We start from the raw sequence: 110,356 nt of genomic DNA on the forward strand, positions 1-110,356 counted from the left end.
TCTGATAACAGTGTGCTGTTATAACCCTCACACACAAACAGCAGTCAGATAGCAGTGTGCTGCATTAACCCTCACACACAGACAGCAGTCTGATAGCAATGTGCTGTATTAACCTTCACACACAGACAGCAGTCCGATAGCAGTGTGCTGTATTAACCCTCACACACAGACAGCAGTCTGATAGCAGTGTGCTGTGTTAACCCTCACACAAAGACAGCAGTCTTAGAGCAGTGCGCTGTATTAACCCTCACACACAGTCAGCAGTCTGATAGCAGTGTGCTGTATTAACCCTCATAGACAGACAGCAGTCTGATAGCAGTGTGCTGTATTAGCCCTCACGCACAGTCAGCAGTCTCATAGCAGTATATTCTATTAACTGTCACACACAGACAGCAGTCTGATAGCAGTGTGTTGTATTAACCCTCACACACAGTCAGCAGTGATGGCAGTGTGCTGTATTAACCATCACACACAGTCAGCAGTCTGATAGCAGTGTGCTGTATTAACACTGACACACAGTCAGCAGTCTGATAGCAGTGTGCTGAATTCACCCTCACACACCGTCAGAAGTCTGATAGCAGTGTGCTGTATTAACACTCACACACAGTCAGCAGTCTGATAGCAGTGTGCTGTATTAACCCTCATAGACAGACAGCAGTCTGATAGCAGTGTGCTGTATTAACCCTCACACACAGTCAGCAGTCTGATAGCAGTATATTCTATTAACTGTCACACACAGACAGCAGTCTGATAGCAGTGTGTTGTATTAACCCTCACACATAGTCAGCAGTGATAGCAGTGTGCTGTATTAACCATCACACACAGACAGCAGTCTGATAGCAGTGAGCTGAATTCACCCTCACACACAGTCAGAAGTCTGATAGCAGTGTGCTGTATTAACCCTCACAGACAGTCAGCAGTCTGATAGCAGGGTGCTGTATTAACCCTCACACACAGTCAGCAATCTGATAGCAGTGTGATGAATTAACCCTCACACACAGTCAGCAATCTGATAGCAGTGTGCTGAATTAACCCTCACACATCGTCAGCAGTCTGACCTCAGTGTGCTGTATTAACCCTCACACACAGACAGCAGTCTGATAGCAGTGTGTTGTATTAACCCTCACACACAGTTAGCAGAATGATAGCCGTCTGTCGTATCAACCCTCACACACAGTTAGCAGAATGATAGCAGTGTGCTGTATTAACCCTGACACACAGACAGCAGTCTGATAGCAGTGTGCTTTGTTATCCCTCATAGACGGTCAGCTGTCTGATGGCAGTGTGCTGAATTAGCCCTCACACACATTCAATGGTCTGATAGCAATGTGCTGTATTAACCCTCACACACAGTCAGCAGTCTGATAGCAGGGTGCTGTATTAACCATCACACACAGACAGCAGTCTGATAGCAGTGTGCTGTATTAACCATCACACACAATCAACAATCTAAGAGCAATGGGCGGCATTGATCCTCACACACAGTCAGCAGTCTGAGCGCAGTGTGCTGAATGAACCCTCACACACACTCAGCGGTCCAATAGCAGTGTGCTGTATTAACCCTCACACACAGACAGCAGTCTGATAGCAGTGTGCTGTATTAACCCTCACACACAGTCAGCAGTCTGATAGCAGTGTGCTGTATTAACCATCACACACAGACAGCAGTCTTAGAGCAGTGTGCTGTATTAACGCTCACACACAGTCAGCAGTCTGATAGCAGTGTGCTGTATTAACCCTCACACACAGGCAGCAGTCTGATAGCAGTGAGCTGAATTCACCCTCACACACAGTCAGAAGTCTGATAGCAGGGTGCTGTATTAACCCTCACACACAGACAGCAGTCTGATAGCAGTGAGCTGAATTCACCCTCACACACAGTCAGAAGTCTGATAGCAGTGTGCTGTATTAACCCTCACACACAGACAGCAGTCTTAGAGCAGTGTGCTGTATCAACCCTCACACACAGACAGAAGTCTGATAGCAGTGTGCTGTATTAAACATCACACACAGTCAGCAGTCTGATAGCAGTGTGCTGTATTAACCCTCACACACAGACAGCAGTCTGATAGCAGTGTGCTGTATTAACCCTCACACACAGACAGCAGTCTGATAGTAGTGTGCTGTATTAACCCTGACACACAGACAGAAGTCTGATAGCAGTGTGCTGTATAACCCTCACACACAGACAGAAGTCTGATAGCAGTGTGCTGTATTAACCCTCACACACAGGCAGCAGTCTGAGAGCAGTGTGCTGTATTAACCCTGACACACAGACAGCAGTCTGAGAGCAGTGTGCTGTATTAACCCTCACACACAGACAGCAGTCTGATAGCAGTGTACTGTATTAACCTCACACACAGACAGCAGTCTGATAGTAGTCGGCTGTATTAAACATCACACACAGACAGCAGTCTGATAGCATCATGGTGTTTTAACCGTCACACACAGACAGCAGTCTGAGAGCAGTGTGCTGTATTAGCCCTCACACACAGTCAGCAGTCTGATAGCAGTATATTCTATTAACTGTCACACACAGACAGCAGTCTGATAGCAGTGCGCTGTATTAACCCTCACACATAGTCAGCAGTGATAGCAGTGTGCTGTATTAACCCTCACACATAGTCAGCAGTCTGACCTCAGTGTGCTGTATTAACCCTCACACACAGACAGCAGTCCGATAGCAGTGTGCTGTATTAACCCTGACACACAGACAGCAGTCTGATATCAGTGTGCTTTGTTATCCCTCATAGACAGTCAGCTGTCTGATAGCAGGGTGCTGTATTAACCCTCACACACAGTCAATGGTCTGATAGCAGTGTGCTGTATTAACACTCACACACAGTCAGCAGTCTGATAGCAGTGTGCTGTATTAACACTCACACACACTCAGCAGTCTGATAGCAGTGTGCTGTATTAACCCTCACACATAGTCAGCAGTCTGATAGCAGTGTGCTGTATTAACACTCACACACACTCAGCAGTCTGATAGCAGTGTGCTGTAATAACCCTCACACACAGTCAGCAGTCTGATAGCAGTGTGCTGTATTAACCCTCACACACAGTCAGCAGCCTGATAGAAATGTGCTGTATTAACCCTCACACACACTCAGCAGTCTGATAGCAGCGTGCTGTATTAACCCTCACACACAGTCAGCAGTCTGATAGCAGTGTGCTGTATTAACACTCACACACAGACAGCAGTCTGATAGCAGTGTGCTGAATTAACCCTCATAGACAGACAGCAGTCTGAGAGCAGTGTGCTGTATTAACCCTCATAGACAGACAGCAGTCTGATAGCAGTGTGCTGTATTAACCCTCACACACAGACAGCAGTCTGGTAGCAGTGTGCTGATTTAACCCTCACACACAAACAGCAGTCTGACAGCAGTGTGCTGTATTAACCCACAAACACAGACAGCAGTCTAATAGCAGTGTGTTGTATTAACCCTCACACACAGTTAGCAGAATGATAGCAGCGTGCTGTATTAACCCTGACACACAGACAGCAGTCTGATAGCAGTATATTCTATTAACCCTCACACACAGACAGCAGTCTGACAGCAGTGTGCTGTATTAACCCTCACACACAGACAGTAGTCTGATAGCAGCGTGCTGTATTAACCCTGACACACAGACAGCAGTCTGATAGCAGTGTGCTTTGTTATCCCTCATAGACAGTCAGCTGTCTGATGGCAGTGTGCTGAATTAACCCTCATAGACAGACAGCAGTCTGATAGCAGTGTGCTGAATTAACCCTCATAGACAGACAGCAGTCTGATAGCAGTGTGCTGAATTAACCATCACGAACAGACAGCAGTCTGATAGCAGTGAGCTGAATTCACCTTCACACACAGTCAGAAGTCTGATAGCAGTGTGCTGTATTAACCCTCATAGACAGACAGCAGTCTGATAGCAGTGTGCTGAATTAACCCTCACACACAGTCAGCAGTCTGATAGCAGTGTGCTGTATTAACCATCACGAACAGACAGCAGTCTGATAGCAGTGAGCTGAATTCACCTTCACACACAGTCAGAAGTCTGATAGCAGTGTACTGTATTAACCCTCACACACAGAGAGCAGTCTGAGAGCAGTGTGCTGTATTAACCCTCACACACATAGTCAGCAGTCTGATAGCAGTGTGCTGTTTTAAGCCTCACACACAGACAGAAGTCTGATAGCAGTGTGCTGTATTAACCCTCACACACAGACAGCAGTCTGATAGTAGTGGGCTGTATTTACCCTCACACACAGTCCGCAGTCTGATAGCAGTGTACTGTATTAACCCTCACACACAGACAGCAGTCTGATAGCATCATGCTGTTTTAACCGTCACACACAGACAGCAGTCTTAGAGCAGTGTGCTGTATTTACCCTCACACACAGTCAGCAGTCTGATAGCAGTGTGCTGTATTAACCATCACACACAGACAGCAGTCTGATAGCAGTGAACTGAATTCACCCTCACACACAGTCAGAAGTCTGATAGCAGTGCGCTGTATTAACCCTCACAGACAGTCAGCAGTCTGATAGCAGTGTGCTGTATTAACCTTGACACACAGACAGCAGTCTGATAGCAGTGTGCTGCATTAACCCTCACACACAGTCAGCAGTCTGATAGCAGGGTGCTGTATTAACCCTCACACATAGTCAACAGTCTGATAGCAGTGTGCTGTATTAACCCTCACACACAGACAGAAGTCTGATAGCAGTGTACTGTATTAACCCTCACACACAGTCAGCAGTCTGATAGCAGGGTGCTGTATTAACCCTCACACATAGTCAACAGTCTGATAGCAGTGTACTGTATTAACCCTCACACACAGTCAGAAGTCTGATAGCAGTGTGCTGTATTAACCCTCACAGACAGTCAGCAGTCTGATAGCAGTGTGCTGTATTAACCCTCACACACAGACAGAAGTCTGATAGCAGTGTGCTGTATTAACCCTCACACACAAACAGCAGTCTGATAGTAGTGTGCTGTATTAACCCTCACACACAGACAGCAGTCTGATAGCAGTGTGCTGTATTAACCCTCACACACAGACAGCAGTCTGATAGCAGTGTACTGTATTAACCCTCACACACAGTCAGCAGTCTGATAGCAGTGTGCTGTATTAACCCTCACACACAGACAGCAGTCTGATAGCAGTGTGCTGTATTAACCCTCACACACAGACAGCAGTCTGATAGTAGTGTGCTGTATTAACCCTCACACACAGACAGAAGTCTGATAGCAGTGTGCTGTATTAACCCTCACACACAAACAGCAGTCTGATAGTAGTGTGCTGTATTAACCCTCACACACAGACAGCAGTCTGATAGCAGTGTGCTGTATTAACCCACACGTACAGACAGCAGTCTGATAGCAGTGTGCTGTGTTCACCCTCACACACAGTCAGCAGTCTGACAGCACTGTGCTGCTTTAACCCTCACACACAGACAGCAGACTGGTAGCAGTGTGCTGTATTAACCATCACACACAGTCAGCAGTCTGAGAGCAGTGTGCTGTATTAACCCTCACACAGAGACAGCAGTCTGATAGCAGTTGCTCTATTTACCCTCACACACAGACAGCAGTCTGATAGCAGTTGCTCTATTTACCCTCACACACAGACAGCAGTCTGATAGCAGTGTGCTCTATTTACCCTCACACACAGACAGCAGTCTGATAGCAGTTGCTCTATTTACCCTCACACACAGTCAGCAGTCTGATAGCAGTTGCTCTATTTACCCTCACACACAGACAGCAGTCTGATAGCAGTGTGTTCTATTTACCCTCACACACAGACAGCAGTCTGATAGCAGTGTGCTCTATTTACCCTCACACACAGACAGCAGTCTGATAGCAAAGTGATGTATTATTAACCCTTACACAGTCAGCAGTCTGGTAACAGTCCACTGTAGAAACCAATACACACTGTCAGCGTGCTGATTGCAAGGCCCTTTATTGTCTCTCACACACAGTCAGCAGTCGATGGCAGGACACTGTTAACCGTCACACATGGTCAGCATTCTGATAGAATTAACAGTTAAGCTTAGTGTGGTGCTGGATAGGTCCAGCATGTCAGGCACCACCAGAGGAGCAAGGAAAGTGATGTTTTGGGAAAACCCCTTCAACAAGAATTCTGACTCCCAACAAAGGGATTTAGCCCGAAACATTTATGTGCCTGCTCTTTGGATGCTACCTGACCTGCTGGGATTTTACAGTAGCATTGTAATATCCAGCATTTGCAGTCCTCCCTTTCACCTGATAGCGTTAACACTCTAACAGTCAGCAGTCTGATAGCCCTGTGCTGTGTTAACCCTCACACACAGTCAGCAGTGATAGCAGTGTGCTCTATTAACCCTCACAGGCAGCAGTCTGAGAGCAGTGTGCTATATTAACCCTCACTCACAGACAGCAGTCTGATAGCAGTGTGCTATATTAACCCTCACAGGCAGCAGTCTGAGAGCAGTGTGCTATATTAACCCTCACACAAAGTCAGCAGTCTGATAGCAGTGTGCTGTATTAACCCTCACACACAGACAGCAGTCTGATAGCAGAGCGCTGTATTAACCCATCACACCCAGTCAACAGCGATACAAGTGTGCTACATCAACCATCACACAGACAGCAGTCTGATAGCAGTGTGATGTATTAACCTTCACACACAGACAGCAGTTTGATAGCCCTGTGCTGTGTTAACCCTCACACACAGTCAGCAGTCTGATAGCAGTGTGCTGTTTTAACCCTCACACATAGTCCGCAATCTGAGAGCGGTGTGCTGCATTAACCCTCACACAAAGTCAGCAATCTGATAGCAGTGTGCTGTCTGAACCCTCACACACAGACAGCAGTCTGATAGCAGTGTGCTGTCTGAACCCTCACACACTGTCAGCAGTCTGATAGCAGTGTGCTGTGTTAACCATCACACACAGACAGCAGTCTGATAGCAGTCCACTGTAGAAACCAATACACACTGTCAACATTCTGATTGCAGGCCCTTTACTGTCGCTCACACAGTCAGCAGTCGATGGCAGGTCACTCTGTTAACCGTCACACATGGTCAACAGTGTGATAGAATTAACAGTTAAGCTTAGTGTGGTGCTGGATAGGTCCAGCATGTCAGGCACCACCAGAGGAGCAAGGAAAGTGATGTTTTGGGCAAAACCCCTTCAAGAATTCTGACTCCCAACAAAGGGATTTAGCCCGAAACATTTATGTGCCTGCTCTTTGGATGCTACCTGACCTGCTGGGATTTTACAGTAGCATTGTAATATCCAGCATTTGCAGTCCTCACTTTCACCTGATAGCGTTAACACTCTAACAGACAGCAGTCTGATAGCCCTGTGCTGTGTTAACCCTCACACACAGTCAGCAGTCTGATAGCAGTGTGCTGTATTAACCCTCACACACAGTCAGTAGTCTGATAGCAGTGCGGCGAGATATTGAACAATTCTTCCGCCGCCTTCGCCTCCGTGCCCTCTTTCACAACCAAGACCCCCGCCCACCCTCTGACGACCCCTTCTCCCGCCTCCAACACACCCCATCCACCTGGACGCCCCGTGCTGGCCTCTTACCCGCCCTCGATCTATTTATAGCCAACTGCCGCCGCGACATTAACCGACTCAACCTGTCCACCCCTCTTACCCACTCCAGCCTCTCACCCTCAGAACGTGCAGCCCTCCACTCCCTCCGCTCCAATCCCAACCTCACCATCAAACCCGCAGACAAGGGAGGCGCGGTAGTAGTTTGGCGCACCGACCTTTATACCGCTGAGGCCAAACGCCAGCTCGCGGACGCCTCCTCTTATCGCCCCCTCGACCTCGACCCCACCTCCCACCACCAAACCATCATCTCCCAGACCATCCATAACCTCTTCACCTCAGGGGATCTCCCATCCACCGCCTCCAACCTCATAATCCCACAACCCCGCACCGCCCGTTTCTACCTCCTGCCCAAAATCCACAAACCTGCCTGCCCCGGCCGACCCATTGTCTCAGCCTGCTCCTGCCCCACCGAACTCATCTCCCAATACCTCGACACGGTTCTGTCCCCTTTAGTCCAAGAACTCCACACCTACGTGCGGGACACCACCCACGCCCTCCACCTCCTCCAGGATTTTCGCTTCCCCAGTCCCCAACGCCTTATTTTCACTATGGACATCCAGTCCCTGTACACCTCCATCCCCCATCACGAAGGACTCAAAGCCCTCCGCTTCTTCCTTTCCCGCCGCACCAACCAGTACCCTTCCACTGACACCCTCCTTCGACTGACTGAACTGGTTCTCACCCTGAATAACTTCTCTTTTCAATCCTCCCACTTCCTCCAAACTAAAGGAGTTGCCATGGGCACCCGCATGGGCCCCAGCTATGCCTGTCTCTTCGTAGGATATGTGGATCAGTCCATCTTCCGCAACTACACTGGCACCACCCCCACCTTTTCCTCCGCTACATCGATGACTGTATCGGCGCTGCCTCATGCTCCCACGAGGAGGTTGAACAGTTCATCAACTTTACTAACACCTTCCATCCCGACCTCAAATTCACCTGGACTGTCTCAGACTCCTCCCTCCCCTTCCTAGACCTTGCCATTTCTATCTCGGGCAACCGACTCAACACAGATATCTACTATAAACCGACTGACTCCCACAGCTATCGGGACTACACCTCCTCCCACCCTGCCCCTTGTTAAAAACTCCATCCCATATTCCCAATTCCTTCGTCTCCGCCGCATCTGCTCCCAGGAGGACCAGTTCCAACACCGTACAGCCCAGATGGCCTCCTTCTTCGAGGACCGCAGATTCCCCCCAAACGTGATCGACGATGCCCTCCACCGCATCTCCTCCACTTCCCGCTCCTCCGCCCTTGAGCCCCGCTCCTCCAACCGCTACCAAGACAGAACCCCACTGATTCTCACCTACCACCCCACCAACCTCCATATACAGCGTATCATCCGCCGTCATTTCCGCCACCTCCAAACGGACCCCACCACCAGGGATATATTTCCCTCCCCTACCCTATCAGCGTTCCGCAAAGACCACTCCCTTCGTGACTCCCTCGTCAGGTCCACACCCCCCACCAACCCAACCTCCACTCCCAGCACCTTCCCCTGCAACCGCAGGAAATGTAAAACTTGCGCCCACACCTCCTCCCTCACTTCCCTCCAAGGCCCCAAGGGATCCTTCCATATTCACCACAAGTTCACCTGTATCTCCACACACATCATCTATTGCATCCGCTGCACCCGATGTGGCCTCCTCTACATTGGGGAGACAGGCCGCCTACTTGCGGAACGCTTCAGAGAACACCTCAGGGACGCCCAGACCAACCAACCCAACCACCCCGTGGCTCAACACTTTAACTCCCCCTCCCACTCCACCGAGGACACGCAGGTCCTTGGACTCCTCCACCGGCAGAACATAATAACGCAACGATTGGAGGAAGATCTCCTCATCTTCCGCCTGGGAACCCTCCAACCACAAAGGATGAATTCAGATTTCTCCAGTTTCCTCATTTCCCTCCCCCCACCTTGTCTCAGTCGATTCCCTTGAACACAGCACCGCCCTCCTAACCTGCAATCTTCTTCCTGACCTCTCCGCCCCCACCCCACTCCGGCCTATCACCCTCACCTTGACCTCCTTCCACCTATCACATCTCCATCGCCCCTCCCCCAAGTCCCTCCTCCCTACCTTGGCAGCATCCAAGGAATTTCCTATTCCTTGGATGCTGCCTAACCTGCTGTGCTTTAACCAGCAACACATTTTCAAGTGTGCGGTATTAACCCTCACACACAGACAGCAATCTGACAGCACTGTGCTGCTTTAACCCTCACACACAGACAGCAGACTGATAGCAGTGTGCTGTATTAAACCTCACACACAGACAGCAGTCTGATGGCAGTGTGCTGTATTAAACCTCACAGACAGCAGTCTGATAGCAGTGTGCTGTATTTACCCTCACAGACAACAGTCTGATAGCAGTGTGCTGTATTTACCCTCACACACAGACAGCAGACTGATAGCAGTGTGCTCTATTTACCCTCACACACAGACAGCAGTCTGATAGCAGTGTGCTCTATTTACCCTCACACACAGACAGCAGTCTGATAGCAAAGTGATGTATTATTAACCCTTACACAGTCAGCAGTCTGGTAACAGTCCACTGTAGAAACCAATACACACTGTCAGCGTGCTGATTGCAAGGCCCTTTATTGTCTCTCACACACAGTCAGCAGTCGATGGCAGGTCACTCTGTTAACCGTCACACATGGTCAGCATTCTGATAGAATTAACAGTTAAGCTTAGTGTGGTGCTGGATAGGTCCAGCATGTCAGGCACCACCAGAGGAGCAAGGAAAGTGATGTTTTGGGAAAACCCCTTCAACAAGAATTCTGACTCCCAACAAAGGGATTTCGCCCGAAACATTTATGTGCCTGCTCTTTGGATGCTACCTGACCTGCTGGGATTTTACAGTAGCATTGTAATATCCAGCATTTGCAGTCCTCACTTTCACCTGATAGCGTTAACACTCTAACAGTCAGCAGTCTGATAGCCCTGTGCTGTGTTAACCCTCACACACAGCAGTCTGATAACAGTGCGCTGTGTAAACCCTCACATAGACAGCAGTCTGATAGCAGTGTGCTGTCTGAACCCTCACACACAGACAGCAGTCTGATAGCAGTGTGCTGCGTTAACCCTCACAGGCAGCAGTCTGAGAGCAGTGTGCTGCATTAACTCACACACAGACAGCAGTCTGATCGCAGTGTGCTGTATTAACCCTCACACACATTCTGCAGTCTGATAGCAGTGTGCTGTATTAACCCTCACACAGAGCAGTCTGGTCACAGTCCAGTGTAGGAACCAACACATACTGTCAGCATTCTGATTGCAAGGCCCTGTATTATCTCTCATACACAGTCAGCAGTCGGATGGCAGGACACTCTGTTAACCGTTACACATGGCCACCAGTCTGATAGCAGTGTGCTGTGTTAATCCTCACACACTGATAGCAGTCTGATCGCAGTGTGCTGTATTAACCCTCACACACTGATAGCAGTCTGATAGCAGTGTGCTGAATTAACCCTCACACACACTCAGCGGTCCAATAGCAGTGTGCTGTATTAACCCTCACACACAGACAGCAGTCTAATAGCAGTGTGCTTTATTAACCCTCACACACAGACAGCAGTCTAATAGCAGTGTGCTTTATTAACCCTCACACACAGTCAGCAGTCTGGTAACAGTCCACAGTAGAAACCAACACACACTGTCAGCGTTCTGATTGCAAGGCCCTTTATTGTCTCTCACACACAGTCAGTTAACGGTTAACAGAGTGTCCTGCCATCCGGCTGCTGACTGTGTGTGAGAGATAATACAGAGCCTTGCAATCAGAATGCTGACAGTATGTGTTGGTTCCTACACTGGACTGTGACCAGACTGCTCTGTGTGAGGGTTAATACAGCACACTGATATCAGACTGCTGACTGTATGTGAGGGTTAATACAGCACACTGCTATCAGACTGCTGTCTGTGTGTGATGTTTAATACAGCCCATTGCTATCAGACTGCTGTCTGTGTGTGAGGGTTAATACAGCAGTGCTATCAGACTGCTGTCTGTGAGAGTTAATACAGCACACTGCTCTCAGACTGCTGCCTGTGAGGGTTAATGCAGCACACAGCTATCAGACTGCTGTCTGTGTGTGAGGGTTAATACAGCACACTGCGATCAGACTGCTATCAGTGTGTGAGGGTTAATACAGCACACTGCTATTAGACCGCTGAGTGTGTGTGAGGGTTAATTCAGCACACTGCGATCAGACTGCTGTCTGTGTGTGCTGTATTAACCCTCACACACAGACAGCAGTCTGAGAGCAGTGTGCTGTATTAACCCTCACACACAGACAGCAGTCTGATAGCAAAGTGATGTATTATTAACCCTTACACAGTCAGCAGTCTGGTAACAGTCCACTGTAGAAACCAATACACACTGTCAGCGTGCTGATTGCAAGGCCCTTTATTGTCTCTCACACACAGTCAGCAGTCGATGGCAGGTCACTCTGTTAACCGTCACACATGGTCAGCATTCTGATAGAATTAACAGTTAAGCTTAGTGTGGTGCTGGATAGGTCCAGCATGTCAGGCACCACCAGAGGAGCAAGGAAAGTGATGTTTTGGGAAAACCCCTTCAACAAGAATTCTGACTCCCAACAAAGGGATTTAGACCGAAACATTTATGTGCCCGCTCTTTGGATGCTACCTGACCTGCTGGGATTTTACAGTAGCATTGTAATATCCAGCATTTGCAGTCCTCCCTTTCACCTGATAGCGTTAACACTCTAACAGTCAGCAGTCTGATAGCCCTGTGCTGTGTTAACCCTCACACACAGTCAGCAGTGATAGTTAACCCTCACACACAGGCAGCAGTCTGAGAGCAGTGTGCTCTATTAACCCTCACAGGCAGCAGTCTGAGAGCAGTGTGCTATATTAACCCTCACACACAGACAGCAGTCTGATAGCAGTGTGATGTTTTAACCCTCACACACAGTCCGCAATCTGAGAACAGTGTGCTGCATTAACCCTCACACAAAGTCAGCAATCTGATAGCAGTATGCTGTTTTAACCCTCACACACAGACAGCAGTCTTATAGCAGTGTGCTGTCTGAACCCTCACACACAGACAGCAGTCTGATAGCAGTGTGCTGTCTGAACCCTCACACACAGACAGCAGTCTGATAGCAGTGTGCTGTATTAACCCTCACAGACAGCAGTCTGATAGCAGTGCGCTGTATTAACCATCACACCCAGTCAACAGCGATACAAGTGTGCTACATCAACCATCACACACAGTCAGCAGTCTGATAGCAGTGTGATGTATTAACCCTCACACACAGACAGCAGTCTGATAGCAGTGCGCTGTATTAACCATCACACCCAGTCAACAGCGATACAAGTGTGCTACATCAACCATCACACACAGTCAGCAGTCTGATAGCAGTGTGATGTATTAACCCTCACACACAGACAGCAGTCTGATAGCAGTGCGCTGTATTAACCATCACACCCAGTCAACAGCGATACAAGTGTGCTACATCAACCATCACACACAGACAGCAGTCTGATAGCAGTGTGCTGTTTTAACCCTCACACACAGACAGCAGTCTTATAGCAGTGTGATGTATTAACCCTCACACACAGACAGCAGTCTGATAGCAGTGTGCTGTATTAACTCTCTCACACGGTCAGCAGTCTGATAGCAATCTGCTATGATCACCCCCTCAGTGAGCAGTTCATTTGTTGTCAATTGTGCCCAGCAGATCAGCCTGTTCCAGGGTTCTGTACTGCCAGGGGTATTAATAGCATTTTTCTGCTTGCATGTTCCTGTGATATTATCCTCCTCGGACACCCGAAACACATCTGCTGGACAAATAAATGCACCATTCGTCCATTTCCGAAAAAAAAACTTTATTTACAAGCTGATGAGTAATCCTTGTTTTTCAAATAAATGAGAATATTACAATGTAGTAAAATGAAAATTTACAGCAAATTGGACCACACTGTAAAAGCAGACTCTTAGAATAGTATATTGACTGTATGTATATCACTGCAAGATGCTCTAACATAAACAAAGTCGCGAAATTGACAAAAAGGAGAGGGACCCACACTGGACTGTTACATTAAGGACTGCATTTTCAGTCAACCACTGTAAAGTGGCTTGTCAGATTTCACTGCAGGGTCAAGGTTCAGACACAGGCTGTGGGACGCTGGCATGCTGGCAATGGAAGGTGAACAGCAGGAAGCTCAGGGCAGGACATCGCTCAAGGACAGGCAGAGTGCTCAGGAGGCCGTTCTGGTCGGCTGCAGCCATGCAACTCTCAAGAAGTTCCCTCATCGAGAAGGGGTAGCTTCAAGCGCGACTCAGGCACGTCAACGAATGGAGGTCCATGACTGGGGGCGGGCGAGGGTAACGGAAGGTCCAACCACGAAGCTCCCCCAGCTCTGGATAAGCAACTCAATCTTCATCCTTGAGGCACCAACACAGGATCCAACTCTGAACAGCGCAATCTGGAAACTGACCGACGTCATGAGACTGTGTTTAAGGAGTAACTTGTAGGAGGCTACAGCTTTGCCTGCCGCTGCTGGGAGATGATGAGCATTTTCAGGGTATCAGCAGCAAAGCAATTCCAGCCTTTACTTCCTTTAGCTGTCACCTTCCAATAATCTCAAAAAAAAATTCAATGGACTTTTTCAAAAACCTTTTTTTTTCTCCCCGTGGGTTTCAGGTGCAGTAGGGTTAGGTATGCAGCAAAGCTCAAAGCAATGTAAGATTCTCAGCAACCTTCCTTCATACAAGACTCTGTCAGCAACTTTCTCTCCCTCTGCATATCAACCGGTTCTCAAATCATTGAGAACTCTGGCAGTCGACTAACTGGTATTCTAGGACATTTCACCTTGCAAACTCAAAGGACGGTAACATTGCACCAAGTATGGGAGTGCCAGCATGCCAAAACCAATTCAGCTTTCTCCCATTGCCAGCTCACGGTGTCAGACATCCAAAGTAGAGACCATGGCGTCTGGCACTGTGAGCTATTCAGGGGGAGCAGAAGTTGGTGAGCCAATGGCTGCGTCAGTCCCCAGCAGCTTCAAGCAGTTCATGCCTCAGTGAGGCACATCGACAGCAACCTGATGCCATCATTCAAACTGCAAGGTGCCTGATCTGGGCAGGACCAAAAAAAAAACCACCGAAAAAGGTACAAGGTGAGGAATTAAATTCCAAAACACTCCTTCCGTTCACCCCCCACCTCCACCCCCCCTCCCAAAAAACCCCACCCAGGATAAACAACAAATCACACAACAGTCCAATGTGTGTCACCTACACCGTACACAATAACAGGCAGTAAAGCATTCCGTTCTGTTGGCTAGCAGACCATCAAAATCGACATTTCCACCCCAACTCCCCACCACCCCAAGCCTTCCCTGACTCACTTCTCTCTGAAAATCAGTGTCGCGCACACCGCCCTGGTCAAAGCAGTGGGAAGAAACCTGCCCCAGGAATTTCCCCCGTTCCTGGGGCAGGCAAGGGCAAGGCAGTGCCATCTTCCACCGCTCTGGGTCAGTCCCCTGCCCAGTGCATTTTTGAAATGAAGTGGCAAAGTCAGCACGGGGCAGGGGCGCAGACACCAACCAAATGTGACAGAGAGCACGCAGCGGCACTTGGTCACAAGTGACTGGCCAGCTAACATATGCAAAGGGTGGGGTTGGGGGAGAGGGGGGTGTGTGCAATCAGTGAAGTGACAGCATAGTATGGATGGCTGGCATAGGACACAAACTTTAGATAATAAACAGTGTAATGCTCACTTAGTCAGATAAACTAGATGTGAAAGAAAAAAAATATTTCTTTGGAGGATGCCATGCCATTTCCTGCTGTGTTAGGCAAGATCCCAGGCTATGAGTCCTGAACAATGTAAAGTCCCTCCTCCATACTATTTCCTCTACATGTAAGGACTGCATTTTCAGTCAGTCCACTGCAAAGTGGCTTGCGAGATTTCACTGCAGGGTCAAGGTTCAGACACCTCTACCTCTTGGCACCAGAGGAGGATCAATCAACTACAAGCGCTGGATGCTGCGTTTGAGAGAAGATGCCTTGAGGGATGACTGCGTGGCATCGGCTCGGCTGGAACTGTGACGAACTGCAATCTGTGAAGTTTTTCAGGAACGAGTACAGAGCCCGCCAAGAAACACACCATGGCAACCCTCAGAAGGCACGTGTCACAGACAGTTCCTCTTGCCTGGCAGGTGGCTATTCCGCGAGAAGAGGCAGCGCGTGGTTAGGCCGACAGATAATGGATAGTGTGAACTGCAGGACATTGGATTGTTTTTTAAAATTAAAAAAGTCGCTCTGCCTTCACCACAACGAGCGCGGAAGGGTAATGGGCTTCCAATCGGGGGACTCTATGTACTGAGGGGTGGGAGGGCAAATTTCAACAAGGACTTTTCCCCCCAATTGCCATGAAATAGGATAACCATTAGCCAACAGGAGGGAAGGCGCACAATATCCATAAATCAATTTCAAATCAATTTGAAATTCTCGCCTCTCTCCACAACGGCTCAAACCTTCCCAAGTTTATAGCTCACAAATGGCAAGAACCTGTTGTCAACCAATGAGGGAGCTGAGGCACAGAGAGAGATGGAGGGAGGATGAGCTTTTCACGTTTTTGGTATACATTGTTTAAAATAAATATATAAAGCATCGGCGATCATGGAGGGCATTGTGGAACAGAAGCTGGGCTGTGCCAACAAACACCGAACTGCACTGTAAATCCTCAAGGCACATCATCTGGGCTGAGAGCACAAATCTAGCGTCCGATTGCTGAGCTAACGGGCTGGCTCCTTACGGCTCTTGTGCTCCCCATTCCTCGAATTAGTCGCTCAATGCCTGGGTTAAAACCAAATCCTGCCGGTCGCATGGAGGACTGAGCGAGCAGCAGCTGGGAGGTTCCACATCTGCTTGCGAGAGGTGGCTCATGACTGCATCCGAGCAGGTCAGAGACAACGCGAGTGCCAACAACCCCTGTGCCCACACAGGCAATTCAACGCCTGCCCCCAGTACAAAAAGAGCTCCTTCATTCTTGGTTTTCCCATGAATAACCCACTAGAGATGTGGTACAACACCCAAACAAGAAAAACATTCAATTTTCCTCTTACACCAGAATATGAAAGGTATTCAGTGCTGGGATTTTCAGAAGGGCAATTGGATTTAGAAAGAGTTTAGTAACAAGAGTGCACCATTTGGTGGATAAGGGTCAAAGTTCTGTTGGTAAACCTTCAACCAAATGAAGTGATGAGAGATTCCCGGGACAGACTCAAGGAGAGACTATACCACTGACCTTTCAGTGGCATCTGGGAAGCGTGGAGAGACTCCATGTGCTGCAGCCTGCAACACCACAATCTCTTTATCAGGCTCAAAAAGGCCGTTACAGATGATAGAGGATCAGAAAACACAATAGCTCTGAATAACAGAGATTGTCGTTCAATCCCTCACTCTCACACATTCACGAATCCACTTTCACAGCCCCATAAAAATTTCCACAACTCCACAAGCAAGCATTAGAAATGAGAGCTGCATGATGCAACCCAAACGACCCCCCAGCCCCAACACACACATATGCAAGAGCTACTGTGACATGCCCGAGAGATATTCCCTGGTGTTGCTAGCTAATAGAACATCAGCTACACTCTTGATTAGGCTGAAGATCTATCACCCTGGGCTTGCTCCACGCCTGGGTGAAGCTCAGTGTCACTGGAATCAAAGTTTTCATGCTGAGGCCCTGTATACTGTACATAGGCCCAGTGCTCAACCCAGGTACTAAAGGACCTGGAACAAAGGCCTCCAATCCCTGGACAATGAGTATGAGCAATCTGGCCAATCACTAGGGCTACTGAAGCTGTCGAGCCTGGTTATCACTTCACTCGATGCTCACACCACATCGCGATCAAACACGGAAATCCTAGCCACGTATTGCCCCCTTAGTCACCTTTTTCTAGCCTACCAACTAACCCCTCCCAACCCATCCCCTTTCCCGAGCCAAACAACTCCCCACCATCCCCAAACCCAATAACCCTTCCCCAGCTGAACAACTAACCCCACCCAACCACCTTCCCCAGCCGAACAACTAACCCCACCCAACCACCTTCCCCAGCCGAACTAACCCCACCCAATCCACCCACCCACCTTCCCCAGCCTAACAGCACCCCACCATCCCCAAACCCAACAATCCTTCCTCAGCCGAACAACTAACCCCACCCAACCCCCCCAGCCGAACTAACCCCACCCAACCCACCCACCCACCTTCCCCAGCCTAACAGCTCCCCACCATCCCCAAACCCAACAACCCTTCCCCAGCTGAACAGCTACCCCTCCGCCCACCTGAAAATACTCCTGCCCCTGTATAACTTGCCCCTAACTCCGAGATTATCTGCAAGCTACCAACTCTTTCTCTCCTTTTCAGAGCAGGAAGCGCCCAGGCTCTGCTCTCGGAAGAGCAGGAATTCAACACGAGACAGGCGATCAAGGGGCTCTACAGAGAGTTGTGGTACCTGAGCCGAGTTGTGGTACCTGAGCCAAGTTGAGAAGCTGGATGTACAGACCCACACAAACAGATGGATACTAAACCTCTCAACTATCAACCTGGCCTAATATTAGGCCTGAAAACCTGTTTCACTAACTGGGGAGCAACTTGGACATGAAAGTGCATGAAGGAGAGACAGCATTACGTAAAGGTGCACAGCTAGGTTATCACCTCAGAGTGGCTTCACATCAATGAAACGGGGAGGGGCTGCTTGAAATGCAAGGGAGGTGGTCCAAGTGGTTGGGGCCTAATGGTAGAGATGCAAAACACAGACCTGTTTTTTTTAAAAAAAAGCATGCACCCAGATTTCACCATTTTGACATTCCCTTTTACTGGTGGGGTGACTTCTTCAGCCTGGGGTCACAATGCCAGCCCCTTCCCCCTGGATTGTGGCTGAATGCTAAACGCTGAAGACATGAGCCAGCTCCAGGCTGGAACTAGAATGGGGATGGCTACTAGTCAAGACAAGACTGCATTTAAAAGCTTTCACGATGTGAATAAAGGGAGAATTTTTTTTTAAAAAAGACGTCCAAAATGGGCACGGGAAACGGAGTTGAAAGCTGTGATAATCTGATCAATGGGGGTGATGAGCTCCTGTTCGGATGGGGGGGCGGTCCCTGGATTCTGGGATAAGAGCCCAGTTTGCCAGAGTGGAACAACTGAAGATAAGCAGCCAGGATTTAAAGCTCAGAAAAGTTAAGCAAACACAACATTTGCTTTGTAGGGAACCAAGTGGTCGGTTTGCTGCTTTGAGTCGCTGGATGTCTCAAAGGCGACTGCCGAACGAATTTAGGGGAGTCCAGGCAGTCTAAGGTGGTGGTGGTGGTGGTGAAGTGCCACCCGCCTCCCACACTAATGTGTAAACTCACCGGAGATTCCATAGCACTCCAAGTGATCTGGTTTAACAACGCCTACCCTCTTTTAAAAAAAAATGACAAAAGGAGCCTTGGGAGTGGGGTGAAAGGTCGCTGTAGTGTGATGGCAAGTTGAGAACAGGCAACAGGTTCACCTGATCACCTCCACTCACCTCATACTACTGGAGCCGACAAGCCCAGAGTCTTGTACAACCCCCAACCCTTAGAAAGCCCGATTATCACCCAGGAGGTAAGGAAGACTTCTACCTCCAAATTTGTTGTGAAGCTCAACAAAACTATCCCCATTTCTACCCCCCCCCCCCAAAATCTGTTGGAAAAACACTGGCACAGACAATACATGTAAGTCAAAGCTACAAGGACTCGGGAAAATACTTACACAATCTGACTTAGAAACACTAACTGCAGTGCATTAGTTTTTTAAAAATCATGAGTCTTATTGACAAGAAAAATTCACATTATACTTAACATATATCATTTATACCAACATTTAGCTCTTCTTTTAAAAAAAAAATCATCCAGAGACCTGGTTCTGACGGCTTTAAAAGCCTCAGGTCTGAAGGGGTAGTGTAACTCATGCTTTCTTCATAACTGCTTCACAAACGCGATTTCAGGAATTTTTCCTTCAGCCTGCAAAAAGACAGAGTTAAAACCACAAAAAAAAGTAATGAATCACCGACAACTCTGTTCACTGTACCACAGCTCAGAAAGACATTAAAATCATGCAGCAACTTAGACTTTCATCAATTTTTTTCCTATGCCACCTCTTTGGTTCTGGGAAGGTTAGCCAATCTCTACCCAGTTGATAAACATAGATTGCAGGGTATGAGTCAACCATAAAAATGATGGGACCCCAAAAAGCTGTGTTTTTGCATATAACGGAAATACATATCAACAACTTCCATCCAACCCCCTTTGGCCATGGCAGGTTTTACTCCCATTAGGAGCCAGCCTCAGTTTCCCAATTCTCAAACGGATGTTTTCCTGGCCAGCACTTCCAAACTGCATGCAAGGGACTAAACCAGGCAGTATGGGCTGCGTTGCAAAAAATCCAAGACATGGTCATGTGGAACCAATGACAAAGATGGGAGACCATCCAATATTTGCACTTGGCACAGCATACCCACCGCGCCCCCTCCCACCCCCCATTTTGGAGGGGATTTTCAAGGCCTTCTTCAACATCCACAGTAACTCGTGGATTACACTGCATTATCGTACACAGCTCCACACCATTTACAAACTGCCTCCTCCCTATCAATGGAGTCGCTTGCTGGAGAATGTGGGAAATCAAAAGAGTACTATCCTTTCCACAGGCTGCATTCCAATCTCGGAGAAGTGTTGTGGAGTCTTAACGTATCATTAAGCAGGTCACCTAGAAAGGCCTTTAGGGCCAAAATACCATTTCAACGAAGATGGATGTCCAACAGTATGCATAGAAAATACATTGGAAGGACTTATTTCACTTGAAGGAAAATGTTCATCCTTATTAAGTAGGTAAGCAGAGAGCAATTTATCAGGCACAGGCTCAGGGGAAGCTGCATTAAACCCTGCGTTTTACCTTCAAAATGGCTCAACTGGATTATCCCACTGGACACAAGAATCTTTTCAGGACGTTTTGGCCTCCTAATCCATGTACTAAAATATTTTAATCAACTTACCTTAAGCTGTGTGAAGATTTGGGCAGCTTGATTGAAGTCCCACTCGTTGTCTTGCAGACATCTGCAGGAAGACAAGAGAAAAACAAGATTCTGGAGTCCAGTTAGGGAAAAGACAGGGGAAGCAGGAGTGAAGGCATAGGTACTGGCAAGATGTAGGGGGAAAACGGCCAGTTGTTGCAGGAAAAGGAAGAGGCCATGAAGGGAGATCACAGCTATTTTGTGATTACTCCACTTACCTTGACTCTTCATGCTCTTGGCTGACAAAAACATATCAACCTCACAGTGAACATCAGCAACTGTGCACGTTCTACCTTTGTTGATCCATGCTCCACTCCACTTTTTCCACCACCCTCTGCCTGACTCTGATCTGAAGGTTACATCACACCCCTTCCCTACAACTGAAATTTCCTTTCTAAAGCCCAGAAGCTTCACACAAAATAACTCTCAACCTTTTCCATAACAAAGAATGTGAGCCTAGTTTGTACAATCTCTAATTTAACCCTCCAACATCCAGGAAACATCTTGGTCAATCTGTTGTGCATTCCCTCCAACATAGAGTATATCGTTTCCAAGATGTGGTGCCCAAGTACTCCATATTTGGTCTGATCAGGGCTTTGTATAATGCTATAGACCTCCAAATGTAAGGGCTCATATTTCATGGACCTTTTAGAACTTTGTTTGGGCTGGACTAAGTTCTCAGACCCAATATGGTTGTGTGACAATGATCCTTATTTTCCAAAAAAAGAAAAATCAGATCTATCTTTTTTTTTGATACAAAATGCATGACCTGGGCTAAAATCCACATGTCATAGTTTTGCTCATTCACTTATTCCAATGCATTTCTGTTCTTATTTACAATGTCACCAGCAAACATGTATAAAAGGCCCTTTTCCTTATCATTCAAGTCATTAACAAACATTTTGATAATCGGAGTCCTAGTACAAACCTGTGCTAGCCACGTTCTTCCAAATGGAGAAGGCAACTCTGCTCTCCACCAACTAAGCAATCCTTTAACCAAATCAACATTTGTGCCTTCAACTACATGAACTTTAATTTGAACTTTGTCCCCACAGCAAACCTTTGTGATTGAAAGACCTTTAGTTCTGACCAGGTTCACAATTGCTCTGGACACACTGTTGTGACTTTACTTTAGCAGGCTGCTCCACGACACAGTTCTATCTGTGACAAAACGCGTGGCGTTTTAATCCTGTGTCATCTTGTATGGAGTTGGCGGATTCATTTGAGTAATAGGATCCTCTGCAATTGTGTACAGCACGGAAACAGACCATTCGGCCCAACTGGTCCATGCCAGCATGAATGCTCTATAAAAGCCTTTTCCCTCCATATCAGCACATTTCTCTACTGCTTTCCCTCTGAAATGCCTCAGCCAGTCTCTGTAGCAGCAAATTCACAATGCCCTATACACTGGATAAAGTAATTTCTCATTTGTTCCTGTTGTTTTAATTTTATGGCCCCTCGTTTAGCTTCCTTTGTGAATGGAGACATCTTCTTTACACTTCCCCTATCCTATATGTTCACAGATGTCAATCAAGTCCCTTCATGGTTTTCCCTTTCCATGGCACCCCAGTCTGATTCCTCCCACCCATCTCTATTACCTCACTCCACGTATCAAGCTACAACTGGGTCAAGTGGATCTCTCTCACTGTTTGGCCTCTTGCCACTTTTGTTGTGCCCTGGCTTTTCTGTATTCGCTCCTACTTCCACTTCCCTCCTGAGTCATTAGGGTTAGAGTTTCATAGAATCCCTACAGCGGGAAAATAGGCCATTCGGCCCAACAAGTCCACACCAACCCTCTGAAGAGTAACCCACCCAGACACATTCCCCTACCCTATTACTCTATACATCCCATGACTAATACACCTAAACTCATACATTCCTGAACATTATTCACCTAACCTACACATCTTTGGACTGTGGGAGAAAACCAACGTAGACATGGGGGAGAATGTGCAAACTCCACATAGACAGTCTCCTGAGGCTGGAATCGAACCTGGGTCCCTGACGCTGTGAGGCAGCAGTGTTAACCCACTGAGCAACCCTGCCGCAGTTAGGTCCCTTTGACTGACATCCCCAATCCCTGCAGCGGTTCAATGTTCTGACCTTCAGCATTTTGAACCAAAGCCTAACACACACATTCTGCCCTCAGCCTGAAGCAAGCACACGGCTGTTGGGGATTCAATGGTTCGTACTAACCGCAGCAAATTGGGGTTGAGGTCCAATATAGCTGGGAAGATATTGAAATAGCTCCCGTTCCTTGTTATACAAGGGCTGCACAGATTGATAAGCTTAGACAAACAGCAGCAAACATGATACTCAATACCTATCAGCTGCAGAGATACCACTGAGCCAGCTTCCATTCACACTGGTGCCGATTCTGGACTCATCCTTCAAAGACTTCAAAGTGGAAGATCTTGGTTGATTTAACACCCTGTTAATTATTAGGCACACCAAGTCTCATCAGGCTCAGTTTAAAAATGTAATCTATAATTGATGGATCACACTCCAGATAAACAAAACCTCATTCACTTTGAGGTGGTCTATAATTGCTCTCATTCTTTCTATCGCTTCCTAAGGCTGACACAGTCCTGTGCTGGGTCGAGTGTGGACGCTGGAAAAGCATAGCAGGTCAGGCAGCATCTGAGGAGGAGGAGAATCGGGCCAGGGTCAGAGCCCTTCATCAGTCTTGTGCTGGTCCTGGCAAGGTTGAGCTGCGGAGTTCAAGGGCTGCTCTGTTCTGATTCAGTACCATTAAGACCGAAAAGTTACACTTTTCCAATTCAAAATATTTGTCTGAAGCACACGTGGACATTTCTGCCACATTCGCTGAGACATTTCGGGGCAACCCTGAAGAACTTATGGGCTTTTCCTGATACACACATATAGACTCCAATATAATTCAGGCCACCCAGTGTCAGTTATCCCAGACTTACCCACTCACCCTTTAGTTTTACTTGAATTTCATGGGTCTGAAGATTCAGCACTCTTAATTCATTTGCTGATAAATGCTAGCTTAGGGACAATTAGCACTGGGGGCCTGTGGGAGGGAACTGTAAGTGCACCAGAAGCCCAGAGGCTGCCGAAAATTTCTAATTTGAAATGCAACGCTCCTTCCTTCTGCTTGAAGGCGGCAATTCATGGCAAAGCAAGAACATTACTTGTGATCACTGCGCTAGCCGCCCCTAGCTGCAGACCTAATATAACACAGCTATCATTTACAGTCCTTGAGTCAGCTGGTTCAGTGACGTGTACGAGGGGTTCAAAATGCAATTTGTTCTAAATGGCACAATTTACACCTCTGCAAAGCAGTACTCCGAGAGATTACCCGTCTGCCTCTGAAGCAGGATGTGCAAACAACAGGTTTAGAGAGGATGTTAGGTGGAGATCAAATTTAACTAACTGCCTCTGTAGCAAAAATGAGGCACAGAAGTAAAATATTACCCAAACAAATCAAAAACAGAAAATGCTGGAAATCCTGAAGTCAGGCAGCATCTGCAGAGAGGGCTCCACCTCTGGGTAAAGACTAAAACTGGGGCATACAGTTTAAGAATAAGAAGTCTCTCTCTTTTAAGTTAAAAGTGAAGTTTTTTGCTACCTCTTTTCAGAGTGTAGAATTCTCTTCCAAGAAGGCTGTTAAGACTGGGTCTTGAAATTTAGTCAAAGTGGAATCAAGATAGATTTTTGATGGACAAGGCAATCGAGAGTGGTGAGAGGCAAATCAGTTGTGCTCATAATAAGTGATGGAGCAGGCTGAACAGCCTACCCCTGCTCCTAGGTGCTACACTCCTATGAAAGAAACAGGTGCTGCCATTGCTCATCAATTACCTTTCAGCAAGACTCCCAGGACATCTGTGAATCCAATGGGAGGGCTTCAGATGTAAAGCAATGAGCAAAAACATCTGTCATGGACTCTCCACTCCCGAGTGCTAATTGTGGAGTCAATGACGTAGACTCCACAAAACTATTCCAGACATCTACTACCCTCTGGGAGAGGAAACTCCCCTGTGTCTCAGTTTTAAACAAGTGTCCTCTTATCCCACAACTAGTTTGAGATGTCACTCACTAGTGAAAACACTTTGTCAATGTTGACTCAGCGGTTAGCACTGCTGCCTCACAGTGTCAGGGACCAGAGTTGGATTCCAGCTTTGGGCGACTGTCTGTGTAGAGTTTGCACATTCTGTCCACTGTATCTACATGGGTTTCCTCCCACAATCCAAAGATTCACAGGTTAGGGTGGATTAACCATGCTAAATTGCCCAGTGTCCAGGGATGTGTAGGTTAGGTGGATTAGTCATTAGGGGGTAAATCAGCGCAATAAGGTAGGTGAATGGGTCTGCATGGGATACTCTTCAGAGGGTCGGTGTGGATTTGTTGGGTCAAATGGCCTGTTTCCACACTGGAGGGATTCTATGACTCTTGTCAAGCCCCCTCAGAATCTTGTACATTTCAGTAAGATCACCCCTAACTCATTTAGCCATTTTTGATAGATCATCCCAAGAATCAGCCCACTGAGTTGCCTTCAATGCCAGTGTGTCTTTGGATACGGAGAGACTAAAGAGAGAGGGGTCAAGCAAAGCAAATGGAGAGTTTTGGACTCCGTCGCAGTCAGTAACACTCACTTTTGCGACCACTCTATGTTCATGCCCGACTGCTGGGAGAAGGCCTGCAGCATTTCCTGCTGGGGTGCTGTGAGGGTGGGCACCGGACTGCTTGACGGTGTGGGTGCTGGCGTCACAAAGGCCTTGCGGATCTCCTCAGTGGTGGCATTCCTGATGAACAGCTGGTCATTCACAATGCAGAGCCTGTTCAGAGGAGGGAAACAGCTAAAGTAGCATCAAGGCAAGCAACTACCTGCATCGCTACCCATCTAAAAGCAACGATATTGAAAAATCAGGAAAAAAAACAAGCATTGAAAATGATAACCTGAGCAACTGGAGCAGGTGAGGGGCCAGAGAGTTTGCTTCTAATATCAGTGATGGCTCCAGAAGCATTCACCCACATGTCTGCTCGCCCACAAGCCTACCAACCAGACTGCTGCATACTTTCTAGGTAAAAACAATGACTGCAGATGCTGGAAACCAGATTCTGGATTAGTGGTGCTGGAAGAATACAGCAGTTCAGGCAGCAGCCGAGGAGCAGTAAAATCGATGTTTCAGTATTCCTAATGAAGGGCTTTTGCCTGAAACGTCGATTTTACTGCTCCTCAGATGCTGCCTGAACTGCTGTGTTCTTCCAGCGCCAGTAATCCAGATGCTGCATACTTTCTGCATACTCCAGACAGACATCGGTACTACACCTACCCTTTTAAACCAACCTGACTCCAGGCTTGAGGAACCATGTGCAAGCCCAAACTACACAGTTGTGTATGAAAATGAAAAAATAACTTACCCTGCATTCCCAGCAGGTACAGCAATGAACACTCTCGAGAACGCCCTCACAGACTCCCTGGATTTACTATCCACTGTGACAAAATTAATATTTGTGAAGGATTAGCTTCCAGGAACTTAAACAATAAGTTTACTTTTTAAAGCTTAAAAGTAAATTGATTTAGTTTACGCACCTTCTTTGAAAACTCCATGTACAGTAAAACATAGTAATGTATTCTGAAACAGAAACCAAACGTCTTATATTACAAGTTTATTAAAGCACGGGACAACTGTCCTTCAGTGTGAGCAATCTCACCCTGGTCAGAGCGTTAATGTACTCAAGTCCCATTTTAGAGAGTTGGGCACAAATTCTGGGCTGACACTCTCAGGACTGTACTGAGGAGTGCTGCACTGCCATCTTTCTGACAGAGCTGTAAACTGAAGACCCTTCTGCCCCTTCTGGGTGGATGTAGATGATCTCTCAGCCAATATCTTCCTGGTGTCCTGGGGCCAATATTTCCCTCTCATCTGCCATCACTGAAAACAAGTTATCTGCCCATTACTGCAATCATGGCATTGGGAGCATGCTGTGTCCAAAAACGATCTGGAGATGCCGGTGTTGAACTGGAGTGTACAAAGTTAAAAATCACACAACACCAGGTTATAGTCCAACAGCTGTTTGGAAGCACTGAAAGCTAGTGCTTCCGAATAAACCTGTTGGACTATAACCAGGGTCGGTGTGATTTTTAACTGTGTCCAAATAAGTGTTTCCAATGTTATAACAGGGGTTACACTTCAAAATTAGTCTAAAGACCATGTGAAAGTCACAGCTAAATCCTAGTTTTTAACTTCTTTACATGGCATTGAGGAATCATTATGTGCAGTCAAACGTCACAATACTAATGAAGTCACAGAGTCAGAGTTCTACAGCACAGAGACAGGCCACTGGTCTATGCCAATCAAAATGTCCATCCACGTAAACCCCATTTCCCTGCACTTGGCCCATATCCTTCTAAACCCTTCCTATTCCTGTATTTGTCCAAACATCTTTTAAATGTTAATGAAACCGCCTCAACCACTTCTGTCATGTGTGGTCATTATCAGTGTGATATTGAGGCAAACAAGGCCGGGAGTTACTCAAGCAAGTCAGCAGATCTCAGCCAGGATGCTTGCTTTGTCATGGGGAGTTGCATAACAGGACCCCCAGGCTATAAGGTAAATAACACCAGAGACATCATGGCAATTTTTGTTAACAGAGGCCTGGATTAACGTCTGGACATGAGCAGTCAAATCGCACCATTACAGCTGGTAGAATGTAAAATTGACTCATGAATAAAACATCAGGGATAAAAAGTTAATCTCAACAATTCAAGCCATCAGTCTAGAAACACATCAGGTTCACTAACGGTCTCTAGGGAAGGAGATTTACTGTCCTTGCTTGGCCTGACCTATATGTATTCCCCAGCCCTTGGCAATGTAGTAGACTCTGAAATGATGCAATAATCCACACAACAGTATCATACAATGACTGAAAAGCCAAATGAAAATCAAGTTAATTGAAAGGCCCACATTTGACTAAGGCACAACCAAGCCCTCCTCACTAACACCACTTCTTTTTTTAGGCATGGGGACAATAGACAATAGGGGTACAACAGCCTCGCACAGTCACGCTCACTTAATCACACCTTGCAGACATCATTAGCACCAACCCGAGGAACAAGGACATAAAATGGCCTCTGCACGGAGACAGACTTTAACACCTACCACCAACAGTAGAGATAGCAGTCGTGTTGCAGAAAAAACACCAGTCTATTCAATCTTCCCTCATAGCTGCATTTTCCAGCTCATAAATTATTCTCTGTACCTTCTCCAGCGTAACACATACTGACTGGAATGAAGTGGCCAGAACAGCATACAATACTCAGATGTATGGACTAATTATATATTCAGCATAACTTCTCACCTCTTCCATACGTGGGAATAATGCACTAAGAGCATCCATCAACCTACTGAATGATGGATTAGGCTCGAAGGACTGAATGGCCTCTATTACTTCCAGTTTCTACATGATTTTTTTTTTGTTTTTATAGAATCCCTACAGTGTGGAAGCAGGCCATTTCACCCAACAGGTCCACACCAACCCTCCAAAACAGGGACCCGCTGATACCTATTCTCCTACTACTCTACATTTGCCCTGACTAATGCACCTAACCTACGTATGCCTGAGCACTACGGGGCAACTTGGCATGACCAATCCACCCTAACCTGCACATCCCTGAATACTATGGGGCAATTTAGCACGGCCAATCCACACCAACCTGTACATCCCTGGACACTGAGACAATTTAGCACGGCCAATCCACCCTCACCGGCACTGTGGGACAATTTAGCATGGTCAATCCACCCTCACCGGCACTGTGGGACAATTTAGCATGGTCAATCCACCCTAATCTACACATCGGGACAATTTAGTATGGCCAATTCACCTAACCTGCCAACCTTAACTGAAGTATCTACCGGTCATTCTACCTTCATTGGCCTGCAAACATTGACTCCAAGATCAGAAGTGGGGATGCTTGATGATGATGGATTATCTGAGGATCTGCGAGCACTATGCAAATGTACCTGTTTGACATCAGCCAGGACAACACAGCCACTTTACCAGAATTCCAACCAATACACACAATCATTCTCTCCACACTGACACTCAGTAACGCTACCTACAAGATGCCGTGCAACAACTCATTAAGGCTCCTCCAATAGCACATTTCAAACCCCTTGGAAGGACAGGGGCAGTAGATGTAGGGAGCAACACCATCTCCAAGTTACCTTCCAAGTTACACACCACCCTAACTTGGAATTATACTGTCATTCCTTCGCTAGTGCTCGGGCAAAATCCTGGGGTGGGCAATGAAGGATTGCAGCCACCCCAAGAATGAGTTACAAGAAATTCGTATAAAGCGTTCGCATGTTGGACGGATGTACTCCACTAGGAAAGATTCCCATGCTGGCAGGCCAAGTGAAGGAAGGGTAATACTTGAGTTGTGTTTGTTTACAGTGGAAAATACAGGGAGTGGTGCAATTAGAGAATAACCTCACTGGTTTACTGCACCATAAGCTGTGCCCCATATTGATAATTGCTACATTCATGGGCCTATTTCATTTCTGTTACAAAACATAAGACGATCGGGTCTTCCCATACAGCATATAACAGATCATCACCAAAAGGCAGAACACATGCACCAATAAAAGGTAGGGATAAGTAAAAGGAAGACATGCAAAATAACACGAGATAGTGCGCGAGAGAGCGAGAAAGGTGAAGAGCAGGTGCAGTCTACGTTTCTGCCACGCTGCACAGTTATTCCTTCATCATCCCTGGGCCACAGTTCTGCAATGGCCTGCCTCCTGCCTAACAACATTCACCATATGCCATCCAGCAAATCAAGGAGAAAACTCACCAACCACCTTCTCAAGAGCCAATTCAGAACAGTTAACTCAAGCAGCTTTTACAGGAAAATGCTCACATTGCCAGATTTGACTGAATAAAGAAAAAAAAAGGTTGAGTCTTCACTTTCTTCAAAATTTGTTCACAGGGTACAGGTAATGGTATTTATTGTCCATCCATTTGAGAAGTAGGTGGTGAGTTGCCTTGTTAAAATGCTGCAGTCAGTGCAGCTGAGGGAGAGAGGTCCAAGATTCTAACTCCCCTGTAGTGAAGGAACGGCTAACACAGTGCCACATCAGCTGAATAGGGGCATGGAACTGGTCAAGAGACCAGGAGACTTAGCTTTTGAGGGCTTGACATGTTCCATGCCCACAACTATCATTGCGTGATGGAGTCATACAGAAGGGAAGTATGGATGCCCAAGCTGCGCAGTTCCCCTGCAAAGGAATTAGGAGCAGAAGGACATGATTTGGCCCCTCAAACCTATTCCTCGAACCATTGCTGGAAATCCCAGGCAAGTTCAGATATGGGACACCTGTAAGTCCAACAGTTTGCTGACACTCAAAATCTAGACTGATCCATGAGGAGTGGACACACAAGCAAAGCATTTTTCCACCCCCTCCGCCCAGTCATCATTTTGAAATCGGAACTGAGTGCCTCCAGGATGAAGGGGGAGGGAGAGGAAGGCTGCAGAAGGTTGCACAAGGAAGTGAGTCAACAGGACAGTCACGGAAAACAATCAGCCTTTCACTTACTGTTTGAGTGCTCACATCCACCACAAAGGAGGCTATGTCATGCTGTGTCTTTGGGAGTTCGTTGAGAAAGGCGACAACATTCAGTCTGGTGTGTTTCAGCAGCTTTGCCCGAAGTGCTATGAGCAAAACAAAAAAAAAGGAGATAATTAGTTGAAAGCAAAAATACCCAAAGAAGGAACTCCAGCAGGAATTACAAAAAATAAACACATACTAACTCTTGACTAATGAAGGCCTTATTTGGACTAAGGTATATGCTGCCCAAACACTGTGCCTCCAATGTTTATTGCTGCAGAGCAATAAAAACAAGGCCCTGTCACATTCTCTGCTTGTGTCACTGACCATGACCGCAACAACATGGAAACATTTTGCAGAAACAACATTTCTCACTTGCTTCATGCAAGGGGAAGCATTGATTTGTGTTTCAACACATGGTTTTTAAAAATTATCTTCCTGGCTGTCTTCTCATCTCTCAATATGTTGACACACTCAGTGTGGTAAACTTGGGTCTCCAGTGACTGTACAATAAGGATTTAGATTGCAGCAGGCAGTAAAAGTATTCATTAGCACAGTGTAGCTGACCTTGGTACCTAAGGAGGGTGCTTTCCAATCGGGATTTGTACAATATAGACTACTCAGTCAGGATATTCAGTTCCATAAGGTTAGGTGCATAACTACATCAGAGTATAAGGCTTCCTAATCCCCACCACTGAGGCCATTAAGAAGAAAAAAAAAGAGTATAGAGTAGTCACACCAGATGTACAGAGACCAGCAAGGTGACATACACCTGCGTAATGTCAAGAAACACAATGGCCTTAGCTAGCAATTTTCAACAAGTGACAACAGTAATTTCTGCAGGATTTCTGAAACACAGCAAACAGAAATCTGTAACAAAACATCAAATAAGAAAAAACAGATGCAGCTGCTCCAAAAAAAAAGTTATGGTGTAATCATCCAATCCTTTAAACGTAATCCAATTGATAATTCTTTCCAGTAGTCCATTCCACACTCTATCATCCTCTGCAGGAAGCAGCCAAAACCTAAACTGTGCACTTTCCCTTGTCTGAGTCAAACCCCAGGCTTCAGAAACGGTGACAAGTGACAAACCCCAATTACTGGGGTTCAAATGATTGAATCCTCGAGATGTCTTCAGAATCTCCCTTCAGCATTCCCTTCTGCAGGAAAACCTCTGAGCTCAGGCACTGCAAGCTGTTTACTAGCTCCTTTGTGCGGTGCCCTTCCTTTCCCAACCCAATGTCTGGATATTCTTGCTATATCACAACATACAAAACAGAAGCAGTAGGAGGCCATTCACCCTCATGCACTATCACACCATTCAACATGACCATGGGGGGCTCAATCTGATTCAAGTTTCAATGTCTCTTTCATGATTACTCCTCATAGACCTCAACATCCCCCCCACCCCCGATGGTTCAGCACCTCTTTGTGATCTAGCTTCCTACAACTCGGTGTGGTAGAGAGGTCCAGACATACAACTACTCTCAGAGAAGAAATTCCTTCGCACCTGTTTTAAATGAGTCTCACCATCTTCTGTAACTAGGTTCCCTAGCTTGAAATTCCTCTGTTAGTGGAAACATCTTAACATCTACACTGTCAAACACCCTCAGAAGCACATATGCTTCATTACGATCACTCCTCGTTCTTCTGAGCCCTAATGAAAATAGACCCAATCCGTTCAGCCATTCTTGAAAAATCAATCCCTTCACCTCAGGAACAAGCCTAGTGAATGTCTTTTAAACAGCCTTTCTTCAAAATGGGGATCAAAACTGCACACAGTATCTGGATGCACCTCACCAACACCCTGCACAGTTGTAACAAGACTTCCCGATTATTAAATTCCAAACCCCTTGTAACAAATGTTAAAATTCCATTTGCATTCTTAATTTCTTGCTGCACTTACATGCTAACATTTGATATTTCATGCACAAGAACATACAGATCTCACTGCACTGCATTTTTGGGGTATCCCTTCATTTAAATAGAAGTCTTCCTTTCGATTCTTCTGAATAAAGTCCATTAGCATTGTGAAGTATCTGCTTCAGTGTCTTCCACTGACTCTCCTCTTTACTTATTGTCCAAGCCTGCTTTGGACAATTCTTTCTTCATATCTCTGTAATTGTCCTTTTTGAGTTGAGGACATTGGTTTGAGATGGAGTTGTTCTTCCTGAATATTAATTGAAGGCGATATTAGGAGATCTAAAAGAGTCAGTTCCTGATTAGGTTCTGCAATGTACTGCTCGAAGAAACAATCCCTGATGCATTCCGCGAATTTGTTTTTCATGGTACCCTTTGCCTGTCTAAACCTGCACTGACATCTGACAATTATCTTCAGTGAGGCCACTCAATCCTGACTTAAACCCTAGTATTATTGAGCAATATACTTAAATCTAATTTGGAATACTCTACAAGGTTTTTGTTTTTGAAAAGAGCAGTATAACAATTTTAAATAGCTGAGATAAAGCAAAAGCAGTATACTGGTGTTTCAATGCTCTGTGAAATGGATGAGGCAGCTGAAGTTTTGTGACATGAGGCCTCAAACGGAGTTCTCTACAGCCAGTGCAGCCAAGGATGACTGGGCATTTGCCCCGATGAAGTTCAAAAGGCAATGTTCCCAGTGTAATGCCCATCTGATAATGCTGTCAGGTTTATACTGTTCATCATCTACTCTCTTCACACTTACAACCTTACAATCTGGCTGCATTTGCTGCCTCCTGAGTGTGGTGCTGGAAAAGCACAGCAGGTCAGGCAGTTTCCGAGATATTACCTGACCTGCTGTGCTTTTCCAGCACCACACTATCTCGACTCTGATCGCCAGCATCTGCAGTACTCACTTTCTCCTTAGCTACCTCCACCCTAACCTTTTATCTCGAGAATCGTTTTCTTCCACAATTCTTGTCAGGGGAAATTTGTACTGTGAAGAAGTCCTTCCCTTAACTGCTCTCTGCCCCTCTAAAAACTTCAAATCCTTTTCCCCAGCTAATACCATCAGACACTCCTGTTCCTAAACTCACCCCCTGCCAGGTACAATCATCCTGCTTCTTACTCCTACGTCAGAGTGCATTTGTACACCTTACATGGTATAGCAATGTGTACAAATGTGAGGTACTGCCTGCTATTCAACAGCACTAGCCATAACGGTGGAGCCTAATTCTACTCTCACTCCACATTCACAGGCTCAGCAGACAGACAACTAGAAACTGGGGCTAACGTTCACCTTCTCACAGCAGATTCTTGCCCAAGAGATCAGCAATCATGAAAGCTGGGAACATTCTACCCTGCACCACGTATGGGAGGGTGCGCAGGGCTGAGATCAGTTGCACAGATGGCTAGGTGGTGCAGTAATGAGAGACACAAGCTGCACAGATTAAGGTTGAATCCCTGGTCTGTATGGAGCTAGCCGATCCGATTCAGGGCTGTGACCATGGGCTCAAAGAACATGACACTGGAGTCATCATTTCTCATTACTGTCAGAGACTCTGTGAACGTGGGTGCTAGATAACAATTACAATACCCCAATGGCAGAAGAACATTCATACAAGGTCAGCCTCTCTAGTGAGGTTCCACATAGCTGGAATAAGAGAGGAGCCTGAGTCAGCGATTTCCGGATAGTATGGAGCAAAGTCAAAATAAAAACTTGAGTTGCTTTCAACATTACTCTTATCAGACGGCAGATTATTTTATCACAGGCAGAAAAGACAGATAAGATTGCAATTGACAGAATACAAATATATCCTGTAAGGCGAGGATTCCAGCAAAAACAATGCAACATCTCAAAAAGTACACAGAGCCTGGGTTTGGAAAGTGGTGCAAGATACAGCAGTTAATATGAAATCCAGCAGGCACAAATACACGGATGTGCTATACAATAGGATTGTACTGGACTTTATCACCGGCTTCCCCAATCATCTGGGTGCTTTGAAACTGAATGACTCATTTAAAAAAATCAAACATTGAGTGGTAACCTAATGCAAAGTTGGCTTTCAGTACTTTTCAAATAAATGTCATTTTGTTTACGACTCCGATCGTCACATGATCGATCGCAAGCGTCTATATCAGAACTTTCAGCTGGATCAGAAGCTAATCTGTTTAAAAGATACTCCCTCGTTTGAGTCCTGAGCGTCCGGTCTGAGCCCAGAGGAAATTTTCATAGTTTTATTAAAAAAAATCACAAAGCAAAACGGATTCTAATATCTTCTGATATTGATTGCTTTGCGTTTCACTTTACATGGAAACAGAGCAACAGTCATAGAGATATGGAGCATGGAAACAGACCCTTCAGTCCAACCCGTCCATGCCGACCAGATATCCCAACCCAATCTAGTTCCACTGCCAGCACCCGGCCCATATCCCTCCAAACCCTTCCTATTCATATCCCCATCCAAATGCCCCTTAAATGTTGCAATTGTACCAGCCTCCACCGCATCCTGTGGCAGCTCATTCCATACACGTACCACCCTCTGTGTGAAAAAGTTGCCCCTTCGGACCCTTTTATATCTTTGCCCTCTCACCCTAAACCTATGCCCTCTAGCTCTGGACTCCCGACACCAGGGAAAAGACTTTGCCTATTTACCCTATTCGTGCCCCTCATAATTTGGTAAACCTCTATAAGGTCACCCATGGTGTTCTTTTAAAGGACAGAATGCTGCATATGAAACCAAAAATCAAATTGTATTTGACTTACTTGGGTCCTTCAGTCTCCTCACGTTTCTGCTCTCCTTGAAATACTCTCCCAGACTGCTCCTGCTTGGACACAACACATTATTTTCAGGACAGTGAAGAAATGCAGCTCTTGCAAGGTGAGGTAATAGCTGCCCCAAGTTGTTTCCTTCACAACACCATGGTAAAATGTTATGTAATAATAACCATTTTAAAAAATTCACTCAAGAATCTTCATGCTCTCCTTTCAGTTCTGTTTGTTGCGGTAATGCACATTCCGGGTACAGAATATTTTCTATCTAATCAAAGGGGCAGTGCCTCAAGCATCCACAATGCTTGCTTTAAATGCCTCACCCAAACAGCGGTTGGCCTGGCATAGGCAATCTTATTGTTCCCATGTCCAGCCAGCAGGATTCTCACAAAGCTGTGAGTGCCATTGGGAAGGACCAGAGCTCACTATTGTAACACGATGTGATCGAGTTCAGTACAGAGGAACCTCAATTATCCAAAGAACACAGGCGGGGAGTATTTCCTTCAGATAATCGAATGCCGGATAACATAGTTTTGCTGAGCATCGGGACATTATGATCTTGCCAGACAATCTGATATTTGGATAATCAAATGCCAGATAATCAAGGTTCCTCTGTAATCAGTTTTATGAACCCAGAGAGGTGCATAAAAGGGTACATTCCCTCCCTCCTCCCCCAGCATCCATGAAGAGGGACTCATCTTCCTTTCCAGGGGGTGCAAGTGTGTGAGGGGCAGAGCAGGAGAAGGTCTGTGTGTGGGCTGTAGGGGTCACTGTGTATGGGGGGGGGGGGGGGGGGGGGGGGGGGGGGGGGGAGGGGGAGGAGGAAAGGCAGTGCAAACCTGGGATTCTCGTGCAAAGTGCATGTTTGGGGTATGGGTGACACGTGTAGAGCATGTGCAGGGATGTATGGAGGGTGTGTAAGTGGGTGTGGGCCCAGGGCATGTACAGGGTTGCAAGTGCCAGGTGCAGGTATGTAAGGTGCTTATGAGCCTGCAAATGTGTGCTGGCATTCAAGCCCTGTATCACTCTGAGTTTGCCTGAAGGTCACAAACCTGGCAGGGTTCTGTGATGAAAAGGGAATACTGAGCGAGCAGCAAGCTGTATCGTGGTAGGCATCCAGCAGCCCTTGCCTGTCTGTTGAATCATAAACCGAATAGTACCTGCAAAGGGAAGAACAACAAAGTCAGGGGGTGGCAACAAAGGTCTTTCCCTTGGTCAGTCAGCTTGGTTTGGATTATTGAAGTCTCTGATATCCCAAAGTGACACTGAACAGTTCACACTAGCTGCTGTCTCACTCATTCTTTGGTCTAAAATGAGGTGCTAAATGAATGAGAGACAGACTACTTTGTATCAGGAGCTGGGCAGACAGAGCAATCAATTGTAATAAACTCTCCAACACAAGGAGTGCCTACTCTTGATGGACAAGCCACCTTTGGAAGGATGTTGTGAAACTTGAAAGGGTTCAGAAAAGACTTACAAGGAGGTTACCAGGGTTGGAGGGTTTCAGCTATAGAGGGAAGCTGAATAGGCTGGGGCTGTTCTCCCTGGAGTATCGGAGGCTAAGGGGTGACCTTACAGAGGTTTCTAAAATCATGAGGGCATGGATAGGATAAATAGACAAAGTCTTTTCCCTGGGGTGGGGGGAGTTCAGAACTAGATGGCATAGGTTTAGGGTGAGAGGGGAAAGATATAGAAGGGAGCTAAGGGGCAACATTTTCATGTAGAGGGTGATGTGTGTATGGAATAAGCTGCCAGAGGAAGTGGCGGAGGCTGATGCAATTGCAATATTTAAAAGGCATCTGGATGGGTACATGGATATGAAGGGTTTAGGGGGATATGGGCCAATTGCTGGCAAATGGGACTAGATTAGGTTGGGATATCTGGTCGGCATGGACGAGTTGGACAGTCTCTGTGCTGTACGTCTCTATGACTCTATTTAACCTGACATATCAACTCTAAAGATACATGAATCCATAAATCATTTTATGAAAAACATTTCTTCTTCTAGGACTTTTGATCCCTTTCTTATATTTTATTTATTTTCCACAAAGGGAGACAGACCACCTGATAAAGACTTTTCAAACACAGAAGAGACTAGACAGAGTTCAGACCTTTGTTTTGTTGGAGGTTGCTCAGTAATTCTCCAGATTGCAAAGCTATTTTTAACTGCTCTACTCAGCATGCACGTGTTGCCTTCTGTTTTCCTTTAAGGGGAGCAGGAGGCCATTCAGCCCTTCAAGCCCGTTCAACCATTCAATGACCACTAGCCCAACTCCAGATACGATCTTTGGCCCATATCCCTTATGACCTTAACTTTACAAAAATGCAGCTAGAACATAGAACATTACAGCGCTGTACAGGCCCTTTGACCCTCGATGTTGCACCAGTCTGTGAAACCAAATTGAAGCCCATCTAGCCTACATTATCATCCATATCTTTACCCAATGACCACTTAAATGCCCTTAAAGTTGGCAGGCAGCACGTCCCACACCCCACAACCCTGAGTAAAGAAACTGCCTTTGACATCTGTTCTATATCTACCACCCCTCAATCTATAGCTATGTCCCCTTGTGCTAGCCATCACCATTGGAGGAAAAAGGCTCTCACTGTCCACCCTATGTAACCCTTTGATTATATGTCTCAATTAAGTCACCTCTCAACCTCCTTCTCTCTAATGAAAACAGCCCCAAGTCCCTCAACCTTTCCTCATAAGATCATCCCTTCATACCAACTTTCTAGTAGACATCCTCTGAACCCTTTCAAAGCTTCCACATCCTTCCACTGGCTGTGTCAGATGTAAAATTAACAACTGATCTATCCTCCACTGCTGTTTGTGGAAGAGTGCCAAACATCTACCACCCTTTCTGTGGGCAAGTATTTCCTAACTTCTCTCCTCAATGGTCTGGCCCCAATTCTCAGAGTATGCCCCTAGTTCTAGAATCCCCAAACAGTGGAAGTGGTTTATGATCTACCCGGTCTTTTCCTGTTTAAAAGAAACAAGGGTGCCATTCCTCTAGCTTCAGTCATGACTTGGAAGTTAACAGCTCCTCTAACATTGTGAAGTATTGCGTAATTGTCTCTTGATAGGCATATTGTGAAACATGATCTGACACTACGCCCCATAAAGAGATAAAAGGACAGGCCACCACAAGTTTGGCCAGAAACAGGTTTTAAGGACAGCTTTGGAGGAGGTTGCAAATGTACAGAGTCAAGAGGTGATAGAGATAGAGGAGTTTCAGGCTGACATTTTAAAAGCTCACAGCAAAGGCATGGCCGCCAAAGCCAGAGAAATCAAAGTCAGAGTTACAACTGTTGCCAGAACTGAGAGCTCAGAGATCTTGGAGGAACTTTCAGAGATCATGCAAACGGGAAAGGCCATGGAGAGATCTGGGAATTAGGGTGCACACTTTAAAATCCAGGCGTGGTCAAACTGGGAGTCAACGTAGTCATGACGACTGTAGGCCTGATGGGTGAAAAGGACTTTGAGGGACCAGGTTGTAGCCTGGGACAAGCTCAAGTCCTGCAGCCTAGAGGACAGAGGTCAAGGGAAAGTTGGAATTGTCAAGTCTATAGACAACTACAGCACGGATGAGCTCCTTGAGCAGTATAAGTACAGAAATAGGGCAAGGCCTGACACTGTTATGGCAGTGGAAACTAACAGCAATTAGGCAAAATACTGTCAACACACTTTGGTGGTGTCATATTACAAATCATCACTGGAAGTTACTGAAGCACAAGGTGACCAGACATTTGGCTCAAAAGCCTTAGCTGAAAGAGGAAAATCTCCAAGCATAAGCCACGCTGGCTCAGCAACACCCAGAGAACATCAGGAGAATGAAATCTAGTGGACACATATAAATAGATATCACACCACAGTCAGGTGGACAAACAGAAGACAGAACAAACGATCATGGAATGACAAAATACCGGCACAGCAGGGTAACCTTTGTTGTTTTTAATTTCAGATTTCTAGCTTTTTTTAAAAAAAACACAATTTTCCCTTGCTTTTGGTGAAATTGGCTCCAAGAACAAGTTGGGAATAGAAGAATGTGCTGGGTTACAGTGAATAGACAAATGGATGACACAACTTTTAATGGACTATTGCATCCAGTTCAAATCTGAGATTCACTGTTTTAAAGCAAAGGCTGGCCTGGAATCGGTCGAAAGGACAGAATTATATATGTACCTGACAATAAAAAAATCTTATTTAAAAGTTCCTTTTTCTTCATGTATAAAGATTGACACACATCTGACTGTCCAGGTACTTACTGCTGTATGAATCGTGATACAAGCACTTTGATTTCATCTGTACCAAAGTAACTAGCCTGTTAAAAGAAAACAAATAGCGCATTGAATACTATATCCACACTTTACCTAACGCTAATAATCACCATGATTCTTGCATATCTGACAACTTGCTCAAAAGACCTCTGAACACAGCATATCTTCAACTTCTTACTTAGTGCCTTTAAGATCTCAATAAGGTGGTGGTGTTTAGGTTAACATCACATCCAATCCAGGACCCCTGACAGTACAGCGCTCCATCAATTGAATGCCAGAACAACAGGATAGACTTAAATATTAAGGTGGTGAGTAATACTGCATACAAGATTCTGGGTTTAAACAGAGGTTATGTGTGGCTACAAAGGCAAAGGAGTTTTGATAAATTCAAATTGAAACACTAGCTCACAGTGTGGAGTGTGCCTGATTTTGTTGGTTTGGTCTCATACTCAGTTGCAACAAATTCAAATTCCACTAGGCTAGCTGAAGGGTTTTAAATTCAATGAATTTAAACCGAAAGAAAACGCTCACCTCATGAAAAGTGATCAGGAGACCACTGCATTGTCTCAAAATAGCAACTAGTTCAACGTTCTTCAGAACAGGAAATCTATTGCCCTTACTCAGTCTGGCCTGCATGTGACTCCAAACCCACATCCATGGGGTTGACTCTCAAGTGCCCTTTGAAACAGTTTGCAAAGCCCCTTAGACATAGATCTCTGACCACTAACTGCCCGAGGGGAAGAGGCAATAGACGAAACAAACTGGCCTTGCCAGAGTCACTCACACCCAAGACCGAATAACAAAAAGAAAGCACTTTCTCGAGACCACGCTTTCAGGAAGGATGTTAAGGCTTTCATAAAGATACAGAATAGATCTGCCAAAATAGTTCCAAGGATAAGAAACTTCTGTTTCACAGATACACTGGTGAGCGTGAGAGGTTGAGGAGGACGGAGCTTTGATAAATTGAAAGGGGTTTAAACAAAGGAAATGGACAGAAAATGTACCCATTGGCAGAGAAGTCAGGAACAGATTTTAACTGACTAGCAAAAGTAGTAACTGCAACATGAGTGTAAAAAAAAGACATTTTAAATGTTGAGAATGGTTAGGATTTGAATGCACTGTCTGAAAGTGTGCTGGCGATCTCAGTTAGAGTTAGTCAAAGTGTTCTTGCAGACAGCTTGCATGAACATGACAGGCCAAATGGCTTCCTTTGATACTGCAACCATTCTATGATAGATGGCTCCTCTGGTACTCCTGTCTACCCTGTAACATTCCTGCCACCTCACCATGTGATCTATATGCATTATGATCCCAATGCTCAAGTCTTGCTTGATGCTCAAATTTGTCATTGCTTCATTTCAGGCAACATACTATAGAGTCTGTGAAGTCCTCTATCCAAAGCCCTTGCATTGCTCCTAGATTGTAGAATCTAACACCATACCCCAACTGGAGCATGAAATCGACTCAGCATTACCTCTTGGCCTTTGTGCACTTGATCAAATCTGAAATCTACCCAGAGGTGCTGTGTCATTAACAGTCTCACTGTCTCAACCTGCATCCACCAAATCTTCCACAACAAAGTCATTTTCAGTACAAGATATCCACCTCCCTATCAAAGCAATCTATTCTTACCATACCTTGCACGAAGGAAGTGTAGTTGGAGTCTCAACGTCAAAGGAAATGGGAGGTGGGAGTTCATGACCGTCCTATAGGTAGAAAACCACTGAGCATCAGGAGATTGCAGTATAATTCAGACCTGTGCATTTTAAATATCCCTTTCCATTGCCAACCCACCCAAAATTAAACAAAAGGCTTCGCAAAACCAGTTCTATGAAGTCTGCGATCCTGCCAATCTTGCATTGAAAGTTGAATTACAATCCAATAGTTCTAAATTAAATCAATGAAGACAAGTGGGAAATATAAATAATCATATTACAGTAAATTTAAAAAGACCTGTTTTCATAATTGCACCCCACGCCCACCCTCATCCCATCAGTATCTTTATTTCAATTCAATTACTACACCCAGCTCTCAGGGATACTACAAACACCGTATTAATTTTGAGAAACCAGTGAGCGATGTACTTACCAGTCTGAGTAACTTTGGAAATTTTTCCCTGACAGCACTGTCAAACATTGCAAAGAGGGAGAGAGGTGAAACAAATAAAAGGGAAAAACATGAGAAAACTTCCACAGATGCCTGAATGAAGAAAGTGGCCCCACATTTGCCTTCCCGCCACCCCCATGAGACGGACCAAAACAAAACCAACCCGATTCTCGAATCTTCGCTAATCTAATCATTGTTAAATCTGGACGCTGAAGTCCAGAGAAGTTCCTTTCCCAGCTACAAGGACATTTTCTAAACAGTCCCTCAACCAGAAAAGGAGCCTCAAAAGAGAGGTAGGATCTATTTTGATAAAAATGGGGGAAGAGTGCGAAATTTTTGGAAGTAAAATGAAATGGAAGCAAAAGGATAACCTTTAACATTTTGAATAGTGCTGCCTTTAGAATCGATTTTTCAGGAAGCTGGCTTTTCAGTTGAAATAAAGGTCATGCTGATTTGTGATGAGAACTTTAACCCACATTCCACACCTTTTGTCCTGGCCTGGCATTGCACAAGTGGAACACTCTTATCAATAGCTGCCAAATGTTTGAATGGAACACTGTCAGTCAGCAGCAGGCCCCATAAACAACTCAACAGGATGACTCTCTCACATCTGCAATGCACTCACTACTCAGTAGCAACAGACCAGTGGATGTCCTTTTAAGTGCTGCTCTGGAATCACTGTTTGCCACAACAGTTTGTGAAACTGCACAATTCCCTTGAGAATATAAAGCTGGCGTGGGATAATGCATACTTGCATTTGGAGCCTGACAGAAACTTGGTTCATCTTCACAGAGCTGAAAATGTGTTGCTGGAAAAGCGCAGCAGGTCAGGCAGCACCCAAGGAGCAGGAGAATCGATGTTTCGGGCATGAGCCCTTCCTCAGGATTCCTGAAGAAGGACTCATGCCCGAAACGTCGATTCTCCTGCTCCTTGGATGCTGCCTGACCTGCTGCGCTTTTCCAGCAACACATTTTCAGCTCTGATCTCCAGCATCTGCAGTCCTCACTTTCATCTTCACAGTGGCAGAGCGCATGTAGAGGTGATTCAGGTTCCATGTTTCATAGGAGATGGCACGGTCTAGGATGTGTTATTGGAAGTGATTCTGCTGCATTGCATCTGGACATCGGTCATAATTATGTCTAGTAATTGCCATAAGTGCATCTAAAAGATCAGAATGTTTTGAAATGCTGGAAAAATCAAGCATTAATTGGTTTTAGGTCAACAATTAAATCTACTGGAGCAGCAAGCTTTTTGTTGGTCCTATTTAGCAACATTAAAAACACTTACAAAAGCTAAATGCAGCCAAACTTACAGCAATTGTTGAGGTAAATTACTTCTGGAAGCAGGAAGAGAAAGGGTCTCTATACAGACACATACACAAAGTTTCAGCGTAAAGTGAATTTATCTTTCATATTCATTGTCTGTTACTAAAGAATCTCATTCCATTTTCATCTGCTTCTGGATATTGGTGCAGCAGACTCATTTCTTTTTAAAGCAAGTGCCTGGAATAATTAAACTGCCCAACCAATTTTAATAATGTGGAATTTACAGCAACTTGGCGCTAGTCCACACCACATTCCAGCAGCCACATTGAATACTGAGGGACTGGAATTCATTCATTTACGAAACGAGGACACAAACTATCTTGGGAGTCATCAGCTCACGTGAATAACAGCAAAGCTAAATCTGGGATGCATGGGTGTTTGCTCTTAAAAAGCCTTAGAAGGTCAACTAAAAGCAACAGTGCCTGCATTCTCCCGCATATTCAGTTTCCGTTTACTTACCAAACTATCACTCACCTGTGCAGAGGCGACATTAAACAGGATCAATGTTGGGAAAAGAGATACCAACACTCTGGTTAGTTGGAATTGGGTGGGGAGAAGGATTAAACCAGTGTGATATCACAGTGGTGTTAGCTATCAACTCCACCCAAATTATTACCGGACATCAGGAGGGAACAAACAAAAATTAACAATTGGTTGGCAAATCTAGATTTTTTTTTAAAAAACCTACAAGAAAGGTCTCATAAGTAGATCTCAAGAGTAACAAAACGAGGCAAAAGCCAGTGAAACAGAGAATGATAACAAAGGCAAGGGAAGAGAACCAGGGGAAAACACAAAGTGGATGAGTTAGGATGAGTGTAGAATGAAGGTCTGTTGTCCAAAGAACACCTAATTATACAACCACTCATTAAAATTGGTCATATTATATCATGACATCTTAAAATAATTTTTAAACTACTGACATCTTGTCAAATCTTTTGTAATAGGATTCAATGAGCTTTCCCTCCTTCCCAAAGGTTTGTTGTTAAATCAGTTCTGAAAGATGTCACAAAACTGGCATTTTCCTTTGTTAAAAATACAGTGAATACAATGTATTGAGTGCACGATTTTCCTTCTATCAAGCTGCTTTGCCAGCCAGAAACTCAACCAGATTCCCAATACAGATGCAAAAGCCAGGGATCTGCCAAAGCCACATGACCACAGGCCACTATTCTGAAGGCCAATGCACGACTGTGCCTGTCTTAGGTTGTTCCTCGCTCGAGGAATCTTACCCGTCACTGGCTAACCAGTCTTCTTCACTGACCAACAAAAACCCACATCCATTTCAGACATTAAGGACGGACACAGGCAGTGGTTCAGGTTTTCTTCCTTTCTTCAAAATTTGATGCCAAGCAAACTGCTACTGTAGGTTTGCAATGCAAACTTCATCAGGTAAAGAGCAACTGGCTTATTACTGTGATCAGTGGCTTTTGAGATCAATCAAAGCTTTTTAGGAATACAAGATGCTGGCTAGGAATCTTTTGGGTAAATCTTCTTGAGTCTTGAGGCATATAGCACGTCACAACCTCTAACCACAGCATAAAAAGCACAAATTTACCTGTTGCAAATTTGAACAGGAAAAAATATACAACTAGGGGGTCTTTGGACTACGGCCCTCACATTCGGAGACCCTAAAGGAGAAGGATTAGAAATGAATCCATGGTCTTTCACAACAAGAGTTGGGCCTACAGAGTTTTGGTAAAGCTATTACAAACAGAATAGGTTATTAACAGCTTGCCTATTGGGAAAGATACTCACTTAGAGCGTATATTTATACATGGGATGTCAACACCACATCTATACTAATGGCTATGCGAAAAATAATTTTGTTATCTCCAAATATTATTGATATTCCAAGAAATTAATGAGAAAATTAGAATATTTTTAAATATAAGTTTAAGAAAATTATATTGTCTGTCATTTGAGGGGCCCCCTGGTACAAAACCACAGCAAGGGGTCCTTCCACTGACCTGACATATGTAGCCTGATCCCGGAAGCTGTCACACAGAGGGTTCCCATCCAACCACAGCTCTTCCAGCTTGAAGCCTTTTATTTTGTCCAGATCTCTTTCGGATTTGAGCTGAACAGAGATTTAAGTTGCACATTCCTTAAGGTGACCACAATGATTTCACTGATATGAAAATAAAACATTGCCTTTGCAACCTCACTCAAAATGCCTGTGCTACCTCTGAACCGGTAATTTCAACTTGAGATCATTTTCCAAGAATAAGTAAACTATTATACAAAATGAGTGCATCGCAGCCAAAAGTCCTTTCTTGAAGTATGCGACCTCCATTTTCCATAATACAGAGTGATACAGACACTCACGAGTTACCTCAATTAATATTCTTGTAGATGCTCCATAAAATTGCACAGCTGTATCCAGGAGTAATAGTGTGTGCATCCTTGTCTTACAGAAGCACATTTTGAAAAAAAGCTTCTAGTGCCTTTTTCTATTAGTCTCTCAAGAACCCAAAGTTGATAAAAGGAAAGATTTATTTGCCACAGAGTCAGTGCAGCAGAGATTAATCCCTCAGATGGTGGGATTGCTTTGAGGAGAGATCAAGGAAAGTGGATCTCTATTCTCTGGGATTTAAAAAAAGTGAATCTTACAAAATCCTTACAGGGCTTGACAGGATAAATATAAAGGATCTTTCCCCTGGCTGGTGAATCAAGAGGACATCATTTCAGGATAAAGGGGCAGGCCATTTATGATTGAAAAGAACGAACATTTTTGAAAAGAAATCAGTGATTCTTTGAAATTCTCTATCAGAGGGCTATGGAAGCTCAATCATTAAGCAGGTTTAAGACAGAAATCAATAGGTTTCTGGAGACTAATAACATTATGGAATATAGCGATGATGTATGAAGATGACATTGACAAAGTGATCCTCCATTATTTAGAATTTTTATTGTTCCTAATAAAAAGCACCAGTCAAAACCTGTAGCAACCAATGAAATTTAAAAACTACCATGGAGGGTTGATAATTCAGAATATTGATGAATTCCTCTAACTCTGCTTCTCTGCAAGTCGAAATAACCCAACATGTCAATGCAAATACAGAAAGCATCGTTACTCTGTGACTGCATCTCATCTGATGAAGGAATTAATGGGAATGCAAAAGGTGGTGGTTCAGAGGTAGGGTGGGGGGGGTGGTGGTTCAGAGGTAGGGTGGGGGGGGTGATATATTTCGATCACAGTTCATACAGCAATAACAACTAAGCTTCTCGCCATTGATGCAAACAGATACTCACCTCGTTTCTGGAAAGATTTAAAATTTTCAAACTGGGCGCTTTGGTGATCAGGTCTGCCAGGTCATCCAGTCGGTAGAGCCTGTTATTGCCCAGGTTGAGTGAAAGCAACTGTAAAAACAAGAGGAGTCACAGCTTACAATTGTCAAACAGACAAGGGCAGAATTCTGAATAGAAGGGCTAGTGGGCAGAACATCATTTTAATGAAACAATCAGCAGTGGCCTGTTAGTCCTACAGTATTGTTACATTCCCCAGTTAGCTATGCATTACAGTAAACATAAAGCTACAGAAAGTTCCTCTGCAGGATTTTGAAAACACCAGAGGTTGGCTGCTTCAACCTTTCCATTGTTATAGAAAATACGAATGAAGTGTTTCTCCTCCCACAATTTATACCCTGCATACCTCTGGAATGTTCTCCTCGATGATTTTGATGACTGCGCTCATGGAACTCCTTCTGTTTAACACCACTTCAATATTCTGAGAGACGAGATCTGAGCAACCAAACAATAATTGTTAGGAATCAGAAGCAGTTCTTACAATTCATCCAAGACCTATATGCAATGATGCAAATTACCACCCAGCTTAGGGAGGGGTGGGGGGAGAAACCTTGGGTAAGTGCTTCTACTACCTAGTCATTGTGTCACCCAGCCACACAATTCTTGGTGTGTGCTGGGTGAAAGGGTCTCAATCTCCACAGCATCAACAATTCATCGAACAGTCCTCAGTTCATGAGTGAGGTGTCTTTCCATACAAGGGCAGGTGGGTCTAAAACAGGCAAACTGGACAAAGCATTCTTATCTCTTCCAAGCCCACAGATACTGCTGCAAAAACACTAGCCCTTTCCATGAAATAATTAGCCCGGGACTCCATGAGGTGAGTTTCCAGAGCTTGAGAAAATCCATTAGGCTGAGTTAATTCAAAACACAAGATGTCACTGCAACACTGAAATGACGAAATGGTCACCTGGAAACGAGTTGGCTGGCCACCTCCATTCAAGGGCAACAAGGGATGGGCAATAAATGCTGCCAGCCAGCAATGCCCACATCCCACAAATTAATAAAAAAAGCGAGTCAGAGCTGAGGTCTTTTGAAAAACTCGAAATATCGCATTTCAATTTGGGGGATAGAGGCAAGAGAGAGAAGTAAAATTATTTCTCAAGTGCCCGGTTTCACCTGCAATAGAACTACGACCCGGAAAATGCCAGAACTGGGTGAATAGAAGGTAAGAAGCAGGGGAAGAAAATTGGGTAGATTGCAATGTTTTTCATGTCAGTTTTTCTTAACTATCTAAGGCAGCTTCATAGCCATAAAAAAAATGGTACCTAACAGATAAACAAACTTCAAATTCATACCTGGGTCACTACGTATGCTGTTTAGATCTAGGGCTTGCTGTGATCCATCGTAACGTTTACTCATACACTGCTGCAAATTAAATGGTGATATGTCAATGAAATGAAGAAATAGTCTTAGATATATCAACTGACCACTTGTTGCTTAGCCCGAAGTACAAGAATAGGTGAAGTCTTGCAATGTCAGCCATAGACTACCTGCCATTCTAGTTGAGTTACAAAGTCATGCAAGATGTTTTCTTCCAAAAGGTGTCAATTCCTGGCCAAAGCAACACTAATCCTGCCTCTTTCTGCAGGGTCTTGCTTCATGTTGGAGTGAATCTATAACCTAAACTGTCACTCTAGTACAGTAGCAAGGGATAGGACATGGTTAGAGATACTTTTCTTTAAATGAGATGCTGAGCCAAGGCCTTACCTTTCCTCTCCACGATACTAACTGACACTGTGACACTACAAGAAGTGAACACAGAACAGTATAGCAGAGGAACAGGCACTTTTGCCCATCATGTCTGCACTGACCATAATGCCATTCTAAGTTAATCTCATTGGTCTGAATATGATCAATATCCCTCTATTCTCTGCCTGTTCATTTGTCTGTCTCAATGCCTCTTAACCTTTGCTACCGTATCTACTTCTACCTCCCCTGTTGACAGCAAGTTCCAGACACCAACTACACTCTGTAAAAAAAAACTTGCCTTGCATATCTCTTTTAAACTTTCCCCATCTCACCTTGAACCTAGTATTTGACATTTCAACCCCAGGAAAAAGACTTTGCACCCCACCAATGCCTCTCAATGTTTGAAGATGAGAACATTTTCCTGATGTATGCTAGCATGCATCCTTCAATCAAATACAACTTGACAAAGGACTCACAGCTCAACATCCAACGCTGCAGTTTACACTCAAATCTTAACTGCCATTAACGCTTGTAACAACATCACCTCAAAAGTAGCACATTAGTTATGAAGTGATTGGATGGAGTGCAAGATGCTGTATAAATGCAAGCTCCTTTTCTGCAATCCTTGTGTTGCTTTCTGCTATAATAGATAACTCTTCCTGGTCTTCTCTATTCCATCTTACTTCTGTTTTTAAGTGCATTGAAAATAAAGGCTCAAAACAAAACTAGCAACTTCCTCAGCAAAACTTCTCTTTTTCTTCATAAATGTGGATTTATTAACAACTAGTTGGTCATTGGCCTGCAGGAGCTGAAATGTATTTTTTAAATCAAAGTCCGAGAAAGCTTTCCTTACCTTTATGTGTTCAATCTCCTCTGATTTGAGCTCATTTGAAACGGAAGATGGCGGCACCGAAGAACTAATGATGATGGCCACCTGAAGGAAATCAAAATGCTTGCTTGCAATCAAATTTAGGATTTTGCCACTCTCGGGAAGCTCAAAAGTCTGTGTGCCCTCTCCTTAAATAAACTTAACAGTACATTGCCCACAACCCTCCTGGGTAGAGAATTCCAAAGATTCACAAAGCTTTGAGTGCAGACATTTCTTAAGGTCAGCCCTAAATGATCACCACCCTATCATGAAGCCATTTTAGACTCCCCAGTCAGCTCAAAATTTCTCAGCGTCCACCCTCGGAAGCCCCCTTCTGGATTCTCTGCTGGAAAACAGAAAAGCTTCTGTTTCACATCACTGTGCGGTTTGAGGACAGGACTGGGACATGGTTGGGCTGACCTCCACCGTGGTCCAGCTTAGTGAGACCCAACTGTCTGGACCTGGTACCCCAGGGGAATGACCTGATGTCTGCAGTGGTCAAGTTTAAAACAATGGCAATTCTTGGTACTCCTGCCGTGGATCCAGATGTGGTTAGGACAAACAACACAGCAAATTTGGTTTTGTTACATCAAAAGGAATTTTTTTTTTAAACCACGGGTACAACATGTTACTGTCAGATATATATCTATATGGCCACATACCCTGTACAAATCCTTATCAACAATTCTTCTCGATATCTGCTTTAAAGCATTTGCAGCTGTAGAATCTTCAACATAGAATACTGCTTTATTGCCATCATAGTGAAACTGTGGAAAGATAGATTTCATTACTGTCGTCGAATTATCAAGTACAAAAATAAGTCTCTATTTCATAAATGCTGAAGAGAACAGAAAGTCATTGAGTGATATATGTCAGAAAAATACAAATGGGCTATTCGACCCATTTCTGTTCTCACTCCCCTGCTTGTTCCCTGCAGCCCCACAAATGTCTATTTTCAATGGACTTCTAAATTATGGACATAGAAAAATACAATTCAGGAGCAGGAGTAAACCCTTCCATTTCTCAAACCTGCACAGCCATTTCATAACATCACGGCTGACCTGTGAGTAAGCCCAATTCCACAATCCAACCTACCACAATAACCTAAATCTTTTAAGGAATGGCATCTCAGATCATTATAACTCACTAAGGCAAAATTATTGATAGCTTTAGATTTTCCATAACTATCTGGCCTCTCCTAAACAAGGCCATTTATAGGACTTCTTGACTGAAAACCTCAAGCAGTGGGACTGCCAGTGGTGGTGGTGCTGGTTGTGGGGAGGGGACACTAACAAGTTAAACGTCAATACTGACCAGACACTCGACAACTCCGAATAAGAAAACTGCTCACCTCATTCAGTTACATCCCAATCAATCCCCTGACACTCCAATGCCTCCCTTGTTGCTGTTCTGAGCCACAGATAATATTCCATATCCATTGTGCATAGTTAGCTATGCTGATGTATGGTAACATGGAGAAATTCAGCCTGGATGATGACATGAGACTGGCGCTGAAAAGTGAGCATTGGCTCGATATAATTGGTTTCAGTTGTTCCCTCTGGCTGTTGCCTCATTGTTTAAATGATTTTAATTGAGTGCCTCAATATCTGGCTGATGATAAAGGTTAAAACTCTTTTACAGAACATTTGGCAGTGCAGCCTTTACCGTGACATCACCAATGTTAAAAAGCAATCAGATTCCCTCTGTACTGTGTCTGCCTGAAGCACATGGGTTGCAGCAGTTCAAGGAGGCAGCTCACCACCACGTTCTCCAGGGAGCAGCAGGGGATGGGCAATGGATGCTGGCCAGCCAGCAACATCCACATCCTGCGCGTAAATTTAAAAAATGAAATCTGCCTATATTAACAGATTTTTTTACAACAGGTAGTGACCATTTGAATTGATTTCAACGCAAGGCAATTGATCAGTCATGAGAACTAAAGTCATGATGGCACAGCACTCAGGATTTCCAAGTGACTTTTGATAAACTACCTGGACTGAATTTAAAAATTCATTCATTCCCTTCCCATTTTCAGCTAGAATTGGCAAAATTGAACATACTTCACATCAGGATGGGGCAGGGGTGCAAAGCTCAGACTGTAATAGGAAATCTTTTAAAACAGGAGGACACTCTTACACTGACAGCTCGTATACAGAGTCCTAGTGGTAGATAATATCTTGGAACAGGTTGCTCAGAAGTTATTATACACCTCCTGGAGTAGGTTAGACTTGAACCCAGTCTCTTGGCTCACAGGTAGGAACACTATCACTATCTTTGGTAGATGTGTTAAGTGAGGGATGAACAACTGATTTCATAATAGGGTATAATAATAAGGCCACTGCACTATTAATCCAGAAGCCAGGCTAGTGGTCTGGGTATACAGGTTCAATCCCACCATGATAGCTGATGGCATTTCAGTGTGATTAATAAAAAAAACTAGTTAAAATCTGGTGTCTGTAATGATACCATAAAGCTATCAAATGTCTTAAGGACTCATCTAGCTCACTAATGTCCTTTAGGAAGGAAACCTGCCATATATTACCAGGCACTATCTACATGGTGGGACAGCACTATGGCTCAGCGCCTCACAGCGCCAGGGACTCAGGTTCGATTCCAGCCTTGGCCGAGTGTCTGTGTGGAGTTTGCATATTCTCCCCGTGTCTGCATGGGGTTTCCTTCCACAGTCCAAAGATGTGCAGGTTAGGTGGGTTGGCCAAGCTAAATTGCCCACACAGTGTCCAGCAAAGTGCAGGCTAGGTGGATCAGCCATGAGAAATGCAGGGATAGGCTCGGGATGCTCTTCGGAAGGTTGGTGTGGACTCAATGAGCAAAATGGCCTACTTTTACACTGTAGGCTTTCTATGTCATATCAATGAATGTACATATGGCTCCAGACACATAGCAACATGCTGACCTTCAAATGCCCCCTTAAACTGGCCGAATAAACCATTCAGTAAAAAGTGAGGTCTGCAGATGCTGGAGATCAGAGCTGAAAATGCGTTGCTGGTTAAAGCACAGCAGGTCAGGCAGCATCCAAGGAACAGGAAATTTGACGTTTCGGGCCAGAGCCATTCATCAGGAATAAACCATTCATTCAAGTAATTAAAGATGGCAACAAATAATGGACTTGCTGGTAATGCCCACTTCTCTTTTAAAAATGATAAGAAGAAGCCTGAAGAACTTTTTCCCTTAAGTGGCCAAAAATGAAAACTTTTGGGAACCACAAACGATATTCAAAAGTTTGCAAAATGACAAACTTCTCTAGGAGAATGCACAATTTGCTTAGAAGATAAATATGTGCATTGTAAGAAATCACATTAAAATGTACAAAACTCTGAATATCTTTCAGCTCTTCAAAAGCTATAACTTTATCAGTAAAGCCAGCAAAACAAATTAACTCCAGATAGAGAATTCAGGCAATTTTTCAGCTATTGGCTCTTAAAAAAAGCTCTAATATAATTCATCCAAGCTGTATTAGAAACAATAATGTTCACAACCAAAGAACTCTTCAATAAACCAAGGACATTATCTATAACCATGGTGTAACAACATAATTTGAACTGGATTACAAAGAGCACAATGATTTCAAATAATCATTTAAAACCATAAAATGCAGTATAGGAATTCATCTTCTGTATCCATATAAAAAACACTCCACTCTTAAATTTTCAACTTTCTTTTCAACTGGAAAACATAGGTTGCCAATAAGTTGTTAATGACAAACATGTGGCTCTGAATCTGCAGGTCATAGATCAATCAATTTAAGTAAACCAATGCCACACCAAACACAATGCAGAATGATTTTTCTCCAGCAGGGCTAGCTTCCCAAGGTTAAGGAATTTTATTCCTCAAAGTGAATATTTCCTTGAACGTTCAATTAACAGGGTCAGGGTTAGGAGCACTGGAAATGAGAATAGGAGGCCAGGTAGGCCTTCACGCCTCCTTTGCTATTCAACATGATCACGGCTGGTTATGATTTTCAACGCTGATTTCCTGTAGCATCTGCAATTCCCTTGGTGCTTTTAATTTCTAGAAACCAATCGACCTCTGTCTTGAACACTCATTGACTGAGTTTCCACAGACCTCTTTAAGGCACATACTTCCAAAGTAATTCCTCCTCATCCCAGTCTTAAAAAGCCTTAGACAATGTCACCTTAGAGTAGTACCCAGCAACCCTGCACCAAACCCAAAAAGCAGGAGGATAAACCTTCCTGCATCTACCTCGTTGAACCCTGTAGGAAATTTATATTGCTTCAATCAGATCACCGATCGTTCCTCTAACCTCTCGAGCATGCAGGCCAAACGTCGATTCTCCCGCTCCTCCTGCCTGACCTGCTGTGCTTTTCCAGCACCACATTCTCGACTCACGTCTTTTCATGGGAATAGTGCCACCATCCCAGGGGGAAGACTGGTGAACCTTCATTGCACTCCCTCAGTGGCAAGTTAATATTTCCTTGGGTAAGGTGACCGAGACTATACATGATATTCTAGGTGAGGTAGCATTAATAAGGAAATTAATCATTCATAATTAAAGTATATGAATTGATTAACTTAAACTTATATTGTTCTGTTTAAACTGTAGACATTGCAGGACTAGAGTGATGTGACTGGTGAGTGCAACTTGACACAGGGATGCACAATGGGATTCTAAACAGATAAACAGGCTGTTTTTGCTAACATCAGTTCATATGCACCACACACCACTTTAAATCATGCATGCACAGAGTTTTGGGAGTAGGGAGAAGCACAATTGGGACCAGAGGGGGTCAGTGCGTGTATGTCTGTGTGTGAGGGTGGCTAAACTGGGGGAGTGTGGCAGAAAGACGACAGAGGGAAGGAGGCTGCACCACCCTCCACATTTATTTCTTCTCCATCCTCCAGATCGTGGGCCCTCTTCACTCCAGGCTCAGGGAGATGCACCCCTTCTTCCCACCACTGAACCTCATTTCAAAACTGCATGCACAGCAGTACTGCCTTTGCGCACGACGTCAAATGTAAATCCTACAGAAAAACTAGCTCTGAAAGCTGGTGCTTCCAAATAAATCTGTTGTACTACAACCTAGCGTTGTGAGATTTTTAACTTTGTACACCCCAGTCCAACACCAGCAACTCCAAATCCTACATAAAAACATATTGCACTTGGAACCATGTACGCAAGATTTCTCAAATGAGCAAACTTGCGTAGTTGACCACTGTCACCGGCGTCAGCAAACACACCAAAACAAAAAGTAACAAACTCTTATGGTTGAATGTGTACAGCTGCATTTCTTTACATCTGTTGTTGAGGAACTAGAATTACCAGAAGGACGAGGACAACAGCTGTGTTGTTTTAATGTGCAGCATTTTGCTGAGAAAAACAATCACATTTTTGCTATAAGTATCGAGTTATCTTGGGTGTTTTGCAAACAGTACAATTCTTCAAGGTTGTTATCACTTTAGCTTATATTGACTTAATGTAAAAGGACATCTCACTCTGACCTCTCATACATTGTTTATTTTTCATTTATATTTTGCACACACTTTGTGTAAGTCAAGGATAATTAGGTTCATTAGTCAGGGGAAATTTAGAGTAATAGGGTAGGGAAATGGGTCTACGTGAGATACTCTTCAGAGGGTTGGGGTAGATTTGTTGGGTCAAATGGCCTGTTTCACATGATAGGGATTCTACAATAATTCTATAATCTGTTCTGAGATTGTTGCAATAATACTTTGCAATTTTCTGTCTTACATTTACGATGTATTAGTTACAAGCAACTTTTTCAGTATATTCTTTATTTGAGAGGGCAGCAAGAGAGGGGAGAAGCAAGAGAACCTTTAAAACAAACTCATTGATAGGTGCAATTTGTATCAGTTTAGCAAGGTCTGAGACAACAAGCTCAAAATATCATTCATGAGAACATGATGGCATAAGACCTATATTCAAAATGTGTGGGGGAAGATGATAGAAAATGTTTCCTTATCTCAGTGGTAAGCTTTAAAATTCAATGAAATGATGGGGGATAAAACACTATAACCAGTAGGGACAGCCTCATTTGTGAATGACAACTTGATTATTAATCATTACCTTTAAAGGAACCAATCAGAAATTGGGTATACACTACCTTAACTAATCCAGGACTGACCATGAACTGCACATGGCAATAAAGGTTCCTGTCGTACGTGTTTACTAACTAAATAAATCAACAAACATTGCCAAAACCGCTTTTTCCTCCCGACCGGTCTCATTTTGGATGGACCCTTAGGCTGACAATTAAATCAAAACCTATACTAAGATTCTATGCAATTATAGCAAGATTTATTTACTCCTATACTTCTGCAATAAAGGCTGACATACCAGTTTGGAACCCATGAAAGTTAGCTAGCCTTTCTTAAGGCTTCAGTGCCTGCCCTTCCAGACCATAAGAAATAAGCACTAGGATAGGGTATTCAGCCTTTCACACCAACTCAGTCAATCAACAAGATCATTACTGACCTAATAGCCCACCTGCAACTTCCTGTGCTATCCCTACATTCCTTCAGGGTCCAAAGATCTGTTCAGCACATTGCGTATCGACAAGTTTCTAGCACAGCAAGGTCCAAAGATTCATAATCCTCTCGGTGAACAATTTCAACCTTAATTAATTAGTCATTCATTTGAGACTGTGACTAACCCCTTCGCCTGTGTCCAGAATAAAATCACTCCGCATTCACCCAGTCAAGCCCCTTAAAGCATTTTACATGGTCCAAATGTACCATCTCTTCAGAGAATACACGCTTAATCTAATTTACTCAGGATACCTTTCGCGGGAATCCAAACTCTGCCTGCAACACCCCAAACATTCCTACTGTCGGTACAACTAATACTTAAAGCAAGTTGTTTAAACTGCCCCAGAATGGTACAGAATAGTTATGCTGTACTGTTTTGGCATATTTTGATCAACACTAGAACAGATCAATGGATCTCTAACCAAAATTCAGTTAATCGGGTCAGACTCCAGTGACAAGTGTTAACTATATGATGCTATATAAATTATATAACAAAACTGGACTAGCTACATTAATATAGCGGCTACAAGTGCAAGAGTTTAGGAATCACAGAGTCATAGTGATGTACAGCACAGAAACAGACCCTTTGGTCCAACTCGTCCAAGCCAATCAGATATCCTAAGATAATCAAGTCCCATATGCCAGCACTTGGACCATATCCTTCTAAACCCTTCCTATTCATATATCCATCCAGAAGCCTTTTAAAATGTTGTCATTGTACCAGCCTCCACCACTTCCTTTGGCAGTTCATTCCATACACACACCACCCACTCCATGAAGAGGTAGCCCCTAAGGTCACTTTTAAAATCTTTTCCCTCTCACCCTAAACCTACGTCCTCTAGTTCTAGACTTCCCCCCCACCTCAGGGAAAAGACCTTGTCTATTCATCCTATCCATGCCCCCTCATGATTTTATAAACCTCTATAAAGTCACCCCCCAGCCTCCGACGCTCCAGGGAAAACAGCCCCAGACTATTCAGCCTCCCCCTATAGCTCAAATCCTCCAATCCTGGCAACATCCTTGTAAATCTTTTCTGAACTGTTTCAACTTTCAGAACATCCTTCCAACAGGAAGGAGACCAGAAGTGTCACGATATTCTAAAAGTGGCCTAACCAATGTCCTGCACAGCCGCAACATGACCTCCCAAATCCTCGTGCACTAACTCATCTCCTGACTCCCCAAAGCCTGTCCAAAGAACAAGTCAGGAGTGTGATGGAATACTCCCCACTTCCCTGGATGAAGACATCTCCAAAACCACTCACAAAGCTTGACACCATCCAGGACAAAGCAGCCTGTTTGATTAGCATCAGATCCACAGAAAGCCATTCCCTCAATCACCAATGATGAGCAGCAGCAGTATGCACGACCTACAAGATGCACAGCGGAAATTCACCAGAGCTTCTTTGACCTTCTAAACCCACAACCACTCCCATGTGGAAGGAGAAGAGCAATAAAATACCACCATCACACATAGGAATACTTACCTCTTGCAGGCTCCCCTCCAAGCTCTCACCATCCTAACTTGGAAATATATTGCTATTCCTTGAGTGTCACTGGGTCATAATTTTGGAACCCCCTCTCTAATAATATTAAGATTTTCCCGACAGCACACAGATTCTGGCAGTTCAAGACCGGAGCTCATCATCACCTTCTCAACTAGGTATGGGCGATAAAAGTTAGCCCAACCAGTGATCACCCACAAATTAATTTTAAAAACAAAAACAAGCATCTACGCTACATTAAATACATGAGACTTAAGTTCATCTGAAGCCACCAAACCGTGCCAGGATACCATGTTTCTGACAGCCTGCTCATTGACCTTTGGATACAGAGTCAAGCTCAATCTATGCTCTGCTCCAAGTTCTAAACCACCCAGTTTCCAACGGAAGCTTCTGAACAGATTTGGACTGTAAACAACTTGCCTTGGTTCTTAACTCAACGCTTTGAGGGCAGTGAATCAGTCTGAGAAAAATCTAATTTTACTGACAATATTTTAACATTTCTCACAACAATATCATAAGTGCCATCAGTCCTACCTGAACAGGAGTAAAGGGAACACTGCACATATTATGCATGTTTGACAAAAGCCAGGATTTATCATATTTCTTTCCAAAAGGAATCTAAAGAGAGAACAAAAATATTTTGTCATTTTCATACCTAACATTTAACTTTACAAAATCCATTTGCAAAAACTTTCTAAATTAACATTTGGATAAATAAATTTGGAAAATAACAAAGACTCAAGCTACTGTATTATACCAAAGTTTGAACTTGACAAGGTATAGAGTTTAGCATGAAATGAATGCAGTAATGACACCATTCTCCAATGGCTTGGTAGTTAAATGCATTTCATAATGTTGTATACAGTGTATAACTTAAAAGGCATAGAGTTACTCAGTTTCAGTTCTAGTCTATATTACATTAGTGGAGCACAGAACAGGGCGCACATTGGTTGTGTTAAGTGTATCTCTTTCTGGCACAGTTTACATGGGAACAGAGTTGAATGGGCTGGGGCTTTCCCTCCATCAGGAGTGAGGTAAGCAGGGAGCAAAGATAGTGAAGAGGAAGATTCTGGGAGCAAGCAGCAAGATAGAAAACAGGAAAACTGTTACAAGTTCTCAAAAGGAACCAGACTTATGAACAAAAGGCCTCCATTCTTGTACACGTACACGGTGATCCACACAGCAGCCCAGTATCAAACACACACACGACAGAAAAATAAAGATTAGAAAAATAAAGACGAGAAAATAAAGTCCTACAGTGACTTTAAACCAGGATCGGCGTGCATTGGCGCTTGCATTTCTCTCTGAATTTTGCTTCACTGTAACTTGAATGCTTGAGGGCCCTCCATCACGATCATGCCAGCTGTCCGGGCGACGAGATGGTCTTGCACCATACGGTGTACTGAGGATTAAAAGACAGATTTTTTTAAAATTACAAACATTTAAAAATCAACCTAATCGGAGATTGCCTACTGTATCACAGTACCATCACATGAACATAGAACATTTCAAGACAGAGAAAAATATGCTGTGCTTAACAGGTTACTGCCAAACTGAGTGTTCAGTTTACATTTCAGTTACAGTACGATAACACAGGTAATACACAGCACTGACCGACTGCTGCTGAAACTTGTACTCTGTACTGTAGTATTTCTATCGACCATTTGGGGAATGGGAGGTTGTCTGCTTCTGGCTGATCTGCCACCCCGTCACTTCACAGTCAGAAGATTGTGGGTTCAAGCCCAATTCATTAGATCTGACCTCATAATTCATGCCAATGTGTCCAGTGCAACCAGGTGCCACCTTTGGATAAATTAAAGCAATCTGACAAACAATTTCTGTGGTGGGCCCATTTGACATGCTGGGACTGTCCCACACACCCTCATCTTGTGAGTGAATAAAGAATGCAGTTGGTAGCTAAACAGTTTGTGTCAGTATGAAGGTAATGATACTGCTGGTGCAAATTCATTGCAGGATATTTATGCCTGCAAATCTGTATGCTGAGCCTCTGACATGCTCTTGGAATAGTATTTATATGGGGCTGGTCCAGTTTAGTTTCTGGTCAAGACAATCCTTAGGATAATGATAGTGGAGGAGTCACTGACGGCAATGTCATTGAATATCAAGGTTAGATGATTAGATTTTCTTTTGTGGAGTTGGTCATTGGCATCACACAAATGCCAGGCAATGTTACTTGCCGGTTATCCTGAACTAGACATGGTCCACATTTTCCACACGCATTTGGACTGCTTCAGTATCTGAAGAATCAGAAATTACGCCAAACACTGTGCAATCATCAGCGAACATCCCCATTTCTGATCTTATGTTGAACGGAAGGTCATCGATGATGCAGCTGAAGATGGATGGGCATAGGACACCTACCCTGAGGAACCTCCTGAAGAGTTCCTCTGGAGTGGAAACTATTGACCTCCAACAAACACAACCATTTTACTTTGTGCGAGGCAAGACTTCAACCAGCAGAGATTTCCCTCAGATTTCCATCAGCTCTAATTTTGCTAAGGCCCACTGATGCCATACTCTTCAAATACTGCCTTGATATCAAGGGCAGTCACGCTCATTTCACCTTTGGAATTCAGCTCTTATGCCCATGTTTTGTGTAGAGGATAGACTGGGGCAGGTTTCCACATTGTCAGCTACATGCCAGTGTTGCCATTTTACTGAAACAGCGTGGCTAGAGACACAGCTAGTTTTGGAGCACTAGTCTTGAGTACTATAGCTGGAATGTTGTCTTTAAGTACTTTCAGCCATTTGATATCATGTGATTTGATTAGCATCTGTGATATTGCAGATCTCAAGTGAAGCACCTTCCAAATCTGCAATCTCTACCATCTCAAAGGACAAAGCACTCAGCTGCTTGGGAATTACCAGCAAGTTCCCCTTCAAGCCACTCACCATCCTGACGTAGAACTAGATCACCACCTCTTCACAGACGCTGAATCACAGAGTCAGAGAGATGCACAGCACAGAAATAGTTTGGTCCAACTCATCCATGCTGACCAAATATCCTAACCTAATCTAGTCCCACCTGCCAGCACCCTGCCCATATCCTTCCAAACCCTTCCTATCCATGTCCCCATCCAGATGCCTCTTAAATGCTGTCATTGTACCAGCCTCCACCACTTCCTCTGGTAGCTCATTCCATACACGTACCACCCTGTGTGAAAAAGTTGCCCCTTAGGTCCCTTTTATATCTTTCCCTTCGCACCCTAAACCTATGCCATCTAGTTCTGGATTCCCCCACCCCAGAGAAAAGACCTTGTTTATTTATCCTATCCATGCCCCTCATGATTTTAAAAACCTGTATTAGGTCACCCTTCAGCCTTCGACACCTCAGGGAAAACAGCCCCAGCCTGTTCAGCCTCTCCCTGTAGCTCAACTCCTCCAACCATGGCAACATTCTTGTAAATCTTTGTTGAACACTTTCAAGTTTCACAACATCCTTTCGATAGGAGGGAGACCAAAACTGCACGCAATATTCCAAAAGTGGCCTAACTATAGTCCTGTACAGCTGCAACATAACCTCCCACTTCTATACTCGATACTCTGACCAATAAAGGAAAGCATACCAAATGCCTGCTTCACTATCCTATCTACCTGTGATTCTACTTTCAAGAGCTATGAACCTGCACTCCAAGGTCTCTTTGTTCAGCAACACTCCCTAGGACCTTATCATTAAGTGTATAAGTCCTGCTAAGATTTGCTTTCCCAAAATACAGCACCACACATTTATCTAAATTAAACTCCACCTGCCACTAACTATATCTCCTATGTTCACATTCAAATCATTTATAAAAATGACGAAAAGCAGTGGACGCAGCACTGATCCTTGTGGCACTCCACTGGTCACAGGCCTCCAGTGTGAAAAACAACCCTCCACCACCACCCTCTGTCTTCTATCTTTCAGTTAGTTCTGCATCCAGATGGCTAGTTCTCCCTGTATTCCATGAGATCTAATCTTACTAACCAGTCTCCCATGGGGAACCTTATCAAATACCTTACTGAAGTCCATATAGATCACGTCCACCACTCTGTCCTCATCGATCTTCTTTGCTACTTTTTCAAAAATTCAATCAAGTTCCTGAGACATGATTTCCCACGCACAAAACCACGTTGACTATCCCTAATCAGTCCTTGCCTTTCCAAATACAGGTCAAAATCTCAGAACTCCTGCCCTAGTGACACTGTACACGCTAAGGACTGTAACCGGTCAAGAAAGTAGCTCATTGCTGCCCTCTCCTCAGCAATTCGGGATGGACAATAAAGGACCTGGCCAATGACATTCACACCTCACACATGAGCAAAGAAAACTTTTTAGAATGCTGGGCCATTAGCTCTTTACCCAATGATTATAGCCAGCATGGTAAGCTCAGCAGTGATGACATTTAACATTGTCATTTGCCTGCCAGGCAAAAGAATTTCAGCATCTGTATATCTGCATGCTTAACATGTACCAGGAAATGGTTGGACCATCGGATCTGTATTACCGTTAACCCCACTTGACCGTGATGCTTAACTGCTAACCTGTCGGATGCTAATAAATGTTTTAAATAGCTACAATTACCTGGATTTGCCTACTTATAACAGGCAGAGTAGCAGAGAACAGGTATAATTGGTCAGGTACTGGTTTTATGTGCAGCTCAGATTATTCAGTCATTAATAAATAGTAATACAGTACGTGCCATGAGTCAGGCATGTACTGCAATATTATTAGTACATGACAAGCAAGATGAATAACCTGGCAAAGTGCAGTGGAATTGGTTGAAAACTAACATAAACTTGAATTTATACATTGCCTTTCACTTCCTGAGGATGCCCCAACACTTTTTAAAGCATACTTCTGATGTCTACTCACTGCTGTAATATAGGAAGTGGAGATTGCACACAAGCTGCTCCCACAAACAGCAATGCGATAATGGCCACGTCATCTATTTGTGATGTCGACTGACAGACTGGCCCAGGACACAAGGGAGAACTTCCCTCATCATCTCCCAATACCATGGTGGGATCATTTACGTCCATCTTGAGGTTTGCAGATTTGGTCTCCGTTTGACAGTACGGACAGATTTTCTTTTAAATGTTGACACTTGTAAACTTCGGAGTACAAGGAGCACGAAGTGAGCATGCAGCTGCAATAAGCAAGCAATGCAAATGCCTTGTTGGCTTTTGGTGTAATAGAATTAGAGCATGGGGGAGCTAATGATATAGAAATAATGCTACTGGACTAGCAACTGAGGCGGCCCAGGATACTACAATGGGGAATAAACAGTAAGCACTGGAGCTTTGAATGAGAGTCATGCAGGGCTCAAGATATTAACCTGCTTCCCCTCTCCACACTCCACCAGGTTCAACACGTTTATTTTAAATCACAGGCTTTCGGAGTGCTGCTCCTTCATCAGGTGAAGTGACTTGTGTGGTGGAGGCAAGTGCAATGGAAGTAAGTTCAGTCAAGGCATGAATTATTTCAAGACGATTATTTGAAGAGAAACAACTGGAGGAGACTAGAGAGCCAACATGGACACAATGGGCTTAACGGCCTCCTTCTCGCCCTAATAATTGTGATTGTTTTATTATATGTAGAAGCATTCAAATAAAGGCACACTACTACAGCTGCTGGAGATCTGAAATGAAACAAAGTTTGGCAGCAGGTATGGCAGCATCTGTGGACAGGGAAACAGAGTTAATGCTCTGAATCAAATGACTCTCCTTTACAAGTCATTTTTAGACTTGAAACTTTAACTTCCACTCCACATTTGCTCGAAGACCTCCTGAGTTTGTCCAGCACTTACAGCTTCTGTACAGCAGCATTGCAGCTACGATTTTACGTGTAATTAGGATAAAGTGATTCCTCTTTAGTTTAAGCAAGACCTCTTCTCTCCCTTTCTTTTCCAAAGTCCTAAGGGCTGGAACCCTCAAGACACTAAATTTACTAGGATATGCAACTAATGGTTAGGAACTAGCAAGTGAGATCAGATAGGTAGCTCTTTTCTTGGCTGACACAAATGGGCCAAGTGGTTTCCTCCTGTGTGACAAAATCATAGAATCCCTACAGTGTGGAAACAGACCATTCGGCCTATTGCGCCCACATAAACCTACCATTCTATCCCATCCCTGTAACCCTGCATTTCCCAGGGGCTAATCCACCTAGCCTGTACATCCCTAGACACAATGGGCAATTTATTACAGCCAATCCACCTTATCTGCACATTTTTGGATTGTAGGAGGAAGCTGGAGCGTCCAGAGAAAACCCACACAGACACGGGGAGAACGTGCAAACTCTACACAGTTGCCCAAGGGTGCAATCGAATCCAGATCCCTGGTGCTATGAGACCATGTTTTATGATTCTCAGACAATCTCTAATAATAACCCACTGTGGAGCAAAGACCAATTCTCCTGCTCATGTCCTGATCTAATTTTGGCAAAAGAAAACGATTGAATGAATTGGTCATTGGTGTAGTTTGCTTGCTGAATTCCTCCTAATAATTTTAAAAAGGTAGATTTTCTGGCAAGAAAAACCAGGAAGTTATACAGCACCTCAGACTATCCAAAGCAGCTTTAGTATTACAACTAAAATGCCATCATTGATCTGGCAAAAGCAGCAACTTTAAATTCTAGCTACTGTTAAATCAGTAATCTTCACAGATGGGCTACATGGATGAGTCACCCTCGACTCTCTCCTTACTCATCGAATCTTCCATTGTTCTCTTTATCACCTTATCCAAACTCACTATTAGCACCTCCTTAGGTACAATCTTATACTATCAAAATCAGCCACTGTTAATTACTGTTGACACAACAGTCTGGAAGTCCGAAAGATTTCAAAACTGTTTGCCTTTGCAGAACATGTACACCTTAATTATACGCGCAACTTGGGCAAAACTACTAAATTTGCTCAACATATGACCAGTTAGCATTCTGGGCAATCTTCAAGAAAACAGCATGGACATTCGAGACTACATTTCCTTCCTGACTGGTGTCATCGGAGGCCTGCATTTGGGTGGCAGGAAGCTAAACAAAAGAGCTTGGGCCATCTTTAGTTTTGAGATACACCAGAGTAAATTGGTTCTGCAGGCCCAAGCACTGCCCAAGTTTCAAACTGAAGGAAGCAGATCCATCACTCAGCCCCACGAGTATGTGGCCTTACTGAGTGATCTGTAATGTGGATTTATTTGTCTGGACCTTAACCTTGCCTCCAAATCCTGGAAGTCTTGATTGTCCAGGCAAATTTCCATAATCTCTCTGTTTCACTAACCTCATGCAAAGTTAAAGGCTGCTCCCTCTCCTGACTGTGCGGAGCAATGCAATAGAAGGATTTTGAGTGGTTGTCTTATGGAAGGAACAAATTCAGCCTGGGTGTCTTCAACGTGTTTCACAGAGAACAGAGGACGTAGGGCAAAGACAGGGTACAGCCTTGGTTTGGCACCCGCACCCACAACTAGTCACTCGAATGTCAGATCTGCCAAGACTTCTGCAATCACGACTGTGAGCATCCATTGCAAAGTACAGGGAAAGGTGATCGGGGTAAATGGAATTATGCATAAACAAGCACAGAATAATGGACGGCTAGAGACCAGGAGGGGAGGGTTGAGGAAGATATAAGCAATGCATCATTAATTTAGATGTGGCACCATTTTGTACAGTTGAAATTTTAGCATTAGATTTTTTGTTTTACGGTAGTAATGGAGATAATAAAGAAAGTCTGTTTGTAACGATGTGTAAACCTCCTACCAGTCCCAACATAAAGATAAATGACTAAACTAAAACATGGTCTCTTAGTCCCCATTAGTGGAAATAATGGAAACAATGCTTATGAAATTCTCAAGCCGAAACATTTTTGCTGCTAACATTAAGGTGAAGAGAACTCCTCTTATTCCAAAGTGAATTTGAGGATCACCAGATCAGCCAGGATCACACTGAGTAGTGGAGCAGACTCGGCTGTGAAATGGCAAGCCCCTCATGGTATCATTAACAGTGTAATACATGCAGATTGCTACTCACAATCGTGACCGTGGCAACTCATGATCATTCATAGTCACATCGCCATCATCATCCTCGAACCGCGACCGTGGGTTGGGTCCTCCACTGCCTCGATTCCTAGGTTTGTGACTTCCCTCGCTGTACATCTTACCCCGGAATGGACCGCGTCCTTTCTTTTTCCGAAATGGAAAACCACCCCCAACTCTGTCGTCATGTTCTGGAATAAAACAGGCAAACTTTTAAGTACAAATCCATTACCTGGGAAGTACAGTGGTCTCGTCATCAGCACTGCTGCCTCACAGTACCAGGGACCTGAGTTCAATTTCACTCTCAAATAAACTTGTGTGAAGTTTACACATTCACCTAGTGTCTGCATGGGTTTCTCCCGGGTGCTCTGGTTTCCTCCCACAGTCCAAAGATGTGCAGGTTAGGTGGATTGGCCATGTTAAGTTGCCCATAGTCTCCAGGGATGTTTAGGCTGGGTTGGTTAGCCATGAGAAATGCAGAGAGTTACAGGTGGGTCTGGTAGGATGTTGTTCAGAGGGTCGGTGTGAACTCGATGGGCCTGCATCCACACTGTCGGGATTTTATGAAAAATTATTATTCAAAGGGTAGTCTGGATTGCTTAAGTTTTCTAATTATGTCACTTTAGCAGCAGCTATTCTGTCTCGTGCCCTTAATAGAATTTCTCCAAAAATGCTCAAAAAAAGGAAATGTCTGACCTGCAAAACTCTCAAACGTAACTTGAACTGACAAAAACAGCTTTCCTGCGTGTGCTTAATGGCCCACAATTCTAAAAATCAAGGAGGACTTGGTTTCTGTGCTCAGAACCACAGAATGGCTATAAAACAGCCACTCGGCCCATTATCTGTGCTAGGTCTACAAAAGAGCAACTTACCTAAAAGCATTCAATAGCTGATCTGAAGCTGGGCAATACACTAGATTTTACAACTGAAGGCTTCAGAAGAAAATCAGATAGATTGCTCTGTTAGCAGACTGCCAGAAAATACCTTTTGTTTAGCTATCACAAGAAAGTATGAGGGTGCGTGGCTCAGATCGTCTAAACAATAGATTGGTTTTAGTGTTTACCAGCAAAAAATGTTACTCAACACTGGAAGGTTATTACCAAACTAAAATCCAACCAACAGTCAGAAAACCCTCATGACAGGAAGGAGAGGATGCCTAAAATTGTGGTGGTAGCATAGCAATTATATTAGTTTATGTAGCAATAGGTCAACGATATAATCAGAAGTAGTACATACAATAACGCAGAACTTTCATTCATCACCAGAAAGGAAGAGAGATGTGTGCAGTCAGCTTTGTGATCCCATTGTTGTAGAAATCCCCAGCAGGGGCCAGTATCTCCAAGTTGTTCTGGGGCATTCCAGCAGTAATTTCAGGTCTGCTTTTAAACTGTGTAAATCCCTATGATAGGGCCAGCAACCAACAATACCTGGTTCTAAAGCAGAAGGCTACAACTCAAGAACAAGTCTGGCATTGGAAAGGATTTGTAAAAGAAAAATGTGGATTTAATACAAATATTATATAAAAGCAACTAATGGGGACCAGTTTGTCACCAAAGTCTTAACGGGGAAAATGAGGAGAAACATATATAGAATTCAATATTTTACCTTTAGGGAAATACTAATCAAACACAAACCAATGAAATTATCATCTAATGTTATAAGCCAGTCTATGTGCTTGAACAGTTAGAGTTGACTGAAGTTAACTTACAACTTTCAAATGATTTGCATTATCTTTCAATAGCCATGACTGTTCAGATTTGAAGTGACCGCCAATTGATTGCCTTCATGTTCACTACTGAATTCATCCTTTTCACATACACACCAGCAAGGTTACCAGTTAGTCTGGTGATCTGTATGTTGTTACTTTTAGATGGGAATCAGGGTTAGCTGGAGCCCCCTCCTCTCTAAGCCACAAAGTTGGGTTATCAGGACCCACTGCAATCATAACACATGACTTGGGCCATCGTCAGTTTTATTAATTGTGATTGGTGATAAGTTTGGTGCTTCAACACATCTGACCCAAAGAATTTATATACCAGTGCCTTACGTGAAGTGCCATTTTTGATTCAAGGGTTAAACCAAAGTGACATCCACCTTCAATAAGCTGCCAGTAAAAGATATCACAATACAACAAGAGGAGAAACAGGATGAAATAAACAAGTTTATTTGGAAGCTCTAGCTTTCAGAGCGCCACTCCTTCTTCAGGGGTTTTGAATGTAGGATTTACATGTGATGTCATACACAAAGGCAGTACTGCTGCACATGCAGTTTTGAAAGGGGGTTCAGTGGTGGGAAGAAGGAGTGCTTCCAAATGAACTTGTTGGACTATAACCTGGTGTTAAAAGTGAGGTCTGCAGATGCTGGAGATCAGAGCTGAAAATGTGTTGCTGGTTAAAGCACAGCAGGTCAGGCAGCATCCAAGGAACAGGAAATTCGATGTTTCGGATTTCCTGTTCCTTGGATGCTGCCTGACCTGCTGTGCTTTAACCAGCAACACATTTTCAGCTATAACCTGGTGTTGTCTGATTTTTAACTTTGTACAGCACAGTCCAACACCAAAACAGGATGTTGTCTGTCATTTCAGTCAATATTTATCCCTTACACGTTAGCTAGTCTTTAACTTATTGCTGCTTGGTGTATACAAATTGGTTGTTCATTTCATTGCATTGCAATAGTGACTACACTACAAAAACATTTCACTAGCTGAGTGCGCTTTGGTATAAATGTAAGGTATAAAAGGAGTTTAATTCCTAAACCAAAAAATGGCACATCTAGTAATGCTGCAAATGTGTTGCTGGTCAAAGCACAGCAGGCCAGGCAGCATCTCAGGAATAGAGAATTCGACATTTCGAGCATAAGCCCTTCATCAGGAATAAGAGAGAGAGAGCCAAGCAGGCTAAGATAAAAGGTAGGGAGGAGGGACTAGGGGGAGGGGCGATGGAGGTGGGATAGGTGGAAGGAGGTCAAGGTGAGGGTGATAGGCCGGAGTGGGGTGGGGGCGGAGAGGTCAGGAAGAGGATTGCAGGTTAGGAGGGCGGTGCTGAGTTGAGGGAACCGACTGAGACAAGGTGGGGGGAGGGGAAATGAGGAAACTGGAGAAATCTGAATTCATACCTTGTGGTTGGAGGGTTCCCAGGCGGAAGATGAGGCGCTCCTCCTCCAGCCGTCGTGTTGTTGTGTTCTGCCGGTGGAGGAGTCCAAGGACCTGCATGTCCTCGGTGGAGTGGGAGGGAGAGTTAAAGTGTTGAGCCACGGGGTGATTGGGTTGGTTGGTTCGGGCGGCCCGGAGGTGTTCTCTGAAGCGTTCCGCAAGTAAGCGGCCTGTCTCACCAATATAGAGGAGGCCACATCGGGTGCAGCGGATGCAATAGATGATGTGTGTGGAGGTACAGGTGAACTTGTGGCGGATATGGAAGGATCCCTTGGGGCCTTGGAGGGAAGTGAGTGTGGAGGTGTGGGCGCAAGTTTTACATTTCCTGCGGTTGCAGGGGAACCCCCGGCAAAGAACGTCAGATCCACACCCCCCACCAACCCAACCTCCACCCCCGGCAAAGAACGTCAGATCCACACCCCCCACCAACCCAACCTCCACCCCCGGCAAAGAAAAATACCTGGACTACACCTCCTCCCACCCTGCCCCCTGTAAAAACGCCATCCCATATTCCCAATTCCTTCGTCTCCGCCGCCTCTGCTTCCAGGAGGACCAATTCCAACACCGCACAGCCCAGATGGCCTCCTTCTTCAAGGACCGCAGATTCCCCCCAGATGTGATCGACGATGCCCTCCACCGCATCTCCTCCACTTCCCGCTCCTCCGCCCTTGAGCCCCGCTCCTCCAACCGCCACCAAGACAGAACCCCACTGGTTCTCACCTACCACCCCACCAACCTCCACATACAACGTATCATCCGCCGCCATTTCCGCCACCTCCAAACGGACCCCACCACCAAGGATATATTTCCCTCCCCTCCCCTATCAGCGTTCCGCAAGGACCACTCCCTTCGTGACTCCCTCGTCAGATCCACACCCCCCACCAACCCAACCTCCACCCCCGGCAAAGACAAGGGATCCTTCCATATCCGCCACAAGTTCACCTGTACCTCCACACACATCATCTATTGCATCCGCTGCACCTGATGTGGCCTCCTCTATATTGGGGAGACAGGCCGCTTACTTGCGGAACGCTTCAGAGAACACCTCCGGGCCGCCCGAACCAACCAACCCAATCACCCCGTGGCTCAACACTTTAACTCTCCCTCCCACTCCACCGAGGACATGCAGGTCCTTGGACTCCTCCACCGGCAGAACACAACAACACGACGGCTGGAGGAGGAGCGCCTCATCTTCCGCCTGGGAACCCTCCAACCACAAGGGATGAATTCAGATTTCTCCAGTTTCCTCATTTCCCCTCCCCCCACCTTGTCTCAGTCGGTTCCCTCAACTCAGCACCGCCCTCCTAACCTGCAATCCTCTTCCTGACCTCTCCGCCCCCACCCCCACTCCGGCCTATCACCCTCACCTTGACCTCCTTCCACCTATCCCACCTCCATCGCCCCTCCCCCTAGTCCCTCCTCCCTACCTTTTATCTTAGCCTGCTTGGCTCTCTCTCTCTTATTCCTGATGAAGGGCTTATGCTCGAAACGTCGAATTCTCTATTCCTGAGATGCTGCCTGGCCTGCTGTGCTTTAACCAGCAACACATTTGCAGCTGTGATCTCCAGCATCTGCAGACCTCATTTTTTACATCTAGTAATGCACTAGTACATAAATTTAATGCATCAGACCTGAAGAATCTATCACCAATCACAATTAATAAAATAGTGACAAGGAGTTCAAAGTGTTTGGATAAAAACAGAAGTGGACGATATAGGAAGGCATGAAAATGTGTTGCTGGTTAAAGCACAGCAGGTCAGGCAGCATCCAAGGAACAGGAAATTCGACGTTTCGGGCCGGAGCCCTTCATCAGGAATGAGGAGAGGGTGCCAGGCAGGCTAAGATAAAAGGTAGGGAGGAGGGACTTGGGGGAGGGGCGATGGAGATGTTATAGGTGGAAGGAGGTCAAGGTGAGGGTGATAGGCCGGAGTGTGGTGGGGGGGCGGAGAGGTCAGGAAGAGGATTGCAGGTTAGGAGGGCGGTACTGAGTTCAAGGGAATCGACTGAGACAAGGTGGGGGGGGGAGGGAAAATGAGGAAACTGGAGAAATCTGAGTTCATCCCTTGTGGTTGGAGGGTTCCCAGGCGGAAGATGAGGCGCTCTTCCTCCAACCGTCGTGTTGTTATGTTCTGGCGATGGAGGAGTCCAAGGACCTGCATGTCTTCGGCGGAGTGGGAGGGAGAGTTAAAGTGTTGAGCCACGGGATGGTTGGGTTGGTTGGTCCGGGCGTCCCAGAGGTGTTCCCTGAAGCGTTCTGCAAGTAGGCGGCCCGTCTCCCCAATATAGAGGAGGCCACATCGGGTGCAGCGGATGCAATAGATGATGTATGTGAAGGTGCAGGTGAATTTGTGGCGGATATGGAAGGATCCCTTGGGGCCTTGGAGAGAAGTAAGGGAGGAGGTGTGGGTGCAAGTTGGAGGAAGAGCGTCTTCCTGACCTCTCCGCCCCCACCCCACTCCGGCCTATCACCCTCACCTTGACCTCCTTCCACCTATAACATCTCCATCGCCCCTCCCCCAAGTCCCTCCTCCCTACCTTTTATCTTAGCCTGCTGGGCACCCTCTCCTCATTCCTGATGAAGGGCTCCGGCCCAAAACGTCGAATTTCCTGTTCCTTGGATGCTGCCTGACCTGCTGTGCTTTAACCAGCAACACATTTTCAGCTCTGTTCTCCAGCATCTGCAGACCTCACTTTTTACTCGAAGATATAGGAAGGCATTGCAGTCTTAACCACAGAAACAATTTTTCCTGTTTCATGCTACATGTACTACCCATCTACTTCATGAAGATAACATAAAATGGCAAGCCATCCTTATGAGCAACCAATAGACCATGTTGGAAGGATACCTGTGGCCATTAGCTAAGGTTAAAATGTTTGTATCGACCCCTCTGCAGCACAATAACCAGCCATCATTTCTGATCCAGACTTAGAGAGGGAAGTACAGACAATAGAAAAAAAGGGTTGCCACGTTTAAAGAGCGTCACTGCATTGTGACATAGCACTCCCAACAGAGGTGAAGGCACAAAGCTGAAGCAAACAAAATTCTGGAGTCTCATGACAGTGATCGGATGTTTCGACATTAGAATTTGCTCAATTATATCTTACATCCAGGTATTTTGAAGAGTTCGCAACAGTTCATTTCTTAAAACTGTAAGCAGCCCCACAAAACAAACTGAATTAGTCTGAAAAGAAAAGGTTAAGTTTGTTAGTTTCCGCAAATGATGTAATTTGAATTAAAAATCTGAAATGAAAATCTAATAGGAGCCATGTAGCCTTTAATACATATCTGATTCAATGATATTCTTTAGGGAAACAAATCTGTCACGCTGATCCAGCCTGACCACGTGATTCACAGCAATTACTTAACTGCTCTCTGAAATCTCTGGCAAGCCACTCAGTTGTAACTGCTACAAAGTCTAAAGAAAATAAATTAAATCTGACAGACCACAAGACCGACATAGGCACCATCAACAGGGAAGACCCAGCAGAGGTGGCAACTTAATGGCATACATGTGGGAAGAGAATTGTCTGGGAATCCTCAACATTTGAGAACCAAGTCTCACGGCATCAGGTCAAGCATGACCATGGAAATCCATCCCGTTGGCTGAGGAATCAACCCACACCCCCACCCTCCCGGAAGAAGCACTAAGAATGGCAAAGATACAGAATATACTCTAGACTAAATCCTGACCTCACAATGAGAATAGCTTCCACTATGCTCTGTGGCACTATCACTGTGCTAAATGAGACAGGCTAATAGATTTAACAAATCATGGCCCACAATGCCTCATGGATACCTAGCACAACTTGTAACTTTATGGCCGGTCAGGCATTCTCTCATTCTATTGCATCAAGGCGGGAAATCAACTTTGGTTCAATGAAGCATGCAGGAGGGCAGGCAAAGAGCAGAACCAGCATACCTGAAAGTGCAGCATCAATCTAGCGAAGAAACAACACAATGTATTTTCATGACAGAAAGTGAAAGCAGCATGCAATTGACAGGACTAAGCACAACTAACAGATCAAATTTAAGCTCTGCAGTCCTGCCACATCCGAATCATGAATGATGCTTGATAATTAAACAAGTAATAGGAGACAGAAGCCCCATGAATATTTAAATCCCAAGCAATGGGGACACCACACTTCAGTGTAAAAGACAAGGTTGGAACATTTGCAACTGAAGTGGCAAATGAAAGATTTGTGTCAACTTTCACCTGAAGCCCCTAGCATCACGGATTCGGGTCTTCAACCAATTCAATTCAGGCCATGTGATATCAAGAAATCGCTCAAAGCATTTGATACTGCAATGGCTGTGGACCCTGAAAAGATTCAGCAATAGAACTAAAGACTTGCGCTCAGCAAACAACTGCACCCCAACCAAGCCATTTCAGTCCAGTGGCATTTACCTAATAAGGTGCAAAATTGTCCATGTATATGAGATTACTAGATTACTTCGTGTGGAAACTGGCCCTTCAGCCCAACAAGTCCACACCGACCCGCCGAAGCACACCCACCCAGACCCATTCCCCTACATTTACCCCTGTATCTAACACTACGGGCAAATCTTCTCCCAATCTTTGAACAACTACAGGCAATTTAGTATGGCCAATTCACCTGACCTGCACATTTTTGGACTGTGGGAGGAAACCGGAGCACCCGGAGGAAACCCACACAGACACGGGGAGAATGTGCAAACTCCACACAGATAGTCGGCTGAGGCAGGAATTGAACCCAGGTCTCTGGCGCTGTGAGGTAGCAGTACCACTGTGCCATTGTGCACAATAAGCAGGGCAATTTCAACTAGCAATTACCAGACTCTCAGGCTACTCTCAATCATCTAGGTGAGGGAAGGGTTAATCAACAGTGCTATCAAGCAGCAACTTGCAAAAGAAAACCTTGCTCAATGATGCTTAGCCTGGGTCCTTCAGGTTCACTTAATTCCTGACTTCTATACTTCAAGACTGCATATGGCATAAAGGAATTCCAGCAAAGCTAGCGTCAATGCAAATCAAGGGGAAAACTCCTTGTTGGTTAGAATCATATCTGGCATAATAGAAGATAGTTGTAGTTGTTGGAGTTCAATCATCTCAGCTGCTAGATTTCTCTGCACGAGTTCCTCAGGTTAACTGCTCAGCCCTACCAACTTTAGTTTTAAATAAATGACTATACTATAACGTCCGTTTGTTGATGTTCATACAATGTTCAATTCAATGCACCATTCACAATACGTAAAACCCAGACAATATCCAGTATTGCACAAGTGGCAAGTAACATTTATGAGATTCAAGTGCAAGGCAATGATCACGTCCAACAAGAAAAAAATCTATTAACCACTCCTTGATATTCAAATACATCAGGATGACTGAATCGCCCTTACTGTTAACATTCTAAAGGATGACATCGACCAGACTTGGACTGGTTCACACATGCATACAATGGTTGCAGAAGCATGATTCACCTGTCTCCCCATAGCCTATCCACTGTCTACAAGACACGGGAGTGTGATAGAATTCTCCCCCACTTGCCTGGAGGGGTGCAGCTCCAACAACACTCAAAAAGCTTGACACAATCCAGTATAGAACAGCCCACTTCATTTGTATCTCATTCGCCACCACCAGCACTCACGGTAGATCATTTACAAGATGCACTGCAGTAGGCAAGGCTCCTCTGGCAGCACCTTCCAAACCTGTGAACACTGCCATCTAGAAGGACAAAGGCAGCAGATGCATGGGAATACCACCAACTGCAAGTTCCCCTCCAAACCATACAATGACATGGCCATTTCTTCGCAGTCACTGGAACAAAATCCTGGAAATCCCTTTCTAACATCACAGTGAGTGTCCCTCCAACACAGGAACAGCAGTTCAAGATGACAGTTTAGCACCATGTTCTCCAGGGCAAATAGAGATATGCAATAAATGCTGACCTAGATCATGAAGCTCCCAAAAACGTTGCTTTTTTCCTGAGATCTAACTACTCGCAGAGGTTTCACTGTTTCCTTGGCTCAGTTACAAGCCTACGAATTAGAGCCTCAGATCTGCTCCTCTATTTGATAAGATCATCGATGGTCAGATCGCAGTCTCAACGTGACCTTTCTGTCAACCCCATAGTCTTACTCCCCCTCAGAAGCAAAAATCTAGCTAACCCAGCATTATTCAACGACCCTGCCTCCATCCTTGTCTGGGTAAAAGAGTTTAACAGGTCAACAAACCTGAGATTAAAAAAAAGTTGCCTTGCCATCTGAAAAGAAAACCCCTTATTTTTGAAAGTGGGTCCCTAACCCATGTTTATGATCACCCAGGATCTTATATGTTGAAGAAAGATCATCTCTCATTCTTCTAAACACCAATGGATACTGGCAATATCTTTCCAACCTCTAAGGGGAGTAAATGTGAAATGGATGTGTTTGCCACGCTGGGAAGTTGATTTGCAGAAGTTTTATCCCTAGTCTAGGTGACATCTTCAGAGCTTTGGAGCCTCCCGTGAAGCACTGCTGTACAGTCTCTTCCAGAATTTATTTGGTTCCATTTCTGCTACTTCCAGTTGCTTGTTGCAGTGGCCGGTATTTTGGCTGGTCTACATCAATGTGCTTTTTGATGGAGTCCGTGGATGAGTGCTATGTTTCTAGAAATTATCTGGCTGTCCTAAGCTTAGCTTGTCCTATGATCATTGAGTTATCCCATTCAAATTTGTGGTCCTTGTCACCAGTGTGTATGGCTAATAGGTACAGCTGGTCATGGCATTTCGTGGCTAGTTGGGGTTTGTGGATGCAGATTGCTAGTTACCTGTTTGTCCTTTATCGTGTTTCATAGTGTTTGCTTGGAATCCTGTAAAATACGTTAGTCCTGCACATGATGGGTATAGGGTCTTTTGACTTGGTGAGCACTGAAGACATCACCTAAATAGGGGATAAAACACCTACAAAACAACTCCCCAGCTTGGCAAACATACCCAAAACCACGACAATTGGCACCTGAGCTACAAACCTTTACACAAACCTTAAGTAAACATGAAAATTCAACCAGGAAACTTTTGTCACGCATGTCCTGGGTACACACTACCTGCATCAACTGAGCTAGTGGATGCCAGAATATTGCTTACCATAAGATCAGTTTAATACTTCACTATCCACCAGCTCCCAGACTTTGCATCATTGCGATTAAGCATTAATGTTTACAGCAGAGAAACAGCTCATTACAGTGCCAGCTCTTTGCTGCAGCAAGCAGGCTGCACCTTCGCACTTTCAAATGCCAGTGTCAGAATTTTTAAAATACATCATTAAGGCTTTTATAAACAATATACAGCAACAAGACAGATCGCGGGTTTCAAAATCTGGCAAAACTTTAAATTTATCTGGTCATCCTCAGTTGCCTTTTTTCCACCACTCTCCACAACAGCATGTTTACCCCTTCCTGATAATTATATCTGAAACAAACATGTTAGCCAGTGGCGAAGTGAAATTAAGCTTGGATGTCCAACATCATTGATGACAGGAAAGGCTGAAGATCAAGACCTAAAATGCTGGTCCAGTCAGCAACACCCACATCCCATGAGTGAATAAAATAAAGGATTTCAAAAGGATGTAGTGCCCTTGTAATTTGAGTGACAAAAGATGTGTTTCAGAGGAATGCATGTGTAGGCAGAGTTAAAAGAGACATAAAAAGAAATAAACCAAAGGAAAATAGAGACTAGGAACAGAAGTTATTGCCTGTAAAAGTTATATTTAGAAAGTGTCAGACCAAATAAAAAAGATTTTGACCAGCTTTATGCCAGTGACAAACTACCAAAACGCCAGAGGTGCACAACAACAGACAACACATCTGCTAACGAAATGGTGGTATCATCAAACATACATCAAGCTACAACTTTCAAGGTGATAGATAAGTGATAATCTATAACTTTAAAAAAAAATCTAAAGGATAATATAACAAAGGCTGAAAGGCAAGAGGAATAGATGAATGTGACTAATATCCAAGGAAGGAATGTGGACTGCCTGCAAGGACTACAGGGAAAGTTCTGAAGAATGCACTACAAGTATCACAAGGAATATCTACAAGACATGAAATTTTATTATAGCTGAGGATCCAACAAATGTGTCTGGAATAAGAAAGTGGCCCTGGTCGTAATAGCAGAATAGACCTAAGCAACCGATGAAAGCGCTTTATCAAAGTCAGGTTTGGAGGAAGACTTTTCTGGCTATTTAATTTCACCACTTCACATCAAGATTAAAATTGAAGAGAACTGGGACAGTACTTTTCTCAGCCATGAGCTAGCCAATGTACCACTGCGTTGAAGGCGGCTAGAAAGGAAAAGAAAAACGAAAAAAGGTTGAGACAGACAGAGTTTTGGCAAGATGCCAGGAGTGATTGTAGGAGAGTTTGGAAGGGAGCCAATGACAACATTTATCTACAGATGGTCAGCTGTAAACGGAAAGACTATAAACAAGATGGAAGACAGAGGCCGAACGAGTTTGAAAATACTGTAGACTGAATTTGTGGAAACCGATGGCATACCACATCTTGTCACTACCACTGCAACTGTTATATGGCTTTCGCCAAGAACAACTCAATGGGGGAAAACAAATCAACATTTCTTCATCGAAAACAGCAAGGAAACCAAAACTACCAAAATGAAGTACATTACAAGTGCAGACAAGAAGAGAGCCAGTTTGGGGCACAGACAGGCTTTAAAGTAAAAGATGTAATAACAGAGCAGAGTTAAGATACAGAAAAAGATTGCAGCAGTTGAGAAAAGAAATGCAAGTTCAACTTTGTTGCCCAGCTCTCCCCAAGTGGCTACTGCATTCTTTCCTAATAGACCATGGCATTCTGCAGTCCCAAAGTTCAACCTTCAAGTTGGAAAGGCCCAATCAGTTGGAGGTGGCAAGCTGTATACATTACACCCCTTCCTAATCTGTTCAGATGTGGTTTTCTGCCTTTCTCTCCCTCTTACCTCTATACGTGCCTCTTTTTCTCAGTCTCCATTTCCGTCTTCCTGGCTTTCTTCCATCCCCCCGGAATCCATTATGCACGATTCCTGATTGCTGGGGGGCTGAACAGAGTCAGGGAAGCAATTTAGTGTCAAATAATTAATGTTTAGTTTCAGGCTTGAACAGGGCCTAACTATTTGGGAGAAAGGCTTTATTGCAATCCCAGAGTACTTTAAACCATACAATCTGGTCACAGTAAAGAAATATCCACCTCTGACTTTGTTGAGCCATGTTGAGACACCATGAGCAAGACTTTCGCAACTGCTACTCTGCTCCTCAGTGGTGTCACTGCTATGGATGCCTATCACAACAAAACTTATTTAAGATCAGCTCTGACAAGACAGACTGCAGTATGAGATACGACAGTCACTGTGTGCAGAAACAGAAGTAACTTTAATATCAAGGCAATGTGAAAATGTTTGACTTAGAAAGGATAGGGATGCTAATAAGAATTATGCTAGATGGCAACCAATACTGGATCACAACTTAAACCTCTCCCATTTACTAAGAAGCTATATTGGAAGTCATTTTCAATTTGTCACTCACAAATCAGTTCTCATTTAGTAAACCTAAGCAAGTTCAAAACTCCTTCTGCTCGAGGTGTCAGTGTTGGGCAACTGAATACCTCTCCACAATCTGATCACTGTGGATCAGCACCAAGCTGCAGGAGATACCTCGATAATATATTGCATAAAAATCTCCATAGTGACAAAAAAAGTGTTATGTTTCTCTATTCAATTTATGTTTAGAAAACCCTTAGAACAATCATGAAAGCAGTCAAGTTGAGAACATAAACATAATGGAGAAAGTGAGGACTGCAGATGCTGGAGATCAGAGCTGAAAAATGCGTTGCTGGAAAAGCGCAGCAAATCAGGCAGCATCCAAAGAGCGGAGCAGCATTCCTGAAGAAGGGCTTATGCCCGAAACGCTGATTCTCCTGCTCCTTAGATGCTGCCTGACCTGCTGCGCTTTTCCAGCAACACATTTTTCAACATAAACATAATAACTATCAAAGCAGCATCTTCAGGACGGGAGTACCTAACTGCCAAACCATGTTTTCATCATCATACTGCAACACTTAATCTCAATTTCTTGTAGTTAATGGAAGCCAACACTTTCACACAAAATAGCAAAAAATCACACTGATCAGCGCATTCCTGTTTTTGTTCACCTGACCTTGAATAAGCAAGCTGCCCTGCAGGACAGCAGTAAGCAGCTGTTGCTTTATAGAAATTTTCACAGCCATTAATCCTATGTAAGCACTTGATCAGGAGCCTTAAAAAGGCTGGACAAAGCGTCAAACAAAATAAACAGACAGGCTCAGTCGCCCAATACCACATGGAAAGCCGGTGAACAGATATAGTTAAACCTCAAAAGATCACGCAAAGTCTAACTGATAAGCTGATGCAATGTGATGATTCTCAAACACATGGACTTGCTATGTGGTGAATTACAAGAATTGTTCATCCTCTCCATAATACTAAAGCTATACAACATTCAGCTGCCAGTCTCTAGCTTATGGGGCTGAACTCCATTGGTACCCAAACTTTTGCTTAAAAGACCCTGCTTCCACTTCAATTGAAACACAAGCTTAGGTACACTAAAGATGTGCACATCAGACAAACAGATCACGGCAATTATGAAGAAGGAGTCGGAGTCAACATTAGCGTCACAGACATAAAGGTCAACAGCACTAGAAAAAGGCACCTTGGCCAACTGAGTTTGTGCTGGTCAAACCAAGCATCCCATTTTCCATTAGATGATTAGATTAAATTGATTCCCTATATTATGGAAACAGGCCTTTTGCCCAACAAGTCCACACTGACCCTCTGAAGAGTAGCCTACCCAGATCCATTCCCCTATGCTTACCCCTGACTAATGTACCTAACTCTATGTGCAACTTAGCACGGCCAATTCACCTAACCTGAACATCTTTGGATTGTGGGAGGAAACCCACACAGACAGTCGCCCAAGGTGGGAATCAAACCCAGGTCCCTGGCACTGTGAGGCAGCAGTGCATGCTGCCCATTATTTGGCCCAGAGGCTTGAATGCCTTGGCATCACAAAAGCACACCTAAATACTTTTTGCATTGTAATATGAGTTCAGCATGAGCCTGCCTTTTCCAAAAACAGAAGCAAACAAACTTGTTGCATGGTATACTTCTCACACTTTCTGAAATCTGCAGGGCTCAGGCTAGTGCTTATGTAGTAGTCTGAAAAATGTAAATAATGTAATCACGCATAAAATAAGACTTGGGAAGAATTCAACCATCCTCAAGTCACCAGATTCTGTCAGCAACCTCTTGTCTAACATTTCAGTTATTCTCTTCAATATTTCGCTTGGCTCCAGAAAATAAATTTTGATTCACTTTTGCCCATTCTGACATATGTAATTCATAAACAAGAGTCAGAAAATAAAGCACCTAATGTAAAATTGAAGAATATCAACAGGGAAACTGACATAGGAAGGAGACTCCACAAATATTCTCATCTCCAATAACTGGGGGCAGGCCAATCCATCAGCGCAAAAGAAGAGGCTGGAGAAAGTGTATCCATCTTCAACTAGAAATGCTTACCAGATGATCCATCTCAGCTTACTCCAGAGATCCCCAAAATCACAAAAAGATTGAATACAGACATCTAAGGCTACTAGCTTGGTGCATAGGGGAGATTAATGACTGAAAATGTCTATAAAACAGCAGCTGCATTAACTTGTCTGACCTCGAGTGATGTCAAGATACCAAGAAACAGTTGAAGGCATTGGCTACTGCAAATGCTATGGATCTGACCTCATAATGGCCTTGGTCAAAAGACAGACAAAAGAGCTTTGATTCCAGCAATAAAAGGAGAGTGACTGCCCTTTATCAATGCAGCATATGAGATTCAGTAAGGTTTTGACAAGGCTCTGCATGGTAGACTGGTTTGCAAGGTTAGAACACATGGAATACAGGGAGAACTAGCCATTTGGATACTTACAAAAAAGTGAGTGAGTGATGGTGGAGGGCTGCTTTTCAGACTGGAGGCCTGCGACCAGCGGTGTGCCACAAGGATCAGTGCTGGGTCCACTGCTTTTTGTCATTTATGTAAATGGTTTGGATGTGAATACAAAGGAATGGTTAGTAAGTTTGTAGATGACACAAAAATTGGTAGTGTAGGAGACAGCCAAGAAGGTTACCTCAGAGTACAACAGAATCTTGATCAGATGAAGTTTAATTTAGATAAATGTGAGGTGCTACATTTTAGAAAGGCAAATCAAGGCAGGACTTGTACATTAATGGTAAGATCCTGGGGAGTGTTGCTTAACAAAGAGACCTTGGAGTGCAGGTTCATAGCTCCTTGAAAGTAGAGTCACAGGTAGATAGGATAGTGAAGAAGGCATTTGGTGTGCTGACCTTTATTGGTCAGTGCATTAAGTACAGGAGCTGGGAGGTCATGTTGCGGCTGTGCAGGACACAGGTTAGGCCACTTTTGGAATATTGTGTTCCATTCTGGTCTCCCTGCTCTAGGAAGAATGTTGGAAAACTTGAAAGGGCTCAGAAAAGATTTACAAGGGTGTTGTTAGAATTGAAGGGTTCGAGCTAAAGGAAGAGGCTGAATAGGCTGGGGCAGTTTTCCGTGGCGTGTCAGATGTTTATAAAACCATGAGAGGCATGGATAGGGCAATTAGCCAACACCTTTTCCCTAGGGTAGCAGAGTCCAAAACTAGAAGGCATAGGTTTAAGGTGAGAGAGGAAAGACTTAAAGGGGACCTAAGGGGCAACGTTTTCTCACACAGGGTGGTGAGTGTATAGAATGAGCAGAAGTGGTGGAGGTTGGTACAATTACAACATTTAAAAGGCATCTGGATGGGTACGTGGACAGGAAGGATTTACAGGGATAAAGGCCAAATGCTGGCAATTAATTTAGGATATCTGGTCAGCACAGACAAGTTGGACCAAAGGGTCTGTTTCCATGCTGTACAGCTCTATAACTTTAAGTGTAGTATCAACAACTTTTAGCAAAGTGAAGTCAATGGGAATCAGGGGAAACTTGTGGGTTAGAGTCAGACCTAACAGAAAGGAAGATGGTTGTGGTTGAGAACGGTCAACATCTCAGGCCCAGGCCACCTCTTCAGGAGTTCGTCAGGGTAGCATCCTAGGCTCAACCACTTTCATCTGCTGCAGTGACCTTCGTTCCATCACTGCGTCAGAAGTGGAGATGTCTGCTGGTGATTCTAAAATCTTCAGCACCATCTGAAGCAATCTTTGTCGATTTGAAGTAACATCAGAATAATATTCAGGCTTGTGTTGCTAAGTGACAGGCAGCATTTGTGACAAATGCCAGGAAATGACCACCTCCATTCAGAGAATCTAATCATCGTCCCTTGACATTCAATGGCATTACCTCAATGAATATTCTACTAACTAGATCTGAGGAGTTACCATTAATCAGAACTCAGACTGGAACAGTGATAAAAATATCACAGCTTTGTTTTGCTGTAAACCTAAAAGTGCTTAGATGAAGAGTATATCAGTATCTGGTCTTCAGTTGGGGCTCAAGAAACCTGCAAAGAAGGACTGTGCACTCATCTCTCCTACTTTTGAAAAGAAACCCTTATTGTTGGGTTTGGACGGAACCTATTGGCTCTTCTGAAAAAGCGGATGGAGGAATTTCTCAATATTGTAGCCCCTGAGTAAGGTGTATCTAAAAGACTCCAGAGACAATTGAGAGAGATTAATATCGCGACCACACATGCCAAATATCAAACTAACAGATTTCAGAACATTCCACACTTCACGCTTTTTTTTCCCCCCACTGTATCAGACTTCACATGGGGGACACAAATAACACAGGCGAAAGTGAGGACTGCAGATGTTGGAGATTAGAGTCAAGAATGTGGTGCTGGAAAAGCACAGTAGGTTAGGCAGCATCCCAGGAGCAGGAAAATCGATGTTTCAGCCAAAAGCCCTTCACCAGGAATTATGATGAAAGGCTTTTGCCTCCCCGGATGCTGCCTGACCTGCTGTGCTTTCTCAGCACCATATTCTCGACACAAATAACATGCCAGTAATTGACAGAGACAAAGGTAGGTGAGGACCTGGAAACAATCATTATCATGGAAGAGGCAGCGTTGGGCAAGATAATGGAGCTAAGGATATACAAGTCTCCTGGCCCCAATAGAATGCATCCCAAGGTACTAAAAGAGATGGCGGGAGAAATAGCAAGTGCACTTCTGGTAATTTTTGCTAACTTTGCAGGACTGAGACAATTCCAGCAACTTGGAAAACAGCAAATGCGTGCCACTGTTTAAAAATGTCACAGACAAAAGATGGGAATCAAAGTTTGTGAGAAGATTTGTAGCTCGGGTGCTCGTTGTTGTGGTTCTGTTCACCAAGCTGGGAATTTGTGTTGCAGACGTTTCGTCCCCTGTCAAGGTAACATCCTCAGTGCTTGGGAGCCTCCTGTGAAGCACTTGTGTTGTTTCCTCCGGCATTTATAGTGGTTTGTCTCTGCCGCTTCCGGTTGTCAGTTCCAGCTGTCCGCTGAAGTGGTCGGTATATTGGGCCCAGGTCGATGCGTTTGTTGACAGAATCTGTAGACGAGTGCCATGCCTCTAGGAATTCCCTGTCTGATCTGTTTGGCTTGTCCTATAATAGTGTTGTCCCAGTCGAACTCATGTTGCTTGTCATCTGCGCATGTGACTACTAAGGATAGCTGATCATGTCGTTTCGTGGCTAGTTGGTGTTCATGGATATAGAAGATGGGAATTATAGACCGGTAAGCTTAACATCTGTAGTGGGGAAGATTTTGAGTCTATTATCAAAGAAATAGCAGAGCCTCTAGATCAAAATTGTCCTGTTGGGTAGGTCATGCTTAACTAATCTTTTGGAATTCTACGAAAAGATCACAAAAATATTGGAGAGCAGGGACCCAGTAGATGTGGTATACCTAGATTTCCAAAAGGCCTTGGACAAGGTGGTGCACAAGAGACTGCTGCATTAGATAAAGGCGCATGACATTGCAAGTAAAGTATTGACACGGACAGAGGATTGATTAACTAACAGGAAGCAAAGAATGGGATGAGTGCTATTCTGGTGTGCCTCAGGGATTAGTGTTGGGACCGCAATTATTCACAATTCACGTAAATGATTTGGAGTTGGGGACCACATGCAGTGTATCAAAGTTTGCACATGACACTAAGATGAGTGACAGAGTAAAGTGTGCGCAGAAGACTGTGAAACTTTGCAGGGCAACATAGATAATTTAAGTGAATGGGCAAAGATCTGGTAGATGGACTATAATGTTAATAAATGTGAAGTCTTTCATTTTGGTAGGAATAACAGTAAAAAGAACAATTACTTGAATGGTAAAAAGTTGCAGCATGTTGCTATGCAGAGAGACCTGGGTGTCCCTGTGCATGAATCACAGAAAGTTGGTCTGCAGGGACAACAGGTAATTAGGAAGGCAAATGGAATTTTAGACTTCATCAATAAAAGGATTGAATTTAAAAGCAGGGAAGTTATGTTGCAGCTGTACAGCGTGCTACTGAGGGCATACCTGGAGTACTGTATGCAGTTTTGGTCTCCTTACTTGAGAAAGGTAGTACTGGCACTACAGGGGGTGCAGAGGAGGTTAACTAGGTTGATTCTGGAGTTGAGGGGGTTGGCTTATGAGGAGAGACTGAGTAGACTGGGATTATATTCATTAGAATTCAGATGAATGAGGGGAGAGCTTATAAAAACATAGAAAAATTATGAAAGGAATAGATGAGATAGATGTAGAGAGGGCGTTTCCACTAGAGGGTAAAACTAGAACAAACAGGGCAACACTAGAACAAACAGGGCATTGCTTCAAAATTAGAGGGAACAGAGTTAGGACTGAATTAAGACGGAACTTCTTCATCCAGAGTGTTGTAAAGCTGAGAAAGACTTTCTTTGAACAATAAAGGAAGTAATGGTTACAGTGAGAGAGCAGGTAAGTGGAGCTGAAGCTAGGAAAAGATCAGCCATGATCTTATTGAGTGACAGAGCAGGGTCCAAGGGCCAGATGTCCTGCTCCTAGTTCTCAGAATCTTAGAGATGGACAGCATGGAAACAGACCCTTTGGTCCAACCCGTCCATGCCAATCAGATTTCCCAACCCAATCTAGTCCCACCTGCCAGCACTGGCCCATATCCCTCCAAACCCTTCCTATTCATATACCCATCCAGATGCCTTTTAAATGTTGCAATTACACCAGCCTCCACCACTTCCTCTGGCAGCTCATTCCCCCAGAAAGCCAATCTCTGCAGACAGATCCATTTGCTATCTGTTTTCCTGAAGACAGCATGTGTATGCATGCTTTACAGATATCTAGGGTGATAAACATTCATACTTCCATATGACTGACTGTGTACATATGTCAGCTAGTTGTTACATCTTCATTGGTTAAGTTTTAGTTTGATACTAAATCAAGAATTGTGTTTTAGAGAATCTGGCTGATAGATTATTATTAAACAACTTATTTTTATCCCAAATTTTAAATCCCCCTTTGGTAAAATGAAAATACTATTCCCAGTTATGTCATAATTTGTGGAGTGGAGAATGATGGCACACTCCTCCTGCATCGTTCATAGAATTTGTCAATATTTACTTGTTAACATTCACAGTGAATAAGGAGTCTGGATTAGAGTGGTGCTGGAAAAGCACAGCGGGTCAGGCAGCATCCAAGGAGCAGGAAAATCAACATTTCGGGCAAAAGCCCTTCTACCTATTCACAGTGAATAGAAGAGTAAATATTCTTGATTTGCATTTAAGCCTAAGACCAGTCAGCCTAATCTTATTGCTTGGAAAATTATTGGAACAATTCTGAACAATACGATTTGTCACTCAAAGGCATGACTTAAGCATGGACAGTCAGCATGGATTTGAGAGGGGAAGGTCATACCTGGCTAATGAGTTTGAACTCTTTGAGGATGAATGAGGAGTATCTATGAGCATGAAATACTTGATGTATTCTAGGTGCACATACATTCAAAAGCAAGGTCGCAAATGCAGACTAGTCAAACGCTAGAAATAGAGATGATCCAAGGGAGTGTGGTGTTTGGATCCAAAATTGGCTCAGTGGTGCAGCAAAAAGCCGTTTTAGCAACTGGAAAGCTGTCTCCAGCAGAGTTCCATGACAAGGTACGGCGTCTCTTGCTCTGATTACTGTATGTCAATTATTTATACTTAAACATAAGTATACCGTGGGCGACATGGTGGCTCAGTGGCTAGCACTGCTGTCTCACAGCGCCAGGGACCCGGGTTCAACTCCCGGGTTGAGTTTGCATATTCTCCCCGTGTCTGCATGAGTTTCCTCCCACAATCCAAAGTTGTGCAGGTGAATTGGCCATGCTAAATTGCCCATAGCGTTACGTGCATTAGTCAGGGTAGTGGACTGGGTCTGGTTGGGTTACTCTTCGGAGGGTCAGTGTGGACTTGTTGGGCCAAAGGGCCTGTTTCCATACTTTATGGAATTAAATCTAATCTAACCTCAGGGATATGATTAAATTATTTGCAGATGATACAAAAATGAACTATCATTGATAGGAAGAAAATACACAGAAAGACTTGCAGACTGGCCAGGTGGGTAGAGTGTCAAACAGAATTCAAGTGCAGAAGTGTGAATGATGCACTTGGGGAGAATAACAAGACAATTCAGTACACAATAAATGAAATTGTAGAGGATCAGAGGGAACTCTGAAGTTAACATGACAGATAACAGAGTGGCTAAACAGACATATTAGACACTTTCTTCGTGGTCCAAGGGAGAGAAAACAACAGCATGGAAGTTATGTCAAAAATGTATAACACTTGTTAGGTGTCAGCTAGATTATTGTGCACAATACTCGTCACCACATTCCCAGAAGGATGCAAAGTGGGAATAGGAATTTACCAGAACCCTGCCATGACTGCAACATTTCAGTTATTAGGGAGGATGAGATGGACAGGGTTGTGCTCTTGGAACAGAGGACACCAAGGGGAGCTCTGAGTTATTAAAATTGAGGGCCCTTGAGTAGATTGGAAGGAATTATACTCTTAGCAGACGTTAATAACAGAGGGTCACAAATTTAACACATTCAATTACCAATAGTGACAGATTTATTTGACTAACTGAATTTTAATTCCCTTGGTTCTACTGATTACTCGATCATTAATTCAGTTATTGGATTACTAGACCAGTAACAGTAACATAACCAGCACGCTACTGTGCCTCATTATTTCAAAATCTGCCTGCAGTGGTGCAATAGCAGAATGAGCACTCTTAATTCAAATGAAATACAGACTGAGAAGTGACAAGATGAAATGATTTATGGCACACGCAACCAATATAAAAAGTTAAAGCACTAAAGTGAAACTAAATGCCTATGAAAAGCCACTAAACATGACTGAAGGCTTGTGGAAATTGCACGGGCTTGCAGAAGATGTTATGGTTGTCCAGGGATCCATATCAGAATTCTGAAATGCTGCTACCTTCAGAAGTTGAAGTAAACTACAAGAAGAATTGCATTTCCAGTGAACAATATTCTTTTAACGTGTAAGTGTATGGATGATGGCAGACATTGATGAGAGCTCTCAAAATTTCAAACAAGGGAAGCAAATATGAACTATGAACTGTACAAGACTTTCTTACGGCTAAAGAAGCTCAGCCGTCAAAGATCAATCTGAGAATCAAACTCTTTCACTCTCTCCTCAGCAGGCGGGGAGGGGGGGATAGACCAGGCTGCGGAGGGTCAGGAGGAGGAGGAGCATGTGGGGTGGGGGGAAGATGGGCTGAGTGAGTGCGCGGGGGGAATGGGCTGAGTGAACACATGGTGGGGGAATGGGGGAAGTGCATGTGACATGGAATGACAAAAGGGGGGAATGAAAAAGTCTTTAGCCTTAAAACTTGTCCTTCAACATTCACACCAAATGTCATGCTGAATTATAGAAAACTTTTGCGGCACTTTAGAAAATAGACAGGCAGGGAGGCTAAGGCAGCTAAGACCATGAGACTTTTTTTAAAGATTAGATTACTCAGTGTGGAAACAGACCCTTTGGCCCAATAGGTCCACACCGACCCACCGAAGCGCAACCCACCCATACCTCTACATTTACCCCTTACCTAACACTACGGGCAATTTAGCATAGCCAATTCACCTGACCCGCACATCTTTGGACTGTGGGAGGAAACCGGAGCACCCAGAGGAAACTCACGCAGAAATGGGGAGAACGTGCAAACTCCACACAGTCAGTCGCCTGAGTTGGGAACTGAACCCGGGTCTCAGGCGATGTGAGGCAGCAGTGCTAACCACTGTGCCACCATGCCGCCCAAGATTCACTTCAGTGAATCTGTAAACAGGACAGCGAATGGTAACATTCACGACTGTTCCCTTGTGAAATTAATAAGTGTTTGATTCTGACCTCAAAATGAAACTCATTATCAATTAACTTCTCTCCCAAATTAATGTCTAGTTAAGAACATACAGAGCTCTTGTGAACTTTTTGTATAAAGGAAACCTGTTTGTGATAGTTCAGCAGTGTAGCCTGCCAGGGCTCTTGAAGAGCTGGTATCCTTCTTTCCTGGGTTAATGGAGTTAGTTGAGCTTATAGGTATCAATGATATAACAGTGATGCTATTAGTAATTAAAGGAGATGACTAAAATTAAACTAAACTGTCTGTAAGACGTTTTTTATTCCAGACTAGCACAGAATACGTTCTCCAGGACAATCCAAGAGAGGCTTACAGGTTGAGTCCACAAGGGAGTACCGGGAGTGTTTCAAATCAATACTTTATCGGGTGTATGGGGTAGGTAATGGAGTGAGAGACAGAGTGCGCAGGAGGGCAAAGGAGCCAGCAGGTGAGCGGCATGTGGGGATGCAAAGGGGCGGATGAGCGAGGGAGCAAGGGTCAGGCTGCAATCATGCAGGGGTTCAAAGGGGCAGGTGGGCATGGGGCAAAGAGGAGGGTGTGGGGTTGCAGGTGTGCTTCTGGGGGCCGTGTAAGGTGTGGGTGGGTGTGCGCAGGGGCCGGGGCGGGCGTGGGGACTGCATGTGGAGGAGGGGGGGCAGCTGCGCAGGGGAGGCATGCGCGTGTTATGCACACGCATGGGTGTGCGTGCATGTGCAGGGTGTGGCGCACGCGTGTGTTTAGAGTGTGCGTGCTCTCTGAGGGCACGTGTGCAGGGGGAGGGCATGGGGGGGCAGCTGCGCAGGGGGGTCGTGCGCATGTTGGGCACATACATGTGTGCGTGTACAGGGTGTGCCTACGCGGGTTGTGGGCATGCAGTGGGGGGGGCACGTGCAGGGGGGGCATGCGCGTGTTGGGCACACACATGTATGCATGTACGGGGTGTGCGCTGTGGGGGGGCGCATGCAGGGAGGGGCAAGTGCGCACACAGGGGGTGCGGGCACAGGGGGTGCACGCGGAGCGGGTGCGCGCGGGTTGTGTGGGTGTGTGTGCACGTGCAGGGAGGTGTGCGTGCGGGGGGGTGCGTGCGCGCAGGGAGGGTGCGTGCGCGCAGAGAGGGTGCGTGCGCGCAGAGAGGGTGCGTGCGCGCAGAGAGGGTGCGTGCGCGCAGAGAGGGTGCGTGCGGGGGAGGTGCATTTGTGTGGGGGAGGTGCATGCGTGCAGGGTGGGGGGGGTGTGTGTGGGGGGTGGGGGTGGGTAACAGGTTGAGATTCTCAATGCCGGGCCTAACTCCAGGCCCTTCCCGCTCTGTCTCTGCCTGTGTGGGTGTGTGTGTGTGGGGCAGGCGGTGGAGTGTGTGCATGTGTGGGTGGGGTGTGGTTGTGTGGGTGGTGTGTGGGTGGGGGGGGGGGGGGGGGGGGGAGGGAGTGGGTAACAGGTTGAGATTCTCAATGCCGGGCCTAACTCCAGGCCCTTCCCACCGTCTCTGCCTGTGTGTGTGTGTGTGTGTGTGTGAGTGAGAGGGAGGTGGGGGTGGAGGGTGTGTGTTGGGGTACGTGGGTGTGGGGAGTGGGTAACAGGTTGAGATTCTCAATGCCGGGCCTAACTCCAGGCCCTTCCCGCTCTGTCTCTGCCTGTGTGGGTGTGTGTGGGGGGGCAGGGGGTGGAATGTGTGCATGTGTGGGGGGTGGTGTGGTTGTGTGGGTGGAGGGTGTGTGTTGGGGTGCGTGGGTGTGGGTAACAGGTTGAGATTCTCAATGCCGGGCCTAACTCCAGGCCCTTCGCGCTCTGCCTCTGCCTCTGTGTGGGTGTGTGTGTCAGACGCTGCGAACCCCCGGGGTCGGTTGAACCGCCCTCGATCCTTACCGCTGTAGTGCCGCCCGTCCTCCGACATCTCCCGCTCCCGGTGCCGGTCAGTAATTCCCGTCTGTCACCCCCTCCCTGCTCCTCGAGGTTGGGGGGAGTGCCGTGGGGCCGGCTGCCGACTCTTTCACAAAATAACAACCTCGGTCAATACCGAGAGCGGTAATCGTGACCGATCGATCGCTCGCTCGGTTTGGTTTTGTTTTGTTTCCTCTCTCTAACGAACTCTCTCCCCTCCCCCCACACGCCGTCCGACGGGAACGTGCAATGGCGCCTCACCAACGGACAATCGGCACCCGCGCGAGCCCGCTCGCTGAAAGCCCGGGCGGCGCCGTACGTACGTAAGTACGTGCGTCTACCCTTCGAGCGTGCGCGCGCACACACGTCGCGAGGACGCCTCCGTTCGTACGCGCGCGCGCCGTTTTCCCTGCCCCGCCCCACGTCGCTCGGTGCTACCTAACGTCACACAGAGAGGGAGGGAGCGAGATTTGGGGGGCGGGCGGGGCTAGCGCTTGACGTCACAGGGAGGGGTCTTGGGAACTCCCGCTTTCGGGAAGTGGGTGGGGGCGGGGCAAGTGGAAGGGTCACTGGAGGTCGTGGGAAGGATTGGGGGCGGGGCGTTAAGCTGGGATGTGGGAAGGTCAGTGGGTGAGTGATGGGCTTCAGGGTCATCGGAGAGAGAGGCGCATGGGGTAGAGATGGGGAGAGGTCATGGGGTAGAGATGGGGGAGGGTGGCATGGCATGGAGATGAGGAGGGTGGCATGGGGTAGAGATGGGGAGGGTGACATGGCGTGGAGGTGGGGGAGGGTGGCATGGGGTAGAGATGGGGGAGGGTGACATGGGGTAGAGATGGGGAGGGTGGCATGGGGTAGAGATGGGGGAGGGTGACATGGCATGGAGATGGGGGAGGGTGGCATGGGGTAGAGATGGGGGAGGGTGGCATGGTGTGGAGATGGGGGAGGGTGACATGGGGTAGAGATGGGGAAGGGTGGCATGGGAGGAAGGAAGTGTGTGGGGAATGTAGTTAGATCATAGAACATAGAAAAGTACAGCACAGAACAGGCCATTCGGCCCACGATGTTGTGCCGAGGATCAATCCTGAAGTAAAACAAAATAACTTCACCTACGCACCGCTCAATCCACTGCTGTCCATGTGCATGTGCATGTCGCTTCAGTGCCCCTAATGACTCTGCTTCCACCACCACCGCTGGCAACGCATTCCATGCATTCACAACTCTCTGGGTAAAGAACCTACCTCTAACATCTCCTTTATATCTTCCTCCTAATATCTTCAAACTATGACTCCTCGTGCCAGTCAATCCTGCCCTGGGGAAAAATCTCTGACTATTGACTCTATCCATTCCTCTCATGCTCTTGTATACCTCAAAGGAGAAGGGGTGGAGTTGGGGGGCAGGAATGTATACTGGAAGTAGCATGAATATATATTAGTTCTGAAGAAAAGTCATAAAGGATTTAAAATTGTTAACTGTGTCTTACTCCAAAAGATTAGTTTTTGTTTGATTCACTTGCAGCATCCACCAATCTTTGTTTTACTGAAATAGATTTTATATTTTTTTTTAGTAAATAGACAAAAATATCCACAGGAGCAGAAGCAGATCAATCAGTTCACTGTTCAATACAAGCATGGTTTTTACCCAATCTAGTATGTCACTGGTGATCAGAAATCTATCTCAAAGAAACATAGAGTTGTACATCACAGAAATAAATTCTTTGGTCCAACTGTCCATGTGGCTCAGTGGTTAGCACTGCTGCCTCACAGCGCCAGAGACCCGGGTTCAATTCCTGCCTTGGGCGACTGTCTGTGTGGAGTTTGCACATTCTCCCCTGTGTCTGCGTGGGGATTCCTCCCACAATCCAAAAATGTGCAGATTAGGTGAATTGCCCGTAGCGTTAGGTGTAGGGGAATGGGTGGGTTGCGCTTTTTTTGATGGGTCGGTATGGAATTGTTGGGCCGAAGGGCCTGTTTCCACACTGTAAGTAATCTAATCTAACCAGATATTCTTAATGAGAGGGCATAGGTTTAAGATGGGAGGGGAAAGTTTTAAAAGGGATCCAGAGGGCAACTTTCTCATGCAGAGGCTGATGCGTGTATGTGCCAGAGGAAGTGGTGGAGGCTGGTTTTATTGCAACATTTAAAAGGCATTTGAATAGGAAAAATTTAGAGGGATATAGGCCAAATGCTGGCAAACAGACACAGATCAAATTAGGATGAGTTAGACTGATAGATCTGTTTCTGCGCTGTCAACTGTATGACTATGACATCCAGCTAGTCCAGTCCCCCCGGATCATCTATGTTTCAATTCAGTCACCACTACCTCTTGTAAACTCTAGAGGATGCAGCTCCAACCTGTCCTCATAAAGCAATCCACTTAGTCCAAGTATTAGTCCAGTAAAGCTAATTCTGTACCTAATTAATTTGAACCTAATTAAGAAAATCCTGACACACTTGTCCTGCTCCCTGTATTTTGCCACGTTTCTCTAATTGCTAACAGTGAAAAGTTTATCAGTTACAACTTATTGTGCAATTTTAGGTACAAAGGTGCAATCCTAAGTGACACAATAGAGAAATTAAGAAAGAAATGTTAATGTTAGCTGCACACAGTATGACCATAGATCAGAAAAAACAAGAAACAAAATGAAGAAGACAAACACCAACAGTTTTTCTGCAGCAAGTCAGTGCAGCAGGACTCCATATAGTTTGACCACTTGCTGCCACTACCCCACAGCAGGTTCAAAGGGCTGAATGGCCTACTCTTCTTAGATTACATTCCCTACAGTATGGGAACACGACCTTCGGCCCATCAAGTCCACATTGACCCTTTGAAGAGTAACCCACTGAGACCCATCTCCCCACATTTACCCCTGACTAATGCACCTAACACTATAGGCAATTTAGCATGGCCAATCCACCCTAACCTGCACATCCCTGGGCACTATGGGACAATTTAGCACGGCCAATCCACCCTAACCTGCACATCCCTGGGCACTATGGGACAATTTAGCATGGCCAATCCATCCTAACCTGCACATCCCTGGGCACTATGGGACAATTTAGCACGGCCAATCCACCCTAACCTGCACATCCCTGGGTACTATGGGACAATTTAGCACGGCCAATCCACCCTAACCTGCACATCCCTGGACACTATGGGACAATTTAGCACGGCCAATCCACCCTAACCTGCACATCCCTGGACACTATGGGACAATTTAGCACGGCCAATCCACCCTAACCTGCACATCCCTGGGCACTATGGGACAATTTAGCACGGCCAATCCACCCTAACCTGCACATCCCTGGACACTATGGGACAATTTAGCACGGCCAATCCACCCTAACCTGCACATCCCTGGGCACTATGGGACAATTTAGCATGGCCAATCCATCCTAACCTGCACATCCCTGGGCACTATGGGACAATTTAGCACGGCCAATCCACCCTAACCTGCACATCCCTGGGTACTATGGGACAATTTAGCACGGCCAATCCACCCTAACCTGCACATCCCTGGGTACTATGGGACAATTTAGCACGGCCAATCCACCCTAACCTGCACATCCCTGGGCACTATTGGACAATTTAGCACGGCCAATCCACCCTAACCTGCACATCCCTGGACACTATGGGACAATTTAGCACGGCCAATCCACCCTAACCTGCACATCCCTGGGCACTATGGGACAATTTAGCACGGCCAATCCACCCTAACCTACACATCACTGGGCACTATGGGACAATTTAGCACGGCCAATCCACCCTAACCTGCACATCCCTGGGCACTATGGGACAATTTAGCACGGCCAATCCACCCTAACCTGCACATCCCTGGGCACTATGGGACAATTTAGCACGGCCAATCCACCCTAACCTGCACATCCCTGGGCAGTATGGGACAATTTAGCACGGCCAATCCACCCTAACCTGCACATCCCTGGACAGTATGGGACAATTTAGCACGGCCAATCCACCCTAACCTGCACATCCCTGGGCAGTATGGGACAATTTAGCACGGCCAATCCACCCTAACCTGCACATCCCTGGGCACTATGAAGGGGGGGAAGGCAAATGAGGAAGCTGTTGAAATCCACATTGATCCCGTTTGGTTGCAGGGTCCCAAGGCGGAATATGAAGCGTTCTTCCTCTGGGCATCAGGTGGTAAGGGTTTGGCGGTGGAGGAGGCCCAGGACCTGCATGTCCTTGGCGGAGTGGGAGGGGGGAGTTGAAGTGTTCAGCCACGGGGCGGTGGGGTTGGTGGGTGCGGGTGTCCCACAGATAATCCATGAAACAATCCGCAAAAGCGCGTCCAGTCTCCCCGATGTAGAGGAGACCGCAACGGATGCAGTAGGTGACATTGGGAGAGGTACGAGTAAATTTCTGTTGGATGTGGAAGATCCCTTGGGCCTTGGACAGGGGTAAGGGGAGTGGTGTGGGCGCAGGTTTCGCACTCCCTGGGGTGGCAGGGAAAGGTGCCAGGATTGATTGTTCCTGGTTCCAGGAATGAGTGGCTGTGATGATCAGGATAGGGTGAAGGAGCTGGGATTGTTCTCCGTTGACAGGAGAAGACTGAGGCCGGAGATCTGAGCGAGTGTTGGACAGCAGAGATGGGGTGAAGCTGTTCCCGCTCGTAAAAGGGATTGAGAACAAAAGAGGGGCATAGATTTGAAATGATCTTCAAACGAAGCAAGGGCTTTTCCCACCGAGAGTGGTTAGGGTGTGGAATGCCCTACCTGGAAATGTGGGAAAAGCAGGAAAACGTGCAGATGCCGGAATCCAAGGTGGACAACCAGGAGGCTTGAGGAACACAGTAAGCCAGGTAAGCATCAGGGAGTGGAGATTTCGAGTAGAACCCCTCTTCAAGGTCCCGAAACATTGACATCTCCACCTCCTGACGCTGCCTGGAAATGTGGGGGAGGCAGGTTTGATTGAGGGCGTTGGCTGGTTATTTGGATAGTGCTGGGAAATGGCACCTGGGGGACAGAACAGGTGCAAGCACGATGGGCCCAGTCGCCTGGTTCTACAACATGACCAAAGAGTCGCAACGTCACAGGGTCTGTTGGCATGCTGTCCGACTCTCCTGTCCAGCAGAGGTTTAAGGGTGAGGCGGGGTGGGGGGGGGGGAAGATTTAAAGGAGACCTGAGGGGCAACCTTTTCACAGAGAGGGTGTGGAGCAAACTGCCCGAGGAAGTGGTAGATGCGGGTACACATAACAACATTTGAAAGACTTTTGGATAGGTATGATTCAGTGAACCTTAGACAGGCACTTGCGGTAGGAAGGACTGACACTGGCATTATCTCTCTCTCTCTCTGTAATTGGCATGAAGATTGAGCTGAAAATGTGTTGCTGGTTAAAGCACAGCAGGTCAGGCAGCATCCAAGGAACAGGAAATTCGACGTTTCGGGCCAGAGCCCTTCATCAGGAATGAGGAGAGGGTGCCAGGCAGGCTAAGATAAAAGGTAGGGAGGAGGGACTTGGGGGAGGGGCGATGGAGGTGGGATAGGTGGAAGGAGGTCAAGGTGAGGGTGATAGGCCGGAGTGGGGGTGGGGCGGAGAGGTCAGGAAGAGGATTGCAGGTTAGGAGGGCGGTGCTGAGTTCGAGGGATTCGACTGAGACAAGGTGGGGGGAGGGGAAATGAGGAAGCTGGAGAAATCTGCGTTCATTCCTTGTGGTTGGAGGGTTCCCAGGCGGAAGATGAGGCGCTCCTCCTCCAACCGTCGTGTTGTTATGTTCTGCCAGTGGAGGAGTCCAAGGACCTGCATGTCCTCGGTGGAGTGGGAGGGGGAGTTAAAGTGTTGAGCCACGGGGTGGTTGGGTTGGTTGGTCCGGGCATCCCAGAGGTGTTCCCTGAAGCGTTCCGCAAGTAGGCGGCCTGTCTCCCCAATATAGAGGTGGCTACATCGGGTGCAGCGGAGTCGGCCCGTCTCCCCAAGATTGTGAAGGAAGTTTGCACATTTTGGGAAGAATCAGCAGTCTCGCTCTGCCACAGGATGGGCGACAGCTCCTGCAGCAAGTTAAAGTGGTGCAGTCAGAGCTTCTGGGGTGACCCCCTCCCCCCACTGCTTCCTTCTCTGAAGGTGCTTCTATCTCTCTCTCTCTCTGTCCACACCCTCCCCCAATGAAGACTGTGCCTCTCCTGGCAATAGTCACCCAGACGACAGCACAATCCTTCGCCCTGGTGTTCCTGGTGCTGAGTGGCTTCTTCCTCTACTTCTGTGCCAGCTTCTGGAGTTACCGCAACCCCGCGGCTGAGCAAGCCCGAAGACAGGAGGGAGAGGCGGTGGAAGAGGCGGGCATGCCCATTCCCCATCCCCCGGCTCCAGGGGGCCGAGCCCTGGAGCAGTTGGACGAGGAGCCCCCTTCCCCAGGCCTGGTGAGGTTGCCAGAGCACCGCAGCGGGAGCTCCGAGATTCCACGCTGCATGCTGGCTGCCTGAAGCCATGCTCCCCATCCGGCGACTCCCTCAACCCGGGAGCTGGAGGGCCGGAGTCCGGGGAGTGGGGGAGGAACCATTCCCCCGACTCACCGCAGGAGTGACGCTCTCTTCTCTTCTCGTCCGTCCATACATTCAGTCAGCGTGGGTGGCCCTCATCATAGCCTTGCCCTCTTCCCCCCATCTCCCCACACCTCCCTCTAACCACGTCCCCCATCTCCCCACACCTCTCCCCAACCGTATCACCCATGTCCCCACACCTCACACCAACCATGTCCCCATCTCCCCACACCTCTCCCCAACCATATCACCCATGTCCCCACACCTCCCCCCAACCATGTCCCCCATCTCCCCACACCTCCCCCCCACCATTTCCCCATCTCCCCACACAGCCCTCCAACCATGTCCCCCAACTCCCCACAACTCGCCCTCCACAAGTGTCCCCCATCTCCCCACACCTCTCACCAACTTGTCCCCCATCTCCCCACACCTCCCTCCAACCCCGTCCCCCATCTCCCCACACCTCCCTCCAACCCCGTCCCCCATCTCCCCACACCTCCCTCCAACCCCGTCCCCCATCTCCCCACACCTCCCTCCAACCCCGTCCCCCATCTCCCCACACCTCCCTCCAACCCCGTCCCCCATCTCCCCACACCTCCTCCCAACCATGTCCCCCATCTTCCCACACCTCCCCCCAACTCCATCCCCATCTCCCCACACCTCCCCCCAACCATGACCCCATCTTCCCACACCTCCCCCCAACTCCATCCCCATCTCCCCACACCTCCTCCCAACCGTGTCCCCCATCTCCCCACACCTCCCCCCAACTCCATCCCCATCTCCCCACACCTCCCCCCAACCATGTCCCCCATCTTCCCACACCTCCCCCCAACTCCATCCCCATCTCCCCACACCTCCCCCCAACCATGACCCCATCTTCCCACACCTCCCCCCAACTCCATCCCCATCTCCCCACACCTCCCCCCAACCATGTCCCCCATCTTCCCACACCTCCCCCCAACCGTATCCCCCATCTCCCCACACCTCCCCCCAACCATGTCCCCCATCTCCCCACACCTCCCTCCAACCCCGTCCCCCATCTCCCCACACCTCCTCCCAACCGTGTCCCCCATCTCCCCACACCTCCCCCCAACCATGTCCCCCATCTCCCCACACCTCCCCCCAACTCCATCCCCATCTCCCCACACCTCCCCCCAACCATGTCCCCCATCTTCCCACACCTCCCCCCAACTCCATCCCCATCTCCCCACACCTCCCCCCAACCGTATCCCCCATCTCCCCACACCTCCCTCCAACCGTGTCCCCCATCTCCCCACACCTCCCTCCAACCCCGTCCCCCATCTCCCCATACCTCCACCCAACCGTATCCCCCATCTTCCCACACCTCCCCCAACCATATCCCCATCTCCCCACACCCCGATCCAACTGTGCCCCCCATCTCCCCACACCTCCCGCTAACCATGTCCCCATCTCCCCACACCTCCCTCCAACCTCACCCCCATCTCCCCACACCTCCCCACAACCGTGTCCCCCATTTCCCCACACCTCCCTCCAACCGTGTTCCCCCATCTTCCCACACCTCCCCCCAACTATATCCCGCATCTCCCCACACCTCTCTCCAACCGTGTTCCCCCATCTCCCACACCTCCCCGCAACTATATCCCGCATCTCCCCACACCTCTCTCCAACCGTGTTCCCCCATCTCCCACACCTCCACTCAACTGCATCCTGCCTCCCAGTACTGAGGGAGTGCTGCACTGTCGGAGGGTCAGTACTGAGGGAGTGCCGCACTGTCAGAGGGTCAGTACTGAGGGAGTGCCGCACTGTCGGAGGGTCAGTACTGAGGGAGTGCCGCACTGTCGGAGGGTCAGTACTGAGGGAGTGCCGCACTGTCAGAGGGTCAGAGTATGAAGTGTAGGAGTTGGGAGGTCATGTTGCGGCTGTATAGGACATTGGTGAGGCCACTTTTGGAATATTGCGTGTAATTCTCCCTCCTCTAGGCAGGATGTTGTGAAACTTGAAACGGTTCAGAAAAGATTTCCAAGGATGTTGCCAGGGTTGGAGGGTTTGACGTCTGGTGAGACGTTGAGCAAGCTGGGGCTGTTTTCTATGACTCTACTGACCGAGAGTCCTCAGCTGCTCCTTGTGTGACCTCCTCCACCCATCGTTCCTGTGAGCAGGAAGTTGATTCGGGTTGTCCGGCCTTGTCCTCCCCTGGTGATGCTGGCTTCCCACAATCACATTACCTTCCCGCGGCCCACAGCGTTGTCAGCCTGAACGTGCAGATCCTCCTCCTACAGCCCCCATGGCGCACAGGCTGTGGGATCGAGGGCTAAGGGCGAGTCAGTGACTGAGGGCAGGGGGAGTGGGGGACAGGGGGAGGGAGAGATAGGGAGAGGGAGGGATGGGGTGAAGGAGGGAGTGAGTGACGGGGTGAGGGAGGGATAGGGTGAGGGACGGAGGGAGTGAGTGAGGGACAGAGTGAGGGAGGGAGAGGGAGGGATGGGGTGAAGGAGGGAGTGAGTGACGGGGTGAGGGAGGGATAGGGTGAGGGACGGAGGGAGTGAGTGAGGGACAGAGTGAGGGAGGGAGAGGGAGGGATGGGGTGAAGGAGGGAGTGAGTGACGGGGTGAGGGAGAGAAGGAGTGAGGGAGGGAGTGAGGGATTGACAGGGTGAGGGAGGGAGGGAGGGAGTGAGGGAGGGAGGGAGTGAGGGAGGGAGGGAGTGAGTGACAGGGTGAGGGAGGGAGTGAGTGAGTGACGGGGTGAGGGAGGGAGGGATTGAGTGAGTGACGGGGTGAGGGAGGGAGGGAGGGAGTGACGGGGTGAGGGAGGGAGGGAGGGAGTGAGTGAGTGACGGGGTGAGGGAGGGAGGGAGGGAGTGAGTGAGTGACGGGGTGAGGGAGGGAGGGATTGAGTGAGTGACGGGGTGAGGGAGGGAGGGAGGGAGTGACGGGGTGAGGGAGGGAGGGAGGGAGTGAGTGAGTGACGGGGTGAGGGAGGGAGGGAGGGATTGAGTGAGTGACGGGGTGAGGGAGGGAGGGAGGGAGTGACGGGGTGAGGGAGGGAGGGAGGGAGGGAGTGAGTGAGTGACGGGGTGAGGGAGGGAGGGAGGGAGTGAGTGAGTGACGGGGTGAGGGAGGGAGAGAGAGTGAGGGACGGGTGAGGGAGGGAGGGTGGGAGTGAGTGACGGGGTGAGGGACAGAGTGAGTGAGGGAGTGACGGGATGAAGGAGGGAGTGAGTGAGTGACGGGGTGAGGGAGGGAGGGAGTGAGTGACGGGGTGAGGGAGGGAGAGAGAGAGTGAGTGAGTGACGGGGTGAGGGAGGGAGGGAGTGGGTGAGTAACAGGGTGAGGGAGGGAGTGAGTGAGTGACGGGGTGAGGGAGGGAGAGAGAGTGAGGGACGGGTGAGGGAGGGAGGGTGGGAGTGAGTGACGGGGTGAGGGACAGAGTGAGTGAGGGAGTGACGGGATGAAGGAGGGAGTGAGTGAGTGACGGGGTGAGGGAGGGAGGGAGTGAGTGACGGGGTGAGGGAGGGAGAGAGAGAGTGAGTGAGTGATGGGGTGAGGGAGGGAGGGAGTGAGTGACGGGGTGAGGGACAGAGTGAGTGAGTGACGGGGTGAGTGAGGGAGAGAGGGAGTGAGTGATGGGTGAGGGAGGGAGTGAGTGAGTGACGGGGTGAAGGAGGGAGGGAGAGAGTGAGTGACGGGGTGAGGGACAGAGTGAGTGAGTGACGGGGTGAGGGAGGGAGTGAGAGAGTGACGGGGTGAGGGAGGGAGTGAGTGACGGGGTGAGGGAGGGAGTGAGTGACGGGGTGAGGGACAGAGTGAGTGAGTGACGGGGTGAGGGAGGGAGTGAGTGACGGGGTGAGGGACAGAGTGAGTGAGTGACGGGGTGAGGGAGGGAGTGAGTGACGGGGTGAGGGACAGAGTGAGTGAGTGACGGGGTGAGGGAGGGAGTGAGTGACGGGGTGAGGGAGGGAGTGAGTGAGTGACGGGGTGAAGGAGGGAGGGAGTGAGTGACGGGGTGAGGGAGAGAGAGAGAGTGAGTGAGTGACGGGGTGAGGGAGGGAGGGAGTGAGTGACGGGGTGAGGGAGAGAGAGAGAGTGAGTGAGTGACGGGGTGAGGGAGGGAGGGAGTGAGTGACGGGGTGAGGGAGAGAGAGAGAGTGAGTGAGTGACGGGGTGAGGGAGGGAGGGAGTGGGTGAGTAACAGGGTGAGGGAGGGAGTGAGTGAGTGACGGGGTGAGGGAGGGAGGGAGTGGGTGACGGGGTGAGGGAGGCAGTGAGAGAGTGACGGGGTGAGGGAGGGAGGGAGTGAGTGATGGGGTGAGGGAGGGAGGGAGTGGGTGAGTGACGGGGTGAGGGAGGGAGGGAGTGAGTGAGTGACGGGGTGAGGGAGGGAGGGAGTGGGTGAGTGACGGGGTGAGGGAGGGAGTGAGTGAGTGACGGGGTGAGGGAGGGAGGGAGTGAGTGACGGGGTGAGGGAGGGAGGGAGTGGGTGAGGTTGAGTCAGTTGCTGGCAGCTTTCCGAGATGATGTTACTGACAGGGTGCCTAACCTACAGGGTCAGTGTGAGGTACAGCGTGGGTGCTCCGAGCCTGTGTGTCTGAATCCCAGCACCTCACGCCCTGCCACCTCTGAGAACGTGTCTTGTCGTTGGCAAACCAGTGTGCTACCTAAATGCAGTCCTCTCTGGCCATCCTGTCTGTCCCTGAGCTCTACAATCTCTGACATCAGCTCCTTGTGTGTTCGGTTGGAGGTGCCCAGTTTAACTGAATATTAATCTTGCCGAGCCTATTACACCTGACTATTTATAGCATCCAAATGAGCCTGTGTCAGGAAGGGAGTAATCTCTCAAAGTATCCCCCAGTCTGATATCTGCACTGACAGGGTGTGTGTGCAGATCCTGTCTTCAAATAGACACTCACTGCTGTCTAACTGTCTGACTGCACTAAGCCGGGGAAGCCAGGACAGAAGCAGACATGGTACAGGAGGGGACGTGCGTGTTGTGGCAGTCGCAGCATGAGACTCTCAGTGATCCCGCAAAACACAAATCAGCGTTTTTTCTTGTTTCTTGTGGCTCACTGTCCAAAGTGGGACAGGCCATGACACGGAGAGTCTCTGTCTCTCTCTCTCGCTCCCTCTCTCTCTCTGTCTCTCTCTCTCTCTCCCCCCCTCTGTCTCTCTCGCTCCCCCTCCCTCACTCTCCCCCTCCCTCTGTATCTAATCCTGGACACTATGGGACAATTTAGCACGGCCAATCCACCCAAACCTGCACATCCCTGGACACTATGGGACAATTTAGCACGACCATTCCACCCTAACCTGCACATCCCTGGGCACTATGGGACAATTTAGCACGGCCAATCCACCCTAACCTGCACATCCCTGGGCGCTATGGGACAATTTAGCACGGCCAATCCACCCGAACCTGCACATCCCTGGACACTATGGGACAATTTAGCACGGCCAATCCACCCTAACCTGCACATCCCTGGACACTATGGGACAATTTAGCACGGCCAATCCATCCTAACCTGCACATCCCTGTACACTATGGGACAATTTAGCACGGCCAATCCACCCTAACCTGCACATCCCTGGGCGCTATGGGACAATTTAGCATGGCCAATCCACCCTAACCTGCACATCCCTGGGCACTATGGGACAATTTAGCACGGCCAATCCACCCTAACCTGCACATCCTGGACACTATGGGACAATTTAGCATGGCCAATCCACCCTAACCTGCACATCACTGGGCACTATGGGACAATTTAGCATGGCCAATCCACCTTAACCTGCACATCCCTGGGCACTTTGGGACAATTTAGCATGGCCAATCCACCCTAACCTGCACACCCCTGGGCACTATGGGACAATTTAGCACGGCCAATCCACCCTAACCTGCACATCCTGGACACTATGGGACAATTGAGCATGGCCAATCCACCCTAACCTGCACATCCCTGGGCACTATGGGGCAACGTAGTATGGCCAATCCAACCTAACCTGCACATCCCTGGACACTAAGGGACAATTTAGCACGACCATTCCACCCTAACCTGCACATCCCTGGGCACTATGGAACAATTTAGCACGGCCAATCCACCCTAACCTGCACACACCTGGGCACTATGGGACAATTTAGCACGGCCAATCCACCCTAACCTGCACATCCCTGGACACTATGGGACAATTTAGCACGGCCAATCCACCCTAACCTGCTCATCTCTGTACACTATGGGACAATTTAGCACGGCCAATCCACCCTAACCTGCACATCCCTGGGCGCGATGGGACAATTTAGCATGGCCAATCCACCCTAACCTGCACATCCCTGGGCACTATGGGACAATTTAGCACGGCTAATCCACCCTAACCTGCACATCCCTGGGCACTATGGGACAATTTAGCACGGCCAATCCACCCTAACCTGCACATCCCTGGGCACTATGGGACAATTTAGCACGGCCAATCCACCCTAACCTGCACATCCCTGGACACTATGGGACAATTTAGCACGGCCAATCCACCCTAACCTGCTCATCCCTGTACACTATGGGACAATTTAGCACGGCCAATCCACCCTAACCTGCACATCCCTGGGCGCTATGGGACAATTTAGCATGGCCAATCCACCCTAACCTGCACATCCCTGGGCACTATGGGACAATTTAGCATGGCCAATCCACCCTAACCTGCACATCCCTGGGCATTGTGGGACAATTTAGCACGGCCTATCCACCCTAACCTGCACATCCATGTACACTATGGGACAATTTAGCACGGCCAATCCACCCTAACCTGCACATCCCTGGGTACTATGGGACAATTTAGCCCGGCCTATCCACTCTAACCTGCATATCTCTGGGCACTATGGGGCAATTTAGCACGGCCAATCCACCCTAACCTGCTCATCCCTGGGCACTATGGGACAATGTAGCACGGCCAATCCACCCTAACCTGCACATGCCTGGGCACTGTGGGACAATTTAGCATGGCCAATCCACCCTAACCTGCACACCCCTGGGCACTATAGGGCAATTTAGCAAGGCCAATCCACCCTAACCTGCTCATCCCTGGGCACTATGGGACAATTTAGCACGGCCAATCCACCCTAACCTGCACATGCCTGGGCACTATGGGACAATTTAGCACGGCCAATCCACCCTAACCTGCTCATCCCTGGGCACTATGGGGCAATTTAGCACGGCCTATCCACCCTAACCTGCACATCCCTGGGCACTATGGGACAATTTAGCATGGCCAATCCACCCTAACCTGCACATCCCTGGACACTATGGGACAATTTAGCACGGCCAATCCACCCTAACCTGCTCATCCCTGTACACTATGGGACAATTTAGCACGGCCAATCCACCCTAACCTGCACATCCCTGGGCGCTATGGGACAATTTAGCATGGCCAATCCACCCTAACCTGCACATCCCTGGGCACTATGGGACAATTTAGCATGGCCAATCCACCCTAACCTGCACATCCCTGGGCATTGTGGGACAATTTAGCACGGCCTATCCACCCTAACCTGCACATCCATGTACACTATGGGACAATTTAGCACGGCCAATCCACCCTAACCTGCACATCCCTGGGTACTATGGGACAATTTAGCCCGGCCTATCCACTCTAACCTGCATATCTCTGGGCACTATGGGGCAATTTAGCACGGCCAATCCACCCTAACCTGCTCATCCCTGGGCACTATGGGACAATGTAGCACGGCCAATCCACCCTAACCTGCACATGCCTGGGCACTGTGGGACAATTTAGCATGGCCAATCCACCCTAACCTGCACACCCCTGGGCACTATAGGGCAATTTAGCAAGGCCAATCCACCCTAACCTGCTCATCCCTGGGCACTATGGGACAATTTAGCACGGCCAATCCACCCTAACCTGCACATGCCTGGGCACTATGGGACAATTTAGCACGGCCAATCCACCCTAACCTGCTCATCCCTGGGCACTATGGGGCAATTTAGCACGGCCTATCCACCCTAACCTGCACATCCCTGGGCACTATGGGACAATTTAGCATGGCCAATCCACCCTAACCTGCACATCCCTGGGCACTATAGGACAATTTAGCACGGCCAATCCACCCTAACCTGCACATCCCTGGGCACTATTGGACAATTTAGCATGGCCAATCCACCCTAACTTGTACATCCCTGGGCACTATTGGACAATTTAGCATGGCCAATCCACCCTAACCTGTACATCCCTGGGCACTATTGGACAATTTAGCACGGCCAATCCACCCTAACCTGTACATCCCTGGGCACTATTGGACAATTTAGCATGGCCAATCCACCCTAACCTGCACATCCCTGGGCACTATGGGACAATTTAGCATGGCCAATCCACCCTAACCTGTACATCCCTGGGCACTATTGGACAATTTAGCATGGCCAATCCACCCTAACCTGTACATCCCTGGGCACTATTGGACAATTTAGCATGGCCAATCCACCCTAACCTGTACATCCCTGGGCACTATTGGACAATTTAGCATGGCCAATCCACCCTAACCTGTACATCCCTGGGCACTATTGGACAATTTAGCATGGCCAATCCACCCTAACCTGCACATCCCTGGGCACTATTGGACAATTTAGCATGGCCAATCCACCCTAACCTGCACATCCCTGGGCACTATGGGACAATTTAGCATGGCCAATCCACCCTAACCTGCACATCACTGGGTACTATGGGACAATTTAGCATGGCCAATCCACCCTAACCTGCACACCCCTGGGCACTATGGGACAATTTAGCATGGCCAATCCACCCTAACCTGCACATCTTGGACACTATGGGACAATTTAGCATGGCCAATCCACCCTAACCTGCACATCCCTGGGTATTATGGGGCAACGTAGTATGGCCAATCCACCCTAACCTGCACACCCCTGGGCACCATGGGACAATTTAGCACGGCCAATCCACCCTAACCTGCACGTCCCTAGACACTATGGGACAATTTAGCACGGCCAATCCACCCTAACCTGCACATCCCTGGGCATTGTGGGACAATTTAGCATGGCCTATCCACCCTAACCTGCACATCCATGTACACTATGGGACAATTTAGCACGGCCAATCCACCCTAACCTGCACATCCCTGGGTACTATGGGACAATTTAGCCCGGCCTATCCACTCTAACCTGCATATCTCTGGGCACTATGGGGCAATTTAGCACGGCCAATCCACCCTAACCTGCTCATCCCTGGGCACTATGGGACAATGTAGCACGGCCAATCCACCCTAACCTGCACATGCCTGGGCACTGTGGGACAATTTAGCATGGCCAATCCATCCTAACCTGCACACCCCTGGGCACTATGGGGCAATTTAGCAAGGCCAATCCACCCTAACCTGCTCATCCCTGGGCACTATGGGACAATTTAGCATGGCCAATCCACCCTAACCTGCACATGCCTGGGCACTATGGGACAATTTAGCACGGCCAATCCACCCTAACCTGCTCATCCCTGGGCACTATGGGGCAATTTAGCACGGCCTATCCACCCTAACCTGCCCATCCCTGGGCACTATTGGACAATTTAGCATGGCCAATCCACCCTAACCTGCACATCCCTGGGCACTATTGGACAATTTAGCATGGCCAATCCACCCTAACCTGCACATCCCTGGGCACTATTGGACAATTTAGCATGGCCAATCCACCCTAACCTGCACATCCCTGGGCACTATGGGACAATTTAGCATGGCCAATCCACCCTAACCTGTACATCCCTGGGCACTATTGGACAATTTAGCATGGCCAATCCACCCTAACCTGTACATCCCTGGGCACTATTGGACAATTTAGCATGGCCAATCCACCCTAACCTGCACATCCCTGGGCACTATGGGACAATTTAGCATGGCCAATCCACCCTAACCTGTACATCCCTGTGCACTATTGGACAATTTAGCATGGCCAATCCATCCTAACCTAAACATCCCTGGGCACTATTGGACAATTTAGCACGGCCAATCCACCCTAACCTGTACATCCCTGGGCACTATGGGACAATTTAGCATGGCCAATCCACCCTAACCTGCACATCCCTGGGCACTATTGGACAATTTAGCATGGCCAATCCACCCTAACCTGCACATCCCTGGGCACTATGGGACAATTTAGCATGGCCAATCCACCCTAACCTGCACATCCCTGGGCACTATGGGACAATTTAGCATGGCCAATCCACCCTAACCTGTACATCCCTGGGCACTATTGGACAATTTAGCATGGCCAATCCACCCTAACCTGCACATCCCTGGGCACTATTGGACAATTTAGCATGGCCAATCCACCCTAACCTGCACATCCCTGGGCACTATTGGACAATTTAGCATGGCCAATCCACCCTAACCTGCACATCCCTGGGCACTATTGGACAATTTAGCATGGCCAATCCACCCTAACCTGCACATCCCTGGGCACTATTGGACAATTTAGCATGGCCAATCCACCCTAACCTGCACATCCCTGGGCACTATTGGACAATTTAGCATGGCCAATCCACCCTAACCTGCACATCCCTGGGCACTATTGGACAATTTAGCATGGCCAATCCACCCTAACCTGCACATCCCTGGGCACTATTGGACAATTTAGCATGGCCAATCCACCCTAACCTGTACATCCCTGGGCACTATTGGACAATTTAGCATGGCCAATCCACCCTAACCTGTACATCCCTGGGCACTATTGGACAATTTAGCATGGCCAATCCACCCTAACCTGCACATCCCTGGGCACTATGGGACAATTTAGCATGGCCAATCCACCCTAACCTGTACATCCCTGTGCACTATTGGACAATTTAGCATGGCCAATCCATCCTAACCTAAACATCCCTGGGCACTATTGGACAATTTAGCACGGCCAATCCACCCTAACCTGTACATCCCTGGGCACTATGGGACAATTTAGCATGGCCAATCCACCCTAACCTGCACATCCCTGGGCACTATTGGACAATTTAGCATGGCCAATCCACCCTAACCTGCACATCCCTGGGCACTATGGGACAATTTAGCATGGTCAATCCACCCTAACCTGCACATCCCTGGGCACTATGGGACAATTTAGCATGGCCAATCCACCCTAACCTGTACATCCCTGGGCACTATTGGACAATTTAGCATGGCCAATCCACCCTAACCTAAACATCCCTGGGCGCTATTGGACAATTTATCATGGCCAATCCACCCTAACCTGTACATCCCTGGGCACTATTGGACAATTTAGCATGGCCAATCCACCCTAACCTGCACATCCCTGGGCACTATGGGACAATTTAGCATGGCCAATCCACCCTAACCTGCACATCCCTGGGCACTATGGGACCATTTAGCATGGCCAATCCACCCTAACCTGTACATCCCTGGGCACTATTGGACAATTTAGCATGGCCAATCCACCCTAACCTAAACATCTTTGGATTGTGGTAGAAAACCCCACGCAGACACAGTGGGGAGAATGTGCAAACTCCTCACAGACAATTTAGCACAGCCTGAGTGTGGGATCGAACCTGGGTCCCCGGCGCTGTGAGGCAGCAGCGTTAACCACTGAGTCACTGTATATTGACTCTTCACTCTCCCCACTATTGGCCCGTGGTCCCTGAGCTCTGGAAATCCATTCCCAATCCTTTCTGGAATGTCTCTGCTCCCTTAAGATGCTCCTGAGAAAGTGAGACCTTCGGCTGAACTCCCAGAGGTCAGTGTCTGGCTGGAACATTTCTGCATTCAGGAATACATGAACAAGTGTGTGTCGATCCTCATACATGGTAACAGAGGCAGTGTTTGTTCCTCTCCCCGCTGCACAGCGCACTGTGGCACACACACACAGACACACACACTCACACTCCCCACACACACACACATACACACTCATACACATACACACTCATACATATAGACACACACATACATGCACACACACACACACGCACACATACTCACTCCCCACATACACACTCATACACACACACACACATACTCACACATACACTCCCCACACACACACACACACACGCACACTCACACACACATACTCACTCCCCACACACTCACACACTCATACACATACACACTCACACACACATACTCACTCCCCACATACACACTCATACACACACACACGCACACATACTCACTCCCCACATACACACTCATACACACACACACACATGCACATACACACACACGGACTCACACACACATACTCACACATACACTCCCCACACACACACACACACACACATACTCACTCCCCATACACTCACACACATACACTCCCCACACACACACACTCACTCGTCACACACTACACACACACACACACTCACTCCCCACACACTCACACACACACACACATACACGTACGCACACACACATATACTCCCCGCACACAAACTCACACACACATACACTGCCCACACACACAAACACACACACTCCTCACACACTCACACACGCACACACACGCACTCACACACACACACTCACTCCCCAAACTCACACATACACACGTACTCACACACACACACTCATACACATACACGCATATGCACACTCACACACATTCACACACACACCACACACGTACACGTGCTCACACACACACACACTCACTCCCCACACACTCACACACATGCACATTCACACACTCCCCACACACACACATTCACACTCACACACACACTCAAACACATGCACACACACACACACTCACACATACACTCCCCACACATACGCACACGCTCACACACATATACATACACACTCACACATACACACTCACACACACACATACACACACACACATACACACTCACACACACACATACACACACTCACACATACACACACTCCCTACACACACACCCACACACACACTCCCCACACACATATACACGTACACACAACCACACACACACACACTCACTCCCCACACACTCACACACATGCACATTCACACACTCCCCACACACACACATTCACACTCACACACACACTCAAACACATGCACACACACACACACTCACACATACACTCCCCACACATACGCACACGCTCACACACATATACATACACACTCACACATACACACTCACACACACACATACACACACACACATACACACTCACACACACACATACACACACTCACACATACACACACTCCCTACACACACACCCACACACACACTCCCCACACACATATACACGTACACACAACCACACACACATACACTCCCCACACGCACACACACACACTCCCCATGCACATGCACATGCACACACACACAATCATTCCCACACACTTACATTCCCCATGCACACATACACATACACTCCCCTTGCACACACACATACACATGCACACACATACACAGACACTCCCCACACACTCACACACATACACACCCACACACACGTACACACACCCACATACAAATGCACACACATCTCACACACACACACGTACACACACAAATACATATGTACACACACATATACACACAAAAAGACATGTAAACACACACGCATGCACATGCACGCGCACATACACACACACACGCACATGCATGTACACAGACACACACGCACACACTCACGCATACATACACACACGTACACACGCACGTATACAGACACACACATACGCACACACACGCACGCATGTACACACACACATACACACGTGAGCTGACATCCACAATCCGTGCTGACACAAGGAGAAACTCTGTGATTAGTAAGCTAATACCGCCTTATCCAGCTCTCACCTCGGTGGGAGGCGTAGGGAGCAACCAACAGAGTAGCTCAGACCGGGAACGGGATACTGGACAGAGTGGGAATCGATTCCAAGACCCACCCAGCAGACAAGGAAGGTGAGCCCCTGTGGTTCTCTCTATGGCATAAACTGGGGGATAACCCGACTGATCCCAGCCACCGAAGTGACTGAAAGACTGGGGCCGGTGAGAGTTACTTTGGCAGCACCCTCTTTTAGCGTTGACCAAGTGGTGCTGGGCACCAGGAGGACACACAGGGGATGCAAAAGATGGATCTTGGAAGGTGGTAGGTAGACCAAAATAGATAGGACCCAGAGTTCCGTGCGAACAAACAAGGTTGACGTGTTGCAGAGCCGTGATAAGGTTCTCAGCTCGGGACTGGGAAGCTGCACCCAGTGCCAGTTTTGAGGCTCCAGGTGGGAGGTGAGGGTCCCCGTGTTGGGGAGATTGACCAGAACGGGCCCAGGAGATGAGAGATTTAAGACGCAAGGTCAACGGTGAGAGACACAGGGGCCATTCTCCTCACAGCAAAGGAGATAGAGAGGGGAGATTTAACCAAGGTGGTTACACTGGTACTGACCGAGCAACGGACTGTCAGACGGTCAGTGCTGAGGGAGTGCCGCACTGTCAGAGGGTCAGTGCTGAGAGAGTGCCGCACTGTCGGAGGGTCAGTACTGATGGAGCAACGGACTGTCAGACGGTCAGTACTGAGGGAGTGCCGCACTGTCAGAGGGTCAGTACTGAGAGAGTGCCGCACTGTCGGAGGGTCAGTACTGAGAGAGTGCCGCACTGTCAGAGGGTCAGTACTGAGGGAGTGCCGCACTGTCGGAGGGTCAGTGCTGAGAGAGTGCCGCACTGTCGGAGGGTCAGTACGGAGGGATCCATTGGGATTAGTGGGAATATGCCTGTCCGTGCAGTTTAACCTGAGACTGTGCTGTCGTCAGTTGGCTTCTGTTCTGGTTACTGTCTGACCTGCTGAAAACTGGGCAGTGTGTGAATGGAATAGTGAATTCACCAGGGTCCCAAATGGGTGCTGTCCTTCCAGAGAGTGGTTCATGGTGGGGGGTTTACCGGACGGTCAGAGGGTCAGAGGCTGAG

The 110,356-nt window shown here is 46.6% G+C and overlaps 1 protein-coding gene across 2 annotated transcripts; it reads right to left on the reverse strand.

The window, feature by feature from the left end:
- Nucleotides 1–17,884: 17,884 nt before the first annotated feature.
- On the reverse strand, nt 17,885–89,264 carry LOC132836244 (nuclear RNA export factor 1-like). 2 transcript variants are annotated; one of them, XM_060855596.1, is made up of 22 exons: nt 88,949–89,264; nt 76,657–76,755; nt 64,549–64,744; nt 57,789–57,933; nt 57,066–57,149; nt 49,167–49,271; nt 48,490–48,570; nt 47,243–47,312; nt 46,294–46,382; nt 45,894–46,001; nt 44,609–44,718; nt 41,299–41,335; nt 40,848–40,916; nt 39,199–39,254; nt 35,982–36,089; nt 34,924–34,982; nt 30,225–30,340; nt 26,219–26,261; nt 26,047–26,119; nt 25,278–25,460; nt 20,641–20,701; nt 17,885–19,612 (listed from the first exon to the last, which is right to left on the reverse strand). In XM_060855596.1, the coding sequence occupies exons 1-22, from the start codon at nt 88,974–88,976 to the stop codon at nt 19,568–19,570; spliced, it is 1,965 nt and encodes a 654-aa protein (XP_060711579.1). In that variant the 5' UTR covers nt 88,977–89,264; the 3' UTR covers nt 17,885–19,567. The 2 variants fall into 2 exon arrangements, with proteins under 2 accessions (XP_060711579.1, XP_060711580.1); XM_060855597.1 differs by lacking the exon at nt 76,657–76,755.
- Between the last annotated feature and the right edge of the window lie 21,092 nt (nt 89,265–110,356).

The sequence above is a fragment of the Hemiscyllium ocellatum genome, chromosome 46 (assembly GCF_020745735.1).
Source record: "Hemiscyllium ocellatum isolate sHemOce1 chromosome 46, sHemOce1.pat.X.cur, whole genome shotgun sequence".
Taxonomy (NCBI): Eukaryota; Metazoa; Chordata; class Chondrichthyes; order Orectolobiformes; family Hemiscylliidae; genus Hemiscyllium; species Hemiscyllium ocellatum.

Coding starts and splice junctions, on each gene's coding strand:
- LOC132836244 (XM_060855596.1), bottom strand. CDS start 88,976: ATGTCGGAGGACGGGCGGCACTACAGCG. Junction 48,571..49,166: donor TTGATAAGGATTTGTACAGG/GTATGTGGCCAT, acceptor GATTTCCTTCAG/GTGGCCATCATCATTAGTTC. Junction 41,336..44,608: donor GATCAGGCTACATATGTCAG/GTCAGTGGAAGG, acceptor AATGTTTGACAG/TGCTGTCAGGGAAAAATTTC.